Source organism: Kogia breviceps, chromosome 1 (assembly GCF_026419965.1).
Source record: "Kogia breviceps isolate mKogBre1 chromosome 1, mKogBre1 haplotype 1, whole genome shotgun sequence".
NCBI lineage: Eukaryota > Metazoa > Chordata > Mammalia > Artiodactyla > Physeteridae > Kogia > Kogia breviceps.
The window spans coordinates 193,411,010-193,548,135 of NC_081310.1; the positions used below are offsets into that span (position 1 = coordinate 193,411,010).

The window sequence follows — 137,126 nt, forward strand, 5'->3', positions numbered from 1 at the left end:
TGGATTCAGGGAGCAGGAAGCTCTTTGGCCGCCTCCTGGGTATGTGCTGTCAGTGCTGGAAGAGCTCTGGGGCCCAGCTCCTTCCGCCCCCGTCCCCGAGGGAAGAGGAGGCCCTTCCCTGTACGCCAGGCCAAACACACAGGCTCAGGAGTGCTGGGGCTGGTGATCAGGGAAGCTGGGCTCCCAGTGCATATCAGGGAGGGGTGCTTAGCGAGTCACACCCAGCCGGTGTGAGCAGCAGCTGTGCCACAGGCCAAGCCCTGTCCCCAGACCGCTTGCCCTGTCCCGAGACTGCTCAGCATGCACTTACCACCTGGATTAAGGGCTCTGGAACCCAGGCTGTTTTCTCTAACTGAACTGACCCCTCCCCTGAAAAAGAAGGGGTTCTGGGGGCAGCAAGCAGGGAGGGCCGCAGCTCAGGAATGTGCAGGCGCGGATGGGCAGGGCCTGCTGGGGGGCAGGGCCGCCCCCCGCCCCCGGACCTGGGAACGCACCCAGCCGGCTTCTTGCTGCTGTAACTGCTGAGACACCTGCAGCCGCAGGGCCCACAGTCGCCAGGCCCGCCTCAGGTGCCACTGCCTGAGCTATGGGGACAGTCGCGAGGAAGCCCCGAGCTGGGCCCTCCGCTGTCCCGGCTGCCTCTCCCTGCCTGCGCCTCTGCGGCACCAGGAGGAAGGGGGTGTGACGAGGAGGTGTCACCTGAGGTGTGCTAGCAATGCAGATTCCTGCACCTGTTCCCGAGGTTTCAGGCTTGGTAAGTCCAAAGGCCTGAACTTACTTTCAGAGACTGCGTTTCCAGGGGTTAGGGCTGGGAACGGGACGTGATGGGAGAACAGCGTGAGGGTGGGGAGGGGCCGCCCCACTCGTCAGTGTCGACACCAGCTGCTCCGTCCCCTGAGCGTCTACCCAGCGCTGCCACGCAGCTGCCCGGGCCTGGCCTGCAGGAACCCCAGAGCCCGTGGAGCAGTGCCTAAAGGCGCCAGCGCTGCAGGTACTTCCTCCTGAGGGGAGAGGCCCTGGTGTGTGTCTTGACAGCAAAGGGCATCACGACCCCTTAATGGCCAGGAAAGAGGGCAGAGCCACGGGCCTGGGCCTGCTCCGCAGAATGCAGGACGAGCACCGGCCAGAGAGGGCCCAGGTCAGGCAAGCCCCTCAGCCCAACCCACGCCCTCAGCCCTCCCTCTCCACCCCTATCTCAGCCCTCCCTCTCCATCCCTACCCTCAGCCCTCCCTCTCCACCCCTACTCTCAGCCCTCCCTCTCCACCTGTATCTCAGCCCTCCCTCTCCACCCCTACTCTCAGCTCTCCCTCTCCACCCCTACCTCAGCCCTCCCTCTCCATCCCTACCCTCAGCCCTCCCTCTCCACCCCTACTCTCAGCCCTCCCTCTCCACCCCTATCTCAGCCCTCCCTCTCCACCCCTACTCTCAGCCCTCCCTCTCCACCCCTATCTCAGCCCTCCCTCTCCACCCCTACTCTCAGCCCTCCCTCTCTACCCCTATCTCAGCCCTCCCTCTCCACCCCTACTCTCAGCCCTCCCTCTCTACCCCTATCTCAGCCCTCCCTCTCCACCTCTACTCTCAGCCCTCCCTCTCTACCCCTATCTCAGCCCTCCCTCTCCACCTCTACTCTCAGCCCTCCCTCTCCACCCCTACTCTCAGCTCTCCCTCTCCACCCCTACCTCAGCCCTCCCTCTCCACCCCTACTCTCAGCCCTCCCTCTCCACCCCTACTCTCAGCCCTCTCTCTCCACCCCTATCTCAGCCCTTCCTCTCCACCCTTACTCTCAGCCCTCCCTCTCTACCCCTATCTCAGCCCTACCTCTCCACCTCTACTCTCAGCCCTCCCTCTCTACCCCTACTCTCAGCCCTCCCTCTCTACCCCTACTCTCAGCTCTCCCTCTCCACCCCTACCTCAGCCCTCCCTCTCCACCCCTACTCTCAGCCCTCCCTCTCCACCCCTACTCTCAGCTCTCCCTCTCCACCCCTACCTCAGCCCTCCCTCTCCACCCCTACTCTCAGCCCTCCCTCTCCACCCCTACTCTCAGCCCTCTCTCTCCACCCCTATCTCAGCCCTTCCTCTCCACCCTTACTCTCAGCCCTCCCTCTCTACCCCTATCTCAGCCCTCCCTCTCCACCTCTACTCTCAGCCCTCCCTCTCTACCCCTACTCTCAGCCCTCCCTCTCCACCCCTACTCTCAGCCCTACCTCTCCACGCACACACTCTGCTCCCACCCCAGACACCTTTGCTCAGCCTCGCCTTTGCCCTCAAGGTCTTTGGTCTCAGAGCTGCGGTCCCCTTCTGGCCCCGTAGGGCGCTGGCCCTGGGCCCCTGCAGCTGGAGCTGGGAGGTGGGGCAGAGGGGAGGCTCTCTGTCACCTGGCAAAGGGGCGTCGGAAGGGGTTAACATCGTTCAGGGGAGTAAGCTCTCCCCCTGGTACTTCTGGAAGCTGAGCCCTAGGAAGAGAGTTAACAAGAAATGGCGTTGAGCCTGTGTCCCTGCTTCCACCACCACTGCCCAAGCCTCCTGCAAAGGCTTGGGCTGCGGCCCCAAAGGGCAGGGCAGGAGAAATTGTAATTGTTTTCTCAAAATTGTGAAATATTCCAGAAGAGGAGATGGGTGGGGAAAACAGTAAATACATAAGACAGATTCGCCAAGAGTTCAAAGCTGGTTTCCAGGCCCGTGAGGGCTGGTGACGGTCTCATCCCTGTACTTCAGACATTGTTTATTCCCTGAGGGAGAGTCTCTTTACTCTGAGTCCGGGACATTTCTCTCTGCTTCCTCTGTCCACTGGGGCCGTGGTGCTTGGTTGGGCTGGGCAGGCCAGGCCCTGTGGCCTGTGGCCTGCAGCTGCGGGCCTGAGGGAACAAAGAGGAAACCCCGAACCAATGGGCTTGGACATCTAGGGGCCCAAGTGACCTGGCAGGATTCCTTGCCCGACCTGTAACAGGGCCTCCTGTTCGTGTGCACACAAGTGGGACAGATTCTCCCACGAGCCCTGAGGCTCCCAGAGGAGACAGGAAAGGCCCGAGAGCAGTATGGCCATCAGTACATGCCACTGCCTCTTTCCCCGTACTCTCACATGGCTCGAGACTCAGGAAGGTGGGTGGACCAAAAATGGCTACCAGTCAGAGCTTAGCTGTGTCAGGTACACCCTTGTCTGAGGCCTCACCTCTCCAGAGGGGCCTGACTCCAGGGCCCGAGCCCCCAGGGACTGCGCTATACGGACACCAGGGGCTCTCTAAGGGTGTCTGTGCCACCATGAGACGGCATAAAACCCAGCCCCGTCGTCAGGTGAGGGCTGCCTGGGCGCGTGTGTGTGTGCAGTAGAAAGAGCAGGGCCTGGAATTCAGCCCCCTAGTTACCATTTACCATTCCTGACATTTACTTTGTTTCTACAAGTCTCAGTTTCTCCATCATTAAACGGGATCCCTGCCGGCCTTTGCTGACAGAAACTGAATGGAAGTGTTTATAAACATACTCTAAAAATAAAATTCTCTTGAAGCACAGATCTAGAAATAAAATACCCTGAGATCCCAGAATCTGCTGTCGCCATAGCCCCACATAGGTAAATATGTGGATTCTGCAAATAACCAAAGCCAGTCCGTTTCAATTCCATTTAAAACAAACCACTTTAACCTTTTTTCTTAGAAACTTTTCTGGAGTCCATGACGTATCTCGTGGCATCCTGAAACAGGGTTCTTGATGACGCCAGTTCATCTTGAGCTCCCTGTGGCTGGCCAGTAACTCCGGGGCTACGTGTCCCGCAGTGACATGTCCCTACACTGCCACACGGTGTCACTCTTTGTGCCCGGGGTTTCCTCGTGGCCTCCTCCCTCGTGCTAGGCCACCCAGCTCTTCGTCACCATTTGCTGGTATCAGAACTAATGCTTCTGGTCTGGAGATGGACCGGCAGTTATCTTCGGGTAGAGAGAGTCACGAAAGAATATTTTTTCATTTATATTTTCTGGGTTTTCTATAGCGAGCATGTTTCATTTTCTAATTAAAAAAAAAAAAAAAAGAATGACAAAAAATTGCTTCTGACCCCAATTACCTCTCTTGATCCTAGACTGTACCATGACTTATAATGAGTTTAGGTGTCTGTCTCCCTAACAGATGCAACCCGGGGTGCTTCTTTGCAGCACACCAGCACTGGGCTGGCACTCAGTGGGTGCTCAGTAAGTGCTGATGGACCTGTAATTGGCTGGCTGCCCGGCCAGGAGGCTGTTGAGAACCCATAGGGGTGGTGTCCACAAGGCCGCTCGGGTCCTGGAAAAGCACACAACCACCCTCACCATCGGGGCTGAACCAAGCTGACTCTGAGGCCAGTGGCCCTGAGGTCATTTTGGACCTCCCACCTGACCTGGGCCGGGCCTCCCCTGCCTCCCCAGGGCTGGAGCGCTCAGCAGCACCGGGAGGTGCCCTCTGGTGGCCAGCCTAGGCCAGTGCCTGAGGCTGGCTCTGGGCCCGGGGTGGGCTGTGCTGGCCTCCTGGGCCTCGGCCTGTGGTTCCAGCCATACTCTGAGCAGCGCTGCCCGCCACTGGGCCCAGTGGGTTCGCAGGAGGCGCCTGGGCCCAGCCCGCTGGAACTGGGTGATGGCAGTTCGCTGGACACAGCCCCGGGTCGCTGACTGGGCGCAGGCCTCTGGGACCCTGGCGGCGAGGGAGGAGCCCACACCGAGGCCATCAGGGCCAGGACTCTACAGCGGGCTGCAGGGAGCCCTCCTCTACCCCTGCCAGTGCACTGCAGGACAGGGACCTCCAGGCAAAGCCTTGTGCCTGTACTCCTCCTCCCCCATCCCTCTTCTGGAGAAATCACATTCAAATGGGCACAGAGAGCAGCAGAATTATCACACGACAGGGACAGGCATCCTGTTTAGGGGACACAGAGAAAGCAGTCCTGTCAACTCCTCCTCCCCTCCCATCCCCCCACGAGCACTGGTTTATATCATCCAGGACCTGGTGTGTGTCTGGCCCGAGCTGGGCTGAGAATTTGCACACATTGTTTCTTATCCTAATCCCCGGAGCCACCCTGCAAGGCAGGCCTGTAATCTTCCTTGGACCTTCAGAGTTAGACTTGCCCAAAGAGGGGTGGCAGAGCTGGAAAGTGCAGAGCTGGAATTTGACCCCAGGGACCAGGACCTCCTCTCCCCATCACCCCTAGCCCCCGGGACCCGCCACCAGCCGTCAAATACCCTCTACCCTGGCCCCAAACAAGCCCAAGGCCTAAGCCGGAAGCACAGTGCGGGGCTGCCCTCAGGCCATGGGCACCCACCTGACGCTCAGCTTCGGGGCAGCATGGTCTTGGCTGACCCGCTGCAGGCAGGACTCACGTGCCCACAGCATCCAGCACAGGGCCTGGGCCTGGGTTCTCTCTCCTGCCTGCTGGCGGGCCTCACAGCACTCGCCTGGGGCCACTTGCCTTGCAACGAAGGTCTGCTGGGCCCGGGCCCTCCTCACCTTGCTGTCCACCTGGTGTCCCTGTGCTTGGCTTCTCCAGCAGGAGAAGGGGGCCTGGGCCACGTGCTGCTCCTGAGGCCGGGCTGCAGCTTCTGGGGCTTCACTGGCAAGTGTGGCCCCTGGTGCCCATCTCCTCCGGCCATCCTGGAAGGCTGGACCCTTGACCCGGGGCGTCACTGTGTCTCTCACTACTCCACACCAGGCCCGGAAGTGGCTGTAGAACAGGTGCAGAGAAGGGGCCCAGCCGACTTCCCAGTCAAAAGTCACATTAATTCAAAATGACACCCGAAAATCCCCCACAAACCATCACTGGTTCTTCACAGTTTTGCATACACAGCCCTGTGCCTTAAGAACGTATGGATCGATGTATAACAGGTGAAAAGCTCTGGCTTTCATTTAGGGGCCTTGGCATGCACTGGCCCCCGCCCCGGAGGCAGGTGCTGCCCAGGAGGGTGTAGGAACCCGGCAGTTGTGGGTTCAGGTCCCCCTCCACCAAGAGAACATCCATGCCCTGCTTGCAAGGCCACTCTGGGGCAGGAGGTCAGTGAGGAGAATGTGGTCCCCCGCTCCCAGATGGACCAAGAAAACATCAGCCACTCTGCGGTGAATGGTTCAATGGCCCCGTGGGGACACTGTGAACGCGTGTGAGTTTGTACAGAACCAACCCTGGGAGAAGGTGTCATCTGTCCCCTCTGCTTTTATTTTTTTTATTATTATTATTATTTTTTTTTTTGTGGTATGCGGGCCTCACTGTTGTGGCCTCTCCCTTGCGGAGCACAGGCTCCGGACGCGCAGGCTCAGCGGCCATGGCTCACGGGCCCAGCCGCTCCGCGGCACGTGGGATCTTCCCGGACCGGGGCACGAACCCGTGTCCCCTGCATCGGCAGGCGGATTCTCAACCACTGCGCCACCAGGGAAGCCCTCCCTCTGCTTTTAAACATGCACCCATGAACGGTATATGTGTGTCACTAGAACATGTCTATTTCAGATTTCTCTCTCTTTGTCGTGGCTGTTTGAGAAGTTGATTCCCCCCCGCTTTTTTTTTTTTTTTTGGCCTCAAGGCATGTGGGATCTTAGTTCCCTGACCAGGGATCGAACCCATGCCCCCTGCAGTGGAAGCACAGAGTCTTAACCACTGGACCGCCAGGGAAGTCCCTGATTTCCCCATTTTAACTGTGAGCTCTGAAACCAAAGGGCTGACCCGGCCAAGAGGTGGAGACCCGGGGCTTGTCAGGGCATCGGGTGGGATTAGGGGCTTACCATCCCGGAACTCCCAAATAATTCATATAATGGAAGCTTGGTGGTTTTGACTCCAGGCTAGGGTCTCCCTTCATGCCCATGATGCCCGGGTCTCAGGCCTCCAGCCTGGACTGCCCCTAGAGCTGCAGAGGCCACCCAGCTTCCCATTCCTGGGCTCTCTCCCTGCTTTTCCCGGGGTGGGAGTGACCCTCGCTCTCCCACCCCCAGGCCCGGCCACCTCTGCAGTAGGAGCTACTCTGGACTGGCCGCCGTGGGTCTCTGACGAGCTGCTGCCTCCTACCAGCCCCGGAACACGGCCCTGCGCAGGCCCTGGAGACGGGCGCGCACACACCGCCGGTACTTTTCACGCAGGAGCTGCTGTCCTGTGGCCAGAGAGATGCTGAAGTGCCCCTAGGAGCTCATTCCAGCCTCAGCCTGGGCCTCAAGGAACCACGGGCCCCTGCTCTGCCAGCCTCCGCCCTCTACCCAAGTGGGAACCAAGGAGGCCACCTAACTGTCTGGGTTAAGATGCTCCCATTACAGGCGTCTAACTGGTGACCAGGCCAACCAACTCAGAGTTTTGTTTGGTTTTTTTAATTTCTTGACGATGTTTAGGAGTCAGGAAAATTCACATAAAAATACAGATTTCCAGCTTTTCTGTAAAAACAGAGGTCTGGCAACACTGGGCCAGCATTCCTGGGCAACGATTAGGCTGGAGAAGCAGCTGTCCCCAGTGGACAGGACACGAACTTTCCAGAACAACCAAATCCCCACCTGCCAGCCCACTGATACGATAGCGGTGGAGTGAGAAGCCTCTTAAATTGCTTCCAGTGATCTCCGCCTGCTGTGCTGGGTGGGCTCTGAGGACACTGTGACTCCTGAAGGCCAGGTGAGGATGACAAGGATGAAGATGAAGATGGTGATGATGATGGTATAGCACCCACGAGGAGCTGGGTTGTGAGCTGAGCACTTTGTGTGGATTGTCTCACAGAATTCCCGCAATCACTCTAGCGGCGGCGGGGTGGGGGTGGGGCGGTAACCACTGTTATCCCCATTTTACGGATGAGTAAGCTGAGGTTAAGTAGCACGCTTGAAGTCCACACAGCCAGGGAATGGAAGAGCAGGTTAACGTGAACCCAAGCCTACAGCGTCCATGCCCCCCGGTCCTGCTCTGACACCCAGTCCTGGGGCGGGGTGGGGGGGGCGGGCAGGGGCGCGGTGGGAGCGTCCCATCACTGGACTCTGTGCTAGAGGACCAGAATCTTGGGTGTCCCTGATGGACCTTGGCGCCCCTCAGCCCTGGTGCTCCGTCCCAGTCCCCAACTCACTCTGCCAGTGGCAGTGACGGTGGCCCAGTGCACGTCGCTGCTGTCCCCGCCCCACTCCCGGGCCCACTGCTCCGTCTCCTGCTGCTGCACCAGCCGCTGCTGCCACAGGCCCAGCGCAGCCCTGCAGCTCTGATCCCAGGCCCGGGGGGCAGCCAGCTCTCTCCTGGCCCCCTGGGCTGTTGCCCCGTGGCTCCAGCCAAGGAGGATGCTGGGAAGCGGAGTGTCCACCCTCAGGTGGTCATTGCCACCCTGGGCCAGCCCGGCCCTCCCCTCCCCTCCCCTCAGAGGCAGGGAGGGCTTGGGGTGACTCTTCTCCCTCCATGCATCATGGGGGAGAATGGGTTGCTGGGGGCTGGAGGGCTTAAATGCTGCTCCGAGGGTCATAATGACAGGTGGTCGGGATACAGTGGGAGCCCAGATCCCCGATGCCAAGTGCTGCACTCAGCTCCTAGTGAGGAGCATTGCTACCGGCTGAGCGTTTACTGACGCCAGGCACTGCGCTAGGGGATGTGCGCGCCCCTCCCTCGCTGATTCCCGGTGGAGTGAGTCCTATTATTACCCCCATACGAACGGGGAGATAGAGGCAGAGAGAGGTTAAGCAACTTGCCCAAGATCACACAGCCAGTGAGGGACAAAGCTGGGATTACGACAGCCATGAAATTTCTGGGAGAAATGAATACCTCACACCTTTCAGCAGGGCAGGGTAGGAGGGCAGGAGGCTCTGAGAGGATCTGAGTCTGGGGTGTGAGGGGAGCCCTCTGGGATGCAGACCCCAAGGGGGTGCGGTGGGAAGGGCAAGGATTGATGGGAAACTGTAAATCCAAGGGTGGTGGGTAGCATGGCGCACCCGTCCTGGGGAGGGGCCCCTACCGCCTCTGAAGGTTGCGCTGGTGCCGCCGTGCCATGCCCCGGGACTGCTGGGCCTGCGCCTGCCAGAGCAGAAGGTGTCGCCCCTGCTGCCGCCGCCCAGCTGCCCACAGAAAGCTCACCGGGAACTCCTCCAGGAGCGGGGAGGGCCCGGGAAGCCTGGGGAAGGAGGTGTTAAGTCCTGGGTGCCCCGGGCGATGCCACCCCCTCTCCCTCTCCTCCCCTCCCCCTCCCCCCCCTGCCCCTCACCCTCTCCAGGGAGCTGCGGGGTGTCCTGCTGGGCCCGGCATCCCAGGACGCCGCCCAGAACCGCTGAGGCCAAGGTGGTCCTGGCGCTGCCTGGATCCCGTGCCCTCAGGTGCCAACCCCTCAGGCTGTGACGCAGCGCCCGCTGCTGCACGCCCTCGAAGAAGGAGCTACCGGAAGGGGCAGGTGAGTGCCGGGGGCCGCCCCCCTCACCCCTGGCTGGGGGTGCCGCAAGGGTGCCACCGTGAGCCAAACGCTGGGCCAGAGCCGGGCAACCCCACCTCCCACACGGGCCGTCCACTAGGACCAGCGGGGGCTCTAAGAAATACCGATGCTCACTGGGGTCCCAGGCCCGGAGATTCTGATGTAATGGCCTGGGTGCGGCTTGGGCTTCCCAACTTTTCCAAAGGCCCCAGGGTGACCCCCCGTGAGCAGCTGAGGCTGAGACCACAGGTCTACTTGCCCTGATCACCTGGCTGATGCTCACCACACTCCCTGGGGGCGTGGGGGCCACACAGCTGACGGGGGGTGGAGCCGAGCCCAGGCCCAGGGACCCAAGACTCAAGAGCCCACACCAGTACTTCTGCCTCGGCTCCGTTATAAAGGTAGGGAACTTGAGGCCTGGGGGAAAGTCATTCCCCCAAACTCCAAACAGCAGCACACCTGGAATCCAAGCTCTCATCTCAGGCTACAGGGCAGCCTCACATATGTTGCAGGGAGATATGGACTGTGACCCGGTACCTAAAGGCCAGAGGATAGACTGGGGAGGGAGGGAGGGCTACATTCTGAAGGATCGTGGTGAACTGAGTTTCCTTAGAGTTTCAGGGATGCATTAAAAGGGACTGAGGATCCAAGTGGACCAAGTGGGTGTGGGGCTGATGGATGCCAGGTGTACAGCTTTTTTGGGTTTGTTTTTATTTTTTTCTTGTTTTGTTCTTTTTTGTTTGCTATTTTGGGTTTTTTGTTTGTCTGTTTCTTTACAACACCTTGTGTTGAGGGCTGACTTTCAATAGATCTCAGCGTGGGAGCTCCTCTGCTAGGTGTACAGCTTTTAAGGACAGAATTCTTAACCCTGCAGCTGCTGGCTGACATTCCGTCAGTGAAGCTGGGCCCTCCTGACCTCCACTGGCTTTCTCACCCATAACCATCAGCCTGGGCTCTGAGTCCCAGCATCCCATCTTGTATAAAAGCATCACAAAACAAAACAAAACAAAAGCTTCACAAGAAGGTCTCACTATAGGGAGCTTCTTGCTCCTGATTCAGTGTGATTGAGAGCAAGCTGCTTGACCCCTGTGAGCCTCAGTTTCTCCAGCTGTGTAATAAGGCAAATGGGGGCAGGGGAAAAAGTGGCTCCTTCACTGATTCATTGACGGTATTTGTTCTGTGCCTTCGGCAGCCTGGGCATCTGCAAGACGCCTGGAGACAGTGGTGAGGAGACGGACACGGTTCCCACCACCAGGGGGCTCCACTGAGCCAGGAGATGGGTGAGAGGTGGGTCCAGATTCTGGGGAGGGAGAGGAGCATGAAACCAACCTCCCCATCAGGTTCCAGCCACCCTGGCAGGACTCCGTGTCTGTGCCCCTGACCACTCCCTGTCCTCCACAGCTCTCTGCTCAATCACTGACTCAGTGGCCCTAGGTTACCTCCCCCGGCCCCACGCCTGCTGGGCACCACAGGGTACCAGGCCCCATGCCGGGGCCACAGAGAGGAGCAGGATGTGGCCCGTTCCCTATGGGCCACTCCATCCAGTGCTGAGGACTGCTCACCTTCCCACCCCATGCCCTCCAGGCCCAACCCCAGGTCGCAGACTCACGGACACCTACTCTGCCTGCTGGCGCTGGGAGAGCTGCGTCCTCCAAAGCAGCAGCGCCCGGTGGAGGGCCAGCCTCCGGCCGGCTTCCTACAGGGAGCCCCGGCCTTGCTCCCGGGGCAGCGCCTGGGCCCGGGCCACCACCCCCAAAACCTCCCCACCGGGACACCTGGAAGATCCCATCTTCCTCTGTCGGGTTTTGGTGGGTCGGGGGCAGGGGTTGTACATCCCCCTAAGACCAGGAGCTTCCCAGAAGCAGGGGCTACGTGTCTTCCAGGTGGAAGACTGAACAGGTCTCTCGCCTAGAGGAGCTCATGATGGAGGTCAGGATGGGGCCCACCAAACCCTGCTGCTCCAGGGACCCCTCCGGACCCTCCCAGGCCTGCCAGGCTGCATCCCCGAGAAAGCTCCCGATCCCATCACCTCCCCCCGCGAGAATCCATAAATCAACTGGGCGACTGCTGAAGGAGCTTAAGGGATGCTGTTGGCTGGGGTGGGAGGGAGAGGGAGCCCCTTGGCCCGCCACTCCGCCACTCGCTCACCTGCCTTCCGCCAACAAAGGGACAGCTGGATCACCTTCGCCCCATCTGAGGCCTGGAGCTGCTTCATCTGCACCCACTGCTGCAGGCACAGCCTCAGGGGCCCTGCCCGGCGGTTGGCCATGTGGCCCCGGTACCAGGTCCCTCTTTGCACGAACCGCTGCCAGGCCCCAAAGCACCTGGAGAGCCAAGAGAAGGGGCTGGTGCTCATCGTAACGACTGCAGCTACAGCCTCCTGCCATGTGCCAGACACACCGCCGAGGCCGTGGGCAAGCCACTCCCCTCCCTGAGCCTCAGCTTTCTTGTCTGTCAAATGGGGCTGCTGTAAGGATGGTGCGGCATGCCATCTGCTGAGGCCACACCGTCACTTCTGGGTGCCCGGATGGCCTTAGCAGCCTCCTACCTGCCCTCCTGCATCCACTGTTGCCCCCGTCCCTCCAGTCAGAGCCTACACAGTAACCAGAGTGACAGTTTTCAAATCTCAAATCAAATTATCTTACTCTCTTGCTAAAATCCTCCAGCAGCAGTCCCCTTGCTCTGATGATAAAATTTCGACTCCTCCCCACTGCCAACAAGGCACTCTCTGCATGGTCCGTCCCCCACCCACCGTTACACACCTTCCCAACCTCATCTCAAAGCACCCCAGCCCCCAACCCCATACTAACAGGGCTCCGAACAGACTGCCGTTCTTTGAATTTTCCATGTTCCCCTCCCTGTCAGAAGTCTTTGCACATGCTGCTCCGTGCCCTCTGCCTGCCACTCCTGTCTGCTGTCTCTCCACCAGTCAGCCATGCACCCTTCCCATCTCTGCTGAACCCTGGTCGAGGTCAGCTCCCTTTGTCAAAAGTTCTCATAGAAAGCTCTATCGGGGGCTTCCCTGGTGGCGCAGTGGTTGAGAGTCCGCCTGCCAATGCAGGGAACATGGGTTCAATCCCTGGTCCGGGAAGATCCCACATGCCACGGAGCAACTAAGCCTGCGAGCTGCAACTACTGAGCCCTTGTGCCACAACTACTGAAGCCCACGTGCCTAGAACCTGTGCTCCGCAACAAAGAGAAGCCTATGCACCGCAACAAAGAGTAGCCCTCGCTCACCGCGGCTAGGGAAAGCCTGCATGCAGCAACGAAGACCCAACGCAGACAATAAATAAATAACTAAATTTATGAAAAAGAACTCTATCGGGGGATGCGATCAGCAAAATGCAGACAGTAGGAAACTCTACCTGACAAGCAGCCTGGTTTCTTCAACAGATAACTTGCAAGGAAACAAACAAACAAACAAAAACAACAGAGGGGAGTCCCTAGATTAAAAAGAGCTTAAGGACTCCTCAACCAATGACAGCATGTGGGCCTTATTTAGATCCCAATACGAACAAACTATAACAACAGGGACTTCCCTGGGGGTCCAGTGGGTAGAACTCCGTGCTCCCAATGCAGGGGGCCAGGGTTCGATCCCTGGCTGGGGAACTAGATCCTGCGTGCATGCCGCAACTAAGAATCTGCATGCCACAACAAAGATCCTGCAGGCCGCAACTAAGACCCAGCGCAGCCTAAATAAATAAATATATAAATACCAAAACCAAAAAAAAAAAACCACAAAAAACTATAACAACATATTTGCTTGTAAAACAATTGGAAATTTGAATGCTGACCAGATATTTGTTAGCATTAAGGAATTATTCATTTTTTAGGTGTGATCCTGGCATGGTGGTTCTGTTGTTTAAAAGACACTTCATGTTTTAGAGATGCTACAGAAATATTTACAGGTGAAATGGTAGGATGCATGGGATCGGCCTCAAAATTATATAGTGGGGGAAGTAGCCAGGGTACAGATTAAACAAATTTTCTCAGGAGGTGATTTTCGTGAAGCTGGATGATGGGTACACTGAGGTGGATTATCCTATATTTTTCCTACTTTCATGTGAGATTAAAATGTCCCATAATAAAATAGTTAACAAGGAAAAAAACAACTTCATGTAGATCTGTGTTTCTTCCCTTCACAACACTTAACTTTGGTGGTATTCACACACACACACCCCCTTTGTGATTGTTAATTTCCTGCCTGTCCCCGCACTGGGCCATGGGTTCCATGAGGGCCAGTGACAGCGGGCATTAAGCTTTGCTTATAACGAAATCCCAGCCCCTGGGTGGTGTCTGGCAGGTCTCAATAAATGGCACATGTATTCATTTCTTATTTTCATCATTTCAACACTCCGAGTCAGGAACTGACTTAAAGTGCATCTCCCAGCTGCATCTCACCCTCTGCCTCAGGGGAGGCGGACCCCACTCCCACTTTCCCTACCTGCAGAGCCAGGCCCTCTGGCACTGGGTGTCCAGTGGGGACACCCAGGCTACATCTGCAGCAGGAGAGAACACCAGGCCTGGGGGCGCCTCTCCATCCTCTGAGTCCTCAACATGGCCCCGGAGGCCTCTCCCTGGACCCCCTTCTCCTGCCTGGCCCATTCCCTCTGATGGCACCACAGGAGGAAGGCTACAGGGAGGGAAGAGAGGGGAAGAGAGACTGAACGGAGGGGAACGTCAGGGCCAGGGGGGACCACTGACTCCTGGGACCCCAGGCCGTGTGGCCTCCGGCCAGTCCCTCTCCACTTCTGGGCCTCAGTTTCCGCACGAGTGAGTCATTTCTAAGGACTTGCCAATTCTAACACTCAAGCGTCTGTCCGGCCTGTACCAGCGTCCATGGCACACAAATGCAGGATGCGCGCCTCTCATACTGTGTGTCTTTTTTTTTTTTTTTTTTTGTGGTACGCGGGCCTCTCACTGTTGTGGCCTCTCCCATTGTGGAGCGCAGGCTCCGGACGCGCAGGCTCAGCGGCCACGGCTCACGGGCCCAGCCGCTCTGCGGCATGTGGGATCTTCCCGGACCGGGGCACGAACCCGTGTCCCCTGCATCGGCAGGCGGATTCTCAACCACTGCGCCACCAGGGAAGCCCATACTGTGTGTCTTTGAGCTGGTCACTTCATGTCTCTGTGCCTCAGTTCCCCATCAGTAAAATGGGCACAATGCCTTGCTGAGATCACCACGAGAGAATCAAATGAGATCTTGTCTGGGAAGTTGCCAGAGTAGATACTCGATAAACACTCACTCATTCACTCACTGAGGACCCCCTGCCCTGCCTGGCTCCGTCTCCCTCGTTTCCCAGCGCCCCACATCTTACCAGCCAGCTGTTGCAGAGCCTGCAGGATCTGGACTCCCCTGTCTCCTCCATCTGGCCTCGGTCCAGAACACAACGGAATCGGCTGGGCTCCCACCTCCTCCCTCCGACTCCTTGGACTGAGAGTAAAATTGCCCAGAGAGAAACTGATGCCCAGGCAGAGGGAGGGCACCTGGTCCCAACCCATCCACCCCAGCCCTGCAGTGCCGTCTGCCTGCAGGAGCAAAGGTGCGCTGAGCCACCCCCTGTTCTGTTCCAGGCAGTACGTTCTACTCCTGAGTATGTAAGTGATTTGGGGGGAGGGTTCTGTTTTTGCTGAATTCTCGTCAATACTATTAGGGTTTTTCACAACACACATGCATTAAAATAAATATTACTTAAATAATTATTTTAAGCACACTTGTTTCATTTTAAAATAGGAACAAAAACAATACGTCACTGGAATGGAAAATTGAGGAAAAGAAAATAACCACCTTTAATCTCACCACTCCAGAGATGACCACCATTTTAGCATTTTTTTGGGGGGGATGGGGGATGACATTTATTTATTTATTTGTATTTTTAATAGTGGTAAAATACACATAATATAAAATTTACCATGTTAACCATTTTTTAAAGGAATACTGATGTGATTATTGTGACTTTCTTTTTTTACTTTTTGAATTTTTTTATACATCTTTATTGGGGTATAATTGCTTTACAATGTTGTGTTAGTTTCTGTTGTACAACAGAGTCAATCAGTTATATGTATACATATGTCCCCATATCCCCTCCCTCTTGAGCCTCCCTCCCGCCCTCCCTATCCCACCCCTCTAGGTGGTCACAAAGCACCGAGCTGATCTCTCTGTGCTATGCGGCTGCCTCCCACTAGCTCTCTATTCTACATTTGGTAGTGTATATATGTCAGTGCCACTCTCTCACTACATCTCAGCCTCCCCTTCCCCCACTGTGTCAAGTCCATTCTCTACATCTACGTCTTTATTTCTGCCCTGCCACTAGGTTCATCAGTACCATTTTTCTAGATTCCACATATATGCGTTAGCATACGGTATTTGTTTTTCTCTTTCTGACTTACTTCACTCTGTATGACACACTCTAAATCCATCCACCTTACTATGAATGACTCAATTTTGTTCCTTTTTGTGGCTGAGTAATATTCCATTGTATATATGTGCCACATCTTCTTTATCCATTCAACTGTTGATGGACATTTAGGTTGCTTCCATGTCCTGGCTATTGTAGATAGTGCTGCAATGAACATTGTGGTACGTGACTCTTTTTGAATTACGGTTTTCTCCGGGTATATGCCCAGTAGTGGGATTGCTGGGTTATATGGTAGTTGTATTTTTAGTTTTTTAAGGAACCTCCATACTGTTCTCCATACTGGCTGTATCAGTTTACATTCCCACCAGCAGTGCAAGAGGGCTCCCTTTTCTCCACACCCTCTCCAGCATTTGTTGTTTGTAGATTTTCTGATGATGCCCATTCTAACCCATTTTAAAATTAATTAATTAATTTATTTATTTATTTTTGGCTGCGTTGGGTCTTTGTTGCTGCACACGGGCTTTCTCTAGTTGCAGTGAGCAGGGGCCACTCTTTGCTGAGGTGCGTGGGCTTCTCGTTGAGGTGGCTTCACTTGCTGTAGGGCACCTGCTCTAGGCACGCGGGCTTCAGTAGTTGTGGCACTCAGGCTTAGTAGCTCCGCGGCATGTGGGATCCTCCCGGACCAGGGCTTGAACCCGTGTCCCCTGCATTGGCAGGCAGACTCCCAGCCACTGCGCCACCAGGGAAGTCCCCATCTTAACCATTTTTAAGTGAGCAGTTCACTGGTATTAAGTAATTCACATTGTTATGCAACATTTTAGTATATTTGCTTCTGGTTTTTTTCCTATGCACCATTTTACGTTCATAGGAAAAAATATTTTAGGTACTATTTTTTTATCCTCTTTTCGTTTTTCATTGAACATTGCCATAACCCTTTTTCTTCTCATTAAAAATTCCATGCAAATACCCATAAACCTACTTCCAGGAAGGGGAATAATATACATAAGGAGGGAGGTGAAACTTTCAAATTAATCGAAATCCTTCCTTCTATCTCGAATGTTTTTTCAAATCAAACATGCATTACTGTTATGATTAGAAAGAACACCAGTAAAGCTACCGAAACAAAAAATAAAGAAAAAAAGAGTGGGGAGGAATTTTAAAAATCTCAATAAGCATCATATTGAACTGTTGCCAAATGTTTATCACATGGTTAAACTACAGTGTTCTCTCTCGCTGTTGGGTGTTTAGGCTGTTTCGAAGTTTCCACGGAGTGTAAATAACGCCGTGATGGACAACCTTTTGCACAAATCTTGGTCCACGTTTGCCGGTTTTATCCTCATTCCCTTGTGGGGGAGGGGAAACGGGGGACAAGGAGGGAGGGAAGGCCACCAGCACTGCCCAGGTCACACTGACCGACCTGGAGTGTCCCAGACCACCTGCTTCTCCAGGCGGTGTCCACCACCGGCTTCCTTCCTGAGGGGCCTCGGTCCTGGCCTCCCCCTGAGGATGGGGTTCCTGGCTCAGCCTGGATGTGAAGCCGCCCTTGTTTCTGCTGCTGAATCAAGTTTCTCCACTGGGACAAGAGAGAAGGGGAAGAGGGACATTGGCTGTAGCCTCAAATGTACCCTGAGCAGCAGGGGGTGGGGCACCAGGAAGGGCAGGGACACGAGTCAGACGTTGTGGTTTTAACCATTAGACTCCCCTGCCTCTTTGGGAATGAATGAATGGATGAATGAATGAATGAATGGAGAGATAGAGCTCAGGAGGCAGGGTTTTCCTTGGGAGACAAAACCTGGAGCTGGACCCTCCTAAAGCACTTTTCCCAAGGAGGGAAGAACACGGAAGTTCCCTCCTGGTCCTGGCTGGCAAACCGCTAGTAAAAAATAACAACCGGGACTTCCCTGGCGGCCCAGTGGTTAAGACTCTGCGCTTCCACTGCAGGGGGCATGGGTTCGATCCCTGGTTGGGCAACTAGGGTCCCGCATGGCACACGGTGCAGCCAAACAGAAACAAAAAGCAAAACAAACACACAAAAAATAGCAACCACTGAAACAGTAGAGTGCTTGCTACGTGCTAGGCAGGGTTCTGAGTTCCTTATATTTATGAATTTAACCTCACAACAACCCTGAGAGGTATGTACTATTATGATCCCATTTTAAAGGTAAAGACACTAAGGCACAGAGAGGTTAAGTAACTTGCCCAAGCTCACACAGTGAGAAAATGTGGGGGAAAGGCAAGTGGCGGAGACAGGATTTGAATTCAGGCAGAGCTCGGTCATGTCTGGGCTGACACCGCCTCCCCCATACTTCCAATCACTCAGGAGGAACAACCTGCACCCCAGGAGAGCCTCCTCCCCAGACACACGGGCACTTCATCACCTCCCCATGGTCCAACCTGGAGGCCCCTAACCTTTTGGAAGGTCCGCGCCAGCAGGGCCTGCGTGTGTCGTCCCCACGCCGCCTCCAGCTGGGCCTCCCGGAGCCACAGTGTCCACCGCGGCGCCCGTAGGCCCCTGCGCCACAGCTGCCGGCAGCCCAGCGCCATGGCCGCTGCCACTGCCCGCCGCCTCTGCACCCAGTGCCGCCACGCTCTGAAACATCTGGCCGGCCACTGCCGGCTCGGGACGGACCAGGCTGACCAGGGGATGGGCCTGGTCCCCAGTCCCAGGGAGAGCTGGGGGCTCAGCAGCACCCACGTCGCCTTTCCAGCATGGAGGCTGATGCTCCACGCTGTGGCAGGAGAGCTGGCTGGACCCCGGGAGAACTTCCGTCTGTGGAGGGCTAGCCTTGGAAATCCCAGACAAGAGAGCTCCTGGGGGCAGGAGCTCATGAATGCAGGACAGCCTCACGGGTTTAGGATTCCCGGGACTCGCGTTCCTGTCCTTGGGGCCCGGGGAGGTTCCCTCCCCCTGAAATTCTGCAAGGATCTGCCATCCGGGCCTTATCTCCGTCAGGCCCGAGTCTGCAGGCAAACGGGAGAGGAGGCGTCCCAGGAGCATGGCCCCGGCTCCCACCGCGCAGCCCACGACCTCACCGGCCTATCTCAGACTCCAGGCTCACGGCGTTTCCGGCTTCGTTCTTGGAAAACAAAGGGACACGACACAGCACTCAGGCCAAGAAGCACGCAGGACTGGACACTCCCTGCTAAGCCTGCCTGCCCACGGCCTCCCTTTCTGAGGGAGGGTGACAGAGGAGTGACAGCCAGCTTGGAGCGAGAATTCCTGGGAGGCAGCCCTCCTCCCCCAACCCCGAGTCCCCCCCTTCCCACTCCCAGACCCCTCCGGCCTCTACCTGCAGGGCACTCCTTGCGGGGGGCCGTGTCTGGCAGACCGGAAGCCGGCCTCTCTTCTTCCCTGCCGACCTGCTCCCGTGGGGTCCTGCCCCCTCCTTCCCGCCCAGGGAGGATGCCCCGGGCTGAACTGGACGAGGCTGAAGAGCAGAGTCTGGCCTCCCTGCTGGCCGTCCCTTGAGGGAGCAGGGGGTCCTCCTTCTGTCACCTGCCCTATGTGGTCCCTGCGGAGCACTTCTCTCCTCGTCTTACAGGGTGGGCAGGAAGGACCCCTTGCTCAGGGTCAAGGGCAACCCCAGGCAGCATCTCCAAAGTAGTCTCCAGTGTTCCAGGCTTGCTGCTGGCCTGAGAGTCTGAGAGACCATCCTGGACCCCCGGTGCTTCTGGGAAACCTGCAGTTTCCCTGAACCCTTGGGAATGTTTCCTCCTCTCATCCCAGGAAGCAAGAACAGGCTGGCTGGGCTGGGGGCGAGCAGGGAGTATCTGGCCAGCTCTGGTCCAGGGCTCCTGCTGCACAGGGCCTGGGGGCTCCCGGGGTGCCTGGCACCTGAGACAGACTGCCTCACGCTTCAGGCGTTGCACGGAGGCCAGCAGCTGGTGAATGGCAGCTTGGGATGGAGCCCGAGTCCGGCTCTGGCCAGGGACAGCCGGCTCCTCCAGGGTGAGGGCTTCCCCCACGAGCCTGGAGGTCCAGCCCCCCAGGCCACACTGGGATCTGGGGTCCGGCCGCGTGTGCCCTTCGAGCGGGCCCAGGCCTGCAGCGGGCCAATGTCTGGGCAGGGGCTATTGGTGGACAGCAGCCGGAACCACCTCGGGCGGGAGGCTGGGGAAGCCAGTGGCCCTCGGGGTCGGGGGCTTCCCCCGGGCATCCTGTGCGGCCAGAAGCTTTCCTGAGCCCCCGACCAGAGGTGACGTCCCCACTCAGCCACGCTGGTCTCCCTGACGCTCGGCTTGCTCTGCTGGATGGCAAACGCCTGGGCTCTCCCTTGGGGCCTCCCGGCCGGGGGCTACAAGTTGCTCTGCTGCCGGAAGCTTGAGTTGGTCAGCAGGCCAAGCGTGTCCCTCAGGGCGAGGCCCAGGCTGGGGCTGGTCAGGTGACTCTGGACTCGGCAGGGCTCCTGGCACAGCACTGCCCCCGGGGATGGTGTGGTGGCAGCCCCCCTGCTCTCGGCCTGGCCCACGGGCACCCACCGGCCATGTCTGCTGGCCTGGCTCTTCCGGAGTCTCCGCCGCTCGAAAAAGAGGACAGACAGTTATGCCCTGGGGGAGAACTTGGTGGTCGGTGCTGGGGAGGGACAGGTGGGGAGGGACAGGGCGCCACACGGGAGGGAGCCCAGGCTCCAGAGGTCTGCGTCCCCTCTGTCATCCCCGGGGGTCTTCAGCCAGAGCAGCGACCTGGTGACAGTGCAGGGACTCAGAGTAGGGACAGGGCGGGGCAGGGAGGGGCGTAGAGGGAAGCGGGGGAGAGCTGGGAGGCTGCTTAGGGGCCCAGGCGAGAGATCACGGGGCCGGGATGGCGCGGCAGGAGGGTGGAGAGAAGGCGACACATCAGACCTGCTGAGAAGGCCTAGAAGATTGTGAAGGAAAGAGGAGGGTCATTGATGGCTCCCTGGTGTCCAGCTTGAGCAAAGAGGTGCTGGGGCATCGCAGCTGGGGTGAAAGCAAGACTCAGCAGATCAAACAGCTAAACGTGGGCTGCTCTGGTCCCAAGGGGTGGGCGCTCCCTCCCTGCAGGTCTCCCCCGCCCCCCAGGCCATTCTGCAGCTGGGAGACAAGGCCTCTTGAGGGCGGGTGAGATGCCTGGGAGGGTCTGGCAGGTCGTGTGGGCCATGAAAGTCTGTAGACAGGAACTAAAGGTCAGAGAAGTTAAGCACCCTGCCTCACGGTCACACAGCTAGAACACAGAGAAACAGGCAAGAAATCGGAATCTGAATTTGTTCTTGGGCTGTTGCCTCTTGGCTGCACCAGCTCTGTGGCCTTCTGGAAGCGCCAGGAGCCTGAGCAGGGAGGTCCCCAGCCCACCAGCGCTGCCAGAAGCCCGACCTGTGAGGGCCCCTTCTCTGCCAGGGGCCCCAGACAGGCCCACTCCTGCGCCCCCCTCCTCACCTCATGGCCTGACTTCCTGACCCTCCCTCGCACCCCAGGCTGGAAGACTTTGTCCTGGCCCAGCTGACCCTGAACAGCTAATCTCTGGAATTAGCAAGGCCCTGTGCTGGCCTGTCTGGGAAAGGGGCGCTGGGCTGCTACCCGAGGGGACCTCGCTCCTGCCACCTCTGACCCAGACCCTCTGAGCCTCTTGCCTGGCCTCAGGGGGGTGGCCGGCCTGGGGGGCACATTCTCCTTGTGGTTGGTGTCAGGTCTCAGCTCTGCGGGCTCCAGGGCAAAGCCAGGGTGGCAGCGACCTTGGTCCACACCACAGCCCGTCCTGTTTGATTAGAGGGACTCTGAGGGGTGAGGATAGGGTGCCCGCCTCCTACCCAGCCACGCCCAGCCCTGGTCCCCACTCCCACACTTCACCAGCATCCATGGTTGCCCTGAGGTCCAGCCCCAGCTGTCCTGTTCAGGGCCCCTTGGGGTCTCCTCTCCCCAACCCCCGTACCACCCCTTTCCCTTGTAATTTTCTCGTGTCTTCCGGCACCCACTCCTAACACTGATGACAGATCCCTGTGGACCCTGCTTCCCGAGCAGCCCTGTCAGGTGAGGGCTCTTTCTCTAGGCAGGAGGGGGGACCCTCTTTGCTTCCAGTCGCCCCTTCCTGACCATTCTCCCTCTCTCCTCTCTAAAATGCTCTGGTTCGAAGTTCCAGGCAGGCCAGGAAGGAAGTCCTCGTCATTTATTCCTTGAGGATTTCAGCTCCCAGCTCACTGTCACTTTCTGCAGCACACACCTAACTTCTGGGTGGTTTCACCCTGCACGTGGACAATCCCTCCAACTCCTGGTCTGCGAGTCCTTGACCTTCTAACCTCCCACCATCCTGTCCTTCACCCAACCTCAGTCACCCGCTCCCAGGGTGCCCCCAGACTTTGTCATCCTCAGAAACTGCACCCCCGCCATAATTTCAGTTTCAGAGCCCACACCCATCTTTCCAGCTCCCTCCCTCTGGTGCCCCATCTTTCCTTCCATGAGACCCGACCCTCTGCCCCTACCACCCTTCGTCCTCCGTCCCACCGGACCCATCGTGATGTCCCTCTCCCGCCTCCTGCAGTTGAACCATCCGGCGTTATAACCACCCCCTTTGCGCACCCCTGGCTCCCTCTCTCTGTCACTCATGCAGCAAAATCACAGCACAGGTTAAAGTGACTAAAGGAAACCCTACAACTGCACTGGAGGCCTCGCTCTGAAATTACCACCTTCAATCTCACGCGGGCCCCCAAGGCTGCTGGAGAATCAGACTCTAGTCCCCTCCTCCCCACCCTCTTAGAAGCTATCTCACACTTTCTCTGCTATCCTCAAGCCTCTGTCGCCTCTTCTCCTCTCACCCCCTGCGGCAGACCTTGTTCCTATTTCACCCACCAAAGAGGGCCCTCAGAAGAGAATAGCCACAAGTGTCCCCGCTCACCAGCTTCGCGACCGTAGCCTCTCCCGCCCCCTCCCCCTTCCTGTGTGGTCCCACCCCCAGCCTGACCCTCCTCTGTGCCCCGGGGGCCATCCCGTCTCCCCTGCCCAAGGCCAGCACCCAGGGCCACCACTGGCCTCCGAGGTCCCATTCTGTGAATCCGGAAAAGAACCCTCGATCCCCACAGCTGGCTCAGCCCCCCACGCCCACCGGGGTACAGAGCTGGGGGGCGGGACACAGGCTATGATGTGTCCGGGCCCTGTCCCTGCTCCCAAAGTCACTCCCCTCATCGTCAACACCTCCCCTTGCCTGACGGATTCACTCCCATCAGCACTTCAACAAGTGGTTATTTTTTTCCATCTTTAAAAACAAAAAGCAAGGGCTTCCCTGGTGGCGCAGTGGTTGGGAACCCGCCTGCCGATGCAGGGGACACGGGTTCGAGCCCCGGTCCGGGAGGATCCCACATGCCATGGAGCAACTAAGCCCGTGCGCCACAACTACTGAGCCTGTGCTCTGGAGCCCATGAGCCACGACTACTGAAGCCCGTGCACCTAGAGCCCGTGCTCCGCAACAACAGAGGCCACTGCAATAAGACCGCGCACCGCGGCGAAGAGTGGCCCCCGCTCGCCGCAACTAGAGAAAGCACAGCAACGAAGACCCGATGCAGCCAAAAATAAATAATAACTTTTAAAAAAGCAAAACACCAGAAAAAACCCCACTCCTCTCTTGAGCCTCCAGGAAGGACTCAGGCCATTTCTCCCCTTCTCATCACCCCCAAATCCCAATTCCTCCCCCACCTCCATCTCTGCTGACCTCAGTGCAGTTGGGCTCCCCTCACCCCAGAGCGCCCTTCCTCCAGGTGACCTCCGCAGTGCCAAGCCCCTGGCTAGTTCTCAGCCGTCGGCTTGTTGCAGGATCTTAGTTCCCCCACCAGGGATCGAACCCGGGCCCTCGGCAGTGAAAGCGCAGGCTCCTGAGCACTGGGCCGCTGGGGAAGTCCCAGCCCCCAGTTTTCTTGAGGCAGCAAAGGCGGCAGCACTCAGCCTCCTCGGAGCCCCTGCTTCCCTGACTCCAGGCTGCCACCTCTCAGCATCCCTCCCTCCCTCCCTCCCGCCTGCCCGCTCTTTCCAGCCTCTTCTGCTGGTTCCTGTTCTCCGCACTCATCCCTGGGACCCCCACTTCCCTGATGCTCGCACCCCAGGTGACCTCAGCTTCAGATGGTTCTCACCAGACTCCCATCCTGCTCTTCTCCCAGAAGGGCGGCTCCTTCTGGACATATCCTGACTCCTCGCTCCCCCACATCACGTGCAGTCCATCAGCTAATCCCATCTGTTCCCCTTCCAAAGACACCCAGAATCTGCGCCGCTCACCACCCCATCCTCCCCTCCCTGGGTCAAGCCATCCCCTCCTCCGGCCTCCTAACTTGTCTCCCCTCTTCTGCCCTGTCCCCACATCCTCCCAACAGAGGGCAGAGTGGCGCTGTGAACACTGAGATCAGGGTGTGTCCTGACTCACCTCAAACGCCCCCAAAGACTCCCCAACCCACTCAATCCTCAACCAAGGCTTCAAAGCCCTCTCTCAGGGACCTTATTATTATGTACAAAGTGACGTGGGAACACAGCCTCATCTTTTTGGTTATGCTCGTCTATGGCTGCACGCATTTACCCTCTGGCCCTTGAGAAAGTTGGCTGACCCCTGCTCTATGCTATCTGCTCCCCACCCTTGCCCAACCCACCCTCCCCCTCTACTCCCTCCCCTTGCTCTCTCTGCTCTGAACACACTAGCCTCCTCACCGTTCTTCCAAAATGCTGTGCATGTTCCCACCTCAGGGCCTTTGCACTTGCTGTCCCCTCCACCCAGAACCCTCTCTCCCTCTCTCCCTCATGCCTTGCATCCTCTGCTCAAACTTCACGGGGAGCCCTTCCCTGACCGCTCTGCCCACACCCCCCTCACCACTCCCGCCTCTTTTAACCCTGCATGATTTTTCTCTATGACTCATCACCACCTGACAGACTGCAGAAATTACTGTTTGCTGTTCTCTCTGCAGCAGACTATGAGCCACTGTCTCTTTTTTTCCCCTGCTCTATTCACAGCACATAGAATAAATAGTATGTGGCACACAGTAGGGGCTTACACATTGTGTTAAAGGAGTGACTGGATCGGGCTAAGCATCATGCAGCCTTTAGGATGCGTCATTTAACTTGTACCGCAGGACTTCCCCGGTGGCAGAGTGGTTGAGAGTCTGCCTGCCGATGCATGGGACACGGGTTCGTGTCCCGGTCCGGGAGGATCCCGTGTGCCGCGGAGAGGCTGGGCCCGTGAGCCATGGCCGCTGAGACTGTGTGCCTGAAGCCTGTGCTCTGCAATGGGAGATGCCACAGCAGTGAGAGGCCCGCGTACCGCAAAAAAAAAAAAAAAAAACAAAAAAAAACGTGCACCGCAGCCCTAAGAAGTAGGCTGCTCGTTTTAGAGACGAGCTTAAAGAGATACCTGCCCAGCCCAAGGCCTTAGAGCCGGTTAGCAGTGGCAGAGGGCTACCCCGGGAGCTAACTCCACAGCGCATCCTCCTAACCAGGACAGCCCCGAACCTCACCTCTTTCCAAAGGAGAATTTTTTTTTTTTTTTTTTTTTTCTTCAGTACGCGGGCCTCTCACCGCTGTGGCTTCTCCCGTTTCGGAGCACAGGCTCCGGACGCGCAGGCTCAGCGGCCACGGCCCACGGGCTCAGCCGCTCCGCGGCACGTGGGATCTTCCCGGACCGGGGCACAAACCCGCGTCCCCTGCATCGGCGGGCGGACTCTCAACCACTGCGCCGCCAGGGAAGCCCAAACCTTGCAGTCTTGATCTCCTCTTTTTCTCCTACATCTAGTCCATGAGTGAAGCCTGCCGCTCTGCCTTCGAAACAGATCCAAGAGCTGCCGTGTTGGGAGAGGTAATCTCCGTCACATGGCCTTTCCACCCCGCTTGGGCTGGGACACTTCCTTACAAAGAGACAAAGAGCCCGCACAGCCTTGCCGAGCTTGGGGCCCGGTGTGGGAGCATCTTTCCCTGTTTCAGGCCCAGTGTGTGCTCTCTTGTTCTGCTTAAGCCTGTGCGTCGTATGGCAACCGGCCAACCCCACTGCTCTATCTGTCCTCTTCGGGGAGGGGATGGGGTCCTTCCACTGCGCCGTGAGAGGGCCAAGCACAAGCAAACTGCCCGTCAGCTGCCGGAGAGACGCGCTGGCCCCCGGGAGGCCGACGCCGCTACTGAAGCCGATCTTGCTGTCTCTTCTCGGCCTGAGTCCAGCGCCGTCCATCAGTGCTTGAGCGTCTGATGTTTTCCTTGGCGCCTCCAACACCAAGCTGCCGTGGGCAGAAGTGCCTGGAGGACTCTCCTGGATTGGTAACCGGTGCCACCTCCACCTCCTCATCCAACACTGTCCTTTTATTATTTTATTTTATTTTATTTTATATATTTTTTAATTTTTTGCGGTACGCGGGCCTCTCACTGCTGTGGGCTCTCCCGTTGCGGAGCACAGGCTCCGGACGCGCAGGCTCAGCGGCCACGGCTCACGGGCCCAGCCGCTCCACGGCACGTGGGATCTTCCCGGACCGGGGCACGAACCCGCGTCCCCTGCATCGGCAGGCGGACTCGCAACCACTGCGCCACCAGGGAAGCCCCCCAACACTGTCCTTTTAGAATGTAAGTCAGACCACGTCCGACTCTGCCCAAAGCCCTCCAGCGGTTCCCATCTCACACTCACCCAAAGTCCTTGAAATGACCTTCTGACCCACCTGGCCCCTGCTGCCTCCCTGACCTCATCCCCTTTTCCCATCCTCGGCTGCAGCCACTCTGGCCTCCTGCCCGAGCCCCCAAACAGACTGGGCAGGCGCCGCCCGCTCAGGCCTTCCTCCGAGCTGTGCCCAAAACCTCCCAAGCAAAATGGAATCTCCCAGGTACTAGGGGCTTTTTCCCCTCACTGGGGCATCCCCAGCATCTAGAACACTGCCCGGCTCCCATCGACTCTCGACTGCTTGTTGAATGAATGTTAGACACTCTCCCTTATGAGACCTGCTGTGTGGAAAGGGGTAGCCACCTTGGTGGCCCTCACTGTTTCCCCTGTGCCTCTGATGGCCTCTCCTTGCAGGATGGCCCTTGGCTTCCTGGGGCCCCCTTGCCCGCATGGTCAGGGAGCCAGAGCAGCCTGAAAGTTTAAGTCACCGTCCCCCGACCCTGGAGTAGCTTTGGCAGATGACCAAGAAAGCCCAGCTCCCCTGCTCTGCAACACATCACACGCTTCCTCTCAGGGTCTGCTCCTGGGGGGCTCCACCTCAGACAGGGGCTTCCTCTGCCCCCTCCCCAAAGATCCACTCCGCTTGCGGGTCTGGGACTATAAGGAACTGCGGTCTCTGAATATACTCCCCCTCTGTTTGACACAGCCTCTCCTATCTGCACCCCCCACCCCGCCTCTTCCTTCCTTGAGAAATCTGACACGCTCAGGATCCAGATGCAGGAGCATATATGCTGCAAGCCTCCCACGTGCCAGGAACCGGTATAAGCAAGAGAACTGGAACGTGAGTGTTCGCTCCCTCTCCCCTACCCAAGGCCTCAACCGTGCACTTGACACGGGTCCTTCTAGTTGATGTTTTTACATCTTACCACATATACACCACAAACAATACAGGGTACTGCTGAGAGGTTTTAAAATTCACACTAACGCTCTCATATCACGTGTGCCATCCTGAAACCAACTTTCGGGGGGAACCAACATTGATAGAAATAGGCCCGGTTTATTCATTTGAACTGCTGAACAGTATATTCCTTAGAATGAACGGACCACGGCTTATCTGCCCGCCCCCGTCTGACTATGAGGCTGTTCGCGGTTTCCCACGGCTTCGGCCACCCAGCACCCCCCGGCCCCAGAGCACAAGTCCCATCCCCGGAGGCCCATGTTCCTTCTTTCAGGGCTCTCGCCTCCTGACAGAGGACTCCTAATGCCTGTTCGCCCCGAGAGCAGGACCTGAGTTCAGCCCTGTAGCTCCAGGCCCCCGCACAGCTGTGGCAGGCACTCAGCTTCTTTGGACGGATGGATACAGAAGGATGCGGGGAGGGGCCCGTGCACCAGGCCTGGACCCCCCTGTGCCGGGGACGAGCCAGGATGGCCTGGGGTCCAGTGGTCAATGCCATCCCAGTGGGAGTGGGGTAGGGCCCTGGCCATGGGATCCTTGGAGCTTCTGGACGGGTGTCCCCCTCTGCTCTGAGGCCAAGTCACAGGGTCGGCCAGGAGCAGACGGCCCCTGGCCCACTGACTCAACATCACCATGGGCTCAAGGAACAGGCCCCCTGGCAACCCCGCTGTCAGGCAGGGAGCCGCCCCGAGGGCGCCGTACATTTCAGCTGCGTCATGGCTCTCTGGGCAGGCATTAGCCCTCCTCCAGCGGACACGGGGGTCTGAGGGGCGCACAGTCAGGGGTAGGGTGGGATTCAAACCGATACCTGAGCCATCTGAATTCAGAGCAACGGACACCCATTTGCCGCAATGAACAGCGCCCTCCTCTGCCGGGGCCCCGGCTGGGCCGGAGCTGAGCACACAGCAGGCCCAGCTGGTCCTGAGCCCCTGCTCCCTCCCGCCACAAGAGAACGGGCACCTAAGGCCTGGTGCCCTGGGGATTCGCCGGAATCTTCCCAGGAGTGGCAAGTCCAGGCTCCAGCCCTGACGGGAGATTAAACGTGGCTCAAAACACACTCAGCTACAGGATTCCCTGAACTTTAATGCCATGGCTCTGAGAAGGGCAACTGGAGGTTGTGGTGGATCTCTGAGGCTGCAGACACCACCAGCCTCTAGTGCCGGGGTCCTGGGCCCCAAGTGACTAGGCAGTGAGAAGCCGGGGGTCCTCACCCCTGCACTCCTGGGGCTCAGTGTGACCAGAAGCTCTCAGAGCTCCTGCGGGAGGGCTTGGCCAACTTCGGGAGAGGCGCTGGGTAGGGGCATCACTGGCTCTTAGAGGCCTGACCCCGCCGGGCTCAGGCACGGCTCGACCCAGGACCTGCACGGAGCAGCTAAGGGTGGAGGTGACAAAAGCGACCACAGTTCCCAGCCTGGCACCAGTGGGATACCTGGAAGGGAGGAGAGGCCTCGAGGAGTTTGGGACAGGTGTGCACAGGGGCTCCTGGCCTCTCAGGGCACTTGATTCAGGCAACCCCTGAGATGGGGAACCGGAGACACATCCCACATTAGTTCTAAGAAAGGTCGGGGGACGGGAGCACCCCTAGGATGACATCCAAGGCACCAAGAAGGGGATGCAGCCTCCTCTCACCCCTCCCCGCAGTTTGTCAAACTGGTCCCTAGGCTGGGGCCAGGTGCAGCAGGGCTGGCTTCAGTATCCTTGGGGGACGTGAGCCCTGCTCTCCAGGTCGGCAGGCACTTCTGGAGAGTCAATCGTCTGGTAGGCACTGTGCTCCTGTGAAGGTCCAAGGAAAGCTAGGGGGCGGGGGAGACGGGGGGAAAGAAAAAAATGAAGGGTGAGGACTTAGGACATTCCACAAGGCCAAACCAACATCCCCCTACCCCTCGACCAGAAAGGCCAGAGCTGGGCATCCCAGCACCCAGGAGTGACAGTGGCAGCAGCGCCAGGCACCAAGCCTTTAGCACGTATTATTTATTCAATCCTCCTGTAACCCTACAGAGCAGGTTTTTTATTGTCCCCACTTTACAGATGAGGAAACTGAGGGTCAAAGAGATAAACTGACTCGGCTGAGATTATAAAGCTTGAAGCAGAGGACGCCAGGATTCAAACCTAAGCAGCACGACCCCAAAGACAGGGCTCTTAGCCATTAGGCCTCAGTGGTTCTCTGAGCAGCACATGCTCAGGAATCTGGCCAAGGGATGCCCAGCCCTGGGCCCACGGGCTCCCCTCCGGCTCCTCTCCCAGACGGAGCGGATACAGTGTGACCGTGTCCAGAAGGCCCCAGAGCTGGCACAGTTGCAGAGCCCAGACGGTGCAAGGCAGGCTGTAGGGCTCTCAGTGCCACACCCCTCACTCCCATCTGCACTCTGCACACCTGTCCTGTGCTCCTGAACAGGCCCCAAGGGCCCTGGGCCTCAGTTTCTTCATCTACTGGAGGAACATCCTGGCCCCTCCCCGCCCCCGGGCAGGCCTGGGCTGGGCTGAGGTTGCCCAGGGTGGGGGGCCCCGGGCCATTCCTGCCCTTAGCCCAGCTGCTCTCCCAGCGGGTCACCGGCCACTCTGGGCCTCTCTTCTCAGAAGTGAAAGGCCGAAGACCACACCTCTCTGCTTCTCTCAGAGAGAGAGAAAGGGGGTCAGAGAGGGCAGGGGAAGGGCCACCACGAGAAGGGGTACAGCTCAGAGAGGCCGTGGCAGCGGGCAGCGGGCAGCGGGTCTGGGCTAAGGGAAAGCGCCTGCAGTTCAGGGCTGGCTTTGGCCGGGGCCCCCACGGCCTAGGCCAGCACCACCCCTCCCTTGGCCACCCAGACCCCGTATGTGGCAGGAGAGGGGGGTTCCAGCGATGGGGCTGGAGGGAGCTGAGGGGAAGCTGGCCCTGCAGGTTCCTACAAGCCTCGGGCCACAGACTGCCCAGAGCTGCCTGGGGCACTGGAGCACGCCTCAAGCTGCACCCATGTTTGAGCCGTAGCCTGGTGCCAGGGAAAGGTCATACGAGGTGGGGACGGCCGGGGGGGACCCCTGGGCTCCTGCAGCAGAGACCAGGAACTTGCACACCGTCCAGCCTGGCTCCCAGAGCCCACGCCCAACCCCGCCCTGCGCCTCGAGCCCTTCTCTCAGGGGGCAAGGTTGGTCCCCTGGGGCCGGGGCTGGGGGGCGGGCAAGATGGAGACCGGGGAGAGGTGGGGAGATGGCAGCAGGCCAGCGCCTGGGCCAGCGAGAGGGGAGTCGGGGAGCCGCCCGGAGGCGCTGGCCTCACCAGTGTGGAGCGGGAACTCACCCCCGCGCTCCCGGTACATTTGGTAGACGAAGAAGCAGGAGACCGGCTTGAGGAGGGCGCTGACGATGGCCATGCCAGCGCTGAAGCGCACTGTGTCCGAGAGGCTGGCCCTTGGGTAGAAGATGCTGATGTGGATGACGTCCAAGAAGATGGTGGCCGCCAAGCCACCCAGAAACTGCAAGACAGGCCGGGCGCAGGGCCCAGGGGTGACCACGTGTCATCCGGGTTCACGAGCCCGCTTGCCCCCTATCCCACCCCCTCACTCTCCCACCATGTACACCAGACCGGAAGCTCCCCTTGTGCCCTACTACGTCCTTGGGGTTTGCTGGAGAACAGATCAAGCCAGCAGGCAGGGCTCTGTGGATGAGACGCCCCGCTGGGGGCTGTGAGGCCGCGAGCAGGGGTGCGGGGCCAGAGCACCTTCTCCCACCTCCTCGCATCCGGAGGCCACGACGAGGTACAAGACTTGGGTCCAGAGCCGCTGAGACGGAAGGTCGCTCAGAATTCACTTGCTCCGCCTTCACCACCAGAGCAATCCCTTCGCAGCCGTCCCGGGGGGCCGGTGCTGGGGCTCACAGCCACGTGGGCCTGAGCGGCTGTCGGGAAGTTGCCCTGCGGGACAGCTCAGGCCGTGTGCACTGGGACCTCATAGGCCTCCTGGCCACATCCCTCCCTATTCGGAGGGCCCTAGAGGCGGGTCACTGGCGCGTGCCCCCCTGCCCTCGGGGAAGGGCCAGTCTGGGACACTGGTGGGAGCCCACCCCGTGCCCTTCTTGGGGAAAAAATGAGCAGACTCCGGGCTCTCTTGAGCCAGGCAGGCAGAGAAGCAGGCCAGGCTAGTGAAGGTGCACATGGGCCGGGAGCCTGGGTGGGCTTACTCAGCGGGCTCTAGAAAGTGGAAAATGGAGAAAAAAGAAGGGAGACGAGACTGGGCGAGTGGAGGGGAAGACGGAGCCGGGCCCACGATCACCCTTAGGCCAGCTCTCCCCCAGCTCACCATACTTATGGCGTCGGTGGAGTCCCGCTGCGCGATGGCCCACACGCCCAAGGCCAGGATGGTGAAGTTGGACCACGCGTAGGCGCCCGGGAACACGATGCAGCCCCTGCGGGAGGAGAAGGCCTCCGAGTCAAGTCAGGACGTGGCTGCCCCACAGGTGCCCACCCCTCCCACAGGCCACCTCCTAAGGCTCTCAGGTCTCAGGGCCCCACGAGCAGAGGCCACAGTCTATGGCCCTGTTCCTTCCCACCCCCACCCCCCCGTGCTCCAGAAACGTCAGCATATCCCATCGCTCTGCCTCCCAAACGGATCCGGAATCTGGCCACGTCCCTCCAAGTCCAAACCACCATTCTCTCCTACTAGCCTCTCCCCACTGGTCTCCGAAGTTCCACGCCTGCCCCCTCCTGGCCATTCATAAACAGCAACCAGTTAGGGAAATCAGGGGACGTCACTCTGCTAAAAGTTCTCCAACAGTTCTCTTGGAATAAAATTCAGAATCTGACCATGGCCTATGGGGCCCTGTGGGATCTGGTGACACAGCCCAGCCTATACCTCCCATTCACTGCCTTGCTGTCCCCTCTACCCTGAACACTCGGTCCCTTTTTGTCATGTTAGCCTCACCTCAACTGTTAACTGCGAGACTCCTTCTCTGACTGCCCCGTTTCAAGTACCACCTCACCGCTTTCTAACACAATGCCCACCCTCTTCTGTTTTGTAGGGTATTGCTACTAACAACTGTTCACTTGTTTGTCAACTCAAAGAAAATAATAGTTAACCCAGAGCCCTTACTATTATCTGGCACAGTTATAAGTGCTTTAAATTCACTCATTTATGTGCACTTGTCTTAACAACCCCAGTAAGGAGGCACTATTGCTACCCTCATTTTACAGATGAGGAGACAGAGGCACAGAGAGGTCAAGTAACTTGCTGAAGGTCACACAGCTGCAGGGCTGGGATTTAAACCCAGGCAGTCTGGCTCAAGAGGCTGTGCTCTTATCCACCGTATTCACTCAGCTTGGATGGCCCCAGCACGCAGTGGGGTGCTTCGTAAATTTAAATGGCATTCCCTGAAGTGTACCATACGGAAAACATGTGCAAAGCACTTAAGCGTAGGGCTCAACGAGGCTTACTCAGAGTAAGCAACCTCATTTGGGGGTTTTGAGAAAGCAGGCCTCAGCAACTCAAAATCCTGGGGAGTGTGACTGAGAAATGTGGATTTTGACTCTGCTCCTCGAGGTCATTAACCACGATTATCACTGTTCCCATTATTCACACCCGTTAGCGTGCGCACTGCACTTCCACAACTGCAAAACGCACACGTGAGCTCAATGGTCTCCAGTCTTGGTTTGGCAGAGAAATCTCCCCAGAAACTCAACGGCGAAAGCAGACGGTAATGATGAAAATCAATCCTGAGGTCCTCAGGCCTCCCTTGTGCAGGCCTGGGCAGTGTCTGGTGAGCAGAGCATTGCCACGTTTCTCCCTCACAGCTCCTGAGTGGCGTGCTTCCTTGTACCCATTTTACAGATGGAAACCAAGGTCCCGAGAAGTGGAGTCACTTGGTCAAGGTGACCTGCCCGGAATATAGCAGAGCCAGGACCTGAACAGGGTCAGTCTGAATCCTGAGTCTGCCGTCTCTGGGCAGGGGGTGTGAAGTGAGAGGGAGGGTCCACCCCTAAGCAAGTGACCTCAGCCCTGTGTCATGCGTCTACTTGCTGAGCCGCTGAGCTAACCCCGAGAAGGCGCCCAGCCTGGCAGCTGGCCTCTGGACACCCTCAATAAAGGTTAGCAGTTTTACAGTTTCAGAAGTTACGCTTTCACCTTCCGATGACTTTACAGGACAAGTGGGAGGGTCAGTAATGCTCTCACTTTATAGGTGAGAAAATGACTTAGGGGGTTTAAGTGACTCACCCAAGGTCACAGACACACAGAGCTCTACCTGACGTCCACCCCAGCATGGTATAAGAGACGGGCCCCCAGGCTTCAGCACCTCAGACACCCCCAGATGCGAAGGCCTCGGGGAAGAACCAGAGGGGTGACGAGCCCAAAGGGCTAGGGCAGTGTCCGGAGGAAGGCTGAGCGGTCGGTACTGCCCTGGGCTGTTGCCTCCCTGAGGATGAGGGCTCGAAGCTCCTAGGGCAGTGATGGCAAAGGCCTGCCCCGCTGACATCCTTGGAGCATGGGGAGCTTGCCGATGACGCTCTTGACAAAGGTGCTATTTAGTCTTGGAACGGGCTGGGAGACGTGCACAAGGCCCGTGAGACACATGGATGCAGACCCAGGACACACACGGACAAGACCCCAAGGAGACACGTGGACCCAGATCCTGGGAGACAGGGGGACATAGGACAGGACACTCAGAGAGTCACTCACCAGATCGTCAGCAGCCAGTGAACCAGGAGGATCGCCTGTGGCACACAAAACACAGGGAGTGGGTGGAGAAGAGATCTGTGAATGTGACCACCACGGTGGCAGGGGGCTGGGCGGGAAAGCTTTGGGAGCCAGAAAACACCAGAAGCCCCCGCCTAGCGCCTAAGAGGGCTTCAGCGGTGTCTGCTGAAATGAAATACCTCCAACAGTGATAGAAGAGAAGGTAGAGAAGGAGGAAGAGCACAGGCCAGGCGATGCTGCCACGTCAGCCCTCCCCACTCCCTCGGGGCAGCTGACACCTACAGCCCTTCCTGCTTCCAAAAGCTGGAAGCTCCTTTGGGGAACCTGGGAATCTGCTCTGGAATCCGAGGAGCCTCAGTGGGAAACGGGGGTCGGGGGGAGCTCAGATGAGGCTGATTTCTTAGGACACTGGAGCTGGGGTGCCGGGTGGGGACGGGGGGATGCCGGGTGCGCCCAGGGAATGGGAGAGCAGCCCGGTGGTAGAAGACCAGAAGGGAGAGGTGGGCCTTGAGGGCCTCGGCAAGGAGCATGGATTTCATCCCAAGTGCACCGTGGGAAGTCACCAGAAGCTTTTCTGCAGGAAGGTAACATGCTGTGATTTCTTAAGAAAAGAAAGCCCCCTGGCTTTTCTCTAGAGTTCTGCGCTATCCCACCCGTTTTACTGCCCCATATGTCCTTCAAAGACAGCCCTCTTTACTGGAACTGGTCTCTATTCCTGGTAATCAAAAGGGCCCTGATTGCAAAGCAAGTAAAGAAGGAAGGAACGATGCTACAGGGAGGGCAGGGCAGCTGCCAGCTAGAGCTTCCAAAGCAGCAGGGAACTGGGAGCTGGTGCTAAAGGGGACTCAGGGACGAGCCAGGAGAAGGAGAGGGAGAGCGGGCTGTTCCAGAGCGGACACCCGGAAGCACAGGCAGGGACGCAGGACCCAGAGCCCCGAGGAGGGGCGGCGCTGAGGCTGTGGGAGGCCAGGAGCCCCAAGTCGGGAGCTTCAGTGGGGCCTGGTGGTCGGCGAGGGCCCTTGAGGGGGTTTGCTCCCGGCACTGAGCGGTCAAGTTGGGAAGGGGAAGCAAAGAACCCGGGGCAGGGACGGCATGCTGGGCCCAGAGAGCAAGGGCGGATGGCCAGGATTGCAGTGGTTTCTGGTCTGGTGCAAGGGGGTAAGGAGAGGGAGCCGCCTGCAACGAGGAGCTCTGGCTGCACTTCTAGAAGAGTTACTCTTTATGGCACACCTGCCCAGCGCCCCACGTGACCTTCTCTGGGCCTCACAACAGCCTCTGGAGCAGATACTAGAATCATTCCCATTTTACAGTCAAGAAAACTAGGCTCAGAGGTAAATGAAGTGGATCGTGATTCCACAGATGGCGAAACTCAAATTAACTTGGAAGTCTGACTCCAGAACCAGGGTTCCTCGCCTTCATGATGGATGCACGGGCTTCAGCGGAGAGGAGCTATTTGGGCTTGAGACAGACGTAGACGTTTTTCACATGGGGGGCAGGTGACATCCGGGGCAGATGCCGGGACACCCCACCTTCACCCCCAGCGCTCAGTGAAGTGAACAAAGCCCAGAGTATGGTCCACAGGGCGCAAAGAATCCCTCTTCCGGCTACAGAGGACTAGAACAACTCTGTAAGGACCAATGCACCTGACTCTACACAGGTCTTGAGACTCCAAAAAAAGTTGAGTGTACACGACAGAAGGCTCGCTCTGGAAGGAATCTTTGCCATCACCTTCCCTCGTTTATTACTGAGTGCCTCCCACGCGTCAGGCAGCATTCTGAGATTTTTGTGCGCAGGAACGCATTTCATCCTTACAATCCTCTGAGGTACAATTTCCCCCATTTTACAGTTGAGAAAACTGAGGCTCAGAGGTAAGTAACTTGCCCCAGGTTGCACAGCAGAGCCACGTTTCAAACCTGATGTAGCCAGGTGTTGTCCAACCCAGGGCCTGGGCAGATGTGCCCTCCCGCCACAAAGATGGGGAAACTGAGGCAGAGGAGACCTAATCTCTGAGGGTTTCTTTTCCCAGGGGCTGAAGAGCAGGGATCACACAGTGCTGAGTTTCTGAAACATGTACAGTTTAAGCCGGCATCGCTGGCACCTGCTTGGCCCCCACCCTGGGGATTCAAAAGCGAGCTAGGCAGATGCAGCACTGGCCTGCCCTCCCAGACCTGACACCTGGGGTGGGCGGGACACTGTGAACCAGACAATCACCTTAGGAGTGTGGATTTCCAATGAGACAGCCTGCTGTGAAGAAAGTCACAGCAAAGGAAAAGGAACCTCATTCTGCATCAAGGGAGAGGTGCTTAGGAGGCTTCTTTGAGGGATGAAGGGGGTGAGCAGGGGTTAACCAGGGGCAGAGGGGAAAGAAGAGCATTTCAAGCAGGAGGGACAGCACCTGCAAAGGCTCTGTGGCAGAAGGGAGCATGGAACATTCTGGAAACGTGGAAGAGGAGAGTGGAGAGGAGGGACAGGAAGCTGGAGGTGGGGCGGGGCTGGGCCTGGAGGGTGTGGGGCGAAATTCTGATCTTTATCTTAAGAGCAAAACACTGTCCCCCTCTGTCTAACAGGAAACCCTGCCCACAGAGGGGAAGGGACCTGCCAGAGGCCATGACACGTGGTCATGGTCCATGACATGGTGGTCCTGGTGTCGGGTTTTTAACTAAGACAAGACACCAAGGAAGGAGCCACAGGGGAGACAGCTCACATCGCCACTCCCGAAAATCAATACCAAATCCTTCCCTCCCTTGACTTCTATTTTAGAAACGGTCTTCATTTCCAAGTGCTCTGGTTCCCACCTCTAGACTGTGCACACTGCAGGTCGTTAATCAAGGGGTGCTCTTGGCCTGCAGAGCCCAGCTTTATCATGGTAAGAGGAAAGGCCGAGACCCAGGGAAGCCTGTGGGAAACCGTTCTGTTTAACCTGCGGGATAAAGTTTTTCCTGGAGCCAGAAAAGCTCGTAATATGCAGTGAGCACCTGCTAAGGTCCAAAACTAGGCCCTCTCTTTTGGGCGGAACAGAATATAATCTGGAAATCCTGCAGATCTTTAGCAGACACACATCCCCTCGGTGTGACATCACTCTTGTTTTCTAAATATTTAGGAAACGTAGCATTAGTGGATCACTTCTCTTCAGCCCTGGGAAAAGAAACCCACAAAGACTAAGCCTCCTCTGCCTCAGTCTCCCCGCCTTTGTAATGGGAGGGCACACCCACCCAGGCCCAGAGGGGTCTAACGTGCAGGAAAGCTCCAACAAGAAACCCAGCCAAGATTCTAAAAGAGAGTGGATATATGTATATGTATAAATGACTCACTTTGCTGTACGCCTGAAACTAACACAACACTGTAAATCAACTATATGCCAATAAAAATAAAGAAAAGCAAAAGAAACCCAGCCAAACTGGCTCTGCCCTTCCGGACAGCCCTCATCTCAGCACAAAAGGACTGTCTGCTGGCTCTGGGGGAGGTTTCTGGTAACCAAGGGGATACTGGGGATTCCCAGGTACTGCCCTCGAGAATGAGGGAGCGGGGGGCCCGAGAATGTGCCTGGCAGCCTGACCGTTCTGACTAGGCAAGAGGAGGCAGACTGGAGCTCCTGGACTCTTCCTATAGACTCGGCCCAGGGGGGCTGCCCTGCCCTTTCCCAGCCGGTGTCCGATGTGTCCTAAGACTGGGGGACGGGGAGGGCCCAGGGGCAAGGCAGCAGGGGGTCGTAGGATGCTGGACTGGGGGCAGGAGACCTGGGTTCTGGTCCAGGGGCCACGTCCCCCTGTGTCTGAGCCCCGGGTTCCTACCCTGTGAAATGGAGGCAGCACCCGTCACCCACATGTCCCATGGGGGTGCATCTGACGGTCACTGGGTGTACCCACTTACTAACCGTAAGCGCTGGGTGGAACAGGCATCCAGAAACAGCGGCAACCACATCAACCCCTGCTACTGATGAAGATGTGCCCGTCACGTGTCTACACTACCCTGAACACTCGGCCCATGCCATCCTTGCAACGGTCTGGTGTAGCGTTTTAATCCTGTTTTACTTATGAAGAAATTGAGGCTGTGAGAGATTAAGTAAATTGGCCTAAATGGTAATGCTTATAAACAAGAGAGGCCAGATGCAAAACTCAGAAGAGGTCTATCTGGTCTGAGTTTTCCTGCTAATAAAAATGTGATGCTCCACCACCTCCTGGACCACTAGATCCTCCTCTTATCACCCTAGAAGGTAGGGTCTAATTTTATGCTCTTTTTATGGTAAGGAAACTGATACTCAGAGAGGTTTAGAAATCTGCTCCAGGTCACACAGCTAGTAAGCAGCAAAGTCTGGTTTTGGACAGAAGTCTGTCTGGCCCCAAAGCCTGTGCTCTATCCACTGTGCTACAGGGTCAGGATCTGGAAGAGCAAGGGAAGGGTGGACGGAAATGAGGAGGTTTGACCTTGAGAAGGGAAGGCTAAGGGGGAAACCGAAGGGTCCTGCGGACCAGGACTTAGACCCTTCATTTGCCATTAGAGGGCCCACGGTGGTCGGGGTGGGACTTCCCAGACGGGTGGTAGACAGACCTGAGGTCACCACACAGTTTTCTATTTTTTCAGCTTGTAAGATTGAACCTGTGCCCTGGGCAGTGAAAGCGCTGAGTCCTAACTACGGGACTGCCAGGGAGTTCCCAGGAAAAATATATTCTCTATATTAATCTGTATGGAGGGAATTCCCTGGCGGTCCCGTGGTTAGGACTCTGCGCTTTCACTGCCGCGGGCACGAGTTCAATCCTTGGTCAGGGAACTAACCTCTCACAAACCACACGGCACGGCCAAAAAACATAAACAAAAACAAAAACACCCAGAATACACTTTCCTGGTCCTGTGCAAACACTCGGTGGCCTGTTGCATGAGGCAGCAAGATCCCCGAGGACTCCCGAGGGCTGAGGCTAGGGGACAGCACTCAGGGCTGCTGGAGGGCAGAGGCAGAGGTGGGCAGTGCTTAATGGTGTGGGCACTGCAGCCACGTATGTGGATTGGAGCCCAGCTCCGTGACTTAGAGCCGTGTGACCTTGGGCCGGTCACCTGAGCTCTCAGAACTGCTGCTTGCTCTTCTGTAAAGTGGGACAATAACGCTTCACGGGGGTGTCGCGTGGCTACAGAGAGGTGGAGGGAAGTGCGAAACATTCAATGCAATGCCTGCCAGGCAGTGAGCCCCCGAGACGTGGCCATCCTCATTACTATTATGCAGTCCGCTTCCAGAGTTCTTAACCCTCATGCTACACTACCCCCTGCACCCTCCTCCAAAGGGCCCTTCTCCCAAGACCTCAGGAACCCGGGCCTAGTGCCTTCGAGGCGTGTCACAGTGACATTCCTCCAGCTCAGGACTTGCCTCACGGGTGGGGCCGGGTTAGCGACTGCCCAGAGGGCCTGGGGCACTTGCTTCTGTTCACCTGGCACCACTGCCCACTCCAGCTGGGCTGGGCACAAGCAGGTGTTGAGCCAATGCCCAAGGAATGTGAGAAATAAGGGAGGGGGTAGTGCAGGGCCACAGGGGTGCATTTCCCCAGCTCCCAAGGGGCTCTGGTCTCAGAACAGCCGGCTCAGACGGCGGGTGAACCAGGATCAACAGCTCTCTCCACAGGGTGGCCAGGTTTAACAACAAAAACACAGAGCACCCAGTTAGTTTTTAAATTTCAGATAATGAATAATTTGCTACAATGTCCCAAACATTGCCTGGGATAAACTTATACTAAAAAATTATTCATTGTTGATATGAAATTCAGATTCAACTGGATGTCCTGTAGGTTACCTAGCAACCCTAGCCGCTCAGGCCCTCCCAGCATTTAGTTGTCTCCGACTGGTATCAGCTAAGACCCTTGGAGATATGATGTTTTATTTCCCAAGTCAAGGGAAGGACCAGACATTTCATTCCGGGTACCCAAAGCCAGCACAGCTCACACCTGGGGTCATGTGTGGTCTGTCCCACCCATGAAGTTGCTAGAAAAAAAGCCCCAAACAGACTAAGCCCTCCCCGTGGACAGAAAATGTCAAGGCAGGAGTCAGTCCTAATTAACTGGTGGCCAGGAAAGGACACAGCTTTGAAGTCTGACCCTGATGGGTTCAAACCCTGACTCTGCCACTAAATCTCTGGGGGATCTTGGCAAGTTACTTACCCGGTCTGAGCTGAAGTTTGCTCATCTGTAAAAATCTCAGAAGGTTGATGTGATTAAATAAATAACCTGGCACACCACAGATGCCCCCAAAATGCGGGCTCTCTCCCCTCTCAATTCCTGCGGCTCTGTCCCTCATTTCACTCCCTCTTAGCAATTATTTTAGGCAAATCTCTAATTAGAGAAAAGGCGGTCAACATTAACCCCACACAGGCTGGAACAGAGTGAGTATTGACACCAGCAAACCTCAGTTGCCCTCAAGTAAATTTCTTCCCGGCTAAACCTCCAATCCAAGTCCATTCCCTTGTTCCAGCCACCTCTCCCCCTAGCCGTAGACTGAAAGCTTCGGGGAGGTTTGCTGAAGCAAGTATTAAGGAAAGTATCAAGGGGAATCTTCCCATGCGAAGTCACAGCACAGACGGTGTCTAATAATCCAAATATGGGTAATGTATTGTTCTGTAGTCAACTATCTCTTAGATCCCTTCAGTACCAGACACCACGGGTGCTAAATTCTTCGTCATACGTGAGTAAAAGGGCATTCCTGGATACAGTCTCAAAGGAAACTGCACTGAGAGCCCAAATGGAAGGTTTGGTCAAAGGTTCATACCTTCCTGACCAAAGCTAAAGGCTTCAGCCTCTAAGTGGCAAAGAGAGCCAAGAAGCACTGGGCTGGTGGGGCGGGGAGGGAAAAAAAAGAACAGCCGCTGGCATCCTGACAGCTGAGGACACAGCTCAGGAAATGAAGACACCCCAGGAAGCTCCCTAAATGTTTCCCTAAATGCGCAAAGTTAGCGTTTTCTGCTTTTAAGTAACTTCTATTGGTGTCTGTGCTGCTTACGAAATAAAAACGTTGAATTTATAAACTTTGAAAAACCACTCGTCCGGGATCACAGCTTCATCTGCCAACAAAGGAGGCTACCAGGTTGGTGTCAGGAGAGCAGGTGAAAGGTTTAGCCCCTCTCTCGGTGGAGGGGAGGTGTGCCGCCTCTAAGTCCCCCCTAGGGCTCTCGGTGCGGTGGGCCCCTCCCCCCCCTCCCCCGCGCCTTCCTCTTTCCCCAGGGGAATTCTGGGCCCGCAGGCCAAAGCGAGCCTCAGGGGCCTGGCGCTCCCAGCTGGGCCGGTCTGACTCCGGGAAGAGGGGGCCCCTTCCCTCCCTTCCCTCCTCCAGTTTCCTCTCGGTCTTTCCTGCTGGCCTTCTGTATCCCTCTCCTTGCTATGGTCTATCCACCCATCTCCTTCTCACCTGGACTCTGTACGTTCTCTTTCTCCCTACCACCCCTCTTTCCCCAAACGCTCGGTCCTCTCACCTCTAAATTCCTACTTTAAAAGCGCAAACACCCAACACGCTCGGGGAGACCCGCCCCGCGCCCGCCCGCCAGCCCGCCCGCCGGCCCGCCAACCCGCCAGCTGCTGGGCCACCCCCGCCCCGCCCCGCCTATCGCCACCTTCAGGTTCACGGCGGGCAGCTCCATCCCGACCAAGCTGGAGGGAACCTGCGCGACAACCGCGGGGGCTCCTGGTCTACGAACTCTGGAAGCAAACTTGCCCGGCTCCGCCCCGCCCGCGGCCCCGGCTCCAACCCTCCCCCCGGGGGGGATGGGCACGTGGGTTGGGTCACGTGACCGTTGCCCGGTTGCTAGGCGACGGCGTCCGGCTGCTCGCGCCTTAGTCCCGCCGCTGCCCAGGTAGTTCCCGGCACCGCTGGAGAACATCCAGATTTGCGTCGCAAAGGGCACAATATCTCGCCGAGTTGAAGTCCCTTCAAGTGGGCTGATGGGACCACCTGCAGCCAGGAGAGCTTGGGGGAACGTCCAGGTACAAACTGCAGATGCGGCAACAGCTGGTGTCTCATCCCAGAGGGCACCCTCTCTCCTCCCTCCTTCTCCGGTGAAAGTGGAGACGGTTTACGGACCTCAGACCATCCTTGTCTGTGAGGATAAATGAACTAATTCATGTCGAAGAAAAAATGATTCTGACACTTGCTAAAATGGTAAGGAAAACTTATTCAAGACTACTGGGGCAGGGGTTCCACAATAGGGGAGGGAGAGATCAAGCCCAACTCGGAGTCCCCCAAGGATAAGTGGGGGTGAAGGGTCAGTGGATGGCAAAAGTATTACTACGAAGAAACATCAAAGATGGGGTGATTCTTGCTAACCTGACCTAACAGGATTCTTGCTAAAGGTAGGTCAAAGACAGACCTCAAAAGTGGGGGAAAGGGAACCTGATCCGATATAGAGGGTGATCAGATATCAAGGGTCGAGGGATTCTTGCTAAACTGACTTAGAAGGATTCTTGCTGAAACTGTTCTATGCAGGATGCAGAAGGCTGGGTTGAGGCCTAGTCAAGAAGAGGGCTCAGAGGAGGCTAACTACAGTTTGGTTAAAGATACAGTCTTTGTCCGGACTTCCCTGGTGTTCCAGTGGGTACGACTCTGTGCTGCCAGTGCAGGGGACTGGGGTTTGATCCCATGTCAGGGAACTAGATCCCGCAGGCATGCCGCAACTAAGAAGTACTCATGCAACTAAGAAGTACTCGTGCCGCAACTAAAAAAAGATCCCGCGTGCCATGACTAAGACCCGGTGCAAACAAAATAATAAATAACTAAATAAATATTTTTTTTAAAAAGAGCCTTTATCAACGTAAAGTGCCCAGAACAAATGCCTGGCACTTAGTAAATGGGCAATATACATAAAATATTGTTATTATCGGGCTTCCCTGGTGGCGCAGTGGTTGAGAGTCCGCCTGCCGATGCGGGAGACACGAGTTCGTGCCCCTGTCCGGGAAGATCCCACATGCCGCGGAGCGGCTGGGCCCGTGAGCCGTGGCCGCTGAGCCTGCGCGTCTGGAGCCTGTGCTCCGCAACGGGAGAGGCCACAGCAGTGAAAGGCCCGCGTACCGCAAAAAAACCCAAAAAACCAAAAAAACAAAACAAAACAAAAAAACCACCCCCAAAATATTATTATCAATACACAAAGGGCCTATGGTTGGAGCCTTCTTGAGTTAACATACTTAAAGCTTCAGAAAAATCCACCTGGGAGACCAGCAGAAAACCTATAGTCACACTTGTCTCCAGAAGGAAGAAGACTCAAGAAGATTCTATCAAGACACTGTCTGCCCCCCCCAGCTGTGAATGGAAGGGATGGAGGAAAGAAAGGGCTCTCCCACCTGGCATCTCTCTTAAAGATCGTTGCCCTCCAAAGAGTCCCTCCATCCTCCTCCTCAACCCATCCTCCACCCATAACCAGAGAACACTTTCATTTGGATAACTCTGGCTTTCATTTAGAGGGTCCCCTCGAGTCTGTCTGTTTATTCTTATTTCCAGGAGGGGAGAGACCACGTGGAAACTTGAAAAACTGCCTGGGTGGGTCCTGAGATCATATCAAGACACATACTTTCTCCAGATACAAAGAAGGACTTTTCTAGGTGGGTGTGGGAACTTCTGCAGGGCTGCAGGGTCTGCTGGCCTAAGTTAATGCCCCTTTTGGAGACACAGTCATCCAGCCGGGGGTCGGCGGGGGGCAGAACAGCACAACGTCTGCCAGAGTAGCCGAGAGCTGGTAAGCTTTAGAGACCAGACAAATGGCTACACTGGGTAGGATTGTTTGGGATTCAGAGCCCAGGGGATGAGCTGGACCAGAGTAACAAGAGTTTGAGTCCTATCTTTGTCCACTTACTGGTTCGACTTGAGCAAGTCACCTTGCCTCTCAGTTTTCTGATCTGTAAAATGAGGATAATAATAGCATCTTCCTCAACGGGTTGTTAGGATTTGTTAATACACAAGAAATGTTTAGAACATTGCCTGGCAGACACTAAAGCACTCAATCAGGATTTGCTACTATTTTGTTATTCATTATTAGTTAATTATCATTAATTATTGTTACCGGCATAGTACCTAGAAAAGAGGAATTCCTCAATAACTGGAGGGTATTATAACATTATTATCATATCATTTCCTTCTAAGAGATGTTCCCCATCCACCCCAGATCCTAGAGGTGTTTAATCCAAGCCTGCAGGTGCGTAATAAAACCATGATCACCTTGTAAGGAGAAAATGCAAAACAACTCCTGGGATTAGAGCTGACATTTAGTAAATGTTCACAACAACTGCTGTGGTGTAGGTGCCATTCTCATCCTGATTTACAGTAAGGTGACTGAGGCTAAGAGGAGTTAAGACACTTGCCCAAAGACACATCACTAGTTGGTATTAAACTGGGCTGGGGACCAAGGAGGTCCGGTTCCACGGCTGTGACATTCAGCCACTCAGCTCCACAGCCCACATCACAGGAAAATACAGCCCAGGCTGAGACGCAAAGGATGAAGCAAGGCGAGGAGGGGAAGACAGATTGGAGCCAGATGAAGCACAAGGCTGGGCCTGTGGAATGTCCCTGCGGCTCACACAGTGACACTGCATTCACCCCGACCAGCTGGGGCCAGAGGCACTCGGGGATGGGGGTGGGGCAGAGTAGGAGCTGACCCCGCAGGGGTGGGGAGGGAGAACGCAGGGACAAAGGAAAGCGAAACTGTTCTTAAAGCCAGAGTTCCTGCCATGATCTATCCTGACTGTGGAGAGACAAGAGGACCCCCCCCCACAAGGCACATTCCACAAGGCTTTGGGGTCATATTTTTAGGGAGTACACTTCTGGAAGCCAAGTTTAAATTGTTCATGTCCCTCACCAATCCTGTCTGTCTCAGCCGAGTTTTATCTTCATACGTTCACCGAAGAAAATGACATCACACAACAATGTGAATGTACTTGACATTACTGAACTGTGCACTTTAAAATGGTTGGGATGGTAAATTTTATGTTATGTATTTTTTTTTTTTTACCATAACTGAAAACGAAACAAAACCAAAAAACCAAAAAACTGACGTGCAGAATAGATTCATTCATTTATTCATTCAGTCATTAAAGGAATAGTTATTGAACACCTACCTGGGTGAATATCTAGGAATGCAATGGCTGGACCACACAGCACGTGTGTACTTAAATTTTTAATAAGTCGCCAAACTGTTTTCCAAGACCGTGGTGCCGTCCTCTTTTTCCTTCGTAGCCCTTATCAATACGTGAAGGTATTGCCCTATCAATTTACTCGTCGCCTTGTTTACTGTCTGTCCCATCTAGACTGCAAGCCCTACGAGGGGCTTGCAGCCTTGACGCTCGCCGGGTGCATCGCAGGTGCTCAGGGAATACGCCAGCTGAACCAGTATGTGTGCACCACCGCCTCCCATCCCGGCACCAGGGAAGAGCTGCCACCCCACGCTCGCCTTGTCCTCAGGGTGCCTCTCATAGTTCGGGCTCTGCCCTGGAAGCCGCTCTGTCAATGTTGTTGGTTATGCAAATGGCCGAGGGAGCAACCACTGCCGTCTCTTCCCCATACTTGCTTGTGTCCTTCAGATACAAGTATTATTTGGGTCCCTGCCCTGCCTCGCCTCCTCCTAGCAGAGTGACCTTAAAGCTCAGGGTGGTGGTGGTGATCGTGTGAGACCGTTTACACAGCGTGCCTGGCACAGCTCCTGGCCCTTTGTAAACGCTCAGTAAGCAAATAGCTGCCCCGCTGCTATGAAAAAACCACAGCATCTTTCAGCGTCTCTCAGGATCTCCTGGCCCCTGATAAATGCCTGCTGAACTGGAGCAGCAGAGAAAGTCCCCTTGGATGGGGAGAAGATGCCCACAGCCCTTTCCTATGAGTAAAGCCTGGGAGACGGACCTCAGTGTTCCGGCTGCTGCCGCCTTCCCAACCTTGACCCACCCAGTGCTGCCACTGTGTATCTGTGTGACCTTGGGTTAGTTGCTTAACCTCTCTGAATTTTCTTCTGCATCTAGAAAATGGGGACAGTGATAATCAGTCCCCAGGCAGCGTGAGGCACGAAGGAGGCACTGACTATGCAAAGGCTTTGAAATCATTTCCAACTGTCCTTTGGTCCACAAGGTACTAGACACCCAACAATTCTGGTGTGATCCGGCCACTTCCTTCCCTGAGCGGGTACATCAAACGGGAAGAAACAGAGCAGAGGAAATAACCAAAACACTGTCTGAAAGTCACAGGCATCTGTGAGGGAGCAGGCCCTCCATAGGAAGCTCATCAGAGAAGGGCCTAGAAGGCAGAGCCGTGGACCCTGGGTGCCACCAGGATTCATGCTGGATCCGGATTCGATCTGGAGACCTTTCCTCCAGTGCCCCTTCTCGGCTTGACCCGAACACGCTGGCTCTGTGTTGCTTGGCCTAAGGTCTGGCAGCGTGGGGGAGAGCCCGGATGGTGTTGGTCAGGGTTGTACCTTGTATCTGAGGATGTGATCTTTTCTCTTTTTTTTTTTTTTTGCCGTACGCGGGCCTCTCACTGTTGTGGCCTCTCCCATTGCGGAGCACAGGCTCCGGACGCGCAGGCTCAGCGGCCATGGCTCATGGGCCCAGCTGCTCCGCGGCACGTGGGATCTTCCCGGACCGGGGCACGAACCCGTGTCCCCTGCATCAACAGGCGGATTCTCAACCACTGCGCCACCAGGGAAGCCCCTTTTCTCTTTCTGAGCAAAGATAGCAGGAAAGGAGGAGAAGAAGTGAAGGAACCGAGTGGAACCCTGTAGGGTTAGAGTCAGGGCATCTCTCTTAGGCTCCCAGATCCTGTGGCGCATTCTCTGGTTGATGCCAAAATTCGGAAAGTATCGAAGATCATTATGACTCGTCAGTAAGATCGTCCGTGTCCACACGTCGTTCACTCAGAGACGGGCAAGGGGTGTGATCCTAGGGAAGCACGTGCCCGGGGGGCATTAGGGTGGGCGATTCGGCTCCTTCCCTCTTCCTGGATTTTCTGGAGCAGCTTGGACGTTGCTGGGAGGTGTGAGACCCCTCTCCAGAGAGGCGTCTGTTTGTGTGACTGGTCCAAAGGTGTGTGTTGGGGGGGGGGGCTGGTTCTGAAATATTTGTCCCGATGGCACAGAATTGGAACTTAAGGCAGCATCCACCGCTAACTTTTATAGGCCACAGTCAGGCTCCTTAAATACTCCTCCTTGAGCCTTAAAACGCAGCCAGTAATTCCTAATGTTCCTAGTGCTTTGCCGCGTCATCAAGGTCCTATGAAAATCACTGCTGGGTGAGCTCCATCCTGGGACGGCCTCACCAAACACTTAGTGATATTACCCTGTCCTTCCAGAGGCCGGTGTGCTCAAGTCAGGCATCAGAGAACCCATCTGAATGCCCTGTGGACCCCTTGGTGAACGTGGAAAAGGCAGAAAGGAAATTGCCTGTGCCCTGCCGTGTCCCAGGAAGCAGTGGTCGTGTTAGACACCAGCCAGAAAGAAAGCGATATAAGTGGATATTGCCCAGGAGAAAGCCAGCCCCCCCCCCCCTCGCTGCACTCTAATTCTCTGTCCTGTGGCATTTCCTTCATCCATACTCCAGCAATCCTCTTTATTTTTATTGAAGTACAGTTGATTTACAATGTTGTGTTAATTTCTGCTGTACAGCAAAGTGATTCAATTATATGTTCAATTATATATATACACGTTCTTTTTCATATTCTTTTCTATTATGGTTTATCACAGAATATTGAGGATAGTTCCCTGTGCTCTGCAGTAGGAGCTTGTTGTTCATCCATCCTATATAGAGTGATTTGCATCTGCGAATCCCAAACTCCCAATCCAGCAATCCTCTTTATGTCACCGTGTGTGTGCATATGTGTGTGTGCGTGCGCGTGTGCGCGCGTGCGCGTGCGTGTGTGTTTGCGCGCACGCCCACGCACGAGTGAGCTCACGGCCGTCACTAAATGTATGTTGACTGCCTCTCGCCTCCCGCTGCCTGTGCCGGTTCTGTCCGGAGTTCAGGCTGCTGCCTCCTCGCCTCTGTCAGGCCTCCCATCTCTCCACATGGGTAGGTTGGAATTCCAAAGGAGGCATCTGAGGGCTCCGGCCGCGCCTTAATGATCGCTCAGAAACCCAGACAAGGCCAGTTATGGCTGCTGAGGCCTGCGGCCCCCAAGATGCCTGTCTGTAGTGGGGTTTATCTTGGTGTTTGCTTTCACCCGCTGCCCGCCGCTGGCTCACCGCCCATGGCCTTCAGTCTCTGCGGCAGGCTCCGTGAGGTCTCAGCCCACTTGCTGGGGGTCAGGAAGGAGCAGGAGGAGAGATAAGAGAAGAATGAGGACGCAGTGGTGGGGCTGGGCAGGGTGCCTCCATGGTTCCACCAGTTGGAGAGGCCCTGGGAGGAATCCCGAACGCTTATCCTCTCGGAGGAGTCCCCCAGGAGGCGGCCCGAAAGTGAGCGCGTGACCTTCGGCTCAGGCAGCGCAGGGCTGGGGCCTGCCGGCAGAGCTCCTGCCCACACCGCCAGATGGCCCTGACAGCAGCCTTGATGGTCCTGGGTGAGCTGCACAGTCCTGTGACGGGCGGAGTGCTGTGGTTGGGGGCAGGGGTGAGGATCGGCGACCCACTCCCAGTAGGCGCTCAGTGAACTGGTGGCCTTTGAGAGGAACGTGGGGTTGGCGGACATAATCAGGCTTCAGACTCAGACTCGGGTAGGGTTCCTGGCACTGCCACTAAGTAACTATATCACTTTGGACAGGTGGCCTTTGTTTCTTAGTGCCTTAGTTTTCCTCCTCTGCAAAATGGGCTCTAACAATTTCCAGCTACACCAGAGGATGGGTGCCCCATGCAGGGGACTCAGCTCAATAAAGAGAGGTCGGGGTTTTGTTTGGATGAATGCATTTCCTCTCTAACCCTGGATTTCACTCTGTGCTGGGCGCTGACACAAGGTCAAGGCTGGGAACACAGCGGGACAGTTCGGAGCCACAATGTGCAGAACTGACTTACCTGCCGTGCTGCACTGACCAATCACCAGTGTGGAAGGAGCCCGGGTGTCCTGAGGCTGGTCCAGTGGCACAGACAGGTGGGTTTCAGGATAAACCATTGTGAGGGGTGTGATGAAGGGAAGGGGCACCTCTGTTAGCCACTTGCTTACGTGGGTCCACTCACACCACCTTACCCTACCCTATGCACCGACCAGAACTTCACGTCCACACACTCCTCCGGGCACACCAAAGCACCCATGCCCACAGACGTGACAGATGGTGGCCGCTGCTGCCACCACAGACAGTGCTACCACACACGCAGGTGTTGTGATCCAGATCTGGGGCTGGGGACCCCAGCTCCGGGAGCCTTCCTGTGATGGTGAGTTTGCTGTGTCAACTTGGCCAGGCTGTCGTACCCAAGGATTTAATCGCGCACTGATCTAGGTGCTGCTGTGAAGGCATTTTGCAGATGTGGTCAACATCGACAAGGAGTTGACTTCAAGTAAAGGAGATGGACCTGCCAGAATGTGGGTGGGCCTCACCCAATCAGGTGAAGGCCTTCAGAGCCAAAAACTGCGGTCTTGGGGAACAAGAAATGTGACCTCAAGTGTACAACATCAACCTCTGCCTGCGCTTCTGGCCTGCTGGCTGGCCCTACAACAGCATGAGCCAATTCCTTAAAATATATCTCTTTATATAAATACATATATAAAGAAGAGATAAATACATAGACACTTAAAGGTACATAAATATATTGGGACTTCCCTGGTGGCGCAGTGGTTAAGGATCCACCTGCCAATGCAGGGGACACGGGTTCGAGCCCTGGGCTGGGAAGATCCCACATGCCGCGGAGCAACTAAGTCCGTGCGCCACAACTACTGAGCCTGCGCTCCAGAGCCACAACTACTGAGCCCGCGTGCCACAACTACTGAAGCCCGTGCGCCTAGAGCCCGTGCTCCGCAACAAGAGAAGCCACCGCAATGAGAGGCCCATGCAGTGCAACGAAGAGTAGCCCCCCCCCTCGCCGCAACTAGAGAGAGCCGTGCGCGGCAACGAAGACCCAGTGCAGCCAAAAATAAATAAATTTTTTTAAAAAGATACACAGATATAAATATTCTATTGGTTCTGTTTCTCTGGAGAACTCTGAGACAGCCCCAATCCAGACACCCGATCCCCTGAGGGGCAGCACCCACGCTGCCAGGAGAAGCATCAACGTGACCGTGGCCTCGGGTTCGACAGGTCTTGACCTGTCACTTCAGATTGCTCTCTCGTTAGCAGAAAGGGGTTTGAGTAGACGTCCCACGACAGAAGGGGTTTTTAGAAGCCCAGCATGCTTTCTGCCACCACTGACCCCGGGGTCAGCCGTATAGACTAGGGGTTGGCAAACTGCAGACCAATGGCAGATCCAGGCCGCTGCCCTTTGGGGTAACTAAAGTTTTGTCGGAATACAGCCGTGCTCATTCATTTGTGCTCATCTGTTTCCGTGTTGTCTATGGGGGCTTTGGCACCACAACGGCCGGGTTGAGCGATTGGGACAGAGAGGGCGCGACTTGCGATGCCTGTATGAAGGGGGGACCTTCTGGGCTTGATTCCTGAGACCCATCCCCAGTGGGAGGCTTGCCAGCTACCCGGGGCCAAAGCAGGGAGGAAAGTGAGTTCTCAGGAAGGTTTGGTGCAGTAGCTCTCAGACCTGGGGGATGAGGGGGGGGGTAGTTATCCAACATGCAGATTCCCAAGCCCACCCCTGGAGATTCTGAGTCAGAGGCCCGGGTAGGCTCAGAAACCTGGGTCTGCTCCCCAGAGGATCCTGATGCTGGTACCCCAGGCCCGTGTTACAGGAAACCCTGGATTAGGGGGCTTTCCTTGTCCAGGCTGTAGGAGCCAGTCCCTCAGTGGTGCCTGGGCAGGGAGACCCCCACAGGTACACTAGGCTTTAAGGGCTTCCCACACCCGTGGTTACCCCGGCCCCCAGGAGAGTCTGGACCCTACCTTGGCTTTAGGAGGAAGAGCTGCTGAGAGCCATGACATAGCCTTGCTCTGATTAGATTGGCTTAGGGGGTCTGGTCTGCAGAGCTGGGTGGTGCTGGCTGGAGCTGCTGGCTGGAGATAAGGGACGTCTTCCCTGGGGCTGCCCGTCGCCAGTTCACACCCTTTCCCAAGATGGCATCGGAGCCCGCCCAGGCCTGGCCTCAGGCGGTGGTGCTTTGTTCTTCCGCGTTCTGCCCAAGATGGCATCTGCTCGTCTCTGCACTCTGCCTGGCATGAGCCTGTGGCCAGCCTTGTAATCTCTTTGGGACCTTAGCTGCCCCAACTCTAACATGGGAGAGAAAAATATGAAACTCCCACCCAAGAGGTCTGGTTGAAGGACCATGATGCAGTCCAGGTGAGGGCAGAGACCCTGTCTGCCCGTGTACCGCTTAGCCCTGAGCAAATGCTCAATCCGAGGTGTGGAGTGAATGAGTAAGTAGCTGGAGAAAGGCCAGGCTCAGAGTCCCCTCCAAACACCGTGACGGTGCTGGCTGCCTGCACGTCTCTGGAGGGGCAGAGAGACAACACGGCAGCTTATTAACCATCATCTCTTTATTTACAGCTCGAGAGAGCGCATGCAACACGCCGTCACAGGGCTACCGGGGCGTAGCACCTCCCCCCTCCCCTGCTGCCCCAACACCTTGAAGAGGAACGACAGCCCCCCCAGGGAAGTCCCCAAGAGTCAGAAAACCCAACGACTGAGGCCCCAGGCCCAGGTGCTTCAGTGCATGTCCTCTAAAAATAAAGGCCAGTTCCAGCCCGGGGGGCCGGGCCTCAGAGCCTGCGAGGTGGTCATTGCTGGTTGTTAACTAGGCAAACTGGATCTCAGATTTGCCATCTCACACCTGAATGCAAACGCCCCCAAATGATCCAAATGTTCCTGACCGTCTGACAGTCCCGTCTCCCCGCTCTGCATCCTAGGCCCGCGTCTCTGAATCTCTATCGTGCACAAGCACGGCCTGGAGAACGTGTGGTTCAGCAGGTCCCGGCGGGACCGGGATCCCACGTTTCTGCCAAGCTCCCAGGTCTTTGTTCCTTTTCCCGCAAGAATGTGGAATGGACACCGACAGTGGGGAATTTTGTATCCTATTACAAGTTAATCACCAAAGGGATGTTGCCTATAAGCTCAAAGTGTACACAATGGCCCATCTCTGGGAACCCTGCTTCCCAGATAATGAGCGTCCAGCTAAAATACCTTTGTTTAGCTCACAAGAAACATTCTGACCAGGCCCGCCTGTGAATGACAGCAGGGAGGAAGAAATTAACACATCCCTTCTGGAGGCTGATGGGAGCCAGGAAGTGTTTGACTTTACTCGCTCCCCTTTTAGTATAAAAGGAGCCTGAATTCTAACCCTGGCAAGATGGTTCTTCGGGGCACGCGCTCACCATCTTCTTGGTTTGCTGGCTTTCCGATTAAAGTCATCAGTCCTTGCCCCAGCAACAGCAATAACAACAAAATAGGATGGAGTGACCAGAACGCCTCCTGCATCCAGAAGAGGCTGCTTATCCTCCATCAGACCACCTGGGTCCTGACTTAGGATTCAGAAAATACACTCCCTGCAATGGAAGCCCCTGGCTCTTCAGATGGGCAAATCCTGTCACCCCTCCCCAGCACACACCCTCTTGTCTCCCATAGGAGTGAAGGTCACCTTGAAGGTCATGGTGCACCTTTCAACCCCATGAAACCCCCAATGAGTAGCCTAAATGGTTTGCTCTTCCGGCCCCTTCCCGCGGTCTCCTCCAGCATGTATTTTCTCCTGCTGTTCCGTTGTTTTATAAACATGTTCCTTGCAGGTTGCATATATGTTCGCTGTCTCTCCAGCTGCGAAGCGGATCCCCTTCCAGGGAGCCGATGCCCACCACCTTGACATCAGATTTTATTGGATGTGTTGAATATGGCTTGAAGTAAGCGTCCACTTGCAGCTTCTCAGTGGTGGAAGGGATCGTGGCTTTGGGAGGTGACTTGTGGCTCCATGACTCCACAAGGGGCAGGTAAAGCTGTCACGTTCCCGTGTGGCGTGGCTTTCATGTCCTCTGACCCTTCACTCATTCCCAGCAGGCTCAGGAGCCCCTCTTGGCATCGCCGGACAAATCCCAGAAAGGCAGCCCCATGGGAACGGTGGGTATCTCTGGGGAGTGGCTGACTCCCACAGGAGGAATGCAGGGGGTCACAGGTGACCGTCCCTGCAGCTATTGGTTTCCACTTGGCCTCCTGCTTGGCTCTTCCCGGCCCCGGGGTGGGGTGGGTATTTTTAGAAAGTCCTGATCTTGTTATTATTGCAAAGCCACCGACACCTGCAGCTCTACCTCAGTGGCCAGAATCTGTACATGCTGCCTCGGGCTGAGTCCAGAGCAGTTTTCCAAACCTCTCTGACCCAGAACCCCATCCCCTCTCTCCTAATGGAGCATCTCACGGCCCCCGTGTTCCAGGGGACACGCCTTGGGAAAGGAGGCTGAATGGTGATATCTGAGTACGTGACGGATCGTTATCTCAAAAAACAGAACACCTACTAAAATCATCCTAAAAATAAATTAGCTAACGCTGAGGGCGTATTATGTGCCGGGCACCGTTCGAGGCATGTTACGAGGATTTGTGTTTACATCTCACAGCACCCCATGAAGGAAAATTTATTATCCCTATTTTACAGATAAAGAAATCAAGGCACAGAGATCTTAACTAAGTTTCCTAAGGTCACCGAGGCGGTGAGCGGTGTGGTAGGCCATTCGTCGGCAGCTGTACCCGCGCAGTCAGCAGGGCGAGGGAAGGGTCTCAGGGCCCAGTGTACATCAGAGTCACCTGGACGCTTTGCGAACGCACGAAGCCCAGAGACAACCCAGACCAACTAAACCAGCATCTTCGCAGGTGGGCCGGGGCATCAGTACCTTTGAAAGTTCCCCAGACTGTTCTAACGTGTAGCCAAGGTTGAGAGCAGCAGATTAGAGCAGAGATCTGCAAACTGTGGCCCGGGGGCCACATCCAACCCACGGCCTGTTTTTGTGTAGTCTGCAGGTTAAGAGAGGTTTTTACATTTAAAAATGCATTTTAGAGCTTCCCTGGTGGCGCAGTGGTTGAGAATCCGCCTGCCGATGCAGGGGACACGGGTTCGTGCCTCGGTCTGGGAAGATCCCACATGCCGCGGAGTGGCTGGGCCCGTGAGCCATGGCCGCTGAGCCTGAGCGTCCGGAGCCTGTGCTCCGCAACGGTAGAGGGCGCAGCAGTGAGAGGCCCGTGTACCGCAAAAAAAAAAAAAAAAAAAAAAAAAAAAAAGCATTTTAGAAAATCAAAAGAAGAATAATGGGTCTGTGACAAGTAAAAATTATATGAAATTCTGTGTCCATAAACCATTTCATGGGAACACAGCCTAAAATATTCATCTGGCCCTTTACAGTAACAGTTGGTTGAACCCTGGCTTAGAGGAAATTGGCTTATGTCCCAGCAAAAGAAATTTAAGATAGACCAAGGAAGAACTTCCTGGTAGAGAGGTTTGTTAAACACACAGGGGGCTTTGGGATCCCTGACTCTGGAGTTATGAGGATTCCACCCACCCTGCCTTTGCAAATGCAAAATGGAAGTAGCTAGGGCAAAGAGATAGGCCTTGACTTTCTAGCTATGGAACTCCCTTGGTAGTCACTGGTAGTTCTGTGGGGCCTTTCAGCTTTGTCCTGATCTTCTGTGTTTTCCATCGTTGATGGCCCAGGGGTAGCCTAACTGTTGCCCTCTAGACAAAAGCAATTCTGGGTTCCCCGCCTGCAGCCACCCCTGCTAGGGTTCTATCACTATCTCAAATCTGCCACTCCATGTGAGGCACACAGTGTGGGCCTTGTCTGGTCCCAAACAGACAAAACTGCCAGTGGATTCGATTTCCAAATAGCCGGCTTTGATCTCTTGCAGTCCCCCTTCTCCCCAAGATTCCCATGCCCGTCGAACTTGAATAGGGCGAAAAGAGCCAGTGTATTTGGTTTCTCCTAGATCTGTCTGCTTTCCTTGGTGCCGGACCCTTGACCCCGACTGATTCTCCCAATGGAGTAAACAGCCCTGGCATCTCGTGGGCGTGGTCCCCTGGCTGGGGTCCAGTCCAGCAAGGACTCTGGATGGAGAAGGCTTGCAACCTTCTTTGCCCTGGACCTGAGGGTTGGCCAGGAGTGAGATGCCAGGTGGGGGGGATTTAAGTGGCCCTCCTGAGGTGGTCACTAGAGTCACATCTGCTCAGAGAGGTGTTTGGGGTAGACATCGTGAGTCTGGCCTGTAGGGGGCTGTTAGGAGAGGTGCCCCGACTCCTCAGAGGGCTCTGTTGCAGAAGTGTAGGCTGGGGGGTCCTGGGATGGTCTCTGGGGGCCTGGGAACCACTAAGACGTATGCAAAGCGGGTGCACACGGGCAGTGTGTGTACTTTTTGAGTCCATGCTTGCATTAGAGTCTCAAAGGACATGAACTACAAAAGCCAAAGAACCCCCCTGGGTGGCAGCTTTCAGGCAACTCCAAAGTGCATGTCCCAGGACGGGGTGAGCGGGGCCATAGAAATAAGAAACAGCTTTACCGTTTACCCCAAACACTTCATGTCTCAGAATACCAGCTCCCAGAGGGCAAGGGTCAATCTGCCCAAATCATTATGCCTTATAAGCGAGCAGGTGCTTAATGCACATTTCCTTTTGTTTTTTAAATGATATACCTTTGTCCAGGGAAAGAAAGCCATGGAGAACCTGAAATGCGTCCTTAGTTGTGGCGGAGCAAAGACGTGGGCCTTGGACCTGGTCGGACCCAGGTTCAGATGCCAGCTTCACCCTGACTCTGCAGGACCTGGTGCTCTCAGTGGGGTCTTGGGTCCAGCAGCGTCGGCATGTCCTGAAGTTTGTTAGAAATGCAGAATCAAAAAAAAAAAAAAAAAAAAGAAAAAGAAAGAAATGCAGAATCGATCCGGGACCCTGGACAAGTCATGAAACCTTGCCTCAGTTTCCTCCCCTTTAAAATGGTGATTATGCCTACTTTAAAGGGCCATGTGATAAATGAGATAATGTATGCCCCTCATTTAGCACAGTGCCTGGGACATAGGAGGTGCTTCGTACTCGTCTCCCGCCCTTGGGTTCCCCTGTCTCTCAGGGAGTTTCCATTCTTTTCCAGCTCGAAAACCTCTTCCTTTTTAAACTTGAAACCATTGCAGTGCTGCGGTCGGACGGTAGAGGGCGCTCTCGACATTGCCATCGCGGAGAACGCGGACACCGGGCTGCGCTGGCGGTGTGGGTCTCCCATTGGCCGGGTGGCGGCTGCAGGTGCGCTGCTGCTCGGCTCCTGGGCGGGGGCAGTTCGCCCAGGGCTCCCCTCCTGGGGCTGAGCGTCCTGGGCCTGAGCCTGCAGCCTCAGTCATCTGACTCCCTATTTGATCTGCCACCGCGAGTTATAAACAAACTGCCCGCTTCTCCAAACCTCCCGCGCTCAGTCCCCTGGCCGGTGGGGAGGCGCCTCACGCGGCCCTAGACGTTGATGAAAGATCCCTGGTCGCCGTTGGCCGTTTCGGGCTCCACGCAGCGCCCCTTTCTCCGGGTGACCCTGCGGTTCCTGTGGAATTTGACGTAGCAGCGCAGACCTGGGTGAAGAGAGGCAAGGGGGTCAGGGATGTGACCAGCCAGACCCCTCCGCGCCCTCTGGAACCCCCTTCATCCTCTCATCACCACCCCCTTCTTTTTTCTGTCCTACAACCAACCCATCCCCCGCAGAGCAGCCTGAATGGGCTTAAAAAAGCGAATCACAGAGGGAGAAGGGTAGAGTGAACAGATGGCGGGCGCACAGGGGATATTTAGGGCCACGAAACGATTCTGTGCGATACTATAATGGTGGGTACATGTCTACGCATTTGCCAAAACCCATAGAATGTGCAACACAAAGAGTAAACCCCTAATGTAAATTATGGACTTTAGTGAATGATGTACAACTATTGGTTCATCAGTCATAAAAAGTGCACCACACTAAAGTAAGATAATAGGGGAAACTGTGTGGTTGGGGGGGGCATATGAGAACTCTGTACTTTTTGCACAATCTTTCTGTAAACCTAAAACTGCTCTTAAAAAATAGTCCATTAAAAACCTTTGTTTAAAGGGATGCAGATTCTGCCCTCCCCTATAAAACCTCCCGTGGCTCCCCATGGTACTCAAAAGGAGATCCAAACTTCCTACCCTGGCTTATAAGACCCTCTGGGACCTGGACCTGCCTCCTGTCTGCTCTCTTCACCTCCCACGCCCCTCCTCACTCTCTAACTCCAGCCACACCCAGTTTTTTGGCTTTTCCTCATACACCCATTCATTTTGGGCCCCAGGGCCTTTGCACCTGCTGTTCTCACAGCCAGAAATGCCTTCCTGAAGTTCTTGGCATAGCTGGCTCCTTCACAGCCTTCAGGTCTCAAAGGCATCCTCCCTGACCACCCTAATTAAAGTAGTCGTGGCCCTCCTGGCCCACCAGTGGGAGGGGTTCCTGGCTGTGGCTCTATCATAACCACATGTCAGCCATCCCCCGACATACATGGGTAGACATGTTTTTCATTTACGGCCACAGAAGGCCACATCCTCCTGATTGGGGGTGGGAGGGTTAGGGGAAGGGATTGTTCAGTGTGGCCTGAGCAATCCTGACATTTCAGGTTCGGAGGGACCACAGGGAGAGAGGAGGACATCACCTGCTTAAGATCTGCTTATGTCACTATCAAGAGAATGAAGGAATCGCTGTGACATTTGTGCTTTGGGGTCTAGAATTGACACCTGGATCACAGCTTTCAGAACTGTGGCCACACAAAATACACTTAGGAGGGGGGCAGGGGATTATGAGCAGGAGTGGTTGGTAGCCACACAAGCCCTTCTGGAACCCTCCAGAATCCAGGCTGGCCTAGACTGCTGGACTTCAGCCCTGGGACCTGAATTCAACATTTTGGGATTTCTCAGAAGTCCTCAGGACTCTTGGTCCTCAGAGGGTTCCTGACAACCTCTTCCTGGACCATCTTTAATGAGCTGTCATTTCCACTCAATTTTTTTTTTTTCTGTAGCCTGAGTCGCCACGGAGGAAGCAAGAATTTTGGTGGGGCCGACCAGGGTGGGAGAGACCACGGGAAATGAGCAGATGGGGTTTTGGCTGCACACATATCTTTTGGAGGCCTGAAAAGCTACCCCCTCCTACCTGAGGCCCTGGGGAGGAAGGAAGGAAGCCTTCCTGGGCAGAGGGGGCGCTGCCCACTGGGCACCCAGCTCCGCACCAGCCGGGTGTGCGGACTCGGCCGCGCCATGTCCCCCTCACCTGGGCAGGCTGGACCTGGAGGCCCCGGCGCTATTCCGGGCTTCCTGGACTAGAGCGCCCTCCGGGCCATTCTGCACCTCAGTCTCCTCCTCTGCGAAATGGGCCCCCAGCCCTGCCCACGGGTAACAGAAGGCAGCTCCCCAGCATCTCCACCCCTGCCTGCCTCCATCCCCTCACCTCCCAGCTGGTCCTCTGTGTCTCCACTCCTGCCCCCAACAGTACTGCAGCCAGAGTGAGCTGTTACACTCATAAGTCAGACCAGGTCACTCCCCCGCTTAAAACCTGCCAACACCTCCCCATTATACCTCAAAGTCCTGCCTGATCCTCTCCGCCAGCTTCTCCTACTTCCCCTTCTGCCACCTTCCCCGTTGGCTACTGTGTGCCAGGCGCCCTCAAACATGCCAGCCTCATTCCTGCCCGAGGCCCTTGGCTTTGCTCTGCCGCTTGCCTGGGACTCTCTCTCCCTCCCCCCACCCCTCATTTTCAGGTGGCTGGTTCTGCAGTGCACTCCTGTCCACCCCTCCCAGACTCCTCGTCAGACCAGCGTGGATTATTTTCTTTACAGCCCCTAGTCCTTTCTGAAGACATCTTATCTGCTTATTTCCTTTTTGCTACTCATCTCACTACAATGGAATCCATGCGCGCAGAACTCGCTGGCTCTCTTTGCCGCTGAACCCCCAATGTCCTTGTTAGAGCCCAACACATAGGAGGCACTCAATAAATGTTTCTTGACAGACAGGATGAATGAATAATTGGACCTAAGCAGCTTTATTGCTCTCACAGCAGATAATTTTTGAGGCTAATGTGAGAAAAAATTGGGCATGTATCTCAGAATGGTCACCAGAGGGGCTGAGACCAAATCCCTTCACTCGGGAAATGCGAGCCCTGGATGTCGGATGACACTGAGTGATTATTGTGCATTTTTGGTATTTTGTTTTTAAAAGAGTACTTATCTCTTAGATGCATATATTGAAATATTCACAGATGAAATATCTACACTTCCAGGAGTTGCTTCAAAATCCTATTGCAGGGCTTCCCTGGTGGCGCAGTGGTTGAGTGTCCGCCTGCCGATGCAGGGGACGCGGGTTCGTGCCCCGGTCCGGGAAGATCCCACATGCCGCGGAGCGGCTGGGCCCGTGAGCCACGGCCGCTGAGCCTGCGCGTCCGGAGCCTGTGCTCCGCGACGGGAGAGGCCACAACGGTGAGAGGTCCGTGTACCGCAAAAAAAAAAAAAAAAAAAAAAAAAAAAAATCCTATTGCAGGGACCTCCCTGGCGGGCCAGTGTTTAAGACTCTAAGCGCCCAGTGCAGGGGGTGCAGGTCTGATCCCTAGTCGGGGAACTAAGATCCCGCATGCTGCGCAGCGTGGCCAAAAAAAAAAAAGATTAAAAAAATCCTATCGCAACGGGGGAAGCAGATGGGGGGAAGACAGCACAGATTGGCCATGAGTGAGAATTACTGAAGCTGGGTGATGGGAAATGGGGGTTCATTATACTATCCTGACGACTTTAATATATGTTTGAAATTTTTCAGAATACAAAATTTAAAACGTTCTCCCACTTTTCTAGCTATGAAGGTTCGGGCAAGTGGCTTAACGTTTCTGTGCCTCGGTTTGCTCTTGGGTAAAATGGGGAGAACAATAGCTCCCTTCTTGGGACCCTTGGGAGGTTTAAGGAGATAATGGGTAAAGAGCTTAGCACAGAGCCAGGTACACGTGGGCGCACCTGGGCAGGAGGGCACATACCGCTCCACGTGGGAGCTCAGAGGAGTTAAAGAGGGAGCCAGCCGGGCAAGTGCATCCTTCCCTGGGACAGTGCTGGGAAATCCACCCCCCACCCCTTGTTATCACACTTGGAATGTCTCCCCTGGGATAGAATTCCGGTGTGAAAGCACCAGGCTTCTCAGGTTTGATCTTATTTTAAAAGATACGCTCCTCTCCCACCTCCAGATCATGGGAGATCATGCCAGCTTGTATTTCAAGAGGTGAGAAAAGCACATTTGAGCAACGATGCCAGGAATCGAGACTAAATGAGTTCACAGATTGTGAAGGCACCGAGCAAAGCTGTTCTTGCTCGTGTCTTCGGTTCCCCAGGGATTCTCCCACCCGCTTCTCTGCCCACCCCGGCTTGGAGGAGAAAGGGAGTTTGTGAGGTCTCGGCACCGAGGGAGCCCCCGATGTCGGGCTCACCTTCCACACACATGCAGTCGTCAAAGCATTTGTTGTTCAGGCCTCGGTTGTGGGGTGTGCAGAGATGCTCCCGGAGGTCGCAGCAGGTCCCTGCCCACACAGCAAAAGCACACTCGGTCAGCCACGCCGCGCGGACCCTCCCTGCGCCCTGCACACGCCCCCACTGGACGGGAGATACATCATCTCCACGGTGGGGCCATCCCTGGCAGTATGGACCATCTGGTGCGCAAGACTCCCAGCTGGAACCACCGACGAATGTCACGGCCGAGGCCCCTGGGGGCGGGCGGCAGAGACCCCAGACGCCCCAGATGGGCAGTTGATTGATCATGGGAGGAGCGAGGGTGCTGTGGGACCCCCCTCCCCCACCCCGGGTGGAACGGCTGGGGGCTGCCAGGTGTGAAGTCAGCATGGAGCTGGGAGGGGCCTCAGTGATCATGGAGCCAACGTCCTCTTTGGACAGATGGGGAAACAGAAGCCCCCGAGAGGCAGGCCCTAGGCACGGCCTCGCCCACCATGGAGCCAACTCTCAGAGCCACTGTTCGGTTTGCCCAAACTTGAGCCTTTTCTTTCTGCTCAGGGTGGAAACAATGGTTTGGAAAGAAAACAGCCTTTCAGGGAGCTGGCGGGGCCTGGCTTATCTGATGCCAAGTGGCTTGTTGGGTTGCTGTTTTGTAGAATATTCTGGTCACTGAATTAACGAGCATCGTGGAGGTGTGCAACTCAGATCTCCCTCCGGAAGGCACTTGCCATCCATCGGCCAGGACAGCAGTTAGCTGCCAGCCTCCGGCTGTTAACACCTGCAGGAGGCTCCTGAGCCAATGTCACACTGTTCAGGAGCAGAACAGCCCAGGCAGCGACTGGCTCAGCGGGGGTGCCAGGGCCTGGCTATCGGCCCAGCTGGGGCCTCTTCTAACAGGGAATCTTTGCTCTGGAGCTCCCTGTTGGGATGGCGGGCGACTGCCTCACAGTCTCCTGTCCATTCCTCCTTTGTTCCACTTTTATTGTTCGCGGGCCTTACCCTACCCCCGACCCCCCAGAAACCTCCTGCCCTTCCAACTACCCCTCACTATTGCTTCCCAGAAGTTCCGACTGACCCAATCAAGGGCCAGCAGTTTAGACCATCAATCAAAACCGCAGGCCTCTGTTTTCAGACTGTCTTAATGGGCTCAGCTGCTGAACAGGTCAGGATGTCATCAAAGTATCCCAAGATGCCCAGCGGTGTCATGATGGGACAAGGACAGAATTTAGCCCAAAAAGACGTTAGGAGAGAGAAGTCGAGAGAAGGGTCATCGCGATTTAAGGCAGCGTGGGGCAGGGGTTCAGAACGAGGCAGACTCAGCTTTGAGCCACTTCCTAGCTGTGTGACCTCGGCTGAAACACTCAGCCTCTCTGAGCCTCAATTTCCTTGCCTGAAAATGGGGAATGACAAGGCTCTCTTTCTCTGGGTTGCCGTGAGGATTGCATAGAACAAAGTACGACAGCAACTCTCAGTAAAGTGGTAACCATGGTCGTTATTATTTACCATCCCTAAAGGGTCCTGCTCATGTGTCTGGGAACACCCGCCCCCATCCCCACACAGGTTCCCCCAGCGCCCGGCCTAGTGCCTTGAACACGATGCTGGTTCGGTACCTGGTAGGCAGTCCTGGTGATGGTCGCAGGGCTCCCCTTCAGCCGGTGATGTTTCATTCCCATCACTGGAGAGTTTGCCCCGGTGTCTCTCTGGGGAAAACAGGATCTGTGGTCAGAGGCTGAGGCTCACCACTCCCACAGTGTGGCTTGGATAAGACACAATACCTCTCTCTGCCTCAGTTTTCTCTTCTCTAAAATGGGATCAACAGCAGAACAGACCTAACTTTTTTTTTTTTTTTTAAGGTTAAATGAGTAGCTACGTGGAAAGCGTTTGCCGTGTGATGAGCACTTGAGAGCAGCAAGTCCATTTCAGGCGTCCGTTCCATTATAGACTCCAGGCCCCCCATCCCACCTTGGACATCCGCAGGTCAGGCTGGAGTCACCGAGGCCCCTACCCCAATGGACGGTGGGAGAGGTGGGAAGCCCAGCGAGGGGGTGGCGGGGTGGGTCCGCTTACCTTTCTTCTTCGTAGACGGCCAGACCTCAGGCTTTAAGTCTTCATAATCGGTCCAGTCAAACAGGGCCATGTCCAGTGTGGGCATCACCTCCCCGTCAGGCCTGGGATGAGCCTGCGGGGGGGGGGGGTGCAGAGGAGGGAGCTTGAAGATCCCAACAGGTGAAAGAAGAAACGTGGGGCCCCAGGACCAGAGAGCAGAGGAGGGGCTCCTCAGAGGCCAGCTCATCCTGTGCTGGACAGCCTGCAATCGCAGCCCGGGGACATCGGGAGCGCCGCCCAGAGCAGCCACCCCCAACGTGGAACGGTGCCTACAGGCAGCCGATGCAGTCGGGCGAGTGACCCACCAGGCCCTCTGGGGGAGGCGAGGGGAGGCAGCTGTGTCCCCTCAGGAGGAAGCCCAGCTGCTTGTTCCCCTGCCCCTTCTCTCCCCTGCAGACGTCATCAGCTCTCTGTGGCACTGTCGAGGCCACAGCCATGGCTCAGTTCCACTCACAGCCCTGGCCACAGTAGGAGGTGAACCCACCTTCTAGGGCTGGGTTCTCAACACATGGGCTTCAGGGGCCCCGCGACAGCATGGGTAGCCATGGATTCGTCGGAAATGGCCCATAGTCTTATCAGCATCTCAGGGGGGTGCAAGACGCAAAAAGAGAATAAGAAAGATCTACTGCTAAAAAGAAGTTTTATTTCTTCTACACATATATTTATTGTTGATCATTTTTAACGATTTTATTTTGAAACAAATTTCAGAGCCCCAGAAGAGGTGCAATGATGCACTTCATGTTAATTGCAACAATAAATACCCTCCATCTAGACTCACCAACGGTTGGTGTATTTGCCACGTTTGCTGGCTTGCTCCCTCTCTGTATATCTTTTTGTTTTAGTTCTTGTTTTAGTCTGTGCCACGCGGCATGTGGGATCTTAGTTCCCCAAACAGGGATCGAACCCACGCCCCCTGCAGTGGAAGCGCGGAGTCTTAACCACTGGACCGCCAGGGAAGTCCCTTCCATATATCCTTTTTTTTTTTTTTTTAACATCTTTATTGGAGTGTAATTGCTTTACAATGGTGTGTTAGTTTCTGCTTTACAACAAAGTGAATCACTTATACATAATATACATATGTTCCCATATCTCTTCCCTCTCGCGTCTCCTTCCCTCCCACCCTCCCTATCCCACCCCTCTAGGTGGTCACAAAGCACTGAGCTGATCTCCCTGTGCCATGTGGCTGCTTCCCACTAGCTATCCACCCTACGTTTGGTAGTGTATATATGTCCATGCCACTCTCTCGCTTCGTCACAGCTTACCCTTCCCCCTCCCCATATCCTCAAGTCCATGCCCTAGTAGGTCTGTGTTTTATTCCCATCCTACCCCTAGGCTCTTCATGACATTTTTTTTCCTTAGATTCCATATATATGTGTTAGCATACGGTATTTGTTTTTCTCCTTCTGACTTACTTCACTCTGTATGACAGACTCCAGGTCCATCCACCTCACTACAAATAACTTAATTTCGTTTCTTTTTATGGCTGAGTAATATTCCATTGTATATATGTGCCACATCTTCTTTATCCATTCACCTGTCGATGGACACTTAGGTTGCTTCCATGTCCTGGCTATTGTAAATAGAGCTGCAGTGAACATTGTGGTACATGACTCTTTTTGAATTACAGTTTTCTCAGGGTATATGCCCAGCAGTGGGATTGCAGGATCGTATGGTAGTTCTATTTGTAGTTTTTTAAGGAACCTCCATACTGTTCTCCATAGTGGCTGTACCAATTCACATTCCCACCAGCAGTGCAAGAGGGTTCCCTTTTCTCCACACCCTCTCCAGGATTTATTGTTTCTAGATTTTTTTGATGATGGCCATTCCGACCGGTGTGAGATGATATCTCATTGTAGTTTTGATTTGCATTTCTCTAATGATTAGTGATGTTGAGCATTCTTTCCACATATCCTTTTTAAAGGTCTGAAGCAGATGGGTCAAAGTGTTAACTAAAGTTTGTTATTCTGGATCATGGGGACATGGTTTTAAAGATTATTATTCTCTGTACTTTTCAGCATGTACAAAATTCTTCCCCAAAGGCCTTGCTCTTCTAGATGCAGAGACCAGTGTACTGAGCCTGCACTTGCTTCCTTGGCGTTCCCTAGAGTGAGCCGCCAGGACCACTGCCTGGACAGTGGCAGCCCTCCCTGGCCAGTGGGCCCACTGGCCCAAGCTGGGCTGGATGGGCATCAGGAGACCTGGCTTCCATCCAGCCCCGCTGGCCTGGACCAGCGCCTTCCTGCCATGGTGCCTCAGTTCTCCCTAAATGTACTAAGAGGGGTTTGCATGACATCATCTCAAGGCCCCTTCCATCTCCGAGGCCGACCCGGGCCCCTTACCTGGGGCCACAGGGATGTGACGGGCAGGATCAGGGACTCTTCTGTGGCAGGTGCTGCCTTAAAGGTGGTGAGGTAGAGTATGGTGGGGGCCAGGCTGGTGGAGGATTCCTCCATCGCGGCATCCGGGGCCTGGTCTTCTGAGAGCTCCACCTTCTTCATCAGGGAGCTGGGACCTCTGACCAAGGCTCGGCCTGAGACAAGGAGCAGGAAACACAGCAACTTTATCTGCTTGCCACCCACCACCCCGTATCGGCCCACAGCAGGACCCACATTTCCTGCTGCGAACAGGGGGCGGCAGGAACCACATGACAAGCTATTGGCTCAGCCGACATCGCTGCTGCCCACCGTCCTGCGGGGGTGGGAGCAAGAGTCTGGGGGCAGGATGAGGGGGAGAGTCTTGGATGAATTTGCAGTGTTGCCGGGAAGATGGCCCAGGATTCTCGCTCTAAAGCAATATTCCAGCAAGTTCAAGTCCGGCTTGGTTGGGTGCAGCCAGCAGTGTAAGTGCAATGAATGGAACTTAGTAGGATTAACCACGGAAGGCTTCCTGGAGGAGAGTAAGTTTGAGTAGGGGAGCAACGTGATGAGGCTGAGAGGCATTGCAGGGAGGCAGAGGCCTTTGAGAAGGCTGGGAGGTGAGCGCTCCCTACATGGTGATAATGACCCTGTTTATTGAGTACATGCCGTGTGCTGGGACCATGTTGCACGCTGGGTCCTGCTTTACAAGCATTATTTCTCCTAACCTTTGCAGGAGCTCTGGCAGGGAGGTACTCTTTCAGCCTCATCTACAGGGAAGGAAACCGAAGCACAGAGAAGTTAGGCAACTTGCCTGAGAGCACACAGCTAGTGAGAATCCAAGTCTGAATTCGAACCCAGGTCCCTCTGTTGCAAAACCAATACTTTTAACCACTGGCGCTGCCTTCCAAGATATATGGGCACGGGGTAGGATGAGTGTGAGGCGGGACAGTGTGCAGGATTGGGGGGTGGTCGGGAACCAGGGTGCTTCGAGAAAAGCTGGAGGCCCCAGCCTCAACCTTGCCTCTTTTTCTCAGGCAAGATCTGACTTTAAGGTTGGTTGGGTGAGTTGGGGCCTCCCCACCATCCAGAGATGAACTCCAGAGAGTAGGAAGGGGCCTCGGGGACCACTGAATCTGCTCTATTCATTTTACAGAAGGAAACTGAGGCCCCATCAGCCTGAGACCTTCCAGCTGGTCAGCAGGCCTGGGCCTGGACTCCAGACCTCCACTCACCCACTCTCGTGGGAGCGCCCCGTTGGTCCACGGGAGCTGGGGGCCGGAGCTGGGCCGGGCTGAGTCCACGCCCCGTGTGTGCCTTCTTGCTTGCTGTCAAGGCTGCCACGGCCCCCACCCCACCTGACACGTGATCCCCAGGGGCGGGAGGCTGAGAGTCTAAGCTGGGCCCGTTCCCCTGTGTTCTGTCCACCTGGGGGGGGTCTCAGCGGGCCTGGAAGGGAAGCAAGCCCCAGCTGTTTGCAGGAGAAGGTGGGGCTGAGGCTCCATCACCCACCTCCTGCACAGCCCCCGCCCCCATCCATGCCTGTGGCACTGGGTCTGCCCCTAGAGGCAGTCATGTCACATGTAGAGACTTGGAAGCAGAGGTTGCCTGCCTGGGCTCTGGCCAGGGGAGACTGGGGAGGAGCCTGCTGGGTGGGGCTTTTGCTGGGACACGTTTCTTCCGGGGAGGCTGGGACCAGTGGGTGGTTCGGCTCACAGGGGATTTGGGACCGTGGAGGGAACTTAAAGGAAGGTCAGAAAGTCGAGGAAGAAACCCCATCAAACAAACAGAGCAGAGGCAGGAGAAATAAGGACGTGACCGCTCTCCTTGGTCAGCCGTGTCCAGGTCGGAGGACACTGACTCAGCACTGAGAGAAAGCTGAGAATTAACTAGTAACTAACTACCACTGCCCATTGCCCCTGCCAAGTGCCAGGTACCATTCCGGGTACTTCAGATAGTAAGCTGTCTCTGAATCTACCCTGAGGGCAGAAGGGGCCACTACGCTCACTTTGCAGAAACGGAGGCATAGAAAGATGACTTGCCAGTAAGAAGTGGAACCAGAGTCAGACCTGGGGCAGATCTGGCTTCAGAGTCTAAGCTCTCGGCCTCTGCTCTGTGCCTCGGAGTTGATTAAGTGATGTGCTGGGAGGGCACCGAACTGTCCCATCTCTACTCAGGACTTACAGTAGGATGGATTTAGGTCAGATACGAGGTAGAACTTCCTGATTTAGGAGGATGACCTATTGATAAGACTGAGCTCCTATGGCCACATGTCCTTCTCTTCCTCCCATGCTCCACGCCCAGGCCTTTCCCAGCGGCCACTTCTTTCCAGGTCCCTCTGACTTCAGTGAGACCCCTCCCTTCCTCTGGGGGTCCACTACCTGCCCCCTTTGGGGCCTCTGGATGTCCTCCCAGGGACCCCACACCACTGACACCTCCACCCCCCCTTTCCGCCCCTCCCCCGCCTCCCTGTCCTGTCCCTGAAGTCCCCTTGGCCATTTGGACCCGATCCCTCTCCCCCCTTCCCCTCCCCCTTTCGTTGCAGGGCCCCACCCCCTCGCAGACCTCCAGCTACCTCTGTGCAGTTTCAACCTCTCCTTAGGTCTCTTGTGCTCCCTGCCTCGTTTCTTCACCCTCTCTGACCCTGGAGAGCGGCTCTGCTTCTCGGGGTAGGGCAGTGTCAGCCCCAGGAGCAGACCCTTGTCCTGCAGCAGGCCTGCAGGACTCTGTCCAGGGAGCAGCCCCCCTGCCCCTGGCAGCCTGGAGGCCTGCCTGGTGGTGGCAACCACAGCCCCATCCTGGGCCCGGCCTGGTGTGCCTGGGCCACGCTCCTTCCTGCCCAGGCCCTGCCGGCGGTGGTGGCTGGTCTGGGGCGTCCACAGTGCTGGGCCCGGGAGGTCGATGTGATTCTCCGGGAGGTTCCGAGCAGAGCTTCCGGGTCCCAGGGAGACTGCCAGGCTCAGCTCCAGGAGCAGGAGGGCGAGGAACAGCATGGGGGCAACGTGGGTGGTGGGCCCAGCCATGGGCTTTTCCCTGCAAGAAAAGTAGGACTCTAAGGGGGCAGCCCTCCTCCTCCTCCACGTCCCCACTCACGCTATTGTAGCCTAGTGTTTCTCAACAGGGATGGAGGGGGACTTTGCCCCCTCACCCCTCCAGGTGACATTTGGCAACATCTGGAGACATTGTTGGTGGTCAAAACTAGGCAGCACCACTGACTTTAGTGGGTGGAGGCCAGGGATGCTGCTAAACACCGTACAGTGCACAGGACGCCCCCACGACAGGGAATCACTGGCCCAGAAAGACCCCAGCGCTGAAGCTGAGAATCCCTGGTTTCAATAGCTTAAGAAGCACCCAGCTTCCAGATTAGTCTAGATTCCTCTTTCTGCACAAATCTCTGCCTTTGGCTAAGTTCCCTGGAATGAGCTGAGTCCCTCCAGGCTCAGAAATAGGCCGAGAGTCCCAGAGACTCGACTCGAAGCCTAAATTCAAACAGATGGAATAATAGCATTTGAGCACGTGCTGTAAGTAAGACTCGTGTTCAGCGCTTGGCGTGAGTTTCTATCACTTGGTCCTTTCACCGACTCTCTGAAGTAACGCCTATTATTTTCTGAAGTGGAAATAAAGGCTCAGAGAGGCTGTCACACGGAGTACGTGGCATTTATGCAACTGCTATGCCTGTGCTCTGAGCTCCCACGTGCTGTCCCAGGACAGCCCAGGCCTTGCCTTTTCTTTTCCTCCAAGTTCCAGGCAGGTTCTGACATGGCAGGCACTGTCCCTGCTGGGGCTGGGGAGCTTTGGAGGCTGGCCTCTGACCCTGCAGGGTGGGGTGACCTACACTGGGGACAGCGCATCCATCTGCACCAGAAGTGGTGTCTCCTCAGGGGACCTCACTGCTACCCCTCTGTGCCAGAGGAAGAGTCGGAACCCCCGGATGCTCCAGAAGGACTTGGAGCTAAGGCTCAGGAGACTCGTGGCTGGGGGACAATGGGAGCGTCCCACCCCCCCGGGGCCCCTCCCCCATAGCCCTCCCCCGTACACCAACCTCACTGCATCCAGCTGAGCTGGGCACCAGGTTAGCCAGGCTGATTGAATTTTTATGGCCTCGCTGGGCCCCCTGCATATTCCATTAGGTTCACAAAGGTGCTTACACAACCGTTTCCTTGTGATTTGTGGCCTTGTAATTGCCCGGGGCTGAGGAAAGGCAAGGCTGGTGGCCTGGGGATGACTGCTGGCGGCGTCTCTCCCTCCAGCCCCCTCAGTTCCTGCAGCCCCCGCACTGGCCATCCCACCCCAGGTTCACCGTTAGCCAGCGCTGAGTGAGGGGCCCTTGAAGTGGGTGGGGAGGACAGGCTGACCCACTCTGGGAAGAGTGAGGGGTCTGAGGGAGGGAAAGGGCTTCTCCCCAGCTCGCCTGGCCACCAGCCTCCTGTTATCCTGCTGTTCCTTCATCCCCCAGCTGGCATGTAGTGGTCCGCTGGGAGGTGCGGGCCTCTACGGCCCTGGGCTCTGCCCCACCAGCCTCAGCCCCAGCCTTTCCATAATGAGGGCCCGGGAGGCCCGTGCTCAGGCAAGGCCTGCGCTCCTGAGGCAGCCAGGTGGGAGAAGGGGGGGCCCTTTGAGAGGCCTGTCAGTCAAGCATCGTTCCGCTCCGGGGACCCCTCAAACCCTATTTCCAGGCCTCAGGCAGATGCCAGGCTGCATTTACCAGACTCCACCCCCCTCTCCCTGCGGCTGAGAAAGGCTGAGTCTGTGTCGGATGCTGCCCTGACCCAGCCCCGCCCTTCTGTCCTGCGGGGACATCACATCGATAACCTGGGAGAAACCCACAGAGCACCGTCAACAGGGAACCTTTGGGACACTGGCCCTGTGAACAGAATCCCTCCACCTTGAGAGGAGAGAGGAGCAAGGCGGGACACCCAAAAAGTGCAGGCAAGGGACCAGATGAGGCTCGGCAGAGGGGTGGCGGGTGGGCAGCCCCACGGCGTGTATGGGCAGCGTGCTGTCCCTGTGGACACACAGGAGGCTGATCAGTGACCCGGAGCCAGCCTCTGAGCTCGGTGACCAGCCTCGGCACTAGTCCCAGAGGACAGCTCCTCCCCTGCAGAGCCAGGAGCTGAAGCCCAGCCCCATCCCAACCCTACACCCCCATGCGTCACGACCGCAACCATACCTGCCATCTCTCCCAATGAAGTCCTCTTACCAAGGCCTTGCCCGTGGCCATGGGTCTGTTCATCATACCCAGGAACCCCCACTTCAGGGCCATCTTTGTTCCCTCCCACCCTCTGCACCCCACAAATCATGTACGCAGCCAGCCTGGGGGAGGGAGGGGGGATTTCAGCGTGCAGGCTGAAGCACCTGAGAGGCCATCCCTCTCCTGGATGCATATCAGCACCATCCAGCCCCGGACCCAGCCCATGCGGCTGGCAAACTACTCTGATCCTGCCCCTCCCCCACCCCGAACTGCCCATGGCTCCCTATCCCTTTCCCATTTAACCACAGACTCCTCACTTTGGCACTCAAGATCTTGTATAATGTGGGCCCAGCCTAACCTTGCAGCCCTGACTTCTATTTCCTCCCCGTCACAGCCAATAGAGACTGTGCCCTGGGCCTCGGGCACCTCCCATCTTTCCCGGCTCTCTCCTCTCGCTGAGGCTGTTCTGGCTAGAGGGACCAGCCTCTCCTCTTCACCCCCATCTCTCTCTCTGTGGGAATCCTGCCCATCCTCTGGGACTCGTCCCAAATGTCCCCCCTCGGGGCTCCCACACAGCTCTGCTTGGCTCATTTCCTGCCGGGGCAATCGTCCTTTCTTAAAGTCCCCCGACCAGGGACTTCCCTGGTGGTCCAGAGGTTAAGGCTCCACGCTCCCAATGCAGGGGAACCGGGTTCGATCCCCGGTCGGGGAACTAGATCCCACGTGCCACAGCTAAAAGATCCCGCACGCCACAACTAAAGATCCCGCACGCCGCAACTAAGACCCGGCGCAGCCAGATAAGTAAATAAATATTAAAATAAATAAATAAAATAAAGTCCCTGAGAAGATCTGGGGAAGATCCCCTTCCCCTCTGTCCCTGTCAGATTTACAAGACCCTGCAGATAATAGGCACCAATAACTACGGATCGGAATGGAATCAAACTGACACCTGAGCAGAAGATCATAAAAAGTTCCCAGGGAGGGTGTGCGTGTTTGTGTGTGTGTGCGACACACACACACAGAGAGAGAGAGAGAGAGAGAGAGAGAGAGAGAGAAGGAGAGAGCTAAGTGAGGGCTGGGGATCCTGGCACCTCTTTGCCCTGAAGACTGCATGGAGCCCTGTCCCCAAGCCCACAGCATTTGTACTTGAATCTTGGCACATTCCAGCAGCCAAGATGCTAGCCTGGCAAAGAGCCACTCAGGCAACGCGGGCTGCTAGAGAAGCCGCACCAAGGATCCACAGCGATGCGGGCTCCAATCCACTCGGCCGGTCTGGAAGCCAGCTGGAGGCTGCCTCCCAGAGCACCAAGCAGCTGGGAGAAAAAGGGCAGCAGGTGCCCCACGTGCCCCACCCCCGTCAGCCTGGGATGGCTCTGCCCGAGGTTTGCACATAAAGCCTGCTCTTTGGGGCCTGGGTCACTTTCCCCCAGGATTGGGGACGCTCAACAGCTTTCAGTCGCCTGGGACAAGGACAGTCGAGGGACATGAGAACCATCCACAACCCAGAGACAGCCGTCTCACAACAGAGATCTACCAGTGACTCCTTAAAAACTAAACTGAACAAGAGCAACCGTCGTCATAGGAGCTGCCATTGCCTGAGCGGCTGGAAAGCCCAGGCTCTTACAAGCTTACTTCATCCGTTTCTTATTGCACCCTCTCAATTGCCCTGCACAGGGCAGGCAGGTTGTTCGCCATTATTTTTAAAACGAGGAAACCCAGGCTCTGGGAGGGTAACCCACAAACACAAGGTGACACCACTGGTGAGTGACAAAGCCCCACCTCAAGGCCTGGGTTCTCTCTGCACCCCATCGCCCATCCACTGAGCTCCATCGGGGGTCGCCTGCCTCCCCCACATAACCTCCTGCCATTGCTGCGAGTGCAGTCAGGGCCCCCCGGAGCGGGGACCAGGCAGCTGGGAAGAGGAAACTGACAAAGGAGGGGAAAGGGGCTTGTCTCGTGCCCTTATCCTGTCCCCATACTGTGCAGAGCTGAACTGCCAGCGTGGTCTCCATCCAGAAGCCTGCGGGGAGGCAGTGTTACATGCAAATGAAGGCAGTTGATGGAGCCCGGAGCTCGCTTTGATTCCTGAGCCCCCTCCCCCCTCCCCACAACAGCCTTGCATTTGGGGGCCGGGCGACCAGGGGAGCTCCTGCCCACCTGCCTGGCAGACAACAGTGAGGCCTGAATTCCTCCTTTACTGATCAGCTCACCCGAGGCCTGATGGGGTGGACGGGAGAAGGGGGCGGGTTGGGGGCTGGAGGCGGGAGTAGTGCTGGCTGAAGGGGGCCCGACGGGAATCCTGGGCCAGGAATATCAGTGATGCTCTGATGGAGACTAGGGATTATGACGCTCCGTCCAGGCTGTGAGCCAGACAAACATCCACCAGGAGAACTCGGCCGTCAACCCCCCTCCCTGACCCCGCGTCTCCTTCTCGCGTGTGAAAGTGACACATCTGAGCCACCGTATTTGGTAGAGATGTTTCAGGGGTTCTCTAAGCATTTGATTCTAACCTCACTTTTAAAAAATATTTGGGCTTCCCTGGTGGCGCAGTGGTTGAGAATCCGCCTGCCGATGCAGGGGACACGGGTTTGTGCCCTGGTCCGGGAAGATCCCACATGCCGCGGAGCGACTGGGCCCGTGAGCCGTGGCCGCTGAGCCTGCGCGTCCGGAGCCTGTGCTCCGCAACGGGAGAGGCCACAGCAGTGAGAGGCCCGCATACCAAAAAAAAAAAAAAAAAATTTGTTAAACTATTTTGAAAACTGTAGGTAAAAACGACAGACACTCTCAACTGCGTGCTCTACACACTTTTAACTCGGGGCACAACCCCACAATAACTTGGCCTTCTCCCGGGTCACTGAAGTGTGTTCCAGGGATGCAAGGTGAACAGTTTAAAAGAACTGCTGCCATTTGCAGCTACTTATTGACATGCTCCAGGATTTTCTGGACAACAACGACCAAAGTCTGTTAGAGGCTCAGTCTCATATCGACAAATGCAACTGACATCCATAGTCTGCTTTTATACCATTGAAGACAGCTTCTTTTTTCTCTTTGATTTACTGTAAAATAGGCAATGTTGTACACTGGGGGCCTAACAGTGGTCACACAGCATCTCCACGGAGGAGAGGCTGAAGAGAGTCTGACGGCATGTAGGGCTTGAAACTGCATCTGCACGAAATGGAGGAAATTTTGGTTTGGGGAAGAGATTATTGGTGGTGTTGGTGAGGTGCTACACCGCTCATAAAATGCTGCCTTTATTGATTTTATATGTTGGGATTACGGATAAGATTTCATGGGAAATGATTTGTACTGTGCAAAAAAATAAAGGGGGGGCACTAGAGGAAGAAGACCACTGGATCGCTGGGTTAGATGAGATGGTCTCGAGGGCTCGGTCTGCCAAGGGAGCCTAGGAATTTTTTTTTTTTTTTTTTTTTTTTTTTGCGGTACACGGGCCTCTCACTGTCGTGGCCTCTCCCGTTGCGGAGCACAGGCTCCGGACGCGCAAGCGCAGCGGCCATGGCTCACGGGCCCAGCCGCTCCGCGGCACGTGGGATCTTCCCGGACCGGGGCACGAACCCGTGTCCCCTGCAGCGGCAGGCGGATTCTCAACCACTGCGCCAGCAGGGAAGCCCGGGCCTAGGAATTTATGATCCACAGTGACAAGACTCCTCCGTCTGTCTGTCTATCCAACTGACAGCCCTCTGTGGGACGGGATGACACATCATATCCTCCAGGTTCCGGAGTGAGCCCCCAGGGACCAGGGACAGGTATTGTGGAGTAGCATGAATTCAGAGGACATATTTGTGAATGTTCAAAGATAAAACATGGGAATTCCCTGGCGGTCCAGCGGTTAGGACTCTGCGCCTTCATTGCCGAGGGCGCAGGTTCAATCCCTTGTCGGGGAACTAAGATCCTGCAAGCAGCTCGGCCAAAAAAAAAAAAAAAAAAAAAAAAGACAAAACACAGCCATGTGTGGTGAGAACAAGCCCTTTCCTGGGCCATCCCTCCCTCTCACTCGCTTTGGGAGGAGCTCTGCCTTGCTTTGATCACCTCTCTAACCATGACTGACCCCCAGCACCCAGATGAAACCCTGAGCCACCGAGTCGCTGGGACGGGCATCCTGAGACCAGTACGGGGGTCGCTGGGATGACTGGGACACTTCTATCTTCCAAGGGCTCTTCAGAAAGGGGTACACAGTGCTGGGGGGTCAGGGATCTGAACAGGAAGGGGCCCTGATTCCTGCCACTGCCCTGGCCACAGCTCAGGTCTTGAAAGGACCCTCCACATGGAAGCGTCCTAACCCTCTTTAGCTCATAAGAAACTGGAAGGTAGCTGCCTTCTGCTAAACCTGGACCGGAAGGGACCTCTACCCCTGAGAGGCCAAGAAACATCTCCAAGGGGATCTTGCTCCCTTAAGAGAACCCAGCCTTCCTCTGGGGCAATCTGGGAGCCAGTGTTCTTAGCCACAGGTGATGAGCTCTCCCGGCTCACGGGGGAAGTGGGTCTGGAGTTTTGGGGCCTGTTGGGCATCTCTGGGGACCCTGACACTAAGGGCGGAATTCTATCCTTCACAGTAGCTGCCTCAGGCCAGACTGGGCTCTGTGTGTGTGCCCCCTTATCACAGAACTCTTGCCACGTTCCCTGCCAGGTTGCCAGTAACACAAACATCCTTCGGTGCTGCTGTCTGCCCCGGTCCCAGCTTATCACCCAAACATCCTCCACTTTGCCGTCAGAAGAACAAATCGGGCACTAGCTTTCCTGCTTAAAGCTCTTCAGTGGACATTTCTGCAACGCATACAGCAGACAAGAGATTAACTCCTTAATATATACAGAACTCTCACTCCACTCTCATCCCTGGGAGCCCTGGGGGCAGTGCTTGTATGCCCAGAACCCCAAGTCAGTAGTGCTTAGGACAGATTTTGTGAGATGCAGGGATTATCTCTGATTTTGTTTCCATACTGCCGTGGAGATTTTAGGAATGCTCTAACTTGGAATTATCTGCCAGACTCTTCCCTCTGGCACCTCCTCATGACTCGACACTTCCTGGAATGGCTGGAATGGGACGATGGAGGTGGCCATCCCCAGGAACCCCCTTCTGCTCTTAGAACAGCGGCGCCACCCGGTAGTCAGCTCCACAGACCTGGAACTCCAGTTGGGGTCTTAGACCATCTAAGACAGCAGGTTCCTGTTTAGGGGGAGTGGATTCCCCCAGGGCTGGAAAATGAGTAGTTGTAATTGTTCAATCAAAATAGTTATGTCTCATATTTCAAAAAGAGTCACGTACCACAATGTTCATTGCAGCTCTATTTACAATAGCCAGGACGTGGAAGCAACCTAAGTGTCCATCGACAGATGAATAGATAAAGAAGATGTGGCACATATATACAATGGAATATTACTCAGCCATAAAAAGAAACGAAATTGAGTTATTTGTAGTGAGGTGGACGGACCTAGAGTCTGTCATACAGAGTGAAGTAAGTCAGAAGGAGAAAAACAAATACCGTATGCTAACACATATATATGGAATCTAAAAAAAAAAAAGGTTCTGAAGAACCTAGGGGCAGGACAGGGATAAAGACGCAGACATAGAGAATGGACTTGAGGACACAGGGAGGGGGAAGGGTAGGTTGGGACGAAGTGAGAGAGTGGCATGGACAAATATACACTACCAAATGTAAAATAGATAGCTAGTGGGAAGCAGCCACATAGCACAGGGAGATCAGCTCGGTGCTTTGTGACCACGTAGAGGGGTGGGATAGGGAGGGTGGGAGGGAGACGCAAGAGGGAGAGGATATGGGGATGTATGTACATGTATAGCTGATTCGCTTTGTTATACAGCAGAAACTAACACACCATTGTAAAGCAATTATATTCCAATAAAGATGTTAAAAAAAAACCCCAAAACAAAAAGAGTCATGTCCTCAGTGAGAGTGGGGGAGGGGAGGGGATCCTAAATTCTTGGGCTGGGCTCTTCCCAAGTCCATTTGGGACTAGATTCTGTCTCCCTAGCCGCTCCCACGACCCTCCCACCGTCACACCTCATCATGAGTCATAATTTCCCTGTCTGTGAAATGGGATTATTAGCCTGCCATGAGATTTGACTATTTAAGAAATGAGGACTTCTGTGTGATTGAGGAAGGGGAGGTTTCCAGGTACGGAAGGGAACTCAGGCAGTGTGGGTGGGCTGGAAGGCAGCGAAGCTGAGCTCCCTGGAAGGGGGGAGGGGAGATAAGAGTTGAAACATCTGCCCTGGGGGGTACTCATTGGTGGATTGGCCTTGAGGGTCCTGAGCTAGTCCCTACCCATCTCCCCTGCCCCCCTGAGGCTCTGTGCCCCCAAAGTGCCACCTGTCCAATAGGAAGGGGCCCCTCAGCTCCCCTAGGCCTCAGAACAGCCAGAGCCCCACCTACCCCTCCACGTGCCTTGTGTGCCAACCTGGCCTCTTGACCCCTGGAGCACCAGGGTGGAGACTGCCAGGGGCAGTGAACCAGCCAGTCACCACCTGCTGAGCTCCTCTGGGCACAGGACCTGGATGCCAAGCAAGGGAAACTGCTCTAGTCTGAAGACCTTGTCCCTGCTTCTGGAAATTGCCAGTGTGATTGGGGACGACAGCGCTGGCCCCGGGAAGCTCCCACGGTAACGGGGACGATCTAGGTCTTGCCTTGGAGGGCTCCTAGACCGATGAGACCCGGCTTCTGTCCTCAGGGAGCTCTTAGTCTGAGCAAGAAAAGCAGCCCCCGCCCCCAGGAAGCCTCCAGGGTAAGAGGGGAGATCCTGTTGCTGCCCTTAGGGATTTCCCAATCTGACAGGGGGAGCCACAGCTCTGGCCTTGGAAGTTCCCAGAACACGGGGAAAACATACACTTTGCTGGAGGGAGCTTCTATTCTGTGGGCAAAGACACAGTCCTTGCCCTCCAGGTGTCCCCACTCTGACCTGGCAGGGAGGCCGCAGACCTCACGAAAGATTGAGGCACAGATGTAATTATTACTGATTCAAACACAAAAATGTCAGCCCAAACCCATTAAGCTGAGCCATGGGAGAGCCCCCCTGACCAGAGCGGAAAGAGCTGTGTGACCTTGGGCAAGTCATTTGACCTCTCTGAGCCTCGGTTTCCTCTCCTGCAAAATGCTGGAGGTTGGGAGAATGAGGGGAGGCAAAGGTATACAGGGCGAGTGGTAGCCAGTAAGGGTGCAATAAACAGTAGCTGTTGTTATTATGAGGAGGGGAAAGAGCGGGAGTGGGGCTTGGGGGTGGGTTCCTGGAAGTGTTTGTGCATCTGTGCCTGCGTGTGCAGGGAGGCAGGCCCAGGTGGCCACGTCCTCAGTCCTCGGTGGGGTGATCGATGGCTTCGGTGGGGCAGGTCAACACAGGCCCAGGCCAGCCTGGAGGGGACCATTGTCTTGGCAAATGAGGTTTGGCTTTCCCCGCAGGGGCAGTACCATCTGCTTTTATTATTTCCAGCGCAGCCTCGGGAATTCCCACCCTCCTAAGGCCTCACACCTAGAAAAAAACGGATGTAGGGGTGTTGTTTTGGGGGGAGGGAGTGGAGTCCTACCTCCTGCTACATTACAGGTACTCGCCACCCCTCCTCCTCTCCTAAGCCATCCTCCTGGCCCCCTATTCCCCAAATTTCATTATCTTGTCCCAGACAATTTGGTTGCACCCATCACTTAATCATCAAGTGACAAAATGCCCACCGTCAGTTCTGGCAGAGGTCAGTGTGGACTAGAAAGACACCTGGAGTCAGACAAGCCTGGGTGTGAATCCTGGCTCCAGCATCTAATAGCTGTGTGACCCTGAGCAAATCAATTAACCTCTCCGGGCTTCAATCCCACATCTGAAAAATGAATGTTTGTTTGGGTGTCATTTATAGGGCATCAACTACTCTAGGCTTAGAGCTTTATATGTATTATCTAGTTAATAACTCAGCCCATTGAAGTGGACAATACTTTTCAGGTAATCACAATAGTGACATTGGTTCAACATTGGGACAAAGATTTGAAGGATTTGCTCAAGGTTACACAGTAGAGTGAGTGGGATTTGAACCTGTGGCCCCCTGACTCCAAAGGCAGACTCTCTGACCACGCCTCATGCTAACTCAGTCACTAACCCTAGTGCTGATGCTGTGACTTTCAGGGATGACACATGGTGGGGGCCTTAACCCAGAGCCTGGCACAGAGGGGGCCCCTACAAACTTGAAGTCTGCTATGACTTTATCCCAACTGCTCTGCGTTCCAGCACTGGTACCCCTACCTCACTCAGGGATGTGTCCCAGATGGTCATTGCCAGGCCACGGTGTTGTGGCGCGCGAGGCTGCCAAAGCTGGGGACGGGTGGGGGGGGGGCAGGGCCTCTAGTGGCAGGGTCCTTCCCGGGGAGGCCTGTGTTCCGTTGGCTGCGGTGGCCCACTTGAGACGAAGGGCTGGGGTAGGACAAGCAGAGGGCCTGGAGCAGCAAGGGAGGCGGATGGCACCTGAGTGGGCCAGTGGAGAGGTGTTAGTAGGACTCCTCCCCACCCCGGGAACATGCCTAGCTCCTGCTCTTCCCAGGCGGTGGAGTCAGGGAGGCCAGGGTGAAAAACCCCTGCTCTGCCACATTTCTGGCTGAGGCAAGCGAAGGTCCAGGTCACAGAGCTGCTAAGCTCGTCTGCTGAACTCGGGCAGTCACCTCCCTGTCTAGCCGATTTCCTCTGTTCACATCAGGCACAGAAATCATCCTCATCCTCTGGAGGCGTGCAGAGCCCCCAGTACCACAGGGACTCTCCAGGAGGCCTGCCCCCGCTCCACAGCCTCACCAGTCTGCCCTAGGGCACTCTGCCCCTGGCCTGGCCAGCAGGACCCAGTGGAACCCACGGATAACCTGTGGCTTGCAATTTTCAGTTCATTCCTATCTCCCTGGCCAAGGAGTCCCTATATTAGAACAAATATGGACAGACCACCTGTTGTGCTGCTGTGTGCCTGCTGTGTCTCAGGCACTGGGACCCCAAGTAGAACAAGACCCAGCCCCGCCCAGGGAAGTACAGACCACGGGAGAGACAGGGAGGCAAGGGGGAGGAGGGCTCCCCACAGGAGGGGCCATCTGACCTTGGCCTGCAAGGGGAGACATTTTAGTTAGAGGGAAGAGCCCTAGCAAAAGCTCGGAGGCAGTCAGGGCGTGGAGATGATCGGCCCTCTGTCATGGCTGAAACCCAAGATGCCGACAGAGCTGTGATGGGAGGCAGGCAGCATAGTTAATTTAGTGGAAACAGGGAGCTATGGAGGGATTTAGGGATGCGGAGTGGGGTGAATTGAACGGTGGGAAGGGAGGCAGAGGAAGTGGCAGGAAGGATTGTGAGCAGGAGTCTGTCTGTGTGTGTGTCTGTGTGTGTGTCTGTGTGTGTGGGTGCTTCCAATCCCATTCTTGCCTCTCTAAAGAGAAAGGCGCTAGTTGCTAGCTCTGGCTGTGGCTGAATAAAAAGCTCAGCTAGGGGAACCCAGAACTTTCCAGCTGGGAGAAGATGCCCCTCTTCCGAAGTTGCCCTCATTATGGCCCTAAGCCCACATCACTGCCGGACTCCTGGGGTGGTGTGTCACCTGTCGCGATGACATAGACGATGGTCAGAGGGTTTGGGTGATTACACAACAGGTACAGGGTCCAAAAGACAATCGCCCCCCCAGAGGAAAGGACATGGCTCGAGAGCGAGAGCCATTAAAAAAGAAATGGGTGCAAGACAGAGATTCAGAATTGGGAACGAGTCACGTGGATGCCTCATGATCAATGACCAGCTGTTGGCAACATCGACACAGCCACGTTGATCTCATTGTGAAAGCAGAAAGCTTTTTCTTGCTGATTTTTAAGCTGATTTTAGGACAAGCAGAGAGAAGGAGGGAGAGAAAGAGAGAAGAGTGCCTGTAACAGTGTGTAGGGGGAGGCGACCATGATACGGGAGGGGCCACAGTCAGGTTTCTCTGCAGTGTCTCTAAGCCTGAATTTTTGATCCATTTCCCCCTTTCTGTGGACCCCCTATTGCCCCCCCCCCCCCACACAGGGACTGGGACTGTAGAATCCCCCGTGGCCAGCGAGTGTGTGCCTCGCTGACATCCAATATGTTTTTTTCACTGCTTTCACATCTATCCCTATAGGTAGGTGCTATTATCCCCGTTTTATGAAGGGGACACTTAGGCTCAGGGAAGTGCGTTCCTTTGTCCACGATCACTCCCTCAGCCTCCGTCTGCCTGACCCCAGAGGGATGGTACTGAACCAGTACTGGGACACTTCTTGCACGCCACCAGCCTGGGCGGTGGGCAGCATGGAAGAGTGCTCCATGCAAGAGAGACCAGACAGAGGCGAGAGTAGTGGGGGCACCCAGTGGAGTAAAAGGCAAGACTTGGCGGGAAACCCAAGAGGTCTCAGGACGCAAGCCTCGGCTCCGGCAGGCGCCTGAGACCCCGGCGCGCGCGGTGGGAGAAAAGCCAGCAGTGGAGAGGGAGGGAGCCTGAGCTGGGGCCAGAAGAGCGAGGCCAGCGCTGTCGGGGTTGCTAGCGCGAGGAGCTGGGCCGTGCTGGCGCGGGCGCAGCCAGAACCTCCCTCTATACCTGCAACACACCCCAGCCCCGTGGGCAGCCTCGAAAGAAGCAGAGGGCACTCCTGCCAGCTCTGTCCGGAGCTTAGGGAATCTTGCAAGCTTCTTCAAACGACGTCAGACTGGGGTCCCCAGCCTGAGAGACCACCCGGAGACTCAGAGACAGAGAGACAAAGAGAGACCGGGTCCCAGAGGGAGAAGGCTAGTGCCGAGGAGGAGAGCGGGCGAGAGCCGCGTCCGGAAGAGGGCGGCGAGGGCGCACGCTAGGCAGTGTCAGAACGTGGAAAAGTGAGTGTCCGGCGGAAGGCGGGCGGATGAGGGGCCCAGGAGCAGAGCCAGGAGCCGAGGGGAGACGCGGTGAGGAGCGGAGGCGGCGGACCCACTGACCGACGGCTCCGAGGGCCGGGAGGGCAAGGGAGGAAAGCAGCATCCTCACCTCCGGCCTCAGTCCCCGGAGCGCCCCGCCCCTGAGCGCTCCAGGCAGCCCACCTTTGTCCCGGCGCGCAGCCAGGTGAGGCGAGAGGGCGGAGCCAGGGGCGGGCCAAGGCCAAGCCTTACCTGTCCAACCGGCGGGGCAGGGGCCGAGGGCCGCGGGGCCGAGCGCCTGCGGGAGCCGAGCGCAGCGGAAGGCCGAGCCGCGAAGCCGGGGCCGCGCGGAGAGGTGCGCGGGCGGCAGGAGGATGTGCCGAGGCTGAGCGGGGCTGGAGGGAAGGGGGAGGGGGCGGGCGTGAGGGAAGGGGGCGGGAACTCGCGGAGGGGACGGGGGAGGGGCGGCGGCGAGCGGGCTCCACTGCCCCCAGCCGAGGGGCAGCCCCCGGCCGGGCCGGGCCCCGCGCGCTCCCAGCCTGCGCGCCCTCGCCAGCTGCGCTCGGCGTTCCGGGCCCCCTCCCCAGAGGCCTAGCCGCCGCCGCCGCGAAGGCGCGGGGCAGACAAAGAAGGTAGACAAAGGCGGGCGCAGCCGGGCGGCCGTGCAGGCACCGGGAGAGGCGGGCCCACGCCTCCCGGTGCGGAAGAGCCGCCTCGGCGAGGGCCGGGGCGCGTGGGACGGGCGGGGCGCGGGCAGCGGTGGCGCATCTGGAGCGGCCCGGCAGGGAGCGGGCGACAAAGGGCCGCGGCAGGGGGTCCCTGGCGGACCCCAACAATGGATCGGAGCTGAGCGCTCAGCTGCGGCCGCGTCTGGCAGCGCAGAGGCCGGCGGTTCCCCAAAAGGATTATTCCGCCTAGGCTGTCAAATGGGACGGAAGAAATGCCCTGTGCGAGGGAGGAGGAACGGGGCACCGCGGGGCCTCAGTAGCCTCCGAAAGTGCGCCGAGTGGGCGGCGAGGTTCCGGGAGGGGTCGCTCTTCGACGTGGGGGTCCAGGGGGGTCTTCAGAGCGCTACCAGGTGAGACTCGGGAGCATTGACGGCTGCGCTAGTGTCCGCTCCCCACTCACACTCCCCGGGAGGGAAGAGAAAAAGACAATACCCCTACCCAACACAGAGACAGACACAGAGACAGACACAGACACACGCACGCACACGCACACGCGGTCCGCCTCTCGCCACGCCCCGTCCAAAGTAGGTCTGACGCTCCCCAACCCGGCCCAGTCAGGACAAAGCCAGCTCTAGGGGGTGGCTCATCCATCACAGAGCAGGGTGCCGCGTTCCGCCGACCCTGGGAGTCCCGGAATGTTGTGTTATGGGTCCCGCGGCCCCCATAACTCACCGCGGGGTCAGGGGGGCCGCAGGCGCTGCAAAGATCAAAGAGCGGTGGGTAGGGCCCGCGTTCGCGGGAAGCAGCAGTCTTGCCTGGCGCCCAGGGCTGGCCCAGCGGCTTCCATTTCTATTTTCTTCTTTCTCCAGTGTGGCAAATTATAGCTCAGAGGTTTAAGAGCTCCGCTCTGTAGTCAGGTTAGATGCCTGGGCTCCTCTTCTGCTGTCATTCATTCCCCCTATGCTTGGGCAAGGGGCCTAACCTGTCTGAGCTCACCGTTATCCGTAACTCTCAGGGTTCAAGGATTAAGTGCAGTGGCCTGTGTAAGGAGATAATGTTCCTAAGGTCCTGACCCCACAGCATATGCTCTAGAGAAATTATCTGCTATTGTTATGGTAATATTATCAGCCTGATGGGAAGGCACCAGGAGGGACTGGGTTGTGAGCAGAGCAGAGAGATGATCTGACTTAGGTTTTAACAAATTCACTCTGATTCCCAAAGTTGAGAATAGAGTGCATTTGGCAAAAGGACAAAAGCAGGGACACCAACTAAGAAGAGTGGCAGAGAAGAGGTGATGGTGGCTTGGGCCTGGGAGGGGGACAGTGGGTATGATTCTCTCTGTCAAGGATGAAGCTGGGGCCCAGCATTTACTGAACCAGAAGCAAGTTATTGGATCCTCTGGTTCAAATGCTGTTGCGATGGCTATTCGCCAGTGGGGCGATCTTTTGCCGTGCTTGGACTCTCTGTTCTCTGGGTCCTCCCAGAGCGATGCTGCAGGAAAAGGAGGATGTTGGGAGAGGTCTGGACTCCTATCCCATCTAGGTTATGGTGACTTTGGGTCTCGGTTTCCCCGTGTTTGAGTGGCCAAAGTGGAAACAACTCAAATATCCATCACCTGTTGAGTGGATAAACAAAATGCGGTATATTCATACAGCAGAATATTATTTGGCCACAAAAAGAATGAAGTACCAGTACATGCCGCAATTTTGGTGAGCCTTGAAAACACGAATGCTACGTGAAACCAACCAGACGTAAAGGGCCACATATTGTATGATTTACACGAAATGTTCAGCATAGGCGAGTCCATAGAAGCAGAAAGTAGACTGGTGGTTGGTTGCTAGGGGTTGGCAGAAGGCGAGACTGGGGAAGTGGCTGCCAATGTAGGCGGGGGGTTTTCTTTCTGGGGTGATGGAGATGTTCTGGAATTAGTGGTGTTTGACGCACAACTTTGTGACTATATTAAAAACCACTGAATTGCATGCTTTAAAAGGATGAACTTTATGGTTTGTGAATTATATCTCAATAAAGCAGTTATTTTTTTTTTATTTTTTATTTTTTTCGTGGTATGCGGGCCTCTCACCGCCGTGGTCTCTCCCGTTGCGGAGCACAGGCTCCGGACACGCAGGCTCAGCGGCCACGGCTCACGGGCCCGGCCGCCCCGCGGCATGTGGGATCCTCTCGGACCGGGGCACGAACCCGCGTCCCCTGCATCGGCAGGCGGACTCCCAACCACTGCGCCACCAGGGAAGCCCAAAGCAGTTATTTTAAAAAAGTGGCAGTTGAGTTGGATCAAGGGTTCTTACCCTGTGGTTGAGGATGACTTCAGAGGTCCCGGCAACCCCTAAAATTGTGGAAAACATTTAGTGTCTCTGTGCATTTCTGTGGATAAAAGTTCAAAGTCTAAGAAGAGATGACCTGTAAGGTCCCCCTGACCAACAAGGTGTCAATGACACTGCGGAGTCAGCAGAACTTCAGGGAGGGAATGGCATGGGGGCTTTGCCCTGGTTGAACTATTGGAGGCCGCCCAGCGTTACTGGCCTAAGGCCAGGGCTCTGACCTGGGTCTGAGGTCAGCAGTGGACCCCAGGATCTGGGGCAGCTGGGCAGGTCAGGCCTCACACCAGAAGACTAGATGAGCGGGAAGAGGAGCTGTCTTCAGCCGCAGCCACTGGTCTTGAGGCATCTCGGGCCATGAGGATGCATGCCCGCCTTAAGGGCGTCTTGGGGGCTGCCTGCTGCCTTGGGAAATGGAAATGGCAAGAGGGGCGCAGCTACGGATGTTTTGGATGGGGTTTTGAAAGGCATGATGGCTGGTTCAGAGTGTTTGCTCTAGGGGCTTAGATAGTGTGTGTGTGTCGATCTTTTTTTAGAATTTGTATTGGAGTAGAGTTGATTTACAATGTTGTGTTAGTTTCAGGTGTACAGCAAGGTGAATCAGTTATACATACACATATATCCACTCTTTTTTTTTTGCGGTACGCGGGCCTCTCACCACTGTCGTGGCCTCTCCCGTTGCGGAGCACAGGCTCCGGACGCGCAGGCTCAGCGGCCATGGCTCACGGGCCCAGCCGCTCCGCGGCACGTGGGATCTTCCCGGACCGGGGCACGAACCCGCGTCCCCTGCATCGGCAGGCAGACTCTCAACCACTGCGCCACCAGGGAAGCCCTATCCACTCTTTTTTAAGAAAAACGTGGAACGCTTCACAAATTTGCATGTCATCCTTGCACAGGGGCCACACTAATCTCTGTATCGTTCCAATTTTTGTATATGTGCTGCCGAAGCTAGCAAGTGTGTGTGTCAATGTTAATATCATTGTCATAACAGCCAGTAATTAGGCATTTATGTGCCAGGCATTGTGTACTTTATATTTTTACAAACATTATCTCACTTACTTCTTCCTCAACTCTATGGAATTGGTGCTGCCATGATCCCATTTTACAGATGAGGAAACTGAGAATCAGAGAGGGAAGGCCTCACGGCTGGCTAAGGGGCAGTGGTGGGGAGAGAAGCAGCAGCCCAGTGGGTGTGAGGGGCACCGTAGTGAGCATTCCGCAGCTCTTGCTTCACTTGTGAAAGCAGCTCTTCTCTGCACACCACCACCTAGAGCCCAAGCACTGAAGTCCGAGGTCTTTGCGCCTCATCCAGACTAAATTAGGATTCATGTCAGGCAAGTGGCAAAGAGACACTGCCCACCATCATTTCATGCCTTCCTTCTTTCATTCGCTCATTGGACACACATTCATTCAGAACCAGGATTTGGCCAGGCACTGGTGAGGTGCTGGACTAAGAGAATGAATGAGGCTGGGCCTCTGCTCAGGGGGCATCCCAGCTGGCTGGGTTCCTGAATATCATGGTATCAGTGGGATTGTCACCAGGCTATAGGTGCTGACTCTGTGGCTCCTCCCACCTCCCTGTGTTTGGTGTCCTGGGAACCTTAGGCAGGGATGGGATGGGATGGATAATATGTCCTGTGATCAGGATGGTGAGAATGGGAGGGAGTCTGGAAGCATCTTAGGGGTCTGGACACTTCACTGCTTGTTATTATACCCCATTCACTCACTGTGTGCTGTGCAGTGAACCCCAGGAATCTTCCTTTACCCATGCAGTCTTCGCAAAACTTTCTTGCATCTCACCTTCTCTTAGCTTCAATTTAAATGTCTCTAGGGAGTGATTTCCCATTGCAGACCCTCAGGAACCTGCTTCAGTTGGCAAATAAGCTCTCTCTCCTCCTAAACATCCATCCTTCCCTCCCAGATGTCCTCCTACACATTGTCATTATGGTGAAAAATATGCAAATACCTTTGAAAAACAGTCTCCCAGCAAGTGGGTATCCAAAAGTGTAATAAATTAACCCCACGATGTAATCTGGGTCCCGTGACCATCCATCATGCTGATGCGATTAAGATATGAAAAACCAGATGCCAAATGGATGGAAGTAACAGATGACTTTTCACAGAGCTCCCCCATGGCCCCATGCTGATTCGGCCCCCTACCCCTGCCCCATGCCCAGCTTCTTGGCCCCCGTGGAACCCGAGGCCATCAGAGGTTTAGGGAACATCTGTCCAGCCTGTTCATTTCACAAATGAGATGGAGGCCTTTTGGGGGCTGAGGTCGATCAGTTTGATCCCTCCTCATCTGTCTCCTAGCCCCCCTTCCTCTGTTTATGGCTGGCTCCGAATCCAAAGCCCCAAACTTAGGCATTTTCATCCAGGTTACAATCGACAGGGTGGGTACCCCAGTGTCAAACAAAGCTTTTGGGACCTCAGTGTCCTCACTGGGAAAATGAGAGTTTTGGGGTGTATGTCCACCAAGGTTTCTCTGAAGTTCTTTAGCTCTGTGTGGCAGGAGACCTACGGGTGGCTTGCACTGTGTCGTCTCAGGGCGGGGGTGGGGGTGGGGGTGGGCTGGGGCTTAGGGCCCATGAAGGAATGCCTGACATGAGCCCCCAGCTCGCTCACACTGTGCCTCGGAGGCCGCCCCACACGAGTCGCTGGGCTCTGAGTTTCTCCACCCTAGACCCCAATCCTAAGGGACCCTTTACAAGGAATTGCCCCTTTAAGACTGCCATTTTCTGTTACCAGTGAAAATGCTGCTTGAGCGGGCTCCAGGGGCAGGCAAAGAGGGACCCTCAAATCTCCCCAGTTCCCAAAGCATCCTCAGTGATTAAATCTCAAGGAGCCAGGGGACGCCTGTCTACAAGCAAGTGAGCTGCTCAGCTCTTTCCATATGGAAATGGTCCTCTTCTATATGACATGCGCAGGGTCCCCAGGTCTTGGAAAGGATTGCTGTGCCCCAAATGTGCTGCCAGGTGCATCCATTTCTGAAATAAATCATCCATTCCATTGGGTTAAGCATTGCAATTTTATGAAATGCAGACTTTTCCTGGAAAAGCCCAAACCACTGTGGTTGCAATTCCCACACTTTCTTGGGCATCAGGGCCCCTGGGAGCTTGTTAAAGGGCTAGTGCCCTGCTGTGCACCCCAACTGATCTGGTAGGTCCGGGAAGCCCAGGTTCCAGATGTTTAATGGGCTCCCTGGGGATCCTGATGCAGATTTCCTAGGACTGCTTTTGCGAAATGCTCTGCTGGCATTCTTGGCTTAATGGGCTAGGTTAGTTATTCTCTCCCCTGCCCCCACCCCATCAGACGTGTGTAAATGCGGGTTTAAAAGCATCTGGGGTGAAGGGGGTGCAGGTCTCCAATACTAAGCAGTGAACGGTAAACATTCCTAGCTATATCTGTGTACCAGCAGATGGGCATGACTCCTAACAAGCTTTTGATTCCCTGGAGGTCAGAGACAAGATCCCCGGACTTCTGGCCCTGATTTGTTGCCATAACTCCTCAGCCACTTCTCTGACCTTAGTTTTTCCATCTGTAAAATAAAGGGGCTGAAAATAAGGTGAAGCCCTGGAGTTAGAGTAGAAGTCAGAACTGGGTTTGTATTCCAACTGTGTGATTTTGGCAAATTAGGGAACATCTCTGAGACTGTTTTACCATCTATAAAGCGGGACTGTAAAATGAAGGCTTAGCTCCTAGGGTTAATGAGAGATTTAAAGAAATAAGTGCTTGAAACATAATGAGTGCTCAATGCATGTTAGTAATTATTTTAATATTAATATTATTATTTCCCAGGGTCCTCTCAGCCCTTCCAGAGTCCATGCCTCTGGCGGACTTCCGAGCTACAAAGTGTAGTGGCAGGAGACAACTAGGCCCACGGCCTCCCCCAATAGCTGGGTAACTCGGGCAGGTTACTTCACCCCTCTGAACTTCACTTGACTCCTATGTAAAACGGGGACCATCATGGCAACTGTCACGTGGAATTGTTTTGAGGATTTAGTGAGCTGATCCACGAACACACTTAGCCCAGTCCCTGGCACATGGCAGGACCTCTATAAATGTCAGCTATTGTTACGATGCACGGCCCGGGAAGTTTTACCTTCTTGGGAGGTAAAGACTGGCTGCATTTAGGCTCCGGGTGGGGGTGGGGACGGGGACGTCCCCGGTGCTCGCCGGCCCTCCCCTGTCCCCGCCCCGGAGCCGGCGGATTCGCTTTCGGTTGGGCAGCTGAGGTTCCGGGGACGGTGACTGCGGAGCTAGCGGTAGATGTCGCTGTCCATAGTTCCCAGCTGTGACCTCCAGCTGGCTCTCACCAGCAACACGTAAGCTCCCTCTACCCGCGCCTCCTAAAGCGAGAGAAATGCCCTGCGGGGGCGGGGAAATACGTTGCGATCCGATGTGGAGACCAAGTTGTCTTTTTTGCGCCCACCTAAAATTGAAAGGAAGAGGCGTGGTGCAGCACCGGCCCTGGGATCACACCGGCGCCCAGGCAGGGCCCCGCCCCTCCCAAGCCCCGCCCCTCTGGCCGTCTCTCCCTCCTGCACCCGTGGTTGGCTGCGCGGGGGGTGGGCGTGGCTGGAAGCCGGCGCTAGGACCCGCCGGAGCGCCGCGGACGTCATGGAGCGGCGCCTGGGCCTCTGGTTGAGCGCGAGGCGCGAGTGATCGGTCGGTGGTTTCCCTCGCGGGGCCCTGGCCCCGAGTCCGGAATCGAGGCCGGAGTCGGTACCGGGGAAGAGGAGAAGGGCGGGATTCCCTCAGGGGAAGAATCCAGCCTGGCAGGAGGTGAAGTCTTATTCCAGCCTAGTTTCGCTTTCCGCGTGTCCGGCTTCACGCTACCCGCCCTGCGCATCCAGCTGTTCCCTCTGCGGCGGTGCCCTTTATGCGGGCACAACTCTGGCCTTATCTACTCCCAGGAGACTGCAGGGCGAGGCGGCCAGTGCACAGAGGCTGATCGCGGCGCAGCTGATGCCTCCGAGCTCTGACGCCAGCGTGGGGGCTCCTTCCCAGCTGCTCCGGTTCTGTGTGAAGGGAGGGGCGGTCCTGCTCAGATTCCCCACAGACGGAGGGGAGGGGCAGTGGAGGTGGGCGGGCCCTGCGTTTGTAGGGGCCTTAGGAACTAGCTCCCGCTCCTGCCCCACCCCCTAGGTGTCGGGAAGGATGACCACGCTCACGCGACAGGATCTCAACTTTGGTCAAGGTAGAGAGGCTGGACCTGCGGACCCTGGCGCGGGGTCGAGGGAGGGCCTGGGCTGGCGGACTTCCCCGAGCGCACGGGGTTCTGCCCTCTCGCAGTGGTGGCCGACGTGCTCTGCGAGTTCCTCGAGGTGGCGGTGCACCTGATCCTCTACGTGCGTGAGGTTTACCCGGTGGGCATCTTCCAGAAGCGTAAGAAGTACAACGTGCCTGTCCAGGTGAGCCCCACATCCAGACTGGGTGCACTGGGTCACCCCCGTATCACAGAGTGGGTAGAGAGGAGATTTTTAATTTTCTTCCTTCTTCAGGCTCAGCCCTCTCAGTCCCCAGCGGCCTGGCCTTGCCTTCTAGTTCCCGGCAGCTGCTGATAGCCCGACAACCTCTCACCGCAGTGGCGTTTCCTTCTGTCCCCTCTGAACTGGGAGTTCCCCTTGCTAGAAGTTAGGGACCAGGCCCTCCGATTAGAGCCCCCCAGCCCCCCATCTTTGTATTTTAAAGCTTACAAGATATACAGGGGGGGAAAAAACCCCCAAAACAAACAAAAAGATATACGAGGAAAAGGAAAAAAAGAATCAGCACTTACTGAGCACCCACCGTGTACTAGGTACTTATCTCACTTAATCCTTTTTTTTAAATGAGATCTTCCACAGATGAAGTAACTAAAGCACAGAAAAGTTAAGCCTGAGGCCACACAACTCCTTAGTTCCAGATTCTTTTTAAAAATAAATTTATTTATTTATTTTTGAATGAATTGGGTCTTCGCTGCTGCGCGCGGGCTTTCTCTAGTTGCGGCGAGAGGGGGCTACTCTTCGTTGCGGTGCGCAGGCTTCTCATTGCGGTGGCTTCCCTTGTTGCGGAGCACCGGCTCAGAAGGCGCGCGGGCTTCAGTAGTTGTGGGTCTCCGGCTGTAGAGCGCAGGCTCAGTAGTTGTGGCGCACGGGCTTAGTTGCCCCGCGGCATGTGGGATCTTCCCAGACCAGGGCTCTCCCCTGCATTGGCAGGCAGATTCTTAACCACTGTGCCACCAGGGAAGTCCATTCCAGATTCTTAACGTTCGAAAATGGATTGAATTTCTGGATCCCGTCTCTGCAAAAATGCCTGTATGCTCAAACACTCACAATTTAAAGACTTCTCAGACTCTGGAGGAGCTCAGTGACCCCGCGTTAGGAACTCCTAATGCTATATTAAATGCTAATGTTGACACTGAATTCTTAGGATCTTCTAACTTCTCTCCCTCTGTGGATAATTCAATTCTTAGCCTAGTGATGGGAAGTCTGTCTCTTGGGTGGGGAGCCCTAGGGAACCGCTGCGCCTCTCTCCGAAGGCAGACAGGCCCCTTGGGCTGCTGGAGGGGGTCTCCGATGGCTCCCCCATCAGTGCTGCAGCCTCACCAGCCATCATGGGGTTGTGTGCAGATGTCCTGTCACCCGGAGCTGAACCAGTATATCCAGGACACGTTGCACTGCGTCAAGCCGCTTCTGGAGAAGGTGAGGGCACCAGGCCCCTAGCCCACCCCACCCCCAGAGCTCCTCCGTGCTCCAGGATGGGGTGATGCTGGGACCATGCCGGGTCCCCATGACTCTTAACACCCTGAAGCCTGTCCCCTGCACTCTGGAGACCACCCCTGCCCAGGGACAGGCCCCAGGGCATGTGGGCACGTTCAGGGCGTGCTGGGCCCGGGAGCCCTGGTTAGTGGAGTTGGCTGACTGGGGCCTGCCCAGAGGGTTTTGGGTCTTTCTCACCTGTTCTTTTCTCCCCCTCTGCCCCCAAGTTCTTTCTGAGCTTGGCCCCTCAGGGCTTCCTTATTCTACCTTGTTCTGCTCCCTGTGACACCCTGGTACCCCTGCGGGGCCCAGGCATCCTCTCCTCTCCGCGGGTACCACTCATGTCTAGGGGCGCCTACTTCAACTTCTCAAACCTCTTTCTGGGCTCTCAGGGACTCTGGGCCTAGAAGCTGAACAGGGCTGTGAGCGTACCTTTCCCATTCTTCCCTGGGCAGGGAGCAGCGGGCAGGGGCTGGGGGGTGGGGTAAGGGGGAGGCGGCTGTCCAGTTCTGGAATAGGGGGTTCCTGTCCTTTGCAGAATGATGTGGAGAAAGTGGTGGTCGTCATCTTGGACAAAGAGCACCGCCCAGTGGAGAAATTCGTCTTTGAAATCACCCAGCCTCCGCTGCTGTCCATCAGGTGCGCTGCCCCGCTCCCCATCCTACGTGCTCGCTGGTGTGAGGTCCCTAGTAATACCGCCACCCTCACCCCTTTAAGGCAGCCCCTGAATGCCTTGCCAAAGGCCTGAGAGGAGACAGGCAAGGTGTGCTGACCTAACGAGGCCTGTTGGCGTCTGAGTCACAGCCGGCCGCCCAGTGGTCTCTGTGGACATCACACAGGTTACACGGAGACCCTCCAGTATCACACCCAGAAAATCACAACGTTGGTGAATGGCTAGTCCCAACCTCATTTTATAGATGGAGAAACCAGGGTCCCGAGAGAGGATCTTGACCTGGTCACCCAGAGCCAGGACACAGACCCAGTTTCCTGACTTCCCAGTCAAGCATCCATCCAGTCCCTAGTCAACTAGAAGTTGACCTTGGATGGGTGTGTTGGGCTGGTCAGCTGCCAGCTTCGTGTGGTGAGGTCAGGGCACTAGAATCTGTCCCCACTTGCTATGTGGCCTCGGGCAAGCCCTGTCCCTTCCCGGCTTGGTGTCCCGGCTCTCAGACTGGGCTGCACATTAGAACCACCTACTGGGGTTCCCTGTGCCCCTTCCCCGCCGCATTCTGACTTAATTAGCCTGGGATGGGACTCGGCTTTGGTTTCAGTCTCCCCAGATGATGTCAACTGTGTAGAGACAGGTAGCCAGGGCCTCAGAAGTCAAGACACTCAGAAGCACTAGGGGGACTCTGCACCCCCAGGGCTGCTTGCCTGCTGGTGGGAGGGGGACACCCATGTGCTGGGAGACCCTCCTCTTCTCTGCTTCCCAGCTCAGACTCCCTGCTGTCTCACGTGGAGCAGCTGCTCCGAGCCTTCATCCTGAAGATCAGTGTATGTGATGCTGTCCTGGACCACAACCCCCCAGGTGTGCTCACTCCCACCCCCTCTTCCCTGGGCATTTCCATGGCTACCTGTGTTGGTCTGTGTCCTCAGGTCCCTGCTTGGCTGCACCAAGCCTCCTCTCTTCCTTCCTGCCTTTTAGAACTCTTCTGAAAGCCCACCTCCTCCAGGAAGCTTCCCTGATGGACTCCACCTGGGCTTTAGTCTCCCTGTTGACTGTGACTTGTCTGAGCACTGGGTTTACGCTCTGCTTTGCGGGGCTGCTGAGCCAGCTAGGGAGGTGGGAAGAGGCCGTGCCACGCGGCAGGCATGGGGTGGCCCAGGCTTGACCAAACTCTGGCCTCTTTAGGCTGTACCTTCACAGTCTTAGTGCACACGAGAGAAGCCGCCACTCGCAACATGGAGAAGATCCAGGTCATCAAGGTGAGATGAGGCTGGTGTGGGAGGGTGGGCAGGGAGACCTCTGGGAGGCTCTGAAAACCAGAGTTCCGCGAGGGCGAGGGCGCTGCCTACGGCAGGGCATTCGTTACACTCCTGATGGCAGCGCCTGGCACTGGTAGCTCTCATGGTGCGCTAGCTCTGTGGTCACCTGCTTGTCATCGCCCCGCCTGGGCACTTGGCGCTGAGAGCAGGGAGAGCCACCACCAGCTCATTGGGGGTTCTCAAGGGAGGGGATCCTTGACCCAGTTTCAGAACTGGTGTTTGGGGCTTGTTAAATCACTGGGGCTCCCAGCCCAGCTCAGATCTACAGACGCAGCCTCTCTCCGGTGGGGGAACCTGGGAACCTGCACGGCCAGCGATTCCCTGGTGATTCTGAGGCTCCCCGAAGTCTGAGGATGCCAGCTCTGGAAGGGGAGAGGGTAGCAAAGTGAGGGCGGGTCATGGACCCAGCCCCCTGCCACCCTTCCCTTGGCCCCTCCCTAGGACTTCCCCTGGATCCTGGCAGACGAGCAGGACGTCCACATGCACGACCCCCGACTGATACCCCTGAAAACCATGACATCAGACATCTTAAAGGTAAGCTGCTTGGGGCCCGAGTCTGCTTTATTTAGGGTGTGCTGAGGCCTTGTCAGGCGGCCTGTGGATCAAGGCTCGGGGGAGATGACCAGGGCATGCCTGGCTTTAGGCTCCCAACTCCCTCTTTCCCTTAACCCCCGGCTGGGGCCACACAGCCCACCCTTGACGGAGACCCCATGGGTTCTCCAGAGTAGCTGCCCTGGCTGCCCACCTGACCACGGTGTTCGTTCCTGTCCGTTAGATGCAACTCTACGTGGAAGAGCGAGCTCATAAAAGCAGCTGAGGGTGTGCCCGCCCACCGTGGATGCCACAACTGCCGGACTTTGGGGGCCCAGCCTAGGGCAGTGCTGCAGGGTCACTCTGATTCCAAGTGCTCTTATTGCCTCTGTGTATGGACCACCCACCCTCCAGCCCGGAGGAATTCCTCCCCAGGAGGGCAGGGAAGGGTGCTGGGACCTCAATTTCTCAGCCTCCTGGGACTTAGCTGGCCAACGCTGCCTCAAACACTGTGCTGTCAGTTGTTTCAATAAAGAGCCCCCAGGGCTGAGCCGGGCTGTCACTACCTGGAGGGGAGGGAGGCTGCTTCTCTGCCAAAGTGCCGAGGACCTTGTACCCCGACCCCTAGACCCGACCCCAGGCTGGTTTTACTGAAAACATTTATTACAACAAAATGTCAGAGCTACGTGACAGTTAAGTTCACAGACTGGTGGGTTTGCCCCAGGTGGGAACTGGGGCAGGGGGCCTCGCTGCCCGCTACAGCCTCGCGCCTTGCCTGGAGGGGACCTTTGTCACTCAGAGGACGGATGAATGGCTGTCAGAGGACAGACTGTCAGGGCCTGTGGAGGGGGAGGGGGAGGGGGAGGGCAGGTGGGGCACCTCCTCTGGCCCCTGCATGGTCTAGGGCTGAGCCACGGGGGGGGCCGGGCTCCTGCTCATGCTGTGGCTGATGACGATGCTGCTGTTGGTGACGCGGGGACCGTACCAGCCTGCCCAGAACTGGGTGTCCTTGCCCCCGTGCTGGAAGAGGATGTGGCGGACACCTGGAGGGTAATCCGAAAAGGTGTGGGAGACCTGGGAGGGGGGAGGGGAAAGGAGGTGACCACCAGGACTGAAGAGGGGACGAGACAGGATGACCACTGAGCCGGAGAGGGGACGGCTGGAGTCAGGTCCTGCAGGGGAGAGCCTCCGGGCCAGAAGGCAGGAACTCCAGACAGAGGACTGGTGCGTCCTGGGCCCTGGGGCTGCCCCGTGTTTCCTGCCATCCCGGCCTTGGGAGAAGTGGATGGCGAGGGGTAAGCAGGTGAGGCCTCACCTCTGTCCACCTGGCATCGTTCCACTGATGGACGGTCACGGGCGGGGGCTCGAAGGAGGCCAGGACGATGTAGTCGGCCGAGGCCAGCTGTACTCGGATGTGGTAGGTGCAGCCACAGTCTGCTCTGGCGGCGAACCTGGGGGAGGGGAGGGCTTGGGACTGTGCACCCCAATACAGAGGTGGCCCCGGAGGCCACCATCTCTGGAGGCGGGCAGGCAGCAGGCCCACAAGTTGGAGCCCCGAGTTTCATCTCCCTGCTCTGCCCGTGAGGCCCAGCTGGCTTCAGTGCCCCCTGTGCCCCCCCGTGCCCCTGGGGTAAGCAGTCTGTCTGCGCTGGGCCTCAGTAATCCCATCGGAGAAAGAGGGGAAACGCTTCCGGGTGTTCCAGTGAAGATGTCACCATAAAAAGCAAAAGGCTCTTTACAGAGATAAAGTCCTGGGCTGTCGGATCTGTGTCACCGCCTGTACGTTACAATGGAGGTTCGGGAGGGGTGGCCTGTGTGATGGCTGCACAGAGCTCACCCTCTGGTCAGCCCTACTGCAGCCCCGCACACCTCTCAAGCCCCAACCCCCCACCGTCAGAGTGGCGGCCCTGGGGCCCGGCTGGCACTAGGGTCCTGCTTCTGCCCTGGGCCAGGCCAGACAAAGTTCTGGGCACACAGTAGGGGCTTGGGATAGAGTCGTGGGATGAACGGTGAAAGGGGTAGGGGAGGCGGACAGGCATGTGAGTATCTGCGAGGTCCAGGGAGGCTGGGTCCTGGTGTCTCTGGCTCCAGCGCCTGTTAGTGACAACTCATCTGTAGGCCTCCGTCTCCCCATCTGTAGACTGGGGTCAACATCTGCTGATGCAGGGTTGGGGCGGGGGGCAGTGTTGAAGAAGCGCTGGGCCTGTCGGTAGGGAGGGGGCAGCCGTTGCCCCAGGATTCCGCCGGGCTCAGCCGGCACCCCCGAGAGGGGCTCTCAGGAGCAGAGGGAGGGACGCAGAGTGTGGGACTCGGGCGAGGGCCCCACCCACCAGTCCTTAACCACGATGTCCGGCCGGAACTTGTCCAGTAGCTCCTCCCAGTAGCCCTCGGCTTTGAGGTCTATCAGCTGGGACTTGAGACACATCCTGCGGAGCAGAAGGCGAGGCGTTCGTTCCCAGGCGTGGCCCAGACCCAGGGAGGTGGCGCAGGGGCTGCAGGACAGGACTCTGGCTCCTGCCTCCGTGCAGGCCCACGGGAAATGTGCCGGGAGTCTGACCCACTCGGGCCTGGGTGGCTTTCATCCGTCCTAGGGCCCAGTGTCCTGGGCACCCAAGGAGGGCACCTCCGTGAACTCAGGCCCCTCGACTGGGCACAACCTGTACCACCCCTGACTCACCCCAACTACCTGACGGGCTCCCGGCCTCCTCAAACTGCTCGCCTCCCCCACTGCCTATTAACCCAGCCACTGAGTTGCCTCCTGCCCCAGGAAGCGGTAGATGCTGAGCTGGCTTTGGAAGCCCCTTTCTGGAGCTTCACACACAGGCCCTCACTTAGGCCTGGGATTTGGCAAAAGGTTGTCCAGACCCTCTTCCCTCCACACAGCTTCTCAGTTCAGTTCGTCTTACTCATAGGACGTGGCAAAGTACTTCTTGACTTTGGGGTCGGGGAAGTCTGTGCCATGCGCCCCGGGGAGGCTCTCCACCTTCCACTGGTCCCCTCCGTTGGAGTCGATTTTCCAGGATCTCATATCCTCTAGGAAAAACAGAAGCTACAGTGAGACCCTCTGGGTGAAGGTCCAGCCTGGCCCTCTCCACCTGGTCCTGGGAGGGAGGGGGTAAGGCTCAGATCTCAAGGCATGCACCCCACGGCACCTTGGAGCCGCCCTACAAAGCCCCCCGCCCACCCCACGTTCCCATCTGTGCCCAGCACATCAATTCTGATCTGGGCCCTCTGCCTCCCACTTTGTCCCTGAGCGGCTCAACTCCTAACGTGAAGCTGGAAAAAAAGAAGAGTATGGCCAGAAATTCTAAAAGAACCTTCCCTCACTTCCACGTTGCCCAGGGGCTCTGGAAATACCCGAGTTTCAGTTCTCGAACCATTAAATTATGAAGGGCCTGTGTGGGTGATTCTGTTCTTAATGGCTAATGTGCATTTGTCCCAACTCAGACCACTTACTAGACGACTGGCATTCCCCCGACGTCGACGTCTAGGAGGGTGACTGAGATCTGGGGGGGTTTGCTGGTGGCTCGTGGGAACCTACTGTGCCCACTTGGACCCCCTCTGCCCAGGGCAGGAGCGAGGACTGGGAGGCTGGGCATCCTCTGGGTTAGTGGCGTGTAGTAACCCCGTATTGGTGGAAGGGTCCCCACCAGGTTGCCTTGGCAGGTTTGTAGGCGTAAGGCTGTCCCTCCCATCTCCCCCTTCAGACTGAGCTGAGAGGACCTCAGGAAACAGTACTTCTCTACCCAGGCTTTCCAGAACAATCACCAGGAGAGCTTTTCTAAATTATTCCTTTGCTCCCTCTACTAGGAGCCCACATCGATTCCCCAGGTGCCCCGGGAGCCCCCCAGTAGAGAACCAGAAGAGGAATTCAGAGATCCAGAGCAGGCCAGTGCCCAGGGCAGGCCCAGGGGGAGAGCTGAGCAAGGCTGGGTGGCTGGCTCTGCAGGGCTGTGTGAGCTGAGCTGGTGGCCCGGCCCCGCTGGGCAGCTTCTGAGCAGAATTTGGGGCAGGCCAGGAGACTGAGTGTCTGGGGCACTGTCTATGGGACCTCTGAGAGGGGCCTAGGGGCCTTCAGCAGTCAGGACTGGACCCCAGAAGCTGGGCAGTTCTAGATCTTCGAGCAAGACACTCATCTGGGAGGCCTCATGCTCCCCATCTATAAAATGGAGCCAGACCCTTCTTATTTGGCTAACTCTCGGGACCTTCACGAGGATAAAGAGAGGAGGGGATTCTAAGTGTACAAACTATGCCTCTTAATCAATTGCTGCTACATCCAAGTAGGAAGCATGATGCCTGGTACTAAATGAAGAAAAAAAAAAAAGCCTGGCAAATATATAAGAGAGCATAAGCAAAACAGGAGCCTCAAACCATGTGATCGTAGTTACCTCTCAAATTCCTCACTTTCTTCCTCTTTATCATGGGGTGACGGGAGGATGACATTTCTAAGACCTCAGACTAGTGCCTGGCACACAGGAAGCCCTCCCTCAACGTTAGGCAGCACAGACTGAACTAAAGGGGAGGGGGGTCTGCAGTGTGTTTATTCATTCAACAAACGTTTCCTGAGCACATGCTATGTGGACACAGGGTGCAGAGTGGCAAGATCTGTCAGGCCCCAGGAACTTGAAATTTGTGGCAGAGAGAAAAAAAAAAGATTCAGTTATTCTAGGTTATGAGCAGGGCTACAAAGGAAGGAAATGGGGCCATGTGACAGGCGTGGGGAGCACTGTTTTCAGACGGGGACCAGGGCACATCTCTGAACTGAGACCTGAAGAATGAGGAGAGGGACCAAGGGAGCATGACAGGTGTTGGTGGGGGGTGGTGGTGATGAGAGAACATTCCAGGTAGTGTGGGCACAGCAAGTACAAAGGCCCTGGGGTTCAGGAAAGGGACGGAACCAGCCCAGCAGCAGGCCCCGGCCCACCTTCGGCACACGGGTTGCGCAGGAGGTTCCTGCGGAGGCTGCACAGAAAGTAGAAGACCTTCCAGTCGGCCACGGGCTGGTCCCAGTCCTCAGTGACGTAGCCCTCACGCAGGCATTTGCGCTTCCAGAGGGTCACGAGGTCGATGAGGTCGCGCCAGAGGCTGCAGACAGGGCGGCAGTTCAGCAGCAGCTGGCGGGCGGGCAGGTGCGTGAACACCTCCAGCAGGATGTTCTCGGGCAGCTGGCTGATGCTGACCAGGGCCATGGCCGCGGCGGGGTGGCACGCACGCACAGGCCTGTGGGGAGCAAAGGTGCTCATGAGCTCTGACCAAGGGGGTGGGCCCCTTAGACCCCCAGGGACCTGGGCCGGGGAACATTGGAGCTCCTCTCCAGTACACGGTAGACCCTCAAAATACAGAGTGGCCACATGTTATGCACATTTGGAAGAGTGTAATAAAAATATTGATAAAGTCTTCAGCGACTAATTTTTTAAGAGGCCCCACCCCCCCATTAAAAAATTAATTGCTGGGGGCTTCCCTGGTGGCGCAGTGGTTGAGAATCTGCCTGCTAATGCAGGGGACACGGGTTCGAGCCCTGGTCTGGGAAGATCCCACATGCCGCGGAGCAACTAGGCCCGTGAGCCACAACTACTGAGCCTGTGCATCTGGAGCCTGTGCTCCGCAACAAGAGAGGCCGCGACAGTGAGAGGGCCCCGCTTGCCACAACTAGAGAAAGCTCTCGCACAGAAACGAAGACCCAACACAGCAAAAATAAATTAATTAATTTTAAAAAATTAATTGCTTAATTTTCAGTTGGTGGGCCTGGAGAACCATGAGATTTTGCCAAGGCCATGCTGTTGTCTGTAAGCTCTGCAAAGGCTTTCAGTGATGTTATTTTAATACTATGAATTCACCGTTAGAACATAAAATCTTGGGACTTCCCGGTGGCACAGTGGTTAAGAATCCGCCTGACAATGCAGGGGACATGGGTTTGATCCCTGGTCCAGGAAAATCCCACATGCCGTGGGGCAACTAAGCCTGTGCGCCACAACTATTGAGCCTACGTGCCACAACTACTGAAGCCTGCACGCCTAGAGCCCCATCTCCACAACAAGAGAAGCCACCGCAATGAGAAGCCCACACACCACAAGGAAAAGTAGCCCCCGCTCGCTGCAACTAGAGGAAGTCCACACACAGCAACAAAGACCCAATGCAGCCAAAAATAAAAATATAATAATAAAAAAAGTGTGAGGGAAAGAATATGTATATATATAAAAAAAGAACATGAAATCTTTATTACATCCACAGACTAGCTCACAACTTAAGTGATGGGCTGAGAAAACTTTCTCTCCCCAAATTGCCCACTTTAGCTGTGATAAAACATCCCAATGAGGAGGCTTCCCCGACAGTTCTGGGTCAGGCATCGGGCCACTCTGAAATGCCCAGAAACGGAAAAGCACGTTGAAGGTGAGGAAGCAAGATTGCTTGGGTTTGAATCCTGGCCTGGAGTGACTAGCTGGGAAGGTAGTCCACCCCAAGAAAGGTGGTAACTGTCCCGACCTCAGAAGGGCTGGGAGGACTGAGTTAGTACAAGTAAAGCATTTAGCACAGGGCTGGTTGAGAAGTGCTCCACAGCATCATTAACCACACTCCTAGCTTTAGAGCAAAACAACTCTCCAGTAGTTGCAGAGGTACCGGCCCCCAAGAACACATTCCTCCCTCTACATCTGAATTGCACAGGGTTTTGGGAAAATTACAGTGCCACCACCTTGGCCTGAATCTTGCCTGGGGGGGATCCTGGTTATCCAGCTGTCTAAGGGGATTCCCTCAGGTGGGTGGGAGTGGGCCTATAGCCACTGTCAGTCAAGATGGCTGGAGCAGATGGGCCTTATCTGCTTATGGGTGGGGAAGGGAATATTCTCCTGGGACATGTAGGGACACTGGGGAGACTTTTCATCTTTCATTGCGACTTGGCCAAAGAAGCAGTTGTTAACTTAAAACAATAAAACAGCCAGATATTTTACCAGCAAAACAGATTTATTTGGGAGCAGCAAAGAATTGAAATTTGGGACATGCAACCGGTGAACCACTTGTAAGTCCTATTAAGCAAAGCAGAGGGAATTCTTTTCTAGAAGAGATGGGGAAGTTGGGAGGGACTGTTATAAACAAAAAGTCTGCTGGAGGAAACTGGGAGTTCCAAATATAGTGACTTTTCAATGGCTGAGTTGTGACAGTCTACCATTAGCTAAGCTGTTGCCAGGAAAGGAGAAAATCTTCCTCCTGCTGGCACTAGTAGTGTTACTTCCTGCCAGAGATCTGTATTGATTCTTCCTGTATTGACTGTCAAGTACTCCCCCTTCTGGCCTCCCAACTCCATTTTAGTGAGGTTTCCCTTCATTAATTCTCACATTTCCCCCTTTTGATCAAGATCTTTCTCCAAAAGCATCACTGATCAAGAGTCAGGGTTTTTGTCTGTTTTTTTTATTCAGCATTCAGTGGCCTTTTGTCCCTTGATGCCAGGAAGGATCTTTTCTGGGGTCCTGTCCCATGTCAGAGGGAAAGTGCACAGACTGGAAACCTATTGTGGTCACATTTGAGTAACAAGGAGGGGTAGGAGGGAGATCTCTCAGGAATTTCCCATCCAAAAGTCTGTATCTTAGAGTAGTGAATACAGCAAGGGCGCACTCAAAACTGAAGGAATTAAACAAGAATGTTGTAAAGAAGATGTGGTACATATATACAATGGAATATTACTCAGCTATAAAAAGGAACGAAATTGGGTTATTTGTAGAGACATGGATGGACCTAGAGACTCATACACAGTGAAGTAAGTCAGAAAGAGATAAACAAATATCGTATATTAACACATATATGTGGATCTAGAAAAACAGTACAGATGAACCAGCTTGCAAGGCAGAGATAGTGACACAGATGTAGAGAACAAACATATGGACACCAAGGGGGGAAAGCAGGGGGTGGTGGTGGTGGTGGTGGGATGAACTGGGAGATTGGGATTGACATATATAAACTAATATGTATAAAATAGATAACTAATAAGAACCTCCTGTATAAAAAAAATTAAATTAAAAAAAAAAGAATTTTGGAATGACACAGTGTAGGAATAAACATGAAGTAATTAAACAGTATTGTTATCTCAAAAGAAACTGTTTGGAATCAGATGTTTTATCAATGATACAGACTGTAGGTTGAAAATTCAAGAAACTGAATTTGGGTAAGAATCCAGAGTCAGTTTTATAGTCTAGATGAAAGAAAGACACTTCTGTGAATTCTAAACCTTCTAACAGGCCTTGTCTAGACATCTTGGGCAAGCTGTCTCATCAGATGTCATCTGCTTCAAATCCAGGAAATCTTTACCTTCAGGTCACCAGATGGTGTGCAGGTCCAGTTAGGGTCTGGTGCTTTCTTAGATGTGTCACATGAATCCAAGAGTCTGTTCTCTGAAGTTTGGAGGCACAGGGTAGGTTAGCAGTACCTGATGGGGCCTTTCCAGTGAGGCTGAAGACAGTCCTTCTCGAGGTGTCTTTTCCAGTACATGAAATCTCCAGGTTGAAAGGTGTGATGCTTAAGGTCTTTGTCTCCCAAGAGCGCACTATGAAGAAGATTGCTCTACCAAGCACTGTTATTTTTAATAGAAGCAATTAGGCCTTTACAATATTGAAACGTATCTCCTTTCATCAGCTGTGCGTCAAAAGTAGGTGGGGCAAGGAACACTGGGTGTCCTGTGACTACCTCAAAGGGTGAGAGTTTGAGTTCTGAGAGGGGTGGATTTGAGATTTAGAAGGACCAATGGCAATGCTTTTTGGGGGGAGGGTCTCTATGAATTTTGCTCACTGGGTCTTAATAGTGCCATTAGTACGTTCCACTAACTGAGGATTGAGGATAGTAAGTACAGTGAAAATGTTGGAAAACCAGTTAAAGAGCACAAACTTGTCGAAGCACCTGACCAGTAAAATGGGTTTCTTGATCACTGTGAAGTTCAAGAGGGGTTCCCCAGGTAGGGATAATCTTTTCTATCAAAATTGTAGCCACAGAAGAAGCAGTGGCCTGTCTGCAAGGGAGGGCTTCAATCCAATGAGAAAACATATAGACCATGTAATAAAATATATTTATATCCATGAGATGGGGACAGCTATGTGAAATCCACCTACCAAACTTTTTTAAAAATTGGAATATCGTTGATTTACAATGTTGTGTTAGTATCAGGTGTACAGCAAAGTGAATCAATTATACATATATGTATATCCACTCTTTTTTAGATTCTTTCTCATATAGGTCATTAAAGAGTATTGAGTGGAGTTCCCTGTGCTATACAATAGGTCCGTATTAGTGATCTATTTTATACAGAGTAGTTTATATATGTCAATCCCAATCTACTGATTTATCCCTCCCCCCCTTCCCCTCTACATCTACCAAACTTTGAATGGCCCATTAGGCAATTCAAAGTGCCTGGGAGCAGTGCAAACAGGTTTCCCTGGATTGTATTTTGGAAAGGTGGGACAAGAAGGTAGGTACTTTTTGTGGCCTTATTAATATTTCCCCGCCAACATTCATTCACGAATGCTATCGTTTTGTCACTGGACCAAGAGTTCAATGCATGTACAGTGGTGAGGTGTGGGAATCGGAATTTCTGGTAGGACCAGTTTGTTATTTGGCCCAAACCAGAGTTTTCTCTTTCTATTGAACCAGCAGTTCCTAGATCCCCAACACTGTTTTTCCTTTTCTGGGGCATTGGGCATTTCTAGATGGTTATCTTGGGGAGCATCCTTTTGGATCATACCAGAGGTTTGGTCATTGGTTCCTTTGAGAGCAGCATTTTGGGCAGAAATATCAGCAAGGTGGTTTCTTTCAGCCTACAGAGACTCAAGCTGGGAATGCCCAGGGATCTTAATAATAGTCAAGGCAGCTGGCAAGAGTACAGCACCTAACTGATTTTGTATATAAGAGACATTTTTAATCTTTTCCCCATTAGAGGTAGGGAAACCTTGTTGGTTCCATGTTATTCCAAAGTCATGGGCTGCTCCAAAGGAATACTGACTATCAGCATAAATGTTTGCAGTTTTGCCCTTGGCTAAAGTACAAACCTCAGTGAGGGCATATAATTCAGCCTGTTGCATAATTAAGCCATAGGTAAAGGCATTGCTTCAACAATATCAGAAGGAGTTGCAATGGCATACCCAGCACAATATTTACCACTTTCTCCCTTTAAATAAGAACCATCAGTAAACCATGAAAAATCTGCATTGGCTAGAGGAGTCTCCTCTAAATTATTACACGGAGTCAAAGGGTGACCAGTAAGGGTCAGGCAGTGGAGAGGGGTTTTGTCAGTGAAGGAGGGGAGAAGAGTAGCAGGGCTGAGGTTAGTACAATGTGAAAGAGCTATGTGAGGAGCAGTTAGCAAAAGGATTTCATAAGAGGTGAGGCAACTGACTGAAAAGGGTTGAGTGGATGGGAATTTAGGAGGGCTTCCACTGCGTGGGGTATGAAGATGGTTAAAGGGGATCCCATGATTGTCTCTTCGGTGGCCTTAACCCGAGGGCAGTAGCAGGAATGGCTTTGAAGCAAGGGGGATATCCCTGTGCCACAGGGTCCAGCTGTTGGCTACAATATCCTACGGGTCGTTGATGGTCCCCCTGTTTGGGGGCTCTGAGGACATTCCCTGCCTTCTCACATACAAAGAGGGAAAAGGGAAGCTGGTAATTAGGATGCCCAAGGGCAGGTAGTCTCATTAAGCTTTTCTTTAAGTCTTCAAAGGCTGTGTCATTTTGATCTCCCCAATTAATGGGGTCAGATTTGCCGGTTTTTAATAAAGCATGTAGGGGCTGAGCCAGAAGAGAGAAAATTGGGATCCAATTTCAACCTAGCCAGATAGCCCAAGAAAACCTTAGCGGCTTAGTTTTTGATTCTGGGCAGTTCAGGATGTCATGGAGTCTATCTAGATCCAGTAGTCCCTGTTCTGAGATCACGTGCTCTAAATACTGAACCTGAGTTTGAGCAAAGTGCCATTTTTCTTTGGAGACTTTATGTCCCTTTAAGGCCAAAAATTTTAGCAGGTGGATGCTGTCCTTCCTGTGAGGAGGTTTGAGAAGGACAGCATAGGCACAAGTCATCTATATAATGTAACAAAGGAGAACCTGCCGAAAACTTTACATCTTCCAAATCAGCTTTCAAGATTTGTGAAAAGTAAGAAGGACTTTCTGGGTCACTACTATATGAGCATATTGTTGTCCATCCCAGGTGAAGGCAAAAAGATATTGGCTAGCCTTATCAACTAGAAGAAGTTGAAAAATACACTGCATTTCACTGATCAGTCCCAGTGAAAAACTTGCTTCAAGTGGGAATGGATGTCAGTAGCATGCAGTGGTTAGGAACAACTGGGTGTTGAGAGATAACAGTGTTTATTTCTCAGAGGTCCTGGATAAACCTCCATCCTCAGCCCTTGGGTTTTCTCACAGGTATAATAGGTGTATTACAGGGACTTGTGCAAGGGATAATGAGGTCCTGAGCCTTGAAATCTTCTTTTAGGGGTTTATACCTTGAAGGGCTTCTTTACTTACAGGGAATTGATTAATTCTGGGGAGAGGTTGAGAGGGATCTATCTGAATCTTGATGGAAGGTGCCCTGTGAATTTCGCCAATATCATTTGGAGATTTTTGCCTATAAGGACGGTGGTAGCTGATTCAATAGGGACAAATGATCAGTGTTTCAAGAATCAGCCCCAGCAGTGCCAGAAACAGAACAAGTAAAAGATGTCGAAGCGTCTCTTAATTTACCTGGTTGGCTATTTTGATGGCTACTGTCAAATTCTAGAATGATTTCCCCCTTTTGGGAGAAAGAAATTCAGCATAATACTCTTCTAAGAAGTCTTGGCCTGATAAGTGAACGGAGGCAGAGGAGCTAAGGAGAGAAAGTGTGTATCTCTCAAAGGGCCTAAACAAAAGGGAAAAGGTTCAGAGACAGGAGGCTGTTGAGGATTATTATTAGAGATCCCCACCTTCGGAACCGTAGGAGGGCTCTGCAGTGGGGTTGAGCACCGAGAGTGGCTCCGCTGTCAGTAAGGACAGAGAGAGGGATTCCTTCCCAATCTGGAGAGGTGTTTCCTCGAGCTGATTAGCAGGGAGGATTGGGAAGAGCCCCCGTAGTTCCTCAGAGCCCCCTCACTGGGCATTAGGAGGACACTGGAAAGGCTGAGAGGGCTGAAAACTCCTGGAACGCTTAAATTTGTAGCAATCTTTTTTCCGATGCCCTGGCTTTTTGCAATAGCAGAAATGAGACGGTTTTGGGGTTTGTTTAGGGACCTTCATTTGCCGGAGTGGAAGATTAAGAATTTTAGTGGTCTTTCTTTTTGGTGACTCATCTAGGGTGCAAGTGAGCTGATCTGCCAAATGAATCTAGAGTGGACACAGTTTCCCATTCCATCCTGGTTCTTTTAAATAAAAGGAAAAGATCCTGGTTCAGCCCACTAATAAATGTGGAGGTGCCAGTTACCCTAGTGGACTCAACATCTGAAGGAAGACCAGAGTTTTCTTTAAAAATAACCTGAAGTCGATTAGAATAGCCATGAACAGGTTCATCAGATTTTTGTATGCAAGGCTGACCTTTGTTCTGATCAACAGGCTTAGGAAAGGCTACTGTAATTGCTCAGTGTTGGTTTTCAATGAGTGTTCTAGCCTCTTGCCAAAAGTTAGGGGATTGCTCTTCTAAATCCCCTCCAGAATGTTCCCATGGGCTAGTTTCATCCAGTGTTTGCTTGACCCTCACCAACAAGCACGTGGACTAACTGATATCAATCTGAGAAACCAGACTGGTAGGTTTGAACGAGTATTAATTAAAATCTTCAGCGAACCCATGGGGGTCCTCAGTTACTTTAGGAAACTCTTGAACTATGGCTCACAATTTGGCTTAGTCCAGGGAACAGAAGTAATTTGGGGTTTATTTCAATCCTCAGGAGATTAACTTTAAGCAGCAGGTTCTGATAGGCTCAGAGGAGGGAGCAGGGAAAATCGGCGGAGCTGCAGGGAAAAAGGGAAGTTCAGCGAGAGAGTTCGACTGGGGAGGTGCAGAAGGAAAGGAAGATGGCCCCTGGGATGGGCCTGAGCACAAGACGACTGCCAGCACCCAGAGACAAAGAAGACAGGGTAGGGGAAAAAGAGACCTCAGAAGCCATCTTGTCTTTCTTCAATATTTTATTTGCCTCAGTGACTTTAAAAATTGTATATTGCAAAGAGGCAATTTTAGACTCCTGATACGTTTTGGAAGCCTTAAAATACCAATCGAAATTGGTGTCCAATTCAGTTTTGACAACTGCAGATCTGTGGCTGTCTAACACAATTTTAAGAAAGGAAGTTTGGGGAGTTCAGAAGTTCCCCACGTTGGTCACTGATGTTCTAAATTACGTCTGTTTCAGTTGGTCCATTTAGTTAAAAATGTATATAAGGAGAGACCGTAGTTTTTAAACATTAAAAATGCCCAGGGTCCCTGAAAAGGGGGGGGGCACCCTCAAAACATTTAGATAACTGGGATCCCATTTTTTCAGGGGTTTTTCTCTAGAGCCAAAGAATCATTCTTAAAGAGCCCACAGGCCAAATACCAGCACAGTTTCAGTAGGAACAGCCTGGTTCCAAAAGTAGTCAGACTGAAAGCTAGCACAGTTCCAGTTGGAACAGCCTGATTTCAAGAGTGAGGCCAAAGTGCCAACCAAGTACTCACAGAGAAACAAGGCCTTAACAAAAAAGGACGAAGCCTTCAAACAGATCCCAAATAAAACCTGGAGAGCTTCAAAACGCAAAAAGAGCGGAGCTCAGATCCAGGAGAAAAACTTACCCTCAAACTGCAAAGTTGGTGAGAAAGCAGTGAGTTCTGTGGGATCTGTGGGTACCAGCACCTGTTTGCTCACCAGCCTCAGAGTTGTTGGGGGTCTTCTCTGGATCTCAGTGAAACCTCCGTGTAATGTTAACCTAAAACAATAAAATAGCCGCTTATTTTACTAGCAAAACAGGTTTATTTGGGAGCAGCAAATAACTGCAAGGCAGGATATGCAACTAACCACTTACAAGTCCTGTTAAGCAAAGGAGAAGAGACTCTTTTACAGAGGAGAAGGGAAAGTTGGGTGGGGCTTTTAGAAACAAAAAGCCCATTGGAAGACACGGGGAGTTGGAAGTATAGTGGCTTTTCATTGGTTGAGTTGTGACAGTCTCTCATTGGCTGAGCTGTTGCCAGGCAAGGAGAAAATCATTTTTTCCTCCAGCTGGCAGTAGTAGTCTCACTTCCCGCCAGGTATGCCAAGTATGCCTCTTGATGTTGGGATTGTACTGACTGTCAAGTGTTCCTCTTCCTCATTTCCTGACTCCATTTTAGTGAGGTTTCCCTTTTTAAATTTTCACACAGCTCAGTCTTCTCAAAGCTTTCATCCCATTAAAAACATGAGGGTGGGCACACACTCTGGCACCTGCCCAGGGAGTATTTTTCCATTATCAGAGGAAAAAAAAAACAACAACAATATATAAATAAGGTACTTGTAGCTTGTGCAAGATGCTATGATGGAAAAATACTCCATGCGGCCAGGCCTTCCCATTTTTCAGGAGGGATTTTAAACATTTTTAAAAAACATGAAATCTGTCAAAGTTAAATGTTGGCAACTTCTAAAAGCATTGTCTAGGACAAATAAAAGTCCCTGGGCTCCAAGTAGGAGGCGTCTCAGGTACAAACACCTCCTCGACCTATCGTCCAAAGTCTGGTCTTTCGCTCTGGTCACATGTCATCACTAGACTCCATCCCCAAAGCCTGAATGCAGAAGGGTGGAGGGTGTGAAATCCTGGGGCATTTTGAGGTGAAAACGTCCACATCAGCCCTAAGAAGCCACCTCGCATCGATTGGGCTTCCCACGTACTAGGCCCAGAGCCACGCGCCGGCCTTTTCTCTATAGACCCTCCCTACAACCACGCGAGACACTGTTACTAAGCCCATTTCCGAAAACGGAAACTGCGGCTTGGGGAAGTTAGGCCCCCGTCCCAGACCCTGCGGGCGTGACGGTGCCCAGAGTTCCTAGCCTGTCCCCTGGCCGGGGCGCTGCACGCGAGGTTAAGCCGCACTGGCCACAGACGCCGCTCCTCCGGAACGGCCAAGCCCGGAAGCGAAGCGTTCCGCGCCGAGCTATCCGACCCCAGAGGCTGGCCCCGCCCCGCGCCCCGCCCCGCCCGGAAGTGGCTCCCCCCGCGGGCTTCCCGGCCGGCCGGAGACAGCGTCGACGAGCTCGGTTAACGTCCCGACGACCGCCCCCCAGCGCCGAACATCCAAGCCCCCTCCAGCACCTGTTGGCCCCCTACCCGTCCCCTGCCTGGGCCGAGATGTGAGCGCGGGGCGGAGCGCTCGGCGCGACCTAAGCTCGGGGTCTGCCTGGAGCGTACGGCCTCGGCGGCACCGTCAGCTCTCGCCCCGCCCGGCGCCTGCGTCACGCGCCGCGCTCAGGCCACCTCCCTCGCGGCCCCAGCCTGCTGTTCCCTCGACTTCGCCCCGCCCCACGCCGAGACCACTTCCCCAGACGTGAGCAAGAAATCTGGTGTCCTCAGGGTCGGGGCGGCGTCAGGGGAGCTCCAGACCTCGTTTCGTGAAGCTCGGTCTTTCCTGCCAGGCGGTGGGCGGCTCAGCAGTGGGGACCTAATTTCTCTCTTCCACCTCCCTCCGGTAGGCCGGAGCCTCCTGACCTAGGCCTTCCCCTCTGGGGGACACTCCTTAGACCTCTATTCCGGTTCCCTGGACGCAGGGAGGGAGGTGGGCCCCCGCCTGGAGGGTGACTGCTGAAACTCTGGCCTTGAGTCTGGTTCGTACAGTCCGTAGGACTTACTCAGAGGTAAAAACCGCTTCTACGTTTTTGCTGGGATTAAGTTAATTAATTCCTTTCTTCATTCCACAAATAATTATCAAGCACCTACTTCAGGCAACCACAAAGAATCGTGCAGGGTGTGCACTGCCTAAGGGTGCCTGATCCAGGCCAGGTTGTTAACTCAGGGCTGCATATTCTCCGAGTAAGAGTGTCTTTTGCTAACTTGCCATACAGTTAGTGGGTGGTGGTCCTGAGACAGGCTGGGACCTGGGACCCTTTGCTGCAGTGCTTGCACCGGGACAAACAATCTCCTTGAGCTGACAAGCTACAAAGAAACTATAAGGGACTAAAAATAACTGTGTGCATGTGCAGTTGGGGCAAATTATGGACAACAAGATACAAAAAGACCGAAAACCCAACTGCCACTTCTGAAGAGCCCAAAAACAGAGCATTGGGAGCGAAAGCAGGGTACTGCGCATGCCCGCGGCACACACCACCACCAAAGGGGTGGGCAAAACACCTAAGCCACCCCTCCTGCCTGGCCCCTGGACACACCCCTCCCCGCACCCCATACAAGGAACCAGCTCCCCCACTCCCCCAGAGTGAGCAAGGGATCCAGCAAGGGAAACTGTTGCTTGATTTCACTCCCTCCTGCTGCAGCAGGGGTCCCGGGAAAGCCTTATCTGAAACTTGTCTGGCCTCTTATCAATTTCTATTGATTAAGGAGGCCAAGAACCCTGGTCGGTAACAGTCCTTGCCCTGGTTGAGGCCCTAATCTAGCGCACTGCTGAGTCAGATAATGCAATTTAACAGTACTTATTGAGCACCTACTGTGTGCCAGGCACACAGTAAATTCTTTGGCTTTGTTTGTTATCAGTAAAGCCCTGGGCAGTGAAAAAGACAACAGTTAGTGTCTGGGATGGCAAGAGTTGCCCAAGATACCTGCACGCTCCACCCCCAGCCTGTGGCCAGGCCTCCAGAGGAAGCTGGCAGTACTGGAGGCCTGCTGGGTGCGAGATGTCTGCAGCTTGTCCAGGGGTCTGTCCCAGGACCCTCATTCTTGGAAGTCTGGATCCTGACAGGTCAACCCCTCTCTGTACCTTGGACAGAGCCATATAAGTTGCAGCTTCTACAGGCAAGGGGCAAGACCTCCCATGAAGTTTGCCTTTTCCCCCAGAAAGCACAGGGCACAGGTTGGGCTGGGAACACCTTTTATTTGGCCAACATGCAGCAGGGGTAGGAGAACTGCTCTCTTTCCAGCAGGAAGGAGAGGCAGGAACCTCTTGTGTGGTCCGACAGGGCAGGGAGGTCCTGGGAATGGCAGTTCCAAGGGTAGGGTGCGCGCTTGGAATGTTCTCCAAGCCACAGTGCCTGGCCCAGGCATGGAGGTGGACAGGTGGTCCTTGAAAATACCCCCCCATGCCACTCATCCAGGGCTCACACATCCCAGCTCTCAGGGCCCAATCCTGCCCCTCACCTGCCCTGGGTTGCCGTGTGCAGGATTCCAGGCGTGTCTTTTGGACAGCCCTGCCCTCACTTAATACACATGTGGCTTCTGGGGCTTCACTCTCTTCAGTGAAGAGAGTCCAGACTTGGCCGGGACCCCACCCCACCCTGGGCCTGCCTATCTCAGACCAGGCCTGAGCCTCTGGACCAAAGCCACCTCGCTAAACGGGCGGACAGAGTGAGAAAGCCTGGGAGTGGCAGAGGACGGACGGCTCTGCTGGCCCCAGACCTGTCTGAGCTACATCATCGCCCAGCGTCTGTATTATGCGGGGCAGCCCCAGGCTTGCCAGATGTCCTGACTGACCCAAGTCTGAGGGCCCTCAAAGAAGACAGTGAGAAGTGACCCAGCAAGGGAAGGTAGACACATAGATCTAGGTTACCAGCAGAGCTTGGAGACCCTCCCTCAGAGGCATCTGGGGGAACACCATGCACCCCCCCCAACCTCAGGGGCCCCCTCATTCAGGTTGAGACCCCCGGGCAGAGAGCTAGCTACCCATAACATATGAAGGCTGTACAAATGAAGAGGCTCCGTGAAGAGGCAACTGGGGAGGGCAAGGATGAACTAGGAAGTCTGGGAGAGCCTGGCCTCTACCTCCCCTTCCCAAGCCCAGCCCATCTCTGACAGCAGTTTATCAGTTGGGGTTAGGTGGCTGGGGGCTCGGGGACATCATGGCAGTGGGGGCCCGATGGTGATGCTGCTGTTGGTGACCCTCGGGCCGTACCAGCCGGCCCAGTAGTGAGTGTCCACGCCGCCGTGCTGAAACCAGATGTAGCGGACGCCGGGTGGATAGTTGGAGAACGTGTGGGAGACCTGGGGGGCGGGGGCAGGTGGAGGGAAGGAGAGCGGTCAGGGGAGTTGACCCTGAGGGGGGTACTGCCTGAGGGGGTGAGGGGGCCAGGATGGGCTGAGGTCTCAGTGCTCGACCCAGAGTCAGCAGAATGGAATTCTAGTCCTCACTCTGATTTGGGGCAGACCACCTCCCCTGTCTATGCCTCCTCAGTTTCCTCATCTGTAAAATGGAGCAAAATCCTGCTGGGTCCACTCCACGGAATTATCTAAGTGAAGCTCAAATGAACTGAAGGAAACTTTGCAAGCTGCCAAAGGATGTCCAATACAGTCATCACTGAGCACATGTGGCTATTTAAGTTAAAATTAATTAAAGTTGGATAAAATTAAAAATTCAGTTCCGAGTCGTACTATGAACTGGCTCTTATTAAGTTTTCAATTGTCACATGTGGCTCTTGGCTACCAAACTGGACAGGGCAGACAGACCATTTCTTTCTTTCTCGCTCTCTTTTTTTTTTTTTTGTTTTGGGCTGTGCTGCACCGCTTGCGGGATCTTAGTTCTCTGACCAGGGACTGAACCTGGGGCCATGGCAGTGAAAGCGCCGAGTCCAGACCAGGGAAGTCCCAGACAGGCCGTTTCAATCACTGCAGAAAGTTCTACTGGAGAGCACTGGTCTGGATCAGGAGTTGGCAAACTATGGTCTAGGGGCCCACTGCCAGTTTTTGTAAATAAAGTTTTATTGGAACGCAGTCATGCCCATTTGCTAAAGCTGCTTTCACAACACAACAGCAGAGTTGATGAGCTGAGTAGTTGTGATACAGTAAAACCTTCAAAGCTTAAACTATTTGTATCTGGCCTTTTAAGAAAAAGTTCACTGAACCCTAACCTAGATAATAGTAATAACTGATATTAGTAATTAATAATAGTTAATCTTTTCGAACATGGCTTTACCGGCATCATCCCACAGATAATCTTTGAGAGCTCAGAGCAGCCAAAGCCCAGGTAAGAAGCAGCAGAACTGGGATCTCAACTTGGGCCTGACTGACTGCAGTCTCAGCCTTGGACAATGTGCCCCCTGTCCCCTTCCCGGCTCACACACCTCCCTCCACTTGGCATCGCTCTTCTGCTGGATGGTTGCTGGGTCTGGCTGGAAGGTCCCCAGAGGCGCGTGCGCTGACGACAGGAGCTGAACACACAGCTGGTACTTGGACCCGCAGTCTGGCCTGGCTGCGAACCTGCAGGCAGAGGAAGGGCCCATCAGGGCCTTGTAGATGGGGGGGCAGGGTGGGGGTGGGGCACCTGAGTGGCAGGGCCCCCCCCCAGACCCTCGCCCCAAGCACTCACCAGTCCTTCACCTCGATGTCTGGCCGTGTGGTGTCCATCAGCTCCTCCCAATACCCTTCAGCCTTGAGGTCCACCACCTGGGACTTGAGGCAGGTGCTGGGGGTGGGTGGAGGGGTGGGAGGGGCTGGGGCTCGCCACTAGGGCACTGGGGGGCTAGGACTGCCCCTCCCAGAGCAGGAGAGACCCCAAGGTGCAGTGACTTGGGCTTCCCCCCACCCCGAGACCCCTTGGATCTTACTAATAAGAAGTCACGAAGTACTTCTTGACCTGGCCATTGGGGAATTCCTTCCTCTGGTCTCCAGAGAGCTCCTCCACCTTCCACTCATCGCCTCCATTCACGTCCAAGCTCCAGAACTCAAACCCCTCTGGTGGGAAAGCAGAGTTCGTATCCAAGGGAAGCCCCTCAGTGGCCGCCTCCCAAGTGCCCCTTGCTCCTGGCACCTCTCCCTGGATTTCAGCAGCTGCCCTCAAGCCCCATGCTGGGGAACCCTGCACATCAACAGGGCCTGCCTTGTATTAGGTGCTGCCTGTGTTCCAGGCACCATGGTAACTGATTTCTACTGGGAATCCTGATGACGGGAACGACCAGACTACTTCTGTGATGGAATGCTCTGGTGCCGGTCAGACAGATCTGGGCCTAGTCCCAGCTCTACCAGTACTGGGCTCTGCGACCTTAAGCAAGCTGCTCTCTCTCTCTGAGCCTTGGTTGTGTCCTCTGTAAACCGGGGTCAAGAACAGGGGCTGGCAAACTTTTTCCATAAAGGGTCAGAATACTTTAGGTTTTGTGGGCTACATATTGACTCTATCACATAGTGTCTTGTTGTTTTGTTTGTTTTTTAAATAACCCTTTAAAACCATAAAAACTGTTCTTAGCTCCTAGGCCAGATTTGGCTTATGGACCATAGTTTGTCAACATGCTTGCCAAGAACAGGGCCGTTGGGGAGTCAAGTGAGGCAGGCATCTGAAAGCTCTGGACAGCTTGGGGTTGTTTTACTATCATTTTGCTCCAGAATTTGGCCACATAACAGAGATTGAGGTTCTCATCCCATCAAAGTGTCTACTTAAGCATTTACAACACAGCACGGGAAAAGAGGGGGCTCTGGATGACCGCAGAAGTCTTGTTTTACCTTTTGTTGGAATGTGCTGGGAAGAAGACTGGATCTCTCATTCTCTCATAAGCAAAGCCCCCTTTGTCTTCTGGGCAGTCCTAGTAGGCCTAGTCCTGGAGTCTGGGAGCCGGGCCAAGAAAATATGGCTCTGACTTCCTGGTCTTGTGTCTTGGGCACAATTCATTCCAACTGGCCAACATTCCCTCTCCTAGGAAAGGTCACTGGGGAAATAACCTTCAGAGTGGAATAAGAGCGGAATAATGCCACTCTTGGCCTCAGTTTGCCCATCTGAAAAATGGGTGCCTAACTGTACCTACCTCTTAGGATTATTGTGAGAAAGGAATTAAACCCCCCAAAGTGCGTGGCTGGCTCATAGTAAGTGCCTAATGAATGTTAGCTGGTATCACGACAGTGTGTGTGTTTGGGGGCACGTCATACCCAGTCTGCACCCCACCTTCGGCGCACGGGTTATGCAGGAGGTTCTTGTGGAGGCTGCGGAGGAAGTAGAAGACCTTCCAGTCGGCCACGGGCTGGTCCCAGTCTTCGGTAATGAAGCCCTCACGCAGGCATTTGCGCTTCCAGAGGGTCACGAGGTCGATGAGGTCTCGCCAGAGGCTGCAGACCAGGCGGCAACGCAGCAGCAGCTGGCGGGCGGGCACGTGCGTGAACAACTCCAACAGGATGTTCTCGGGCAGCTCGTTGATGTTCCCCACCGCCATGGCTCTCCTGTGGTTGTTGAAAAGCTGCACTGCAGACCTGATCCTCTCCCCAGGACCCAGTATTCGCAGCACCCCGTGGTGTTGGAGGTTCCCTCCCAGCACTGCCATTGACTCTCTCAGGAAAGTCACTGGGCCTCTCTGAGCCTCAGTTTCCTCCTCTGTAAAATGGGGCCAGGAACAGTACTTACCTCCTAGAGGGGGTACAAGGAGCCTGGGACACAGCAGAAGCTCAGTAAAAGGGGAGCTCTGATTTTTTTTTTACTGGCACCTCACAATAGCCTCTAAAGGAGGCTAAGGAGGCAGCAGAGGTGGCAGGGTCTGCCCAAGGTCACACAGACAGGAGCAGCGGGGCAAGGAGCCTGAGCCTTCTCTGAATCCAGAGCCAGCTTTTTTCAATAGGCCGGACGGTCTTTCGCATGGAAGCAACAGTTCGCAGCCCCGCAGCCTGTCTGGTACTTTCCGCATTCTCTCTCCCATCCTCAAAACGGAGGAGCGGAGATATGGGTGGGTGGGGGGGAATAATTATCATTGTCTCCGACCGAGGTCCAAAGGGCTCTAGCCACTTTTTCGAGACCACGGAGGAAATGTTCTGCCTGGCTGGGACTGGAGAAGGGGTGGGAGATGGGGAGCGGGCTTTCCTATGCCCCCACCCCCATCCCCGTGGCTGGGCTCCAGCCCCGGGTGTCCCCGCGCGCCTTCGACTTCCCATCCCTCCTCGTGGCCTTCAAATGTTTCCCAAAGTCTAGGCTCGGACCCCTGCGCATCGATGGCGACCCCAGCTCGGGTTCCTGCTCGCGCCGCCTCTCGAGGCCGCGCCGCGCAACCCCGCCGCCTGGGCCTTGTCCGCGCCGGGCCTCCCTCGGCGCACTGCTGCTGGACCCGGAACCGCCGAGCCCGCCCGCCCGGCCCCCGCACCCCGCGTCCGCGCCCCGGCGCTCCCCGCGCCCACTCCCGCCGGTCACCTGCCCTCTGCCACCGCCGTGCGATCCCGCTCCGCAGCAGGGGCTGAGCCAGCCTCAGCCTGCGGTCGCCGGTGGATGCGGTCCCGCCCCAGCCCGCCGAGCCCCGCCCCGGCCCCGCCTCCACGGCCCGCTCCGGTCCCCGGCCCGCGGGGAGCACCCGGCTTGGGGTGCGCCCCCCACGGATGTAGGAAAATTACCTGGGGCGGGGCGGTGTCGTGCCGGGAGGAGCCTCTGCCCACACCCTCCGCATGACCCAGACTGTCCCAGCCTCCTCGCCGCCTCCTCCCAGCAGCCACCCCAGGAGGGTGCTGGGAGACGCCCCGAATCGGACTCCCACCCGCCCCCATTAAAAAAAAAAAAAAAAGAAAAAAAAAGAAACGACTCCCGACCTTTCTTGGCCTCCTGGGTCCGCCAAGGAACCGGGAGCCTCAGGCCTCGGGCCGATCGCTCCCGACTGTGGGGCGTCCCGGCGCGGGGCCAAAGGCGGGGCGGGGGCGGAGGCGGGGGCCTTTAAGAGGCGCGGCCGGCCGGGACCCGACCCAGACGTGAGCAGCGCCTGGACTCGCCGCCGCCGCCGCCGCCGCCGCCGCCGCGGGACTCGGACAGCCCGCCCGCAGCGCTCCGGGTCCTCCTCCTCTCGCGACCGCGCTCTGCAGCGATGGACGGAGACGGTGACCCAGGTAGCCGCCGCCGCCGGATGCACTCGCTCAGCCCTGGAGGGGTGACCGGGGCAGGCGGGCGAGTGCTACGGAGAGGGGGCATCAGAGAGCGAGGGGGCCCCCGAGACACAGAGCGACACACTTTCACCCAAGCAAAGCCCCTGAGACAGTCTCAAAGGAGCACAGTCCTCTGTCTGGTGTCTTGATCTGCCGGAGGCCTTGAGAGATGACAGGCAGAGAGGGAGGGCTCCTGGGTCCCGTTTACCCGGGAAATAGCATATGAGTAAAATCCCACGTTCCCGCCTCCTGAGGGCCTACTGGACCCGGGTCTGGGACCGATCTGGGATGGAAGAGGCCACAAGCCTTTGTATTCCATCAGCTTCTTCCATTTGCCAACTCTGGGCCGTGAGATGCCTGAATCCCCATGAATTTCTTGGGGTTACTGGTCTCTCCCCACCCCATCCCAGCCTTCCTCCTGGGACCCCTTGTCTGGAGGGGCTGTCCTTCATTTGGGTGGCTGGATGCCCAGTGGGAACCAGGCTGGTGGTGAGGGAGAGTTGGGACATCAGCTCCAGCCGATGCTCAGGGCCCTTTGAGACTGCCCAGTCATCTTGTCTGGCACCAAAGATCCCCGCTCCCCATCTCCAGAGCTCCCCGCTGGGCCTGTAGGGGTGGCCTGCTGAGTCAGGGTGGGAACAAGGCCTGCCCCCACGCCTTCCTCACCAGGCCCATCTGAGAGTGGCCATTGCCTGGGGAGACAATGGGAAGCAGATTGATGCTCACTCAGGCAGCCAAGCTCCCCCCCCTCCCTCCAGCCCTGAAGATCCTAGCTCCTTCCGCTTTTGCTCCCAATCCATGGCCCCCGTGCCCCACCCTTCATAGGGCCCCAGAATGGGTTCCTGCTTCTTCCCAGGGCCCAGCTATTCCCTGGACTCAGGGGCCCAATCCAGGTGAGTGAATAAGCCTCGCAGGCAGCTTCCAGGGGCCAGATAACTTTCCGAAGGCAACAATGTGGGGAGTTGTGTGTGCTCAAGAGGGGGTGGGGGGGGCCTGTAATCAGATCTGGGGCCTTGAGTGCCAGGCCTGGGGCCAGGAGAGGGGACTGGGCGAGGTGCACCTTTCGGGGGAGCATCAGGTGTCCACCAGGGCCAGGGCAGGGCAGGGCAGGGGGAGGGGTGGAGAGGTGAGGGCACTGGGCCCAGCTCCCCAGAGAGCTGTGGGCAGCAAGACGGGCAGGTGACATGGCTTCAGGACAGGCACTTTCCTCTCTGCCATCCCACAGTTCTGCGGTGTGACGTGGGAGAAGTCAGTAAGACTCTCTGGGCCTCAGTTTCCTCCTTGCCAAAAGGGAAGTGTGAAACCCCACATCATAAAGATGTGGCAAAAAAAAAAAAAAAAAAAGCTAACAATGAAGGGAACTGTGCTGAATAATAAGATTCACTAAATAAGATTTACTGAGGACTCACTGTGTGCTCTGGGCTCCAAAGATGTAAACCCTGATTCGGTTCTCAGGGGGCTGAGAGTGTGGGTGGTGGGGAGATGCTGCATATGAGGAGGTGAAGGGCTGGCCGCCCAGGTCCTGGCAACACCCTGCCTTGGGTCTAGGCCCTGCCCGTTCCTCTCCTGGTGCCTGGCCTGTTTCCACCACCACCTTGGCTTTCCAGGGCCGGGCACTTAGGACTCTCCCGCCCGCCCCCCCCCCCCCGTCCTGCGTCTGAGAGCAGTGGCCTCCCCCATCACCCAGAGTGGCTCCGTCACCTCCCCACTGTCTCTCCCTCCTCCAGAGACACTGGGCACTCGGGATCCACTTATTCAAGGCTTCGATGGCCCAGCTGAGGCCGGCCAGGATCCAGGAGACAGTCCAGCCCACAGCTCCTGATATCGGTCCCTCTCCTCATAACTTGGAATGCCCTTGCCCCCTCCTCAGAAGAGCTGAACATCAGGACTGGCTGATTGGCCTGGGATTACCCCCATTTTACAGACGAGGAAGCTGAGGGCCAGGAATAGGAAAAGGAGTGAAGAAACCTTCCTTCCCAAGCACTTACTACATCTCCCTACTTGATACACATGTTCTCTTTTAACGAGCTTCCCCCCCCCATCCCCAAGCCCCTGCTCTCCCTTCCCTTCAGGCCTCAGATTCCCGCATCCCCTGCCTGAATGCCAGCAGTGTGACCTTTGGCAGGTCGCTCCCCATCTCTGAACCTGAGCATTTTCACCCGTGACATCAAAATCACAACCCTCAACTCAACGAATCATTTTCTCAAGGCTGTGGTGGTTAAAGGTGGCTCTGGAGCCCGACCGCCTGGGTTCGAATCCAGGCTCCGACCACTCATTTGCTGCGTGATCCTGGGTGGTTTTACCTCTCCCGTCCCTCAGTTTCCTCATCAACGAAATAGGGACGGTAATAGGGACAACCTAGAAGAGATGCTGTGAGGATTTAAAGAGTAAAAATGAAAATGCTCAGGGCCTCCCTGGTGGCGCAGTGGTTGAGAGTCTGCCTGCCGATGCAGGGGACACGGGTTCGTGCCCCGGTCCGGGAGGATCCCACGTGCTGCGGAGCGGCTGGGCCCGTGAGCCATGGCCACTGAGTCTGCGCGTCCGGAGCCTGTGCTCTGCAACGGGAGAGGCCACAACAGTGAGAGGCCTGCATACCACAAAAAAAAAAAAAAAAAAAAATTAAAATGCTCAGAACGGTGCCTAACACTTGCTAAGTGCCCAATAAACACTAGCCGCTGACAGGGAGCCAGGCAGGGCGCCAGAAGCCAGGCACGGGGGATGAAGCGGTGAGTTTCCCAGACCCGGTTCCTGCCCTCATCCCCTCAGCCTAGTCCCCGGGAAAGGTGTTTATAAACCGTCAAACCCTTGGACAAAAGCTAGGAAGGACGGAACTCCCAGCGGTGAGGTGAGAGGACGTTGTAGTAGGGGCAGTTCGGGAGGGCTCCCCTGAGGAGGTGACCCGGGCAGGGATCTTAGAGGGCCGCTGAGAGGGCTAAGGGGCTTTGCTGTGTCAGGAATATCACCAGCTACTGCTGTCGGCTCAGGTATGGGGTTTACCGGCGCTGCGGGGGAAAGTGAGGCCTCTGAGGCCACTCTTCAGACTTGGAGCTGATCTGTGGCCCCGGGCTCCTGGGCCTCCTCCGCAGGGTCCCAGGCTCTGGTCTCGGAGACTCCGGCCCCCGCCGAGGGCTGTCCGAGCGTGGGTGGGGGCGGACGCCGTGCACAGCGCGGTCCCTGCGCGCGGGGGTGGGGGGGCCGTCGGGGGGGGGGAGTCTCAGCCGCACCCCGCCCGCCCGCAGAGAGCGTGGGCCAGCCGGAGGAGGCGAGCCCGGAGGGGCCGCAGGAGGAGGCCGGCGCGGAGGAGGCGAGCGGCGGGGAGGAGCGGCCCGAGGACGAGGGCGACGAGGAGGAGGAGGAGGCGGCGTACGTGCACGAGCTGCCCGACCCGCTGCTGCTTCGTGTGCTGGCCGAGCTGCCCGCCGCCCAGCTGGTGCAGGCCTGCCGCCTGGTGTGCCTGCGCTGGAAGGAGCTGGTCGACGGCTCTCCGCTGTGGCTGCTCAAGTGCCAGCAAGAGGGTCTGGTCCCCGAGGGCGGCCCCGAGGATGAGCGCGACCACTGGCAGCAGTTCTACTTCCTGAGCAAGAGGCGGCGCAACCTGCTGCGCAACCCGTGCGGGGAAGGTGAGGGGTCGCGCCCTGTCACCCCGGCCCGGGGGGCTCAGCTTCCCCTTCCGTACAACGGGCAGTAACAAGGCCAGCCTGCTTTGAGGGGTGGATGAGATAAGGCGCCTGGCGCGGTGCCCAGCACAGAGTAGCCCCAGTACAGAGTGTAGTATTATCCTCCGGTCCTGCTCCGGGGCGGGGGAAGTCGGGGGGGGGGGGGTGCGGGGCGGGCGGGAGGTGTCTCTCTCCCAGATCCTTCCACCCCCAGGGAGCTGGGGCAAGACAGGCCCCGCCGAGGACCCTCCTGGGAGGGAGAGAGAATCTGGGGACACACAGCAGGTGCTCGCCATTCACGCCCACCGTCATCTGCCCGCCGCGACCCCATTCAAGGACCACGTTCATCCTCCCCCCACGATAGGGGCAAGAGCCACCCTGCCACGCCCTCGCGGGGGCTGGGTGACCAGCGTGGGGCTGTGGTGTTCCTACAGAGGACTTGGAGGGCTGGTGCGACGTGGAGCACGGTGGGGACGGCTGGAGGGTGGAGGAGCTGCCCGGAGACTGCGGGGTGGAATTCATCCACGATGAGAGCGTCAAGAAGTACTTCGCCTCCTCCTTCGAGTAAGGAGAAGGGGGAGGGATGAGAAGGGGGGGGAGGGGACCTCCACTCAGTCCTAACCCCCAGTCTCCCAGGTGGTGTCGCAAAGCGCAGGTCATTGACCTGCAGGCTGAGGGTTACTGGGAGGAGCTACTGGACACCACCCAGCCGGCCATCATGGTGAAGGACTGGTGAGCGGCCGAGGGGGAACGGGAGGGGGCTTGAGGGGCAAACTGGAAGCGGCTGCTCTGCTTCAGGGACCGCTGCCTCCCTACTCTAGAGCTCGCAGTCACGTGACCATGAGTTTTCAGGAGAAGGTGGAAATCCATCTCCCCTCCTGAGTTGTAAATGCTGGCAAGTTTTTTTTTGTTTTTGTTTTTGGTTTTGGTTTTGGTTTTTTAACATCCACCTGCTGTCCCAACACAAAGTGTCCCTGTGGGTTGGCTTCGGTCCCAACACTGGGTCTGAGGAAACACTAAACCTGGGGTTTAGTCCTTGGGTTTGGGCAAGTCACTTTCTCCCTCCGGCCTCGGTTTCCTTATCTGTAAAATGGGAACATCGGTATTACTGGTCAGCGGGGTTAACTCCTGTAGAGGGCTGGGCCCAGAGGACCAGCTCAGCAGGGCTGAAGCCTTTGCCCGGGCGCTCCCTCTCCCCCTCGGGGCAGGTACTCGGGCCGCAGAGACGCCGGCTGCCTGTACGAGCTCACGGTGAAGCTGCTGTCGGAGCACGAGGACGTGCTGGCCGAGTTCAACAGCGGGCAGGTGGCAGTGCCACAAGACAGCGACGACGGTGGCTGGATTGAGGTGAGCTTGGAGGCCCGGGGGCGGTGGGGCGGGGCTCGTGAAAAACCCGCCCACGGCCCGTGTGGGCGGGGCAGGGTTGGACTGGCCGAGAGGCTTGGAGGAGGGGCGCTACGCGGAGAAATCCAGGGGGCTAGACGAGGGTCAGAGCGGCGGGGTGGGGTGGCTGGGGGAGGCTGACCCTCCCTCCCCCTTCCCCCTGACTCCCCACCCGCAGATCTCCCACACCTTCACCGACTACGGGCCGGGCGTCCGCTTCGTCCGCTTCGAGCACGGCGGACAGGACTGCGTCTACTGGAAGGGCTGGTTCGGGGCCCGGGTGACCAACAGCAGCGTGTGGGTAGAGCCCTGAGTGACCCCTCCTCCGGCCTCCCCCAGCTGCCTTGGAGGGCCAGAGGCGCGGGGGTAGATAGGACTTAGTCGGTAGCATCCTGACCTTCCGCACCCGGCGCGCTCCTCTCCCGTCCCATGCTCGAAGACCAGCCCCCTCAGAGGCAAAGATGGGTTTTGTTGGTGTATATTTGCATCTAGAAAATAAGACGGGTGAGGGCGTGGGCCTGCACTGGGCCCGCCGCTGCTGAATCCCCTGCACCTAACACTGTGCCTGCCACGAAAATGGGCGCTCAATAAATATTATTTGTCGGAGGAAGGAATGAATGAACACAAGGATGAATGAACTCCCTTCCCTTTGCTCAGTGTCTGTCTCTTGAGGGCCCCTGGCCCAGCCTGGAAAAATACTTGGTGGGGTTCCAGCTGCTCTGGTTTCCAGGGGCCCTTGGGCGGGTGCAGAGCCAGCCAGGCCTGGTCCCGCCGAACAAAGGCTGGGATTGTGAGGCCAGGGAGCGGGGAGCTGGGCCTGGCGCCCGACTGACACCCAAGCTGCCCAGAAGCCAGAACCCAGTGTGTGTGGAGAGCCCCCCTCCTGGCCTCTCTCGATCCCTCTCCCCGTTTTTTTTTTTTTTTTTTTTTTCCTGAAGGCAGGATGGTGGGTGGTGGCAGCATCTCATCTAGGGTACCAATTCTCCTGGGCCCAGGGATGGATGCCAGTGGCTTGAGGTGGGGGATGGGGGGGTGACAGGCTGGGGGGCACAGGAAGGATCACCTTGGTGTCCCTCTTCAGTTCATGCCCACTTCACGCTGTCCTCCTTGGCTTGGTATTGGATCGGACAAGAGTCATTAGCATCGGGTCTCATTGGTCATTTTCCAAGCCCTGCCCAGAGGCTGGCCCCTCGTACTGGTTTGAGGGGAGGGGTGGAGGGAAGGGTGTGGTGCCAGCCTCTGGACCAGGAACTCCCTTTCTGGCCTCCCCAGCAGCTCTCAATCCCAGCCCCCTCCCCAGGACTCTCAGCTGCTGGTCTTGGGGGTGGGTGAGGGTCTGAAACATCTTCTCTCCTCTCCTACTAAAGGATGATCAATAAAATCTCCATGCCCCTCCAGCTTTCATTTGATTCTGAGCCCTGATGCCACCTGCTGGTCAGGTGGGCTTGCAGCGTTTCAGCTGGAGCCTGCCTGCATTTGTTCATTGGTTCATTCATTCACTCATGATTCCTGACGCCCCAACCAGGGGCCGGGGCCAGGCCCAGCACGGGGTCCTAAAGTTGCGGGGGTAAGTCAGACACTCCTTGTCCCAGGAAGAGTCACCAGCTTGGCCACATCGAGGATGGGGCATCTGGGGAAGGGATATATCCAGTGTCACGGGGGCCTCCAGTCTAACGGTGGAGGCATGGTCCCTGCTCTGGGGGCATCCTCAGTCAGACAAGGGAAGACAAATCCCTGAGAGCTCCCAGTCTGATGGTGGAGGCACAGCCCCTTGTTCCATGAGCACCATTGGTCCTTTCTAGGGGTTTCCACAGTCCAGTGGGGGAGGCATCCTCCACACCCACCTGAGTTGCCAGTCAGACAGGAGAAGTGATGCTTTGCCCTGGGAGTCCAGTTTGATGAGGAGCCATGAAGGAAGCGGGTCACCCCCATGAGCTCCCAAGTTTACGTAAAGGAGTAACAGGCAAAGCAGTGCTTTAGGGTGAGGAGGGGCCAGGAGGAAGCATGTTGGGAAACAGGTGGGGATGAGTCAGCAGAGGACCAGAGCCCATGCTTGGGCTGAAGGAGGAGGCTGGAGGCAGCGGTGCAGTGGATGTGAGAGGCCGGGAGTCTGGGTCCAGGTGTCCAAAGGACTGGATGTCAGGGCGGGAGTATGGGGGGGCATGAAAGGTGCTGTAGGTGGGGGGAGCTCTCCCCAGGAGGCATTCAGGAAAGAGGCCCACAAGGAGTCTGCGGCTCTGGGCTGGAGATAGAGGAGTTTGCAGTGTCCTCCGTGACCAGCAGTCAGAGCCAAGGGCACTGGTGAGAGCTGGGAACAAGTGCGGAGTGAGTCAGGAGAAGGCCCAGGGGAACCTCAGCTCCTGGGGCCACGATGGGGGAGACACAGCAGCCAGGGAGGTGGGGGTCAAGTGATAGGAGGATTCAAGCCCAGCAAGGCCACCTCCAGCCAACTGCCTGCTCTCAGAGGAAAGAGCCAGAAGGCCAGAGACCAGATTCTCTCCCGAGGGCGTGGGGCCCACAGAGGAGACCTGAGGGGCTTGGATAAGGGGGTGGTGCCGACTGTCCCTGCGTGTCTGTCCCTGGAGGGACCGCTGGATACACTGGTGGTGTTTAGCTTGGGAAGACGAGACAGCTTCTTGTGGGTCGTCCGAGGGCTGACGCTGGGGGAAGGGGGCCCCACAAGGCTCACTGTCCACGGGGTACGTCCTGTCACACCACCCCTGTAACCCAGTTGGATATGGGGAAGGGGGCAAGGGTATCGCTACCCCCCTCTGCACGTGAGGAGACTGAGGATGAGAGACTCTCCTGGCATGTGACACCCAGAGTAACTGGAGAAGCACAAGCTCTGATCCAGGTGCATCTGGCTCCAAAGAGCATGCTCCAAAGCCTTCAGTTGTACCGTCCCCTGCTCTAGAGGGCAGAGCCAGGCAGGCATGGAAACTTGACAGTTACAGGAGGCAGCTATCAGCTTCCCTCGAGGAAAAACCGACACGCTGTCCAGCAGGGGGCGCCTCAGGGCCCTGAGGAGTGTGGAAGCCAGAGATGGCAGAGAGGTTGACTGCAGGGCTCAAAGGCACCAGAACGTGATTAAGGAGAGAGAGGCCTGCGTGGCCCTTAAGATCCTTTCTAATCAACTGATGTTCTTGAGCACCCACTCTCTGCCAGGAAGGGATAAAACAGACGAGGCCTCTGTCCTTCTGGAATATACAGTCTAGATGGAGAAACACAAACACATGCGGTTAAATAAATAGGATAATTACCAACACGATATAGGACTAAACAGACATACCTGGCACTACTCCAAGACCTTTGTGTATATATGGATTCATCCTGATAACCTTATGAAGTGGGAACCATTATTATTTCCATTTTTGCAGATGAGAGAACTGCAGCACAGAGAGATAAAGCAAGTTGTCTGAGGCCACACAGCTAGGTAGTGGTGGAACTGGAGTTCTACCCAACCACTTCGGCACTTGACCTCTATAGTACAGTCAACAAAGTCGAGCTTGAGGGCGGGAGTGCTACTTTGGTCAGGGTGATCAGGGAGGCTCTCTCTGAGGACGAGACATTTGAATGATGATGAGAAACCAGATATCTGGAGGAAGAACACCGAAGGAGCAGTAAGTGCAAAGGCCGTGAGGTGGGAATGAACTTACTTACGGATCAGAAAGGCAGCCAGCGTGGCTGGAGCTCAGCGAGCAAGTGGGGAAGTGGTTTGACATGAGGTTGGAGATGTAGGCAGGCAACCCTGAGGGTTTCCTGAGCACCGACTGGGTGCTCTGTCTTCTAAGATATAAACACGACAAGAAGCAGAGGCGACATCAGTGTCCTTTAAGGAAAAACCTTTATCTAGCAGGAGCTGGGTTGGGGAGTTCGATATCAGAAGCTTACAGTTTAGTTGAGGAAACCAAATTTCCCATGAGTAGCAGGATGAACAAGATGATAACGATGATGGTAGTGGGGGCGACAGGCATTTGCTGAGGCCTTACTGGTGCCGATTCCTGTGCTACGCACACAGGCTTATTTAATCTTGCCAGCGTCCCTCTCTGGTAGATAGAGATATTCCCATTTTATAAACGAAAGAGCTCAGACTTGGACGTTGGGTAACTTGTCCAGGGTCATGTGGTGAGCAAGTAGTTGAGCTGTCCCTATAGCCACTTCTCTGTGGTACAGGGGCAAAGACGGGCACGTGCCAGAGGACAGAGGAATGGAAAGAGTTGGAAATGACAAGGGCTGTGGGGCTCCAGGGCTTCTCTGTCTATCATTGTCCCAGACAGAAGGAGGAGGTGCTGTGTCTGAGCTCCTTTGGTTAAGAGATCAGGGAAGGTAGAATGATGTTTCTTTTATTGATTGATTGATTGCCGTGCGGCTTGCAGGTAGCTCCCCCCTTCCCCCCAGGGATTGAACCCGGGCCACAGAAGTGAAAGCCTGGAATCCTAACCACAGGACTGCCAGGGAATTCCCGAATTTTCTTTTAGACTTCTTGGTGGAAATCTATTTAACCGTTTTGAAATGGATAAAAGTCCTTCTTTCCCTTTCTGATCTGTTTACTTTGTAAATCTGGGTTTTTGTATACACGGTATAGCTTATCTGGGGACTTAGAGGGAGGAGGGAGGGAAGGACCAGTTCCTCTAAGCACCACTAGGTGTCAGCATCGTCAAGGGAGTCCCCTTGCGGGGCTGGTTAGGCCCGGTTCTCTGCAGAGGAAGGGGCCTCAGAAGTTAGGATTTGAATCCAAACCCTGATTGCTTTCCATTGACTGGGGCTAGGTCTGGGTCCACAGAAGCTGAGCCCCCTGCTCTGCTTTGGGGCTGCTCTTATGCCAGAGGCTCCTGAGAAAATTTAGGAGGCTAAGTCCTCGGAGGCCTGAGACCTCTAAGACTGGAAAGGGCTGGTGGTCTCCAGGGATCCAGCCTCAAACGGGTCTGGGGGCCTCACCCCCCGAGTCTGTCCCCACCTCAGCAGAACTCTGGCCCTTCCTCGTGGCCCCTTACCTGCAGTGGACACAGAACACCCAGGCGGATCCAATTCTGATCTCCTGGTGAGTAATGACTTTGCTATTTTTTTCCCCATAAATTAAACCTAACCTTGTGTTGACTCTGCTGAACAAGGAGAATAATGAAGATTAAGATGAGATGGCATTCATTCTCCTCCGACAAAAGCCAATTAATTGTCAGCAGGATTACCGCCCTAAGCCAGGAGCGCCACCAGCTCCGCAGATGGGGTGAGCAGTGCCAGGGCATCTCCTAGTGCTTCAGCCAGGGTCTGTTGGTGATGCAGCGGGAAAGATTTCTGTTAGGTGTAAGGAAGAACTGCCTGGATTAGGGAGGGGGCTGGAGCCAAAAAAGCGGAGATGAAGAGCATGGACCACCCCACCCCCGCCCCCGCCAGGTGATGTTTGTGAGACATAGAGGGAGGCTCCATGGGAACTCCTGAACCCCTACACGTACAGGCATTTGCTCCCTGAGGTCCCAGTGCTCTCTGATCGCTCCCCCATCTCCATCCCAGGCCGCCTGCCACCCTCCCCTACTTTTCCTCCCACAGGGGATCTCTCTGTGACCTGTCTCAGCCTGGTGGGCTCCATTCCGGGGTCGCCGCTGATAAATGAACCTGCATGCAGGGGTCTCCAGCCTCCTCCCCACCCTGCTTTCCTTCCTCCCTTCCTCTCCCAGGAATCAGGGAGGCTGCTTGTCCACGGTTAAGAGCATGGAGACAGAAACATTTGGATTTCACCCGACTTTGCCCCTAATCCTTATCTGCAAAGTGGGACTTGCAACCACACCTGCCAACCTGCTTTGCTGCTCCAAGGAGCTAGGTTCCAGGCCCAGCTCCCAGCGCTGCTGAGGTGCCCTGCACAGGATGGGGGGCCGACGGGAGGAGGCTGACTGCTGCGGCTGGGGCTGCTGTTACTGAGAAGCAGGAGGGAACAACTCCCTCTCCATCTCCTACACTGGCTACGTTATCGGCTCCCCCAGCAAAGCTCCATTTTGTCATCCCAATTTATAGACGGGGAAGCCAAGGCTCTGAGAGGTGGATCTCACGGTCAAGGTCACAAAGCTGTAAGCTGCAGAGCTAGCTGAGATGAAGCCTGGGTCCAAGGGTCCCCAACACCCATGCCCCTCCCCACCACCATGAGCCTTCAACGCACTTGAAAGGTGTTCGATACACACTTGCTGAATGACTGCAACACCCATCAAGGGCTGTTTCAGGTGCAGTAAGTCCCTGTTTAGACTCTCCCACATCTCGGTAACTCCCAGAAGCAAATGGATTGCATGTGCTTTGCAAAATTCTTCTCGGTAATTCTTGGCAACTCACCCATCTTACTACTACTATTAAGAAAAATCCACCCTTCCATCCAGATCTCAGAGCTTGCTTCATTTACTTGGATTGATAAGGATTTGTTATTTTTCTGAGTGTGGCGAAAGTGTCCCCAAAGCCGTCATTTGATAGTCCATTATCTTTCACACCTACTGAGTGCTCACTACGTGTGTTCAAAGCGCCGTTGGTGCATGGCTTTATTTAATCCTCCTAGCACGCCTGTGTACTATTTTCATTCCTATTCGAGAGACTGTGACAGAATTGAGGCTCAGAGCAGCGAGGTCTCGCCCAAGGTCACACAGCTGGAATCCAGCTGACACCTGTCTCACTCCAGAGCTGGAATTCTCTCCACACCAAGGGGCCTTCCCATGTGACTTTCACGGGGGATTTCAGTCCTGTAAGTGGCGGGATTGTTGGAGGGTTTAGTGAACCAACGGGGTCCTTGTCCCTTGGGAGCTCACAGACTAAAGGAGGAGACACCTGGATTCCAAGTTCTGGCCAGCCCTACCTGGGTGACCTTGGCCAATCCCATAACCAGTCAGTGCTTTAGTTTCTTCGCATGTAAAATGGGGCCAGTCATAGGGTTTCTACCATCGGGTTGTTCTGAGGATCAAATGAATTAATATTTGGAAAGCACTTGGATCAGGGCCTGCACACAGCAAATGCTATGACGAGTTTGTTAAATAAATAAAACGCACGGGCTTCCCTGGTGGCGCAGTGGTTGAGAATCCGCCTGCCGATGCAGGAGACACGGGTTCGTGCCCTGGTCCGGGAAGATCCCACATGCCGCGGAGCAACTAAGCCCGTGAGCCATGGCCGCTGGGCCTGTGCATCCGGAGCCTGTGCTCCGCAACGGGAGAGGCCACAACAGTGAGAGGCCCGCATACCGCAAAAAAAAAAAAAAAAAAAAAAACAAACAAAAAAAAAACGCACAAGTCTGTCAACTACCATCTAATAATAAAAGGTCTGTGAGGGGGAAGCCCACTGTATTTTGGGAGCCCAGAGGAGGGGTGGCTAACTTGGAAACCTTAATGAGGGGAGGCTTCCTGGAGGAAGCAGTGAGTGGACTCTTGATCTGAGAAGTAGGAGGAAGGTAAATTACTCTCTTAGGCAGCGTTTAGCTTCCTGTCCCATCGGTTGGAGCTGTGGTACTAACTGGTCTTTTCCCCGGGCTTATTGTTGTAATTGATCAAGGTGCTAAGCACCATAATGTCGTCTAAATTCAAAGAGAAACCTCTGTCCTCAGGGACCCATGATTGAGGGGGGCTGGGCAGAGAGGCAGAAGCGATCCTAGATGGGGTGGGCAGGTGCAGGGAAGTCTCTGGACGTGTAGGGTGTAGCGAGGCTGACAACCTGCACAAAGACAAAGATTTTGTTCCTGAAAAAAAATAAAAAGGAAAAAAAGAAAGGAGGGGAGAAGCAGTCAGGGAAATGATTTTCTCTGCTGGTGTTGCTCGGGGAATTAAATCTTGTTTTTTGTTACCACCGAGTGGAATAATCCAATATATTAAAGCAGAAGCCCCCCTCCTATTTATTGCTGTGACTTTGACCTAGCAGTTTCAGGGCTGCACTTGGAATCAGATGGTCCTGAGGAAGGAGAAAGGGAGGGAGGCATCAGCCCCGTGGATCAATTACTCTCCTCTCCAACATCGGAAAAATGAATTATTCCCCGAAAAGCAGGCTCCTCATCCGATGAATTCTGCACTGCAGAGCTGCTGGAGTTATACGAAATTGAATTTGGTATTTGAGAGACATTTAAAACCAGGTGGGGAGCGTCTGACAGCTGTGGGAGGCCTCTGTTGCCTGGCTGGGGAAGCCCCTCCTTACAGACCTCTGGGGTGGGGGGGCAAGAGGCAGCCATCCTGCCTGCCCGAGGGCCACCTGCAGTCTGAAGGCTTGAGACATTTTGTTCCCAGACTGAGGCTCAGAGAGGTGAGGTTGCTTGTCTGGGACCACACAGTGAGCTGGTAACCATGGCAACCTGTTACCTTTTTGTCCCTTGTCCTGCTGAAAATGGCTTCAGAGACTCCCCCAGTCCCCTTCCTCCAGGAACCTCAGGGGGGAACAAGTTCTGGTTGGGAGCTTTGCACTCTGGAGCACTGGTTTGGCCCATCCATAGCTGTGTGACCTGGGGCAAGTAGCTTAATCTCTCTGGGCCTAATTTCCGGATCCAAAAATTGAGGTGTGCTAAAATCCTTGTGCTCGTTGCTACTCTGTCAGCCATAAATGACAGAAATGCGACTCAAAGTGGTTTAATTAAAAAGCAGACTTGGCGGCTCACCTAACAGAAAAGCCCAGGATAGGTTTCTTTCAGGTAAAGCTGGATCCAGAGGCTCCAACAGTATACTCAGAACTTGGTTTTTCTCTTTGTCTCTCAGCTCCATGTGGCTTCATCCCAGGCAGGCTCACCCCAAAAGGGGCTGGGCACCTGCCAGGCCTATGTATTTCCAGCATTAAGTCCAGTGGGTTCACGTGTCCACTTCTGAGCTGGTTACCATGGCGAGAGGGATGGCGTCCTGATGGGAGAGGCCTGGAGTGGAGTCACCACTGAGAACCACAGGGCTGAGAGCAGGGGGCAGACGCTGTGGGGCTCGAAGAAGGGGGACTGGGTGCTGCGATGAAAGTCTAACTTGGAGTCCCACCCTGAGCAGCCTCGGGCAGGGACAAGTGGGTGTTTGGCTCAGTGTCTGGTGCAGGGCACGCACGCAGCTGACCACGGCCCTGCTGACAGCGATTGCTTCCAATGTTCATCGAGGGGGACCCAGGGTCCTTTTGGGAAGGATATGAGGGGGCTCTGCAGGGACTCCCTCTGGCTTCCTCGTGGTCTTCAGCTCTGTCTGTTCCCCCAGCTCACCCCCAGGCCAGATCCCAGCCTTTAGCCCTCAGCCTGGCCAGGGGTCCCCAGGGAGTAGTGGGGGATCACTCCTTACCCCACCCAGCTCGGGAGCTGCAGAGGCTGCACTGTGACGAATGATGTGGGGGAGAGAGGAAAAAACTAGCCTGAGATGGAGCTTTTTTAGCTGAAAAACCCTCCCCTTGGATTTGAGCAGGTTTTTCAGGGCTAATGAGCTGGGGCCAAGGGAGCTGCCAGGAAGGGGCCATGTCTGGTCCAGGCTGGGGTTCTGCAGGGGCTGGAGGCCTGACCGGGGAGAGGGAAGTGGGGCCCTGGGGAGGGGGTCGATGGGGGCTCTCACCCCACAGTAGCTCTGCCCACTCCCCGGTTAACCCTACCCACCTCGTGCCCCACCATTGGTGTCTGACCCACCAATGGCCGAGACAATTTTGCCAAGCTCGATGATCTCTAGCCTGTGGTGTGAGAACACTGGCTATCTGTTTTATTTCGCCCCAATGTAAAGTCATGTTATAATACTGCAGCTGCCTTTTTATATTACAGCCCCACCCCCAAGCTCATCCGGAGAGATCTACTCTGTCAACCAAACATCTGCCCTGGGGTTCAAGAAAGGAGGAGGAGGAAGACGACGGAGAGGAGGAGAGTCCTGTTTCACACCCACCTCAGTGGTGGCTCCTTCTGTCTTAGGGATTTGCACTCAGGTCACCCCCCCCCCCCACTTCACAATTTTCCAGTTACAGATGAGGAAACTGAGGCCATGTTGGGGGAGGGGATGGATGTGCTTCTCTTGAGGGTCAGCCTCCTGGGTCCTGCCGGCTCGGTTCTGGGGTCAGCTGTGTGCGCAGGTGTGGGGAGGGAGGTCAGCATCCTTGCCCCGTTTCTTTTGCGTGGAGAGGAAGGGCTGGGAAGGGAGTACAGAAACAGTGGGAAGGCTGTGGAGCCAGGAAGGAAGTGAGGTAGGAAGTGGGCAGAGCTGACAGAGACCCGGGTTCTAGGGGTCCTCAAGTGCCTCACTGGGCTGCCTGGCCCCTGTCCACCAGGGACATGGGATCTCAGGAGCCAGAAGGACAGGTGATGATAAACACAGAGCAATGGACTTGGAGTTGGGTTCTGGGAGACAGCAGAGCACCAGGGCCCGCAGCCCAGGCCTGGGTTCAGAGCGACCAGCTCCATCCCTTCTTGGCTGTGTGATGCTGAGCAAGGCTCCAGGCCTCACGGGAACTTGTTGCCTCATCTGTCAAATAGGAAGACACTCTGGGCCGGCTTGTTGGGCAGTCATGAGAATGACATCGGATGCTGCATGTAAAGCACTCAGTGCGATTCCGGGCAGCTAGTACTCAAAAGAAATATTAGATTTGATCAGTATTTTCCCCTAATACATACAAGGTACTCCAGGCCTCTGGAAGAGGGGTCAGGGTGAGAGGCTCACAGGGGTTTGGGGAAGGGGCAGCAGGCATGTGGGAATTGGGAGCATGTGCAGGGCTTATAGACCTAAGGAAGGGTTCGGTACCTGAGGCAGAGCAGAGGCTGGGTCCAGGGCAGTTCAGAAGTGCTCTGCCTCCAGGGTACCTTTCCAGAATCCCCTCAGTCCTCTCTGGCCACCCCCATCTCACAGCTACCAGCCTGGAGCAGTGGGCATGGTTGGAAAAAGCACAGGCAGAACCTGAGTTTAAATCTCTTTCTACCACTGGCAAGCTGGGTGGCCTTGGGCAAGTTATGTACCTCTCTGAATCTTGATAAAATTTTTTTCCTTAAATTGACATAATAATGCCTACTCCATAGAGTTAAGTATTTTTTGTTTGTTTTTTTTGCGGTACGCGGGCCTCTCACTGCTGTGGCCTCTCCCTTTGTGGAGCACAGGCTCTGGACGCGCAGACTCAGCAGCCATGGCTCACGGGCCCAGCTGCTCTGCGGCATGTGGGATCTTCCCGGACCGGGGAACGAACCCGTGTCCCCTGCATCGGCAGGCGGACTCTCAACCACTGTGCCACTAGGGAAGCCCTATAGAATTAAGTTTATTCAGTGTCAGGCACCGGACACACCACAGGTGCTCAGTACCCCATGCATTGATGTGGTTTTGAGGTGCACAGGGAGGGATTCAAATTCCCTACTGGATTCAGTATATAGTAGATAGGTGCCCCCCTGTATATGGGGCCTTGCTGGTCACAGCTGCCTCTGAAGGCTTGGAGGACAGAGGGCAGAGGCTTCGGTTAGAAATGCTGGAAAGGACAGCAAGAGGGTAAGAGTTGGTGCATTGCCTGGGAAGATGGTGCTGCAGCCTTACCTAAGGCCAGATAGGCCCAGTCTTGAAAGCACCGATTGCAGGTGTGCAGGGCTTAGGGGTGTGTGCGTGTGGGTATACACACCCATCTCCCTGCTTTGAGTCTGACCTGACTCCCTATAGCTTCAGTCTCAGGCCCCCACATTGTTGCCCCGAGAGGGCACCTGGCCTCTTCTGCCAGCCCCCCTTCCCTTCTGAGTAAGGCGGCCTGAGGCATGAGAACAAGGAGAATGGGGCTTCCCACAGCCAGAGTTCAAGTTCACGTGCTGCTGCTTTCTCCCAGGGTGGCCTTGGGCAAGTTACTTCACTTCCCCGAACCTCGGCTTCCTTCCCTGTGAAATAGGAGAATAGCCCTTTGGCACATGGGCCCTGCTGCCAGATCCAGAAAGTTTTCTCTCTTATAAAACCTTCCCTTGGAGATCCAGCCATGCCCCAAACACATAACCTTGGGGACACTGTTTGAAGCAGATTCTAGGCTGCAGCCTCATGACCCCCTCCTCCCCACCCAATCTCTAATTCTTTGGGAGCACATTCACCCGCTCTGCTGGCCTGGTGTTGACTGGAGAATTAGACCTGACCTGATACACTGGGTAGATTTCTGGTTTTCTCTGGGCCTTTGTTAGCTGGACTGTAAAGTAGGGGTGATAATCTCTGTTTTATCCTTCCCTCAGCCCTAATTCCACCTGATCAGAAGTTGTTCCAGGGCAAGGGAACAGGCAGTGTATGCAAATACACAGTAATTGACCACTTGCAGCTTCTCCAAAGCCAGCTTCCCCCGATACTGGAACCGGCACACACAGTGGCCAGAGAAGGCAGCCTGTCTACACCCCGTCCGGAACCCAAAAGGAGAGCAGGAATCAACCTGGAACAACAAAGACCTCAGCTACAACGTGATGGAGGCCAGCAGCTGGACTTTTTCTTGGCTGAAGCTGAGGATTTTCTGTGTCAATGGGGGCTGGAGGTCAGGGACCAGACATGTTGTCCCTTTGAGCGACTCTGCCCCCCAACCTGGATCTTAGCCACTTTGGGATATGGGGAGGCAGAACCTTAGGAGAAGATTTGGACCCTTGCCACTCGGGTCACTTGCGGTGGCGACCTTGGGTGGGGGGAGATTCTCAGAGCAAGCCGACCAGGCTGGAGGAAGGAGGTAACTCACCTGGAACTGAACGGAAGAGTTAGGTGTGGTTCAGCACCGTGGACAGCGCCCCACCACCATCTAGGCCTGGAGACCCAAGGAACTGACTTGGGAGGGCATCAAGTTGACGGGTGACAGTCTAAGTAAGGGAAGGAGAGGGGGGAGGCACAAGGATTATTGGGCACTTATATCAGCCAGCACCAGTGCTGGACACTTTAATACCTAATTCCAGCTTGGTCTCATCTTTATTCTCATTTTACAGCTGAGAAAACTGAGACTCAGCAGAGTTAAGTAAGTTGCTCCAGGTCACACAGTGAGTTGGTAGTAGAGCACGGACCTCAATCCAAGTCTGTATGGTTCCAGAATCTCTTACTGTTTCTTTGATCGGATGGGAGAGGCCACAAGCTTCCGCACACTTGTGGTAACGATGACCCCAAAGCCACTGGATTTGTAGCCGGTAGTCTGGGTCTGTGTGTGTATGTGTAGCTTTGTGAGTGCCTGTGGGAGTACATGAGGGTGAATTATTCAGTGGGGTGTGACTGTTTGCAGGAGGCTGCATGAGTCCCCATGGGAGCTAGAAGACGAGAGTTGTGTCATATTGCAGAGACACTCCCTCCTCCTGGGAAGGAGACCTAGAATTCACTGCTGGCCTTTTTTTTTTTTTTTTTTAAAACACTTAAAGAACAGACCAGAACTGATAGCTAAATTAAACCTGCTGAGAGAGCCTGTTTAATTGAAAATGCCATCTGTAATTTAAATGTCAGAATCAGGGTGGTTGTTATGGCCGCCTTGAAGAGTGGGGCTCATTTCACAGTTTCAAAACAGACCAAGAAAAGCAGCAAATGGACCATGGCCTGTGGCGTCTTGATGCGATTAATAACTTCCCTAGTCCCGCTGAGATCTGGCTCCCACAGGAGCCCCTACAGAGGGAAGTCTGGCTGGGAGCTGGGGGCTGGGAGCTGGGGAGCTGGGGAGCTGGGGGCTGGGGGCTGGGGGCTGGGGGCTGGGAACTGAAAGCTGGGGGCTGGGGGCTGGGGGCGGGGGCAGGGGGCCGGGGGCTGGGAACTGGGGGCTGGGGGTTGGGAGCCGGGGGCTTGGGCTCTAGGACTCAGCCTCCTGCCTCGCCTCCTCTGCACCTCTGCTCCAGCCTCCACTCAAATGCAGGACAACATTTCCAAAGTGCAAGGCTCTTCTTGTCCCTCTTCAGGGTCTCCCTGGCACTTTGGGATGAAATCCCAACCACTTAGGCTGGCATTCATGGCCTCTGGAAGGCAAGGCCCTGCCCACTTCTCCAGCTTTAACTCCTGCCAGTGCTTGCTGCAGACATTCTGAATGCCTCCAGGCCTTTGCACAAGCTGAGCCCTCTGCCTGCAAAACTGTGGCTTCTCTTGTCTACCTGGTGAGCACCACTTAGCATGCATGACTCAGCCCTAGTGTCACCACCCCCAGGAAGCCTTCCCTGACTGCACCATGCTTCCCCAAAGCACCAAGCCAGGCAAGGTTAAGGGCTTCCTTCCTGGTCTCCCATGACCCCTTTGCTCACCTATGTAACTGACTTACCACGGGGACTTCCCTGGCAGTCCAGTGGTTAGGACTCCATGCTGCCACTGGAGGGGGCATGGGTTAGACCCCTGGTCGGGGAACTAAGATCCCGCATTCCACGCAGCATGGCCAAAAAAACTACAAATGACTTACCACGGTGCTGTCTTTTCCCCATTCTCCTTGTACCATGAGCTCCTCAAGGACAGAGATAGTGCCTTGTTAATCTTGAGACCTGGTGTCCTGCCCTGAGCAATCACAACAGCCAATATTATTCAGCTCCTACCATGTATCAAGCACTGTTATCAGTCCTATTTTAGAGATGGAAAAACTAAGGCATGGTGAGTCATTTGTTATAAGCCAGACAGCTACCGTGGCAGAGCTGGGACTTGGATGGAGGTAGTCTGCTTCCAGAGGCCAAGATTTTAGCCACTATGCCATAGGGCCTCATGCCGGGCCCTCAGCTTGGAGCATGTTTGATCACGGGGTACATAAATTGCTCATCAGATGCGTTCCAGTCTACCTGGGGAGGACAAGCCATAATAAAATGATTAAGCATAAAGTGCAAAGGGAGTTAAGCCAGCCCTCATGATAAGCTCAGGCCCTGGTGCTTCCTCCTTGCAGGAGGGACCTGCAGGAAGGGGTCCTTGGGCCTAAGGCTCCTATGGCTTCAAGGTGGGTGTCCCTGTCCCCTCTTCCACCCCTGCAAAGGCAACTCTCTGCCTGCCCACGCTTGCCTATGACCCCCAGTTGCATTTAACGAAGCAGTAAGTGCAGCGTGACAACCAGAGTTGATGTCCCAGCCTCCTGCCCACAGCCAGAGAAACTTGGCAGGACATTTCATGTCTCTGACCTCACTGTCTTCATCTTTGAAATGGGGTCATGACAGTACCTAACTCAGATTGTTGAGGATTAAATGAGAGCCTGGAGGTACAATTCTTCTCAGAGGCAGAGAGCAGAGGTCCAATGTATGATAGCCCTTCCTCCCTCGCTATCTTTTCTTCTTTTTCCCTTCCTTCCTTCCTTCCTTCCTTCCTCCCTCCCTCTCTCTCTCTCTCTCTCTCTCTCTCTCTCTCAGTCCATGTCCAGGGTTAAGAGACCATGCCCGATCTGTGTTCCTGGGCCCCCAACTTCCAGCTTTGGGAGACTTTAAGCTGCTTAGTGGAAAGAGAGTCTCCAAGATCACATTTTTGTTCTGTGACTGATGCTACCTCCATCACGCTCTCAGCATGACCCCAGTCTCCCGATCCCCTCCAGCCCCCCACCACACCTTCACGTTCTGTCTGCCCTCTGCCCTGCTCTACGCCCCGACCTCTTCTCTGGGGTCGTCATGCGACCATTTATTCCCTCAGCCAAGAGAAAAACAGAGAAACTCACTCCTAATTAGATGCGTTTCCGTCTCCCCAGGTCTTCACTTCTTGCATGTTCTTGACTTGTCAGAGGAAATCGTATATCGACTTTGGTATTGATTTGCATAATTCAGATATAATTAGGAGGAAGACTTGCCAGAGTGGCAGGTAGCGGGCCCGGTGCTGCTGTATCCTGCTGACCCTGGGGAGAGCTTGGAACTGGGCCTTTAATCCTCACCAAGTTCATGGCTCCATGGGCACTGTACCCAGAACTTTACTTCCCCATGAAGTTCCAAGGCAACGGGGAAGCCCGCTGCCATCAGAGTAGCTCCTTGCCTGGCTTAGCCTCTGGAATCCTGACTGGCCATGAAGGCTATCCCGTGGGGGCCTGCTTAGATGTAGAAAGACATGCTGCTGGCCAGGAGGTCAGTGGACACAGGGGCCAGTTTGCTCATGAGGCCCGTCAGGAGGGGTGAAGAGGACTTCAGGGTAGTGTCATTTTGACAGCTGGAAGAAAGGAAAAAAAGCTAAGCAGCGCTTAAGGCCAGAGACTAGAAATTAGTGTGACTCACTGAATTATATTGCCGCCGTGATGAAATGTGGTGGTGCATCCTTGAAAAGATTAGGAACATAAACGAGG

At 55.4% G+C, this 137,126-nt stretch overlaps 7 protein-coding genes and 1 non-coding gene across 35 annotated transcripts; 2 read left to right on the top strand and 6 right to left on the bottom strand.

The window, feature by feature from the left end:
• Nucleotides 1-902: 902 nt before the first annotated feature.
• Nucleotides 903-22,203, bottom strand: C1H1orf167 (chromosome 1 C1orf167 homolog). The gene is given in 19 exon segments (XM_067026355.1): nt 903-1,001; nt 4,519-4,651; nt 5,274-5,672; nt 6,936-7,027; nt 8,026-8,233; nt 8,896-9,051; nt 9,135-9,308; nt 10,962-11,250; nt 11,491-11,666; nt 13,787-13,857; nt 13,860-13,975; nt 14,661-14,711; nt 17,115-17,274; nt 18,111-18,311; nt 18,550-18,662; nt 18,992-19,738; nt 19,741-20,221; nt 21,324-21,414; nt 22,136-22,203. Coding segments are annotated over 19 exon segments (3,825 nt in total).
• Nucleotides 22,204-27,296: 5,093 nt separating this feature from the next.
• On the bottom strand, nt 27,297-41,602 carry AGTRAP (angiotensin II receptor associated protein). Its single transcript, XM_059042123.2, has 5 exons — nt 41,456-41,602; nt 33,856-33,890; nt 31,486-31,591; nt 30,489-30,663; nt 27,297-29,007 (listed from the first exon to the last, which is right to left on the bottom strand). Exons 1-5 carry the CDS (start codon nt 41,480-41,482, stop codon nt 28,904-28,906), a joined length of 447 nt encoding a protein of 148 aa, XP_058898106.1. The 5' UTR covers nt 41,483-41,602; the 3' UTR covers nt 27,297-28,903.
• A 12,489-nt stretch (nt 41,603-54,091) lies between these two features.
• Nucleotides 54,092-81,118, bottom strand: DRAXIN (dorsal inhibitory axon guidance protein). Its single transcript, XM_059041935.2, has 7 exons — nt 81,062-81,118; nt 67,331-67,788; nt 64,741-64,931; nt 62,363-62,474; nt 61,906-61,995; nt 60,277-60,366; nt 54,092-56,398 (listed from the first exon to the last, which is right to left on the bottom strand). The coding sequence occupies exons 2-7, from the start codon at nt 67,776-67,778 to the stop codon at nt 56,286-56,288; spliced, it is 1,044 nt and encodes a 347-aa protein (XP_058897918.1). The 5' UTR covers nt 67,779-67,788; nt 81,062-81,118; the 3' UTR covers nt 54,092-56,285.
• A 3,543-nt stretch (nt 81,119-84,661) lies between these two features.
• Nucleotides 84,662-84,765, bottom strand: LOC131746787 (U6 spliceosomal RNA). The gene has a single exon (XR_009332654.1). It is a non-coding gene; the product is annotated as a U6 spliceosomal RNA (small nuclear RNA).
• Nucleotides 84,766-88,385: 3,620 nt separating this feature from the next.
• On the top strand, nt 88,386-93,617 carry MAD2L2 (mitotic arrest deficient 2 like 2). Of its 2 annotated transcripts, none has more exons than XM_059042090.2 (9): nt 88,386-88,595; nt 88,959-89,010; nt 89,106-89,224; nt 90,422-90,493; nt 91,089-91,189; nt 91,984-92,078; nt 92,403-92,476; nt 92,978-93,070; nt 93,312-93,617. In XM_059042090.2, exons 2-9 carry the CDS (start codon nt 88,971-88,973, stop codon nt 93,351-93,353), a joined length of 636 nt encoding a protein of 211 aa, XP_058898073.1. In that variant the 5' UTR covers nt 88,386-88,595; nt 88,959-88,970; the 3' UTR covers nt 93,354-93,617. The 2 variants fall into 2 exon arrangements, with proteins under 2 accessions (XP_058898073.1, XP_058898092.1); XM_059042109.2 differs by lacking the exon at nt 88,386-88,595 and adding an exon at nt 88,727-88,828.
• A 92-nt stretch (nt 93,618-93,709) lies between these two features.
• On the bottom strand, nt 93,710-108,746 carry FBXO6 (F-box protein 6). 20 transcript variants are annotated; one of them, XM_067017339.1, is made up of 8 exons: nt 108,607-108,715; nt 106,832-106,965; nt 101,366-101,627; nt 97,992-98,287; nt 95,974-96,100; nt 95,398-95,493; nt 94,383-94,518; nt 93,710-94,141 (listed from the first exon to the last, which is right to left on the bottom strand). In XM_067017339.1, the coding sequence occupies exons 4-8, from the start codon at nt 98,254-98,256 to the stop codon at nt 93,968-93,970; spliced, it is 798 nt and encodes a 265-aa protein (XP_066873440.1). In that variant the 5' UTR covers nt 98,257-98,287; nt 101,366-101,627; nt 106,832-106,965; nt 108,607-108,715; the 3' UTR covers nt 93,710-93,967. The 20 variants fall into 20 exon arrangements, with proteins under 20 accessions (XP_066873440.1, XP_066873473.1, XP_066873513.1 ...); XM_067017372.1 differs by lacking the exon at nt 108,607-108,715 and adding an exon at nt 108,345-108,473 and having other exon boundaries at nt 101,366-101,600; XM_067017412.1 differs by lacking the exon at nt 108,607-108,715 and adding an exon at nt 108,345-108,473 and having other exon boundaries at nt 93,710-94,110.
• Nucleotides 108,747-110,024: 1,278 nt separating this feature from the next.
• FBXO44 (F-box protein 44) lies at nt 110,025-119,371 on the bottom strand. 8 transcript variants are annotated; one of them, XM_059041978.2, is made up of 7 exons: nt 119,214-119,371; nt 115,648-115,938; nt 114,032-114,303; nt 112,707-112,833; nt 112,469-112,564; nt 112,224-112,359; nt 110,025-111,147 (listed from the first exon to the last, which is right to left on the bottom strand). In XM_059041978.2, exons 3-7 carry the CDS (start codon nt 114,294-114,296, stop codon nt 111,004-111,006), a joined length of 768 nt encoding a protein of 255 aa, XP_058897961.1. In that variant the 5' UTR covers nt 114,297-114,303; nt 115,648-115,938; nt 119,214-119,371; the 3' UTR covers nt 110,025-111,003. The 8 variants fall into 8 exon arrangements, with proteins under 8 accessions (XP_058897961.1, XP_058897944.1, XP_058897953.1 ...); XM_059041961.2 differs by lacking the exons at nt 115,648-115,938; nt 119,214-119,371 and adding an exon at nt 115,456-115,540; XM_059041970.2 differs by lacking the exons at nt 115,648-115,938; nt 119,214-119,371 and adding an exon at nt 115,259-115,376.
• FBXO2 (F-box protein 2) lies at nt 115,784-121,627 on the top strand. Its single transcript, XM_059041946.2, has 6 exons — nt 115,784-115,938; nt 119,214-119,594; nt 120,065-120,194; nt 120,267-120,362; nt 120,839-120,977; nt 121,192-121,627. Exons 1-6 carry the CDS (start codon nt 115,917-115,919, stop codon nt 121,324-121,326), a joined length of 903 nt encoding a protein of 300 aa, XP_058897929.1. The 5' UTR covers nt 115,784-115,916; the 3' UTR covers nt 121,327-121,627.
• The last annotated feature ends 15,499 nt before the right edge of the window (nt 121,628-137,126 follow it).

Bases quoted from the DNA above. Each gene is read 5' to 3' on its own strand.
- AGTRAP (XM_059042123.2), bottom strand. From the start codon at position 41,482: ATGGAGCTGCCCGCCGTGAACCTGAAG. The intron at 33,891-41,455 runs GTGGCGATAGGC...TGTGTGCCACAG, and splicing joins TGCCCGCCGTGAACCTGAAG to GCGATCCTCCTGGTTCACTG. The intron at 31,592-33,855 runs GTGAGTGACTCT...CTCCTCCCGCAG, and splicing joins CACTGGCTGCTGACGATCTG to GGGCTGCATCGTGTTCCCGG.
- DRAXIN (XM_059041935.2), bottom strand. From the start codon at position 67,778: ATGGCTGGGCCCACCACCCACGTTGCCCCCATGCTGTTCCTCGCCCTC. The intron at 64,932-67,330 runs GTAGCTGGAGGT...TCCTTGTCTCAG, and splicing joins GAGGTTGAAACTGCACAGAG to GCCGAGCCTTGGTCAGAGGT. The intron at 62,475-64,740 runs GTAAGGGGCCCG...CCCCCCCCGCAG, and splicing joins TCACATCCCTGTGGCCCCAG to GCTCATCCCAGGCCTGACGG.
- MAD2L2 (XM_059042090.2), top strand. From the start codon at position 88,971: ATGACCACGCTCACGCGACAGGATCTCAACTTTGGTCAAG. The intron at 89,225-90,421 runs GTGAGCCCCACA...GGTTGTGTGCAG, and splicing joins AGTACAACGTGCCTGTCCAG to ATGTCCTGTCACCCGGAGCT. The intron at 93,071-93,311 runs GTAAGCTGCTTG...CCTGTCCGTTAG, and splicing joins TGACATCAGACATCTTAAAG to ATGCAACTCTACGTGGAAGA.
- FBXO6 (XM_059042003.2), bottom strand. From the start codon at position 98,256: ATGGCCCTGGTCAGCATCAGCCAGCTGCCCGAGAACATCCTGCTGGAG. The intron at 96,101-97,991 runs GTGGGCCGGGGC...TGTTTTTCCTAG, and splicing joins GCGCAACCCGTGTGCCGAAG to AGGATATGAGATCCTGGAAA. The intron at 94,519-95,397 runs GTGGGTGGGGCC...CCCCTCCCCCAG, and splicing joins GACATCGTGGTTAAGGACTG to GTTCGCCGCCAGAGCAGACT.
- FBXO44 (XM_059041961.2), bottom strand. From the start codon at position 115,508: ATGCGGAGGGTGTGGGCAGAGGCTCCTCCCGGCACGACACCGCCCCGC. The intron at 112,565-112,706 runs GTAAGATCCAAG...ACCCACCCCCAG, and splicing joins TACTTCGTGACTTCTTATTA to CACCTGCCTCAAGTCCCAGG. The intron at 112,360-112,468 runs GTGAGTGCTTGG...CTCTGCCTGCAG, and splicing joins GACATCGAGGTGAAGGACTG to GTTCGCAGCCAGGCCAGACT.
- FBXO2 (XM_059041946.2), top strand. From the start codon at position 115,917: ATGGACGGAGACGGTGACCCAG. The intron at 115,939-119,213 runs GTAGCCGCCGCC...GCCCGCCCGCAG, and splicing joins GGACGGAGACGGTGACCCAG to AGAGCGTGGGCCAGCCGGAG. The intron at 120,978-121,191 runs GTGAGCTTGGAG...CCCCACCCGCAG, and splicing joins ACGACGGTGGCTGGATTGAG to ATCTCCCACACCTTCACCGA.